Source organism: Cyprinus carpio, chromosome A18, assembly GCF_018340385.1.
Source record: "Cyprinus carpio isolate SPL01 chromosome A18, ASM1834038v1, whole genome shotgun sequence".
Classification (NCBI taxonomy): Eukaryota; Metazoa; Chordata; class Actinopteri; order Cypriniformes; family Cyprinidae; genus Cyprinus; species Cyprinus carpio.
The window spans coordinates 20,085,926-20,206,434 of record NC_056589.1 but is presented as its reverse complement, the minus strand read 5'-3'; the positions used below and the strand labels follow the sequence as shown (position 1 = coordinate 20,206,434).

Here is a 120,509-nt window from a genome sequence, read left to right as displayed (position 1 = left end):
AATGATCTTGTGATTTTAGATCATGGAAATGCAATGAATTCACTGAGGTTCAAAAATGAAAAGATAGCAAAAATTGAATAAATTTGTAAAATAATAAAAAGTATATAAAATTTAAAACAATAAACGTATCATTAAAAACAATACATCACTATATCATGAATGCAAAGACCATTTCATAAATTATGGTTATAACATTCATGCGCATGCAATTGACTTTTCGACATAAAACTGCTGATTTAGCAATGAAATTCTGGTGTCAGACATGTTTGAAATTCACCGTGTTATCTAACAAATCAAATGAAAAGCGATCTGTCAGGTGATTGCGCCGGATCGTTGGCACCTTGGTTAGATATTGAAACCGTGTTGTTAACGATTAATTCCAATGTAAGACGCAATTTACAACGCAAACAATTCAGCAGCACAACGAATATAACAAAGCCCAACAAACCGTTCGAATCGATGACTTCGGCTACCTCATTCGGGAAACCATCTGGTAGAGTACTTTCCAGTAAACGGCAGTTGTTTTGCTAACCCTGTAGATATGACCGCTGGACACTTTCCAGGCATGCAGAATACTAATAGTAGTAATTGATTCGAACCCTTTTTCAATGCAACGTCACCCAAATTACTCGGCAACTCCCTTTTCTTTATATGACACTTCTTTATGTTAAGTTTATATACAACCCACCTACAGCCTTCTCCCTCTCGAAGGAACCACGAGTGAACACGCTGAGTAAGAGCCACAGGTCGATGAGACTTGTTTACTTTCCAACTTTGGGTCTACATAAACTTAACTCAGCGGTGACTACTTGGGTTTGAAAAAAGGGTTCAGCCTTCCTGAACTAAAAAGGGAAACGAAGAAACAGTATTACGGTGCCGTTTGTATGGGGGGGGGAGCCGCTCAACAACCAATTATAAGAGTCTGACCCCCCCCCCCCCCCCTATTAAAGTTGGTAAGGTTGGGGGTCTTAAAATTATTTTTAAATACAAGTAAATACGTTTCAACAGCGTTTTCGAATATTTCATATTCCACTTAAACTCAAAAGTTTACATGTTAGACAGAGCGCGCTAATCTCGATCGTCTGTAGCCGGTCAAATATTTACACATCTACTGCCTTCAATCACGTTATAATTTAAGTTACAAAATTAAATGAAACTCCATCATATTTTTTTAAACTTCTTTTTCATAAAGAGCTAAATGGACAAGACAAACATCGCGAGTAGACACTGTTCACAGAAACTTTGATGACAAAAAAATTACCCACCTATTAAGTCAATAAACTATGCACATATACTGCACCAAACCTCTGTAGTTTTACAATATACGGACGACCACAAAAATTGACACCAGCCAAAAATTGGTTAACCCCAAAACTATTAACTGATAAACCATCAAACACCCCTACAGTAATATGACGTATGGTCTCCATTCCTTTCCCCTGTAAAACCTTATCTTTTTGAGTTTATTTCATGGTTTTTGTTTTGTCGGGTCTGTGCTGATCAGGCTTTTGGCACAGTTGGACACTTTTAGGGGAATTTCATGACAAAATTATTTTTCGGACTGGACTCATCTCATACACAGATGGACCAACGGGACCATATGGGGAAACCAACGCACATTGGCCTTGGGCCGTAGGATTGCTTTATCAATGGCTACAATGGCCCCTTTGTTTTGCACGAGTACCTATAACATTTGTTTAGGGGCATAATCACTTGATGATAGTTCTATCTATGCTGTCTTAAAGGGGACCAGCAGCCACTCAAGACCCAAGACAAATGGAGAAGCGACATTTCGTAGTGCTCCAACCACCCCACAAAACACCAACCCAAATAAATAAAGAAACTTGTCAAAACACTATTCAACCTGAAATGACCATCACACATCAATATGGAAACCCCCCAATGGAAGAAGTGAAAGAAAACTTTTAAAACATCACCATGTATAAACACCCTCCACAATTCCCCTCACCCTTCCTCACTTAAATTTCATGATCCCAGGACAGTTTTTTTTATGGTTGGCCCCCATCATCATAGACCCTAAAGAGCGAATATTCTTAGACGCCCACATCCTTGGGGTACATTGAGAAATTCAAGAGTTATCCAAACCATCACAGGCTTTGGATTTGGTGAACATGACGGCATCCAAGGATTATAGATCACAAATTACAATAATCATGCTAAACAACAATCATAGCCTTCTGTTAGCAGAGTCAGAAGACAATTTTGAGGTTGCGCAATAGTACAAATGTTACATCCGAGAGATCATAAAAACTATTGACTATAGCTGCACACCAGACTCTGGAACAAGCTCTCAGGAATATATCTCATGTCAAGTAGACTTGCAAACCATTGTGGCCTTACTCATATTGCTCAGTTTTTCTAACTCTATTCCACAGCATGACTTTGCAAGAATTTGGGTTACTCTCAAGAAAAACTTCATGAATTATGATTAGTGCAGTTAAGTTTAAAGTGATACCGGGACTGTCATAGGGACTGTAGGGGATGTGGTAGAAAATGTAGGTTTGCATTTCATTAACATTGTGGGTTTTAGTGTGACCAGGATGTGGACTCACTCCTCTAATGGAATACTTATTATAGCCTGTCTTCACTTTCGTCATGCTCCACTGACTGAAGTAATTAAATTTTTTTTTAAAAATTACAAAAAAAAAAAAAAAAAAAAAAAAAAAAGAGAAAATGATTAATGAAATGGAACCCGTGTCGCCAAAAATAGTGATTTGCATTATTGTTTACATCATACTACGGCTGTAATACAATTTCAAAAATAAAAGCATACAAAATTCATTCCTGTGACAATGGAGAACTTGCATCATTCTGGATTTTAAAAAAAGAACAATCAACTATATTTGGTTATCTATTTTGGTACTGTCCAAAAATAGTTTTCCACTTAGCGGTCTCTTTAGCCCCACGGCAGAAGTCAGCCTCTGAAGTGAAAATATCTAGATCATCACACTATATACACATTACACTAGCAGTGTTTTGGACAGTTCCTATCTCAGTTGTAAAGGACTTTCAAATCAACAAAAAATTAAGTAGGTTGTCATGGTCAAAGAGCAAACGGTAGCAATCTAATGAAAAAAAGTATCAACAGATTTAAAATCCCACTCTTAATAGTTTGTTGAAACAAATTATAAAAAGCCTATTAACTCACTAAGACTGAACATTTTTAAGGGATCAAACAATGACTCATTGTCATGAGAATGATGCATGATCATTATGGGGCTTACACCAAGAAAAAAATAAGGCTTAAGAAAACAGTGAAAACCCGCCTTTGCCTGTGGGCTCAGTTAAAGACAAACAGCAAGTCTTGTGACACACGGAAGTACATGAGAACGTAAAGTTTATTTTAACAAACATCTCTCAGAACTATTTCTTTCAGATTTTTCTGGGTTTGGATAGATTATACAGTGGCATGGTGAAGTTTGGGAACCATCGCAGAATCTGTGAAAATGTGAATAATTTTATCAAAATAACAGATCATACTAAATGACATGTTATTTTTATTTAGTACTGTCCTAAGATAGTTTGTTTTAACATAAAAGATGTTTACATAGTAGGCCACAAGACAAAAAAATAGCTGAAATTAAAATAACCCCATTCAAAAGTGTGGGAACCCTTGGTTCTTAATACTGTGTGTGGTTACCTATGATCTATGACTGTCTTTGTTTTGTGATGGTTGTTCATGAGTCCACTAACATTCAAACAAAAACCCTCCAGTTCCTGCAGATTCTTCAGTTTTCCAGCATCTTTTGCATATTTAAACCCTTTCCAGCAGTGACTGTATGATTTTGAGATCCATCTTTTTACACTCAGGACAATTTAGGGACTGAAACTCAGCTATTAAAAAAGGTTCAAACATTCACTGATGCTCCAGAAGGAAACACAACGCATTAAGAGCCGGGGGGTGAAAACTTTTGGAATTTGAAGATAAAGGTAAGTTGTACTTAATTTGTGTTCGGGAAACATTCAAGAATCATCTATTGCTTACGAAGGGCAGTACTAAATGGAAAAAAATAATTTCAACAAAAAATCTTTTTAATAATTTCAGCTAATTTTTTTTGTCTTGTGGACTAAAATGTAAACATCTTTTATGTACAATATCTTACTCAGGACAGTACTAAATAAAAAATAACATGGATTTTGTATGATTACTCTTATTTCATTAAAATTACTTACATTTGTGCTATTACAAACAAGTGTTAAAATAAGTTAAAAACCACAACAGATTTGCTGTATCCATGTAGAGACGAAAACTAAAGCTATTTTACAATTTACTGTTTTTACAAGAGTGGGAACAACTTTTTAACTTTCAAAAAGAGACATTTTAAATAGCCAAAACATGAATGATGGAATGTTTTATGCAGACTGATTCATACAACAAAATGTGGATTTAATTTGCATTGTGGTAGCTACAAAATCAGTAATAGACATTTTTCAAGTCTATACATATAAAAGACACTCCTGTATACAAGCGGATGTAGTCCTTTGCATGAAAACATTCCTCAGAAAATATCTGTCACTATGCAACCACTTAGTATGAACCAAATAAAACTGAGATGCTTTGTACTGAGCACAGTCCTAACAGTCATTTCAAGCAGGACAAGGTCACTGACCACTGGGACTGTGACAACTCCCAGCTGGCCCCAGTTAAAGGGGGGACTTCCTTCAGCTGTCGCCAAAATGTTGCTCCTATACTAGTAGTAGGAAAGTTTTGAGACCACAGCCATGGGAAGCCTGAAAAAAAAAAAATTTTTCTCATGGTGTGCCAGCCAGATTAGAAGACACTAGAAGGCATAGCGTGTCCGGATGTCTTCCAGTTTCTTAGACAACTCTGGAGGTGTGCGGTCCAAATTCCTCAGACACACTCTTCTGCTTATGGGGGTCCATTGAGTTAAACTGCTCACAAAGGTCTCCATCGATCACATTCTGGAAGCATACAAGCAAAGTCATTGAGAAAGATGGCCAACCGGTGCAGTAAGTTACCCAACTCTCATTTCTTTGCAAAGTGATGGACACTTCTTTTTTTTTTTTTAAGATACTACACAAAGTGTAAGTGGGTATTTAAGAACTAATTAAAATCTCCTATTAATATTAAAGCTGTGTAATATATTAACTGTGTGTTTGTCCTTACCTTCACTGGGAAATAGTATGAGCGGAAAAGCTGAGGTGATCACGACCACATAGAGGGGAAACTCAGAGCGCATATGCAATCTCCAAGTGCTGGAAGAAGTCATGATCCGAAAGACAGACCGAGGACAAATACTTATAAAAACCTTGTTCAAATCACAAATTAAACTGTGGGCAAACCTTTATTCCTTTAGCTATCAAAAACACATTAAATAAACTAAAGTTACGCCTAATGTCACCGTCTCTTACTCTGGATGAGCCTGAAGTTAAAGAAAGTGGCCTGAACCAGAGGCCCGTCACCTCTTCTGCTCAGTTGTTTTAGACTTTTGAAAGATCATTGCACGCTAGCACTCCTTGTGTAATTTACGGTGGTTATTCACAATTTAAGGAACTGTACACTCATGAGAAGCTGAAGAACGGCACCAGGATGCCAAATGCCTCCTGATAGCGTGGTGTACACCAGGGACTCTTGATCTCCAGGGATGAGGGTAAGTTTTCTGGAGGGACAGCACTGTATATCCAATGTGGATAATTAAAAATCACCTCCGGCCTGTAATCACAGAAAAAAAAAAAAAAAAAAAAAAAAGGACAAAAGGACATAGATTTTTTATTTTTCAATTTTAAGCTTTTTACATTTTTCAAAAAGATCATATTATCTTTTTTTTTTTTTTTTTTTTTTTTTTTTTGACCTAAGCTTTACATGTTTTCAAAGATATATACTTATCAATGCATTTGTATGCACTGATTACAATGGGGATAATTCCCTGCACAACAGCTTACAGTGCAAGCCCTGATTTCGGAGCTGTATGCGAGGCAGCCTTATGTGTGTATGATTGCGCACTGTCTCTAGGAGACGAGTGCTGAAAGGTTTTTTTTAAACACTGGCAAGACTTAAGAAATACAAGTTATAAACTCCAGTGAATATGCAACACGGCCTCCACAGTGCAAGAGACAATTCCTGTGTCAACTCTGCAGAGTGCGGTGATTCACTCAAGCTGTTTGCAAGACTCTGTGTGACACTTGTTTGTAATAGCACAACAAGATTAAGCAATTTACTTCCATATACACCACAGTGCATGTCCTCCGCAAGGCAAAGGCTCAATAATAAAAAAACTGAAAATTCTGGCTAATAACAATAGGTAGTAATACTAATAATAAAAAAAGAGATTATAATTTAGATAATATGTAATATATTTAAAATAAAAACATATTAAAATTAAACTTTACAAACAACGACAGATGGTTAAATATTAATCAAAAAAAGAACAAAATTAAGTTAATCAGTTTAGAGATTGTGAACGATTTTTTTCTATAGAATCCACAGATTAGTCATTCAAAATAAAACCATGAACATGCATTACAGTAATTACAGTTGATTTAACTTTATAAACATGTGATTGAGCTCAAATTTCCAACCAAAGAGCTTTAAACAATTCTGGCTGTTTCTACTGAGCTGTATGGTTGGTACAGTACAGTATGTAATTATTTCCGTTTCCACTGTCAGAAGTTGTCAATGGTACCAAAATAGCGAACTGGTACCGTACCACTTTTTTGGTACCCTTCATTGGGGTACCTAGCATAGCAAAGGGATACCAAAAGGGTGGAGCTAAACTCACCGCTGGACGTTCATTAGTTGACTAGAATCGTCAGTTTTTGCGTGATAACAAGGGGATAAAGCTTTTCACTCGTTCCGCTCTGCTGTCCATGACCAAATACATGCAAAAAAAAAGTATCCTTGTGGCACAGCTGATACAGAGCAGCTGTGCCAGAGAGAAGAGCATATGTCGCCTGCATACTGTTCAGATTTGTCAAAAAGGCACTATGCAGATTTGGAGAGACACAGAGAGGAGAGGAATTGTGAATAAAAGTTGTTAGTTTGGTTTTCTTCGTGTACCAAAAAGTATTCTCGTCACTTCATAACGTTTTCGGTTGAATCACTGATGGCAGATGGACTATTCTGACGACGCTTTCATACTTTCAAGCCTCCCGGTTTACATCCAAAAATATCTTAAATTGTGTTTTTTTGAAGACGAATGGAGCTTTTACAGGTTTGGATTTGACATGGGGTAAGTGCATTAATGACAAAATTTTTAATTTTTGGGGTGGAGTATCCCTTTAACTTTAAATATATGCTCATAAGTGATTCTGGGTGCCATTGAACCTAAGCACCCTAAACTACGATAAAATTTTCATCTGACATCAAACAGGTGGAAATAACAAATTGAATGTAAAAAAAATCCAACACTGGGAAAATAAATATCCAATATGACTGATACAATAACAGAAAGAAAAAAAAACACATATATCAGCTGATAACTTATATGGTCATGATATATTGTGCATCCAAGTAGGGATGGAACGGTTCAACATTTTCAAGGTTCGGTTTGTATCACTGTTTCATAGTCAAGGTTTCGGTATGGTTCAGTATGTACTATGTTTATGGAAAAACTATACTTTCAAATAAAAATAAAGAAAAAAAGAATATTCTATCGAACTACAAGCAACAGCACAAATAAATACAAAAGAGTAAATATACAAATAAAATAAACAGCAATTGTTAAGGTTTTTTTTTTTAGGTAGGTCTAGCATTAGTTTTTGGGTACAGAAAATGAATAAAGTAATCAAATGTTACACAGCATTGCATATTTGACTGTATAAATTAAAGATTAATCTTTATTAAAGAAAACAAATGCTATTCAATCAAAAGCAGTAAGTGATTTTTGTTGCGGTCTGATTAATATTAAGACTGTCACTTTAAGAGAATGCACTGATCCAATGCACTGATACAGTAGGTTCAGCTGGTATTTTGACAATTTTTGTGTTAATTTGTCCATTCAAACACAATACTCCAGAGAGAGCTTTATATTTGTGTGTGTTCTGAGACGCGGGTTTTTTGTCTTTTCCCCCTCATCACTGTTGTTGTAATGTACTGGGAAGCCAGAATGTGCATCTATCAACAGAAACATACATTAGCCAAACCCTGTTTTTCTTTAAGTGTTATTTATAAGAAACCATAGCCTATTACAGATGCGTAGTCAGATTTAAGTTGAACCATCCTAGCGCACACCGAACCGAGTGTGGAGAACCGAACGGTTCGATTTTTTTTTTTTCACGAACCGTCCCACCCCTAATAGACAAGGTCCACAATAATATATTTACACCAAGCACCCAGTCCAGCTCAGTCCTGATTACACACGCTTTAGGCATGTCCGTCAAAGCTAGATGCAAGTCATTGGTGTGCAAATTGGGACTTTCCCTTGTGTCCACCTAAACATTTCCTGCTCCTAATCTGCACATAATGATCTCTGGCAAGTGGACAAGATTTGTTGCTGAGGTTTCAGAACCAGAGCTGAGTGTGGACTACTGCCAAATGTTTTGGGGTGCAGGTTTCTGTGTGTGTGTGCAAGGAGAACAGCAACCGCAAAAACAAACCAGACAGACAAAAAACAATGAGGAACCAAGCGGTAAGGACAGCTCAGTGCCAATGTTTCTATCCGGGACATTTAGGAGAGTTGAGTATTGAGGGTAGAAGAAACTTCTACCTTTTGTGATGCTCCGTTAAGCAAACCTCTGTCCCACAATGCTTTGCTTCCTGTGGGGTCCTCATCAACATCATCACTGGTGTTGGGAGGCAGACGGACCTGAAAAATGAATATTAAATGAGTATGCAATCTGTTGCAAATCTATACAGATCATGACACCTCAGTTTACGGTGTTAATTTTTTCTTCTTTTAAGTTTGTTGAATTCTCCCTAAAAATGTACACATGCATGTTCTCCTCCATTGCAACTGCTAACAAAATACACCATTTTAATTTGTCAGATGTTAAAAGTTAATCTATACTAAAATACTCCCTGGAATCAAAGTGTTTACATTGACAAACAAACTGCCTGTGTCTGTGACACTGGTCTCAAAGATTTCAAAACAAAACAGATGATGACACTTACAACGCAGATATTTCCAAACTTATCCGCAGCAGCCATGGTGTCATAATCAAGCAGGCAGGCGGTCGTGACCCAACGAGGATATGTTTCATCGGCAAAAGATAATAAGCTGGTTCTCGTTGCGCCTGTAGCGCACCCAGAATAGACTTCCTGAAACATCGGACACTATCACACGCTGCCCGATAGTGTGGATGCCTGTTACCAAGTTAGGAACATGCTGTAAGAATAAGAAAAAGGAGACTTAGTATTCATGGTTTAGCAGGTTGCTCACGTTTTAAAGCTTGCCAAAGACAATACAAAAGCAACTCAGAAGGATCAACACTCTTGCACCACTTAACCGATTCAAATGTATTCACACTTTATGCCAGTGTAGACATAACTTATCTACAAGCTCAAGTTGAACACTTCATTGACGTACTGTACCACTTTGTGGTCTGAACTTCAGTTTCAATGTTTTTCATGTGGTTATGCATCAACAGCAATGTACAAGAGAAATGCATCATTGACGTTACTCTCCCAGTATTCAATGTTCTAACAAGAGGGGAAAAAAAAAAAAGCTTGTTCATTTCCTCTGGAAAAAAAACAACAACAAAAAAAAACTGTGACACTGTGACATCTCACCTTATTTTCACACTTGCGGAGAAGTTTCTTCTTTCCTAAGTCATAGATGCGCAAGAGTTTGCCCCACTCCAACCAATACTCGTCCCTGAAAGGGAGCAAATAGCTAGGGGGGCACGTCCTCCACGGGTGTCTGTCAATCAGACCATGTCTAAATCAAATTCAATTTTTTTTAATTTATCTTGTTAAAAAGAAGCTGACCAGAAAAGAACTGTTTAACAAAGGCTTTGTTACTTAGCTTGGTCAAAGCATTGTTAAACACATATAAACTGGACCACAAACATTCACAACATGGCATTTTTGGGCCATGGCCAGAACACCTACACCAAAGAGTTTAATTTTGTGATTTGCTATGCTTGAATGGATTTCTAGGGCACATTTAATTTTTGTGGGGAATTCCACATTCCTGAGCCCCTAGCTAACACATGGGACACATCATGCAAAGCCATTTCCTGTTTTGCTCACCTTGTGCAAAAACTCCAGCTTGTCTCCACCTCCTACTAGCCGATAGGTATAAATATAACCTCCACCAACGGAGCGCGGATTGAGTATCATAATCTCTGGCAACTCCCACCAACACATACCAATCATCGCCTCCACTGGAAAATCGACATATAGCCACACTGCAAAACGTAAAAAGAAACTAAGGTCAGAGAAAGAGGTGGGATATGGAAGACACCAACTTAACGTTGGTGGCGGTTCTAAATTACGAACAAATGGTCTGAGTAGAATGGGAAGGGAGTTTTGAATTATGAACGTAAGTGCAAGTCTAGTTGCATACAAATCTACATTGTCCTATTCATTCCATATGTTCAACATTCCTCACCTGAAAGCAGCCTCGTTCTGCTCCAGCTGCACCAGGTCCAGTGTGTTGCCCTGAATGGGGTTAATCATGCGTACTAGTGAGGCCCATTGCCCAGAGCCTGCTTTAGGTGCCCCAAAGAGGGCTTCTGGCAGGTTCTCGTTCAAGAAAGCTGCTGCCATTTCTGCAGCCAGCTCTCTTTCATCCTCTCCCGCTGCCTCCACCATTTCCTGTAGAGCAGAAAAAATTATTTTAGTTTTTAAGATACACTATGACTAAAAATAAGTGTAAATCAATGTGCTTGTTTTGCATTTAACTTTCAAGCTATTGTCATTATTAATTGGTTGCTAACAGGCGCAGGACTGCAAGTTGAAAAAATGGCAGTTGGCATTTGCTACCATTCAGACAATAGCATCAGTGAATGTCAGGATCCGGTCAAGGTCACGGAGTCTGAATTCATCCCAAAGGAGTTGTGGGTTCAGGTCTGGGCTTGTGGAGGTCAGTCAAGTTCATCTGTCCCAGAACCACTAAATCATTTTGTGCACAGGGGCATTGTCATTCTGGAATAGACTTTCGCGCTGCCACTGTTGCCACAAAGGTTTTTTTTGTCTAGAATTGTATGTTAGTAGCATTACGATTCATCTTCACTGGCATTACATTTACATTTATGCATTTAGTAGACGATTTTATCCAAAGCGACTTACAGTGCAATCAGGCTAACTTTTTTTTACCCAACATGTGTTCCCTTGGAATCGAACCCACAAACTTTTGCGCTATTAAAGGACCAAACCAAACCCCCTAATTATAAGTGGCTGGCCGCAAACCTATGGCCACAGTGTATATAAGAAACATTTCGGAACAATTTGCAGATAAACAAGAGACCTTCATGTTAAGCAATACATTCAGAAGCAGCATTTCTACACCACAGCTGCGGACTGTTTATTCTTACTAGATACACTCAACTGTTGAAAGAACAGCATCAATATGATTTATCTTTGAGGGACCACCACAGTAACCACTGCTTGCACATTTCACAGTGCTTGTCACTTTTACAGCTCGTCAACCTGGAATTACCCTTGCAAACATGCTCTGTGAAGATGCAGAGACAAAACAGACATGACAGACAACTTCTGACAAGAAAGCAATGAAATTCTGTCTCAGTCAGTGATTACATTGGGAAAACCAGTGTGTGAGTCAGATGGAAGAAAGAGAGAGAAAGAGAATGATAAACGGAGATAAAGAAATTCCAGAAGAGATGAAGACAAAATAAAAAGTATTGTTTCTTAACAGGTTCACTGACCTCAGCCATTTGTTGCTTGCGCTGGGCTTTGGTGGCTTCAGTATAGGCGTTGTGGTCTGTTTCGATTAGGATCAGGTTATTTGTCTCTGGGTGGATGACAAATTTGCGAGGTGTGTACTGCAGTGGGAAAGCCACCTGGTTGAAGATGGCACCCAGTTTCTCAAAGAGCCAAAATCCTAAGGGATATGGTAAGAGAGGTATGCAGTGAATTTAAAGGCAGATTAAAAAGTTAAAGGTTGGATGAATTATTATGAAATCTGGTAAGTCAAAACCTCCTGTTTCCTGGCTATAATTTGTCACAATCAGTCTTGTGTTGATAAAATGCCAGCTGACCTGGATAGAAGTGATTTTTGTTTTAATCACAAAATAAAAAAGGTCACTAGCTACAAAAGGGCAACTAGTACAAAACTCCAAAAAAAAAAAAAAAAAAAAAAAAAAAAAAAACATAGGGAATGTTTTACTGCGACTCCAACCTTTTCCTACATGACTAATCAAAACAAAATTCTGTCCAAAATAAGATGTCATGCAGCAGCCGGCAAAAGCATTTAGGTAAGAGAGGTCCACACTTCTGAGAGTTGCTAAACCTCAAACTAAAGCAAACATTTTTAATGTTAATCTCACTAAAACCGTTAAGCAGCATATAGGTCATATTTGATCCCAAAATGGAAAAAGGAAGGGTGGAAGGATGGAAACTTTACGGCCAAGATTTGAGCACATTTAATTTATCTTAATTATCTTCTAAATCTATGAGTATCAGATCACTGGTCATGTAGACAATTATAAATAACCACATATTCAAGTAGCACTACTGGAACTGAAATATATGAAGCCAACCACAATATGCTTGACATTATAGAACTTCACAAGTTTGTGAGAACGTTAAAGTTCACATTATTGTGTTTACCTCAGTGTGTTAGTGGAAATGGCAACAATACCCTCAGGACACTGTTCAGAAGCGAACCCTGATGCATACTCTAAGGTTTCATATGACAATGGAGTCAGGTGGAAACGGGACTGGTATGAGTAACTCAGCCAGGAACGACTAGACATGGCCAGAAACCTGCACAGTTAAAGGTCATGTAATGAGGGTCAGCAAATTGGCAAGCTGTGAGACATTGTGAAAGACATAACATTTAAAGGTGACTCACAGCTTCTTGGGCCTGCATCCGGACTCTGAAAAGCTTGACGGGACGAGAGCCGAGATACCCGAGTTCGAGTATCAGACAGGTCTCCAGTCACTGGATCCAAAACAGTACGCAGTAACACTCCATTCTACAAACAAAGAGGTGAGAACGGTAAACAAGCAAGCAATGGATTGTCCAGAAAAGTCATGTCATCAAGTAACAGGACAGTCACACTGCAGCTAAAAGTTTGACCTCGTAACTTAAAGTGCAAAAGTTAGCAGCTTTTGCTTGCTAGCTGTAATGGGTTACCTTTTTAGGTTGCAGAAGCGAGCTCACTAGTGTGCTTTCTTTATACACATTTTTGCCTATCCAGCTATTACCTAATGCTGTAGACTTGGAGGACCCAAGAGCTGAAGGTTCCATTAACTCTCTCCTCACCCATTAAAGTTGTGATGAAACAGAAGTAGCAACAGATAATTTCTTTCGCATAGTGACTTATATTTGAGAAAAACAGATTATTCAGAAAGGCCAATAATCGCTTTTGGAAGTTTGATCTGCAGTCGCTATAAGACATGCTCTCTCTATACCTCTCAAAATGTGCAAATGGCTTCAAATCACCACATTGCATCTACACTATAAGTGAGCTACATGCTGCAGAGTTGAAACAGGAATTGTCACTTGCACAATCGAGGCACATTGTGACACAGTGTCACTAAAGTTTAGCATTTGCATTTATTTTTAAGCCTTGCCGGTGTTTAAACCAGGGGTGGGGAACGTTGATCCTGGAAGGCCGGAGTCCCTGCAGAGTTTAGCTCCCACCTTAATCAAACACACCTGAACAAGCTAATCAAGGTCTTCAGGATACAGGTAGGTATTTTTTTTTTTTTCAGGGTTGGACCTAAACGCTGCAGGACAGTGGCCCTTCATGATCAATATTCCCCACCCCTGGTTTAAACCATTCAGCACTCACATGCTCTCCTAGAGGCGGTGCGCTCGAGCACACTCAAAGCACACACATAAAACCGCCTAGCATACAGCTATTGTGAAGCAACTGCCCCTTTGTAAAAACAAAAACACGTAGATGAGATAATTGTATATTTTTGAAAAATGTCTAAAAAGAAAATACACAATACAATCTCCCACATGAGTCACCTAAGAGGGGAATTTCGCCCATTTTCAAAAATTTAATTTAGGCTCTGAATGAATGTGTAAATATCCTGATTGTAGCATCACTATAAATAATTCTACATGATAAAAAGAAGCCTTCAAAAAGATCGTTATCGGTGATCATATTGGCAGATACTGTTTCCTGTGATCAACAACTGGCTCCCAAAATCCTGATCGGAGCAACAACAGGATGCACACCTTTCTATGTTATCACCCAAAGTAAGCACAAGAGTTTCTTACCTGCAGGCCTATGTTGAGGTACAGGAAGCCAATGGTGCCTTTTTCTCCAAGCTCATCCTGTTTTTCCACTCCGCCCATCTCCACAATACAAAGAGACTCTGGCTGGGCAGGAAGAGCCTGCATACTCAATGGCTGCAGACAGTCCTGTGCAACAAAGTGATTATAGATTTCACACCAAGAACTGTTACAGTAAATGTTCAGTGGGCACTAGAATCCTTGTTTTAAAGCCCAAATCAGCTGACCAATGCAAGAAGAGCATCTTACGGATGGATCCAGGGAGATGACGCGGACAGTGTTGTCCACCAACCCAACAGCCAGGAAACGGGAACGTTGTTCACCAGGGGGCACATTTGCCAAACTCATGCACACCACATCCGCAGACATCTCCTTCCTCTCAGTGTATTCATTCAGCTGCCCGGACTGTTAAGAAAGAGAGAAAACTTAATGGAAAGACAATCATTCAAACAAAAGATGAAAATTCACGTGACAAGATAAAAAGTATGTCCACCAGCATACCGGGTCCATCTCAAAGTAGACAAGTTCTCCTCCAGTCAAAGCAATGACCACCTGCCTCTGATTGACAGCACATCGGACAATTGTCTTCTTCCCTGGAGTCTTCCATTCATTCACTCTCTTATCTGCACGGATGTGACGAATCCCATCTGGGTAGACCTGTAGAGAACCAGCAAATGAAACAAAACCCAATTGAATGAGATAAATGGAACAGTAAGCATAATTGTTGGGAATAAACTAATTAATTTAAAGGGATAGTTCACCCAAAAATTAAAATTCATTTACTTTCCCTCATGTTGTTCCAAATCTGTATGACTGACTGACTTCTACTAAACATAAAAGAAATTCTAAAGAATGTGGGTAACAATTTGGTCACCCACATTCTTCAAAATATATTTTTATGTTCAGTAGAAAGAAACACAGTTTCAGTTTTGGGTATGGATGCTCCTTTTGATTGGCCGGAGATCAGCATCTGCCAATAATCACAATTTAAGACTCGATTGGTACTCACTACACTTGGCCGATCTCACGAACCGATCTCACTTTGATGACGTCAACGCATGAGGACATACATGATGCCTGGGGACATGAATAATTTGGCACCGCAGTCATGTCATTGCCGGTGTGGAAATTCTATGACGTTTCAAGACATTTAAATTAACATTTATTTATAAAACAAAATATCTTATTTGGCCATATATATTAGCCTACTCAACAGCATTAACACAGGTAGGGGTGCTCCTACTGATCGACTACCGATCACAATTGGCCGATAATCGCTTTGGGATGATTGATCGGCGGTCTCTAAAAAGGTGATCTCAAGCTGATGACACGCCTGCCGTGAGAGGTTTGGCACGACATGCAGCGGCATCTCAGTCTTTGAGACATAATTTCACAAACAACGTGAATGAATCACTGTGCACTCTCTTTCTCTCTCAAAATGCAAATGGCTTCAAATCACATCTGCATAAGTGAGCTACATGCTGCACAGCTGACACAGGAATTGTCACTTGCACTATCGAGGCAGTGGGGCATTGTCACTAAAGTTTATAAATTGCATTTTTTTTTTAATTCTTGCCAGTGTTTAAACCATTCAACGCTCACGCGCTTTCCTGAAGACCGTGCGCTCATGCACGCACACAGCGCACACACATAACACCAGGTTCACATTTCTCCGCTTACAAAAAGTGTTCCCGTCGCTTCATTTAACCCAGATTGCACATCTGATGGCAGATGGAGTATTCTGACGATGACTTTCATTATAGACCTTGACACTTATTTATTTGGCAGTCTATGGGACAGTCACAAGCCTCCCGGTTTTCATCCAAAATATCTTAAATTGTGTTCTGAAGACGAACAAAGCTTTTACGCATTTGGAACGACATGGGGATAAGTGATTAATGACAAAATTTTCATTTTGGGATGGAGTATCCCTTTAAAATAACTGGGTCATCCGCAGTTCTAAGTTGGCGCCGGCATGCATCTGGAGAGAGAGAAAGAGAAAGCTCACGGAGCTGAAAGGGCTTGAATAAAGCACATTTGGCTTTTGATAAAAATACCAGAAAGATATAGCACTGAAAGATATTTACCATAAAATGACACTGAACGCTTGTCCACTCCGATGTTTAGATGCGCAGTTCACTTAAAATGGTGCTGCTGTTACGCGGGTCACAGTCCGGATGGATACCGAGGTACGGATGCGGTCTACGGATGAGTTGCTTTTAAAATTTTCACGAGTCCTTTTCCTCGAGTCAAGTCTGGAGCATAGGCTGTATAAAAACATGGACGTAGTGTCCGTGACATCATCCGTAGACTCCTGAAGAGCGTTTTTGAAGCTCAAAGTGTACAGAGCGGGCCGTCACCATCTTGGCAGCGCGTCACCACGCGACTCTCCCGGATAATTGAAAAAAGGCAGGAGTTGGTTGCTGAAGCCATGCCCACCTAGCTCGACGGCAGTGTCAACAGCGGCAATCCACCTGTCACTCAAGTGGCCAAGCCCTTAATTATGCAGAAATTTAAGGCTTTATATAATTTAAACGGATGAGTTGTAAAAAAAAAATTCACCCCCTCACAGTTGTCATGAAGGGCAAAATTAGCTATATAGACCAAAACCTCTTTTTGTACCAGGCTGTAATCATATTTTTTTCTGCTGTAAAGTTGGGCATTTTAACATGGGGAGTCTATGGGACTGACTCCCAGTTTTGCAGCCAGCCTCAAGCGGCCAGTCGATGAATTGCAGTTTTAGTTACTTCCTTGTTGGCTTCATGAGAGAGAGCGGGAGGTTGCTGCTCGGTCTGGAGTCATTTCAGGTCATGTCTGTGTCAAGTCTGAAGTTTATAAAAAATGTGACTCGAGTCTGAGTCACTAAGTCGAGTGCCCATCTCTGGCTTGAAGCATCAGAATCAATCGAATCAAGTATCGGCCGATCACCATGACAAGAAATAACGGTAGGTTTGGAAATTGTTCGAAAATTTTCCGGTTCCCGCCTAACGGTTCAAGTTTGATTCCATTAAAAAACAATCATTAAACAACTATTAAAAAAAAAACAGTGGTAAGGAAAAATGCACAATACTCAACTTCTCAATGCTCAGTACTGTTTTTTTACTTACTGTCAACTTAATTTAGAGGTTGGCAATGACAAAATTCAACATATTACAGTATATTGATCTTCATAAGTAGGATTGGGTATTGTTAGAAATTTTTCCGGTTTCCGATTCCATTTACATGAACAACATATTATGTTTTACTATTTACCTTCATTGAATCTAGTGCTGCTGGAAGGTAGTAAGTAATGTTGAGTAATGCTAGTCCATCATCCATCAGCATGTGCTTCAAAGTGATGATTTTTTTACACTATCAATAACATTTTGCTTTTCAAGCAGGAATAAGCTGGTAGGCCAAATAGTCCCTTGAGGGCTAAGACACTTGTTCATATTCCCTAAATTAATGAAAATATGAAACGGTTATACTTATAACCATGTATACACACACCATCCATAAAGCCCCTATTTTACAAAATAATAATGCAGTCAGATGGTGTGATGCAATGAGTGGTTTTCCATATTTTTAAACATAGAAAATATTTATTTTCATACATTTTAAATCACTTTGTTTATCACTCTTGAAATGACCTGTACACTAAATAATCTAACCCTCATACTTGCATAACAATAGCAGTCTATTTATTTAGTGATCCAAGTTGAAGTTGTATGTATATTAATGAGAATATGGGACAAATATAATGTAATTTAGTGGCGGCAGATGCTGCGTGCTGACGTTAATGGAACAGTCAGACAACGTAGTGCACCGTTACGTGCACTACCATTTTTGGAACAGAAACTTAGAAATTGCTCATGCGAGGGTGTACCATTTTTGGAACCGAAACTTAGAAATTGCTCACGGTTTTTTCAAAGAACAGAACCGGTTCTGAATAAGAAAAACGTGTTCTCGGTTTTTTGGAACTCTAGAAATCGGTACTCTGTATTGGCTGCAAAAATCCGGATCGGAGCATCCCTAGTTTGGGTGAACTATCCCTTTAGCAAGGAAAGAGAAAAGGTTAAATGGGATACTGTGCATGCATGTAGGTCAGAGAGATGTCGCTCACTTGTACAAGTGCATCTTCTCCCAGCAACGAGCAGGACAGGGTGGGTGTTGTTCCCAAGAAACCAGAGTCTGTCACTTCTTCCACAGTCTCTCCGATAGAAAGCACCAGGGTGGCGTTAACGAAAGACCACATGAGGTAGGCATCAAACTCATCTGTGAAAAGTAAACCCACAATTATCTGGTTGGAAACTTTTGCCAAATGTGGGGAAAAATTTGAAACCATAAAAGGAAACCAAATCTTAAAGATGACAAAATGTTTAATCCACTTGTTCAAGGAATGTTACATGCACGCCTTTCAAAACGTCAAATTTGTTCATGTGGAGTTGAGAACATTTAAAAAGAGCTCACCTAAAAAATGAAAACACTGTCATCATTTACTCAACTGTCATGTCATTCCAAGTGGGAAACCACACATTGTTGTTCATGAGTGAGTAAATGACATTCTTCATTATGCATTTTTAAGCATTAACTATCCCTTTAAAATGTCTTATGTAATGGTATATAAAAAAAACCTGCAATGAATGAACAAGCCCCTATTAAGAATGGAAACCATAATTCCCTGTTAGCTTACCTCTCACAAAACTGCAGTCAAAATGAAAAAGAAAACTGAACAAAACTGACAAAGACTACAGTACACAGACCACAATGTAAACCTAAGCGTCAAGCTGCACGCACATGCCAAAAAATCTAATAGCAAATCACATGATTTCAGAGAAATATCTGGCCAGACATTTTCTGAAAGCCCAACCTACACCCTGCATGCCAAGCAAAAGTCCTTGTTTGCTGTTGATCTAGTAGAAATATGACTTGGTGAAAAAATGAAAGCTTACATTTATGCATCAAGGGGAGAATCTAGAATGTGCTTGTCAATGCATGTTAGCACTTCAATCTTTTAAGAAAAAACACACCACCAAAATCAGCCTAGTGTAGTCCTGCATGACTCTGAGAATCTTGATGCAGTTAGTCAAAACCATAAAAGGTTAAAACACATTCCTACGTTTTCCTTCCTGTCAAGAACATGACTTCACGACAGTGATGTGTCTAAATACTTTTCTTTTCTCCAGAGAAATGCTTGCAGAATAACTTGTCTACATAGTTCATGTGCATGCACACACACTATATGAATGGGTCTTTTATTTACTTTCTACATGTCTCCTGACAGTCCACACGGCATTTGGGTTACCGGGCAGTTCAGAAAACAGCCATTTTGAAACCTGAAATGCCAGATTCTGAAACCTGAAATGACATGCATTTTTTAAACACATCAAAATATAAATAGTTTCCGGAAAAAACCTAGAATCTAAATAACAAAACCAAAAACCGTTGCTAGGGACTTGCTATTAATGCAGTGGGTGTCAATATTTCCATTTTGCAAAACATGCTGTGAAAGCTGCCTCGGAAATGTAACTCATAGCAACACAAACCTCCAGTCCGTGTCTCAAAACTCTCAATGTAGATCTGGGTCCTCTGCCACATGCCACATACAGCTGTGGGGTGTCTTCATTAGCCAAATCAGCAATCTGCAGTACAGTAAAAAAATAAATAAATAAAAATAAAAAAAAACTGTCTGTGGGTTCAACGCTACTTAGAGACATTTTGAATTTGTTTTCTTCATTACATAAGGGAACAGATGGTACAAAGAAAAGAAAAGAAAAAGTCTGAAGTGTTCATACACTCGACTACCCATTTTAGTAACTAAAAAACAAGCTGTTCAATACTGCACAGTCATCCAAGCAGTGAATCTTTCCTAAACATCTGCTCTCATGCCAAAACTTGTAATCCCACTTCCTGTCAGTAAATCCCAACTTGAGTGTCAACATAAAATTTTCAATCTATTTAACTTCCTGCAATACACACATTTACACACCTGGCAGGACATGATGGGAGAAAGATTTTCTTGCTCGTCGACCAGCACAAGGTTCTTAAGGGGTCGGGGGTTGGAAAAAGAAATGTGTCTCCCTCCTCCAGAGGCATGGCAGAGGAAAACTCGGGTTCGTCGTCATCATCACCCAAGTGGGCAATCTGATACAGGTAGCTGACAAACAAAAATGTTTTAGATTCAAACCTCCAAAGCCGTTTAACACAATGTGTTCTACAGTGTAGATTAATGAAAAGCTTAGAGTTAAAGAGAACATGAGAAAAGTGTGGTTACATTTATACTGTGTAGGTTTCAGCTAACTGAAACCACTGCTCCCACATTCCACCCTTTTATCAGCTTCTGTAAATTTAGTGATTGCACTGAAACTTGGCGAAAGGCCACCAAACCAGAGGTATTCAGTTATTTTTAGGTGAATGAAAGAATGCATTGAACAGAACATAGAACAGGAACTTACTGGTTTCCAAACTCTGAAGAAAAACAAATAAGAAGCCAGTCTTCAAAAACACACATGGCTGTAGCCACTGGGATTGTATCAAAATACTTCATCCTGATCTCGGTTACCTAAAATATGAATAGATATTTAATCCAGACAGAAAGCATATAAATTTCCAGCATTTTAACCTCTCGTGTGTATTCCGATACCAGCTCTCTCTCCAGTTCACTAGAAGCACCCAATGTTATATTACAGCATTTACTTTTTTTCCTTGTGAGTTTCATTAATAAAACTATTATGCAATGCTGCATTCCATTCCAAGTCAGTTATTGTAGTGCATTTATGCAGGCGTGAAATTTACAGCATTTCACACACCATTCTCTGCAAACATCTGCTTAACAAGTATAAGGTAGGAAAAATTTTCAATGCCTTTTATTTGCATAAAAGTAAATATTTAGCATCAACTGTGTTCGGGTAAGGTCATACGCCTACGTTTCATCAAAGCCTGGGTTGAAAAGTCTCCAAGTTGCAAGCACAAACTTCACAGAGTCTTTAATTGCACATTTTCAAGTAGGAAAATTCAGACTTTCTAAGCTCAATGGAATACAGTTAGGTCTGTAGTTGTGTACTCACCATCTCCTCATCAGTTTCCAGAGTAACCTTAAAAATGTCTCCCTGTTCTGTCTGGGCTAGAAAGAAAAAAACATTGATTTGTTCTTGTGGGTGGCAGAGCAGACAAATATCATGCCTCGCTCAGGATCATCTAGGTCATTCTGAAAGAGAAAAGTGCTGTGGTGACATCTCACATTTGTGTTTAATTTTTTCTGTAATCACAATGACTGAGAACTAAACAACCATATGAGGTCAAAAACGATTATTATGATCAGAGGTCTTTATGTGTCTCCAGTTATATAGTCAGAGAAGAGACATGAAAGCTCATCATTTCAATACTATTAGCTGTTTAGACATTTCAAGGTGTTAAGATTATTGTGACCACACAAACTCACCCTTCTGCGTGGGATCGGGCAACGGATGTCCGGCTGGTCCCCAAAGTTTTTGTAGGTGATATAGTTCTCAGAACAAATGAGCACACCACTGGGGACCATCCGAACCACCAGGAACTAAGACACAGGGTGAATGGTCAGATCAACACAAACTTATAAAACATTTAGATATGTTCTTCTCCTTGAAAAGAAAAAACTGAATCCATGAAGATCAGATATCAAAACAATCTCTTCACCAAACAGTCAGAGAAGAGACATGATATTCATCATTTCTGACAACGCAACAGAAAACATTACTTGTAAACTACAATACTGTTCAATAGTTTGGGGTCTGTAAGATTTTAGTGTTTTTGAAAGAAGTCTCTTATGCTCACCAAGGCTGCATTTACTTGATTAATATATACAATAAAAACACTAACACTGTGAAATGTTACTTCAACTTCAAATAATGTTTTCTTATTTCAAAACATTTTTTTTTCAAAATGTAATTTGTTCCTGTGATGGCGAAGCTGAATTTATAGCAGCCGTTACTTCAGTGTCACATGGTTAATAAAAAAAATAAAAAATAAATAAAACAAAAAATTCATTCTAATATGAAAATTGTGCTCAATGTTGAAAAGAGTTGTGCTCTTTAATTTTTTTTGAGGAAACTGTGATACACTTTTTTTTTTCATGATTCTTGCGATGAATAAAAAGCTTAAAAGAATAGCATTAATTTGAAAGAAATCTTTTGTAACATTATAAATGTCTGTTCTTTCACTATTATTCAATTTAATAACACATCTTTGATAAACAAAAGTAAATTCTTAAAAAAAAAAATTCTCACTGACCCCAAACTTTAGATTCAGTTTTTTTTTTTTTTTTTACTTATCTTGACAACAATCATGTTGAAATAAGTGTTAGATAAAAACGTGGTCTGCTAAAGGTATTGCAACACGACTAGCTTGTGAATCCCTATCTAGTATTTTGAAATTTGACACCCTGACATTCTAAAAAGGTCAGAACCTGTGATGAGGGAAGTTGCCGTGTTCCTCCAGTGCCTCGCTGTACTTGCGCACCACGTGGTTGAGGCCCCAGGTCCAACTCATAGAAGGTCAGCGTCTGCTGTGTGTTTGCTGCAGCCTCTCCAGTGGGATCGTTATCTGCCTCCTGCAAAACCATTTATAACTATAGGTTACAGACATGTGCCACCTAACTGACTGGATTTGTAAAAGCATGAAAAAAATGGTGAAAAAAATATCATGGCGGAGGTTACATGCAAAAACACCCCAATTTACAAAGAATCGCTGTTCCGTATTCAGCTAGCTGCTTGTGTTTCCATTCTAGGCAACTTAGTATTAGTCAGGCCACTAATTTGAATTTTATTCCCCCATGAGTTTAGTGGTTCAACCTTTTTGACTCAAAGGACCACCAGTTCAACAAATTAGTTGAAGACCCCACTCAAATAGGCTATAGATATTTCTGGTATTTCTGCTGTAAATATGACAAAGCCACTTTTAAACTTTGAGTATGAAATTTAATTAAACCACATTTTGTGATTCCACAAGTTAATCTTGCGATTATGTAATCAAAGATATCATTCTGCGATTATGTAAGCTGTTTGCGTAGCTTGTTAGTAAAAACTACAGCTCTGTGTAGTTAAATGCTCATCCATCTCAAAGCACATGAAAACACCACATTTAATAACATGTTTTTACTCCAAACTCACTTCATAACATCAGTAGAGTGTTTGAAATAAATCCTTCTGAGAGATGTGAAGAGTATATAGCGCTTAAAGATATTTACCATAAACGACCCTGAGTGCTTTTTATGTGATGCACTCTGCTGTTTTGATGCGCTGTTCACATAAAATGGTGCTGCTGTTACAGCTCACGGTCCGGATGGATGCCAGGGCGCGGATGCAGTCCGCCTTTTGGATATCATTTATATAGGTATTTAAGGATAAAAAGACTCGTGCTGCTTTTACAATTTTCATGAGTCCTTTTCCTCGAGTCAAGTCTGGAGTCATTTCGGGGTAGAGTCTGAGTCAAGTCTGAAGTCTACAAAAATGCGACTCGAGTGTGACTCGAGTCCAAGTGACTAACTCGAGTGCCCATCTCTGGTGTACATAGCTGGACATGGTACAAGTCTCAGCTCTCAGAAAACTCCCAGCCTACAAGTAGGGCTTGCTCGATACCACTTTTTCAGAAATGAGACCAAATCAATACCAGAAATTCTCAGTATCGGCCGATACCAATCCGATAACAGCGCAAATTATTATTATTTTTTTTAATTCTGTGTCAAAATTGATATGCAAACTGCTTACGCTCTTCTGTGTCAGCTGCGCTGCACGGATGCGCTGTTTTCGTTCAAAATCAAAGCATAAATACAGATAGAAAATGTATCCTTGTGTCGCGACTGACACAGAAGAGCATACGCAGTTTGTGTGTTTCAGTGGATGTTCCCCAAAATGGTGAGAAGATAAAATTGTTGAATAAAGTCATTACAGTCACAAGCCTCCTGGTTTTCATCCAAAATATTTTAAATTGTGTTCCGAAGATGAACAAAGCTTTTACGGGTTTGGAACGACATGGGGGTAAAGTGATTAATGACAAAATTTTCATTTTGGGGTGGAGTAACCCTTTAAAAATTAACAATAGTATACGCACAATATCGGATTTGGATCGGTCTCGTCTGACCGATACCAGATCCTGCAGAAAATGTCAATATCGGAGTGAAACCGATACTGAGTATCGGATCGGTGCACCCCTACCTTCAAGCTGTAATTACAAGGTCTAGAAGCAATAAACACTGTGTAGTGACCATGTCAGTCAGAACAGTTCATGCATGGAGCTCTCTTCTAATGAGTTGGTTATCTGCATCAAGTGAGTTAAAATAAGAGAGACATGCACAACTGTGGTACGAGAGGACTGGAACTGAGAATCACTGCACTAGAAGAATGACTCTGACCTCATAGTCCATCTCCAGGCAGGCAAACATGGGGTTCTCAAAGCCCGCATCCACACCAACCACATGGTATACGAGTGTATTAGCCTTGTGGGCCTCTAGAGGGGAGGAGATGGTAAGGCGAGCAGCTGCATCTCTATTCAGGATGTATACCAACTTCTGCTTCTCTATGGCACCTGGGAAAATTGAATTTGCATTGTTAAAATGGGAGAACGCATCATTTTGATTAAAATATTTCACCCCAAAATAAAAATTTGCTGAAAATTAACTTGAGCTTGTTTCTTAATTTAAACAGATTTGGTTAAACTTAGCAATATATCTTCAGTTTTTCCACAGACCTACACTCTATTTGTGGTGGCACTGGCAGGGGGATTACTTCATTTAAATAACTGAACCTCTCCCCTACACAACAGCTCTACTATTTAAGGCACATTTTGCACCATTTGTTTGAAAATGCCATTTTATGGGGCTATCTGAAACAATATTCTTGGAAATATTTTTTAATACCCATCTGGATTGAAGAATCAAACATTCAGCATCATAAAGTAGTTTACATACATTACAATGTCAGAGTTTCTGCAGAATTTTTTTAATCAAACTTAAGGCTTTTTTAAGACCTGCAGAAATAAAATTAATACTGTGTGAGCGATCAGCAATGTCTATGGTAACATTAAACTGTAAAATGACTGTTAAAAACATGATTTACAGTTTTATAAAAATTATTTTCACATTTTTAATATAAAAATTTCAGCTATAACCCATTTTCAAAAAACGATCAATCAAAAGTGTATATATATATATATATATGTGTGTGTGTGTGTGTGTGTATGTGCATTTTAAGCAAAAGTAATATTAGATAATCGCTGGGTATTATTCAATTAGTAGTCGAAAATCGCACCCCTCCCGCGCATGTACCCACGCACTCAGGCACGCATAAACATTAACCCAAAAAAAGAGAGAGAGAGGGAGAGAGACTATTCAGGCTTTCAGTCTGTATGATAAACCATTTAATTCATTAGAGAATAGTCTATCCTAACACAAACCAATTGATGGTTGTATGATTGCTAAAACATTAATATAACATAACCGAATAACAGTCCGTCAATTATCAACTGCTCACAAGGCTGTAGGAGCCTAGGACATTTCTATTTCAAAAAGGAGCATGAACATTAATAGTATTTTTAAAAATGTTTACAGATTAATTAAGATTAGAACAGATTAATTCAGCCATGAATATTAGGCTTAACCCCTTAACTGTCACTCACATTTTTGAACATAGACTTGAAAGTGCACTTTCCAAACTAAAATTTTTATAATTCATGAACAAAAACATTTTATAACATGATATTGATGTACCATTTTCGTGGTAATGCAATGTCTGATTTAAAAATGTTTTTTAAAGGATGAATTTTGAAATTTTACGTTTTCAGCTGATATATCATTTCTGATTATTTCTAAAGTGTGACAGAGAAAAAGGCAACGAAGAAGACTTTTTTTTTGACAAGGTCAGAACTCCTGTTATGATTGTAGATTTTTGAGGGTGCACTCTTTTCATAAATTAACCTATTACTTTTCCTACATAATTTTTAACAAAAAAACATTGGTAAAACGGGGCCAAAAAAAGGGCCAAAAGCCAATCACACAGAGTACATTTTTCATTTAAAAAACAGGAGATGCAGTGCTGAAAAAAAAAAAAAAAAAAAAAAAAAAATTAAAACTTGAGATTTGTATTTTAAAGTTGAACTTGCATTAAATTTACATGGCTTTCTAAACATGCGGCTCTCTTTTGCGAGACAAGAGTGCAACGGTGATATGATGTCCCTCTAGCAAATGCGCAAAATATGCGTTCTGTGTGAACGGCTTGGTTTCAGTTTTGATGTAAACAAGATCTTCTCCGCATTGATGTTCTCTTTTCCCGCAATATTTGTAATCAAAAATGCAGCGGCGCCGCATCTTGTGGCTTCACCTGGATAGGCTAATAAAAACATTAAAATGCAATGACACATCACCACTGATAAGTGCCTCCTTAACGTACACCTAAAATTTGAATGCAGCGTTTTTTATTTTAAATTTGACAAATATTCGAAATTCGATTTTTTTTTGACAGCCCTAGCGCTCGTATTTATTCAATAAAATCACAGCCTTTTGAAGTTTAAATCACACATTAAGCAAATGATATAATGCTAAATTTATCCACATCTGTTCTGATGAAGAAACAAATTAAACTACATATTGGATGGCCTAAGGGTGAGTATATTTTCAGCAAATTTTAATTCTTGGGTGAACTGCTATCCTAACTCAGGTCTAACTACTATAACTTTGTAGTCTTTACTACATGTGGTTTTACCTATCATAAAAGCTCTGCCCTTTGGGTCCACAGCGAGGAACTGCCCTGGCACAATACGTCTGCAGCCACTCTTGCCGAACGTCTCCTGGTGTATTTTTCAAAACATGTTCTTGGAAGGATGGTACTCCAAGATCACAATACGGCCAGAGTCACTTCCAACCACAACATAGTCTATTGCAAGATGGGAGAAGGGATCCATATTAAGAATTCAAATCTCTTTATATGAACTATGCAAAGCAACAATTAGAAGCAAGTTGCTCACCTTTAGTTCCACCTGTCAACCTGAAAGCCATGAGGGATCGGATAACACCAAACACCTCCATAGTAAGCAGCGTGTGGACCTTACCACTGTTGGCATCAGGACGCAGCAGTTCCAGAATTTTCCCACGGGAAACAACAATCTCCTGCAGCTTAGTTCCTAGTAAAAATAAAAATAAAAAAGAAACACATAAAATTAAAAAATAATGCTTAAAGGGTTACTCCACCGCAAAATGAAAATTTTGTCATTAATCACTTACCCCCATGTCGTTCCAAATCCGTAAAAGCTTTGTTCGGCTTTGGAACACAATTTAATATATTTTGGATGAAATCTGAATATTTTGAATGAAATCTGAAATCCGCAGGCAGCGTATGCTCTTCTGTGTCAGCCGCGCTGCACTGATGCAATGTTTTCTTTTAAACCAAAGCATAAATTCACGTAAATGTATACAGAAGAGCGTACGCCGCCTGCATACTGCTCAGCTCAGATTTGTCAAAATAGCAGTACGCTGATTTGGGGAGACACAGAGGAGATGAATTGTTGAATAAAGTCATTATTTTCTTTGTGTACAAAAAGTATTCTTGTCGCTTCATAACATTACGGTTGAATCACTGATGGCAGATGGACTATTCTGACAATGCTTTTCATACTTTCCTGGACCTTAAGATGTTTTTTTCTTTCTACGGGTTATCTTAAGGGTTTTTTCATTGTTATAATTTCATTATAATACCATGCATTTTTTTTTTTTTTTTACTTTTTTAAATTTAAAGAAGAAACCAATCCAATGTATAGTTGAAATTTGAAGCTTAATGCTATAGAAAAGCAATACAAGTTTTTCAGGAAGAGTGTTTTCAGCTTGTTTATTCTCATATAAAAATATGGCATGCAGTTGCATCAAACAATGGTATAAAACATCATTCAATGTAACTGTAATTAATTATCGCAATTACAATTTCAAGGTAATCGACAATTATGATGTCATAATCGTGCAGACTTGTCTTAAGGGAACATAAACAGTTGCGAGAGAAAGCACATGTGTAACAGTATATTGGATCCGGACTTCAGTCTTAAAGGAGAAGCTGTCCAATTGTCGTCCTGTCTGCCATTCATGTTAATCAAACAACAGTAAGGGAAAATCTCTCACTGCTCTTGACTAAATCACTTTTGTAACTAGAATAAGAAAATAAATAATGATAATGCTAATAATTATGCCTATATATATATATATATATATATATATAAGATTAGGGCTGCACAATTAATCGAATTTCTAATCGCGATTATTGGATGCCACAATTATGCAATCGTATGGCAATAATCGTTCAAAGTCCACTTATGTTATTCTGCACACTTAAGATATTTTTTTCTTTCTACATGTTATCTTAAGGGTTTTTTTCCCATTGTTTTAGTTTTAGTATAACATTATAGATACCATTCATATATTTTTACTTTTTTTATAATTTAAAGAAGAAACCAATCCGATGTATAGTTGAAATTTGAGCCTTAATACTATAGAAAAGCACTAAACGTTTTTCAGTTAGAGTGTTTCAGCATGTTTATTGTCATATAAAAATATGGCATGCAGTTGCATCAAACAATGGTATAAACATCAATCAATGTAAATTGTGATAATTGTTATTAATAATCGCAATTACAATTTCAAGGGAATAATCGACAATTATGATTTTCATAATCGTGCAGCCCTAATATATATATATATAATATATATATAGAGAGAGAGAGAGAGAGAGAGAGAGAGAGATAGATATAACTTACACAGTGAAGACTAATTTTTTTTGTTCTATTGCTTGTTATTAGCTTCTTGTTCTTATTTCATCAGTGACTATTTATCTCCAGTGAGTTGAGTTTAAATATATTATTTTCTTGTATTAGTTTGAAAAAAAAAATATATATATATTTATAAATATATATATATATATATATATTATTTTCTTGTATTAGTTTGATATCGACATTGATGACAAGGATTATAGGGTTGCAAAGGGGTGGAAAATTTCCGGAAAATCTTTCCAAAAATCCCTGGAATTTTCCAAAAAATCCTGGCAAGTTTCCGAAATTTACTGGAACTCTTCCTCCTTTTTGTAACCCTAGGTATCAAAGATTTTAATATCATGAAAACCTTATTAAAAGAAAAAATAACCACTGTATATCGTGATATAAAATTACTCGTATCATGATTTTGATCATATCGCCCACCCCTAGTCTCAAGCCTCCCAGTTTTCATCCAAAATATCTTAAATTGTGTTCCAAAGACGAACAAAGCATTTACAGGTTTGGAACGACATGGGGGTAAGTGATTAATGACAAAATTTTCAATTTGTGGTGGAGTAACCCTTTAATTCACGCTAACACTTCAAATGAACACTTATAGCTACCCTAACAAATATAAGTGAAATACTCTGCATTTAAGAAGCTACACAGGACAAAGTGCTGTTGTTCTGTGGTATACCTGAGAAGTTGCCATGGATGGCATGGGAGATGCCAGTTGCCCGCTGCAGGGTTAGGTTGTAGAGAAACATGGCTGCTGTCTCTGGATCTTCAGGCTCAGGACAAAGAGCTTAACCAACACCTACAAGCAAGTCCCACAGAGATTGTATATGTATCAAAGTTTAAGATGAGGACAACAAAACGGCTTCTTATAAGGCAAACCAAATTTATGCAGAACAAAAAACACTGCAAAAAAACACTGCTAAGTGAGCAAGTTTTTAGAGTTTCACTTTAGATCGTTCGTCGACTTACAACATGCACGGAGAAAAAAAAAAAAAAAAAAAACCAATTCGCTAAATAAGTGTTCTTGTAATAGTACTTCACGTGACACAAAATCAGCACAAAATCTTCTGTTTAACGGCGCTTAAATATGCGAGCATTAGTCAGTTGTCCATGCACCGTTAGCAAGACGGCTAACAAACTTTATAGTCAAAATAAAGGTTATAACTATAATTTCTGAAAACAAATTTTATTATGACAATGAAATATGGGTTATTTGCGAAATTTCTGAAACCTATTTACCGAAATAGCAACCAGGATGTTGTAGATTTCAATCAGATGAGAAACTTATACATTTCATGGTCCTGGTCGCTAGTTGTTTCAAACGGCGCTGGAACGGCAGAGGGCCTCCCAGTTCTGTGGCGCACAACGGTATTGTCCAACACATGCCTGAGCGAAAAGAGTTGGTAAAAACGATATTTATGTTTTTCTTATTTTTCTTAGTTTTATGGAATATTACTTTATTAAATTCCTATTGTTAAATTTAACTGAGGAAAACATGTGCAATTACAGAGTTTTAAATGTAACATTCATTTACCACGGCAACTTTATTTTAATTTTTTTAATTTTGCCAAGCATAGTTTCTGTTACTACAGTAAAAATGGTAACGTTTATTGAAGGTCTTAAAAGGGAAATTAAACAAAGTGTAAAACGGTATCACTTTCTTCTGAAAAAAAAAGGCACTCGAACTTATAACTCTCACACAAAAGTGTTTTTTTTTTGTTTTTTTGGCGCGCGCGCGTGTGATGCGGTGATGGTGTGGTTGTGGAAATCCCAGAAAATAACCACATACCGGTAGAGGAAAAATGTTTCATTCTTTCCATTACAGTTTAAAACAATGACCACATTTATATCACTACAACTATTTATGGTTAAAATTGGCAAGCGATTTAAATATCTCATTTACCCTTTTAGAGTGTCAATATGTTTAAATAGATGTTACAGTGTCAGTTTTTAAAAACTATTTTCGGTATGATTTAGGCGTAATAAGGGCGAATAATGTTTTTTTTTTTTTTTTAATGTTTATTTTCATTTTGATTAGTAATTTTTTGTAATTAATAGTATTTTGTATTTGTTTGTTCATTTTTGTTTATATTTGTATTTTATTTTTTTATTACCATCACTGGAACGGCGTCACTTTATTTTTTATTTTATTTGTATTATTTATAATCGTGCCAGTAAAGTACCCTATTGTAAGAATGTGTGCTATATATCGGTCACTCCCTATTCGTTCCTAATTTACGAAGTTATTCCCAGAACAGCTTTATAATTATTTTCAATGTATATGAGGTTGCTCAAACAACAAACACCCGAAAAAAAACCTCCATCTTACAGAGGCAATTATTACAGATCTAATCACATGCGATCTAATTTCGTCTGTCATTTATGACAAAATAAAATGATTTAAAAAGTGTTTGATGCTCGAAAGTTTGCACTTATACTTTAGAGGCGCTATCACTGTAGTGTAAGGAGCATGTAGAACCGTTTCCACAAGGCGGCAGTATTTCATCAACTGAGACTTGTGTGGAATGCATGAGAATTCATTCGATATTTAAACCATACATGATGGAGCCTGACAGCTACACATACATTTGATACCGTATCCCAGTATTATATAAAGTCCTTTAGGTGTTCTCTGTTGGCTGTACAAAAAATGTATTTTTCAGAACAGTGAATAAATTTAACAACAGATATGAATAGACGAGAAACATATATTGAATACATTTATACAGAGAGAGAAAAAAATATAACTTTTGCGTTGTGGACAGTTTGGATTTACAGTTACTTCGAGTATCCTCAATCACAGCACTTAGCGGTCAGATGTGAATACCATCTGTCCAAGTGCATCATGGGAAATGTAGTACAAAAAGGCGCTGGACTCGCACGCAACAACTGACACCACCTGACTCCACTTTTCAGGCGTTGCGAATATAAATGCATAAGAAAAAAAATTATTGGTTTAGTCACTTGAGTAATTAAACAAGCAAAATCACGGTTCGCAATTTAATGATAAATAATTTAAAGAACTACATATCCCAGGAGACAGTAAACGCGATTGGAGAATATGGGGTGAGGGTGTCTTGTTTGGGGGGGGGCGACACACACACACACACACACACACACACAAGGACTACACGCAGCATTTTGAGAATTACATTGTTGCACATTATCCAAGGGCTTAGAGACGATAGAATAACGGACAGGAGGACAAAATCCTGGTGCACATCTGCATCAACATACTACGTGGACGCTGGAAACGACCACCGACAGAGAACTGATGTGAATAATCATATGGAAGCTGAATGCTGTTCATTTAGTGCAACATCCACAACAGTCTGCAGAAATTTACATTCCAGAGAGGAGGTGAAGTGGGTGTCTTTATATTCCAAAACTGCCCCGGCTTTAAGAATGCATCATGATGAAGTGTTATGTGTCCTAAGAGGCACTGCAAGGTAAGGAAAGCATGAGAGTCATAAAATGTGTCATTTGTGTCCATTGTGTGAGTAACCTGTTGTGGTCAATGCCTATGAGGTTTTTAGTCCATTAATTTCTCACCCCTCCTTTTTTATTTTTAAAGCAGATAGTCTCAGATTGTGTAGCTAGAGCGGACCCTGACCGGCATCGTGCACAGAGGGACCCATGGCTTGCCCCTTTGTGTCCAAACCCATCTCATTTATGTGAGGGTCTCATTCCACTCTGAACCCACCCTTACCGATCTGCCAGCGTTGTTTAGATACAGGAAAGAAAGAAGGGTAGTAAAGGATTTTCTTGGGGTTGATGAGATTGGGTGACCTAATCAAGTCTTTGTCTCATCTTTATGCAGTTTGTTCAAAGTAGATACAACTCAACTCCAAAGATGTGGATGTAAACTCAATAAAGTGAAATCAAATAAGCAGTATGTTGACCAGAAAGACTACAAAAATGTATTAAAGATCTATTAATCCATCCTATTTTCCTTTTCTCAGGGAAGCTTATGGGAAAAGTGCAGGATTTCTTTCACATTTTACCAACTAAGTAGAATCACTATATCTTGACATATTTGACTGTATTGGAATTTTAACATCACTTGTGCATTAAAAAAAAACATGTGCTTTTCATAGATTTTAGCAGACAAGCATTTTCCATGCCCTTATCATCAAAAAAATACATGGTTAGATCAGTTATCACAGATGGTTATTAGTGGTTGTTAAGCTACATATAAGCTAGAAATATGTTTTTAATTTTTCATATGTAAAAATTCTGGCCATATTGAATAAGCTGCACCTATTTAATAATATTGACTATTACATATTTATAATACCATATAATCTAAATTACTAAGTATGCTCAACTATAGGTCCAAACTGTTTAAAGTTTAATTACTAGTATTTAAATTATGTAATGTTATATGAAATTAAAGTCTTGGTAGATCATTATGGCATTTTAGACTTTAAGTGTTTTTTTTTTTCTTCTTTCTCCTGTAACGTTGAGACCATTTTGTGGTGCTTCAACTGCTATATCACATAATAAGTCACTGTAAACAGCCTCTGCTGCAACACTTTTAATTAATTTCTGATTCTGTCATGACATTCAGTTTGCCCTTTGCTAATTGGTCTTTTTTCAGAGACAGAATTTGAGAGGACAGTTGCTGTTTAGAGTAATTGCATGACTCTGGTGAAAAAATGGTGGTGTAAGATTTACTTTAAAGTTCAGAATGAGGAGTTAGACACCCTGTGTAATTTTTCCCAAACCATAATGGAGGACCATCTATTTCTTATTATATCTTCCGCAACATTATGCACAATGACTCAGAGCTGAAATCATATAATGAATAAATTATTGCACTGAATATATTAATCACCTGATGTGTTTCTTAAACATGCATGTCTGTGAGTTGAAATAACAGTTTGGACTATTCAAATATCACTAAGGTGTAAAAGAGAGGATACAGAAAAGAACGTTGCATATTGAGATAGACTTTAAACTTGTCTTGTTTGGAAAACTGTTCTATATGACAGATGTTCATTATCTTCTGTAACTAGGCTAACGTAGTACCTGGGGAATTTCAGGAGCCAGCAAAAGTCCTGCTGACTTAGCCTTAACTAGGTTAACACTGCGTACAGAGAGAGCACACTGTCAAAGAGTCACAAATGAGAGCATTTAAATATGCTACTCTATAGGAAACCTTTTTCTATCAGTGATTCAGATTGGTTAATTAACAGAGCAGCGGCAGCAGGGTTACCTGGAATCCACTTCTATCAACCCAAATAGCTCAACTCAGCATTTACAGTTACAACACTTGCAACATTTTACCATCATGTTTGTGTCTTAATTTGGAGATCACATGGATTGTACAGAAAATAACAAATAGGGCACCTGCTGCTGAACACACTAGAGTTGTCTGTAGATCTGGATTCCTGTGTGTGTGTGTGTGTGTGTGTGTGTGTGGTGCATGCATGCATGAGTTCTCTGGGTTTCTCTTTCCCTGAGAGACCTGCTCCCAAACCCAAACAGATGGAAGACTTTTCTTTTAGATGCTCATCATATCAGATCACCGAAAATGTAATGGTTTTTACAAACAGTAACAGTCCCAAAATATCTTTTGATATTTGACACTCTCCGCTGTCATTGTATAACCCTTGTGCTGTGCTGAAAATCCTTTACCTAATTTGGTGTTCCCTGTCCAAAATGACTGGCCTTTTAAAAATTGTTTGTAAATAAATTTAAAGCTATATTATCACCAAATCTTGTTTTCTTTAATTTAACACAGGGTGAAAAAAAAAATCATTTGTGGATAAATTTGGCAGTGTTGATTCAAAAACTGTGCTAATTAAAAGAAAACAAGAAAATAAAGTACAAAAAATGTGTAATTTTGGCAATGTTCCCAACGAAAACAAGTCTGAAGAAAAAGAAGACTTAATCCAATTTTTGGTAATAATATAGCATAACGAGACATTTATAAGTAATTTTTTGTAGGTTGGTCATTTTTGACCAGGAACACCAGAAGTCTAAAAAGATGGGTTCGAGTATAAAAAGTAAAAAAATTTGGGTTAAAGATTATTATTATTTCTTTCTTTCTTTCTTTCTTTCTTTTTTGTGGAAGTTGTTATATCCTCTTTGAGAAAAATCTGAGTTTTAGTCCAATGCTATAATATTAACTAGCATTTTTGGGAAAAAGAAAAACCTCTCCGGGTCAAAATGACTGAAACACAACATGAGGGTTAAGCACATTAGATTGATTAGATTACTGCAGTGTGGCTTTGAGCAAGCACACACAACTGTAGTTTACTTCATTTACTAATTGTAATTTAATCTAAATTGAATGTTAACAAAGTAGTTCTGGGGTTTATTTTATTAATAGCCTTTTTCAATCTGTCATTGCAACACTTACAAGACATCCGGATACAGTGTGAGCAACGTTTCAGTGAGGTGGTGAGGTAAGGGTTAACTGTGCCAGCAATGAGGGCTTCTGCTGTGGTGTTCCTCATGGTTTTCCTCTCGATCGATGGGCTCTGCGACAGGCCTTGGCATCTGGCGCCAGTCTAGGTGGCCTGAGAGGATCTCTACTGGATGAGTGAGGGAGAGATAGACATATCTGGGCAAAGGAGAAAAAAATACTTTGTCACACAGAAAAAGTGATGAAAAACCACTAAAAGAGGACGGCACAAAAAGAAAGAACGATTGAGAGAATGGAGAGGTATATATAAAAAAGGGTCACATAGGCTGAAAGAAAATCTTTTCTGTACTTGCCAAACAGAAAGAGATACTGTAGATAGAGAAGTAGATATGAGGTACGGCTACAGATGCATGGATAATTCATGAATATTCCACAGGGAAACAGTGAGGAGATGTGAGGTGTCAAACCTGTGCAACGGAGACAAGGTCAGTGAGGAGCGGGTAACTGAGGTCAGGTTCAGCATATGGGCTTTTAAGGAAGACTTCAAAGTTCATCTTGTAATGCAAGGTTACGTTGTTCAAATCACTGCTAAAAATAAAAAACAGAGATGCACCATATTAAAATGATGGCAAATACAGATAAGGGTTGTAATTATTTCTAAATTCTTATTAATTAAAATTATTATATTACACTGTAAAAATAGTATGATCAATAGGTCATGACGACATATGTTTGTATATTACTTTCACTCATCAAAATAAGTTAAGCAATTTCCAACTTTTTAAATAAGTTATACAAGATTTATCTCATGTTTGATTGATCATGATGATTGTATTTTATTTAAGGCAGCAACTTTTTTTCAGTGTAGATGTACAAACAGATAACATATTTGAAAACCATTTTACAATATTTTTAATACTACAAATTAATTCAGGCACCACAACAATGTACAGTATGAAAAATGGAATTAAATAATTGAATGAAATCATTTTTTCTTTATTTTTCTAATTATTGTTAGAAAAAAAATGGCTAATTAAGAAAATATCTCTTTTAAATTTGTTTTCTTAAACATAAAAACTAAAAATTTTCCTCAGAAGCAAATATTGAGGTATTTTAAGGAATGTTCCTAGGATTTTGTCATGTTCGAGCATATTTTACTTATTTTTAGCATAACCTCACTCAATATTTTGTTACTTCTTTTCAAGGAGCCAATATTTGCAATCTTGATAGGTCACTTGCTTCAACCGGTGCTGGTGCCAGACATCACAGTCTGCTTTCCTGAATTGGAACTTACACATACATACATACACATGCTGGTATTTAGAGCCTGAAGCAGAGATGGGGGTGCTGAGTCAGACACTTGGGCAGCTGCAGCTGTTAAGAGTTCCCATGGCACACAAACACTAATTTTTGGTAGGGCAGTTAATGCAAGAATAAGACATGACTGCACCATTCATCGCTGCTGTTATAAAGAGATTTCTCCTGTCTCTCCTGTATAACCGCTTTGAACTCCTAGTGCTGCATGATGTGTTTGCTGCTTCTTTGAGATGATTTCTGCTCTGATTTACATTCTATATTGAGAGCTACAGAATTTCCCAGGCCTTTGAGATCCCTGAGGGCTGTTTCTTCAGCATTGTAGAGATGTGTCTGTGGCTTATCATGGTTGTTCATAATAGACCAGCTTCTGCTGGACATGGAGGACCTGACTGGTGGCATCCCCTGTGGATCTGGTTTGTCAAGAAAGGCATGATTAATGGTGAACAGTTGCTCCAGGAGAATGCAACTTTGAAATGAACACAACTGATGCTGAAGGCTATACATAAAATAAATTTGAGACTTGAAATTGATTAGAGATGCAGGCATCTCTCATTTCTTTTTCATTGAAAGGTTGTAGTTTTTTGTGATTAGCGTGACTCAGAGAAAGTTATGAGATGTTTTTGTGATGCAAAAACTAGAGTAGCCTAAGCTTCGGTTAAAATTTTCATTTCACAAGGCATTTTCAAATTAAGTTCAGTATTGTGAACTCTTTAAACTACTGTCATGACCACAGTTTTGGATTATTTATCTGCGTACTGAGTAAATAAATTCTGTGAAAATAAATCTGAAGAATGATTGATGGCTTACACTAGCATTAAAAGAAATAAAATTAAACCACAAACACATAAATAAAATCAAAATCCCAACAGAAATAAAAATCAAAAATGTCGACTGAAATAAAAATAATTGAACGAAGGCTTATATGCATGGAAAACACTTTCAGTTGACACCAGATTTCATTGGAAGAAAATTTTGATTGAAATAGCTAAATCATAAATTTAGTCTACATTTTTAAATGAAAAAAAAAGACACGATCATCATACTTTTTTTTCCCAAGAGAGGCCTAACAAGCAATAATGTATCCAGCTTTAAAAGGGTTTCATCCATTAAACGTGAAATTAGATTAAGCCTTAGGGCCAAGCCGTTGAAAATTACTATTTTATGATTAGATTAATCCCCAAAACCCAAAAAAAACAGGTACTGTCAGTACGTCAACCCTATCCCTGCTTCCAATCTGATCACAGACAGCACAAAATTGGATCCGTCGACTGTTGAGTATGTGAGAACAACCTGTCCAGCAGCGAGTCAGAGAAAATGCAAGCCCACCCAGTATGTGAATGTCTGCTCTTCTCTTTCAATTACATTTCCATTGCAGCCAGCTGTGAGGTTTCGTTGCCAAGGCAACTCAGACACCCACTCTACAGTGCTGAGCAGGCACATTGGTCAAGACCCACTAAAAGCGACCAAACAACAAGAGAGAGGAAAAGAAAGAGTAAGAAAAGAAAAATTAATCTAAGTTCAATTGAATTATACATAAGTACATCAAAAATAAGTATGGCTAAAGAAGGAAGAAATGGAGAATTTGGTGTTAGTGCATCATCTGAATTTGTCCTAGAGAATGTACATGTGTTTGTATATGTATGGAGTCAAGAATATTATTATTGTTTTGAGCACAACTGTGAGAGCAGTCATGTTTAGATGTGTTGACAAAAAAAAAATAATAATAATAATGGTTACATATCTCATATGCCATTTGTTTACTGTGAGTCTAGCAACTGTGTGCCGATGGCTTTATAAATGAGAAGACTGTCATTTTGAGATATTGGAAGGGGTAGGAGGATGTGATGCTTGGTGAGAAAATGAAGAATGAATTGAATAGACTGGGAGCATAATTCAGCTTTAAGAGGATTTTGGCTTTCATTTGAGATTTTATAGCCTATATATGTGGTGTGCTGCCTTACATACTTTTTTTTAGACAGTGCTATAGAGGTGCATCACACTTATATGCTGGTCCTGAGACACTCAAACACACTCTCTTGCCATTTTTACTTTATAAAGGTGGCATATACACATTCACAGAGGCATCATAAAATCATTTAAACACATTACAATCAATATAATTACATTGATTTTGAAGTAGCCTATTATGAATATAGAACAATTAATGAAAATCCTCTGTTAGGTTAACTGAACAACTTTTCAATAACCACAAAAAGGTTACAAGGTAGACTTTGCTAGAATATTTGTAATTAGGTAACCACAGCAACAGCTGTCTTTAATACTGGCAAACCATAAATACTGTATGTTTTTGTCTTCTTGTGATGGGCTACATTTACACATTAGAAATATATTACATAAAGCTTTAGTAACAAGCTTTGTTCAAGCCACTCAACGAACCTCAACCTATAGCAGTAATTAGTGACATAATTTACTTTAATAAGTCGGACGTCGTTGTATAATTTGCACACCATATCATCCACTCACTAAGTCTTCCAAATCCAAATGACAACACATTGGTTCTAGCGTACTTGTGCATAAACTAAAAGATCGAAATCGAAAAGATGATGAGAGCACATAAAAGTCTAAACTTAGGCATGTTCATACAGAGCCCCTAATGCAGGGATCCTCAGATCTGTCCCAAGAGATCCACTTTCCTGCAGAGTTTAGCTCTAACCCTAAGCAAACCTAAGCAAGCTAATCAATGTCTTCAGGATCATTAGAAAATCACAGGTACTGTAGGTGAGTTTGATGATCAGGGTTGGAGCTAAACTCTGCAGCACCTTGGCCCTCCAGGGCAAGATTTGAGGAACCCTGCTCTAAAGGGACATGGTGGTGGAAAAAAAATAGGGGTGGGAGGAAAAAATATTTTTCAAATCTTTTGCATTCCCGTAGAAAAAAATATTATAAAGAAAACTCTTAACGTGGCTTAATGGATTAGTGTTACTTGCCTGTATATATTTTTTAATCAACTATACATAGGGCCTAAAATTTGGGCTTTTTATATCACTGTCTTATTAAGCCATGCTCAGCGCAGTTTTCTATTTGGGAGAAAACGCTTATTGTGCAATTCAGCGTGTTCATATTCTGGGCTCATCTGCTTGTATGTACACAGTATATATTTTTAAATAATTTTTATAGCATATTTGGTGTTTTTTTTATCACCGTTTTCATTAAGCCGTTTTCTTTATAACTTCTTCTGGGAGGAAAATGCTTAAAATGCAATTTAGTGCTTTCTACTCACATTCTGGGCTTATCTGGTTTCCTGTATTCAGGGTTGTCCTTAGCTGACGTGGGGCCTGGTGCGAGATAGGGACCGGGGCCCCCCTTGGTCCATTCGCCTTGGGGCCCAGTGCACCCTCCTAAGGACAGCCCTGCCTCTATGAAGTATATTTTATTAATAAACTGCATACCGAATTCAGCATTTTATAGGCAAAAGTTGTTTTCTCGTTATCAGGATTTAATTTTCTCCTGATCTCGACATAACAAAAGTTGTTTCATAAGTTAAACAACTGCGCCAACAGGTGCCACTAGAGACCTGGGGCCAGTTGCATAAACTTAGCCACCATGTTAAGCCTGTTTCTTAAGAAATAGTTTGACCAACTAGCAGTTGCCAAGGGGTAATCAGTCTTACTTTTAATACAAATAAGAACAATCTACCTTTTCATAACTGAATTAAAAAAGTTATGACCAGTCTTGAAGAAAGAAAAAATTAGATGACTAACTTTTTAAGACTAGTCTAAACAGTTTATGCAACTGGCCCCTGAATAACTGATGGGGTCATAAACGAACTGCTTATTAAAACCAGTGTTGACGTCACTGTATTCTGTTTGTACCTATATCTTTATTTGTGCCTCTTTGAAATAGGCCTACATGATTGTTAGTTAATAAGCAGGGATGTTGTGTTTATCTAGGACGCGCTTGTAATGTGCATCTTTTCCTTATTTTTAACCTTTTTTGTAATTAAATGTATATTGATAACAAATGTGATTTATATATGTACAGTGTAGCCTATAGGCTAATTTAATTAAGTGATGTTCTAGTGTTGTGATCTTTTGTATTTTCTATATTTCTTTGTAGAAACCACACACACACACCAACACTCTTTTCAAACAGCATCCCAAGCTTGTAACGCACGTGATATCAGTCACAGCATATCCTACATGACTACTAAAAATGACGCAAAAGTTTTGATAAAGAACGCATAAGACTAAAAAAAAAATTCTCCCACCCCTTATTTTTCCCCTTTAGGGGTTCCGTAAGTTCACGTCTTTCAGAACGTCAAACCTGACCGCGCTCTCGTCCCATTACGTCACTACTGGTAAGAGAAACAATCAGCAGCACGGTGCTGCAGAGGTACACGCTATCAAACTCTGCCTGCAGCCTCTTTCGCGGTTTCTCTCTTCAAACTGTGGGCGTTAAAAAAGAAGTAGCGTGTTTAAGTGTGAGACCGTCTCAATCAAAGAAGTAGGCATTTACTCCTGCCAGAGAAAATTAAATCTGAAATTCATTTTTCTAATTGGAATGGAAGGGGAGAGTATTATGTGTTCTCGAGCGGCTCGCCCACGCATGCAATCACAATCGCAGCACGAGCCACCTGTTTGTTTGATATGTCGATATCCTCTTCTAAACCCGCGATCAAGTTGATGTTTAAACATTAGTGCTTTGCTGTCAGAGATTATACTTGTGAGCATTTCTTTCAAACATGCATTCAAATGAATGTGTTACTTCAAATCAAGCGTGAACAAATCGGTTGGTGTTATTTTGTGAAAGCTGTGAAGTTTGTGTTTTTTGCATGAACTGGTGTATGCTTCACATATTGAGGTCTGGTAATTTAGCTCAGCAGATCCTCTACAGAGAATGCTCAACAGAAATCGGTAGAGATAGAAACACTTCAACTGTGGTGCATTCACAAAATGTGTGTGAGGGGCAGATAGGCTATCATTGAAAAACAAGTGAACTTTAATTTTTACATCTTCGCTGATATCTTTCCGATTTAGAGTAGGGAAAGGAGGACTTGAGAATTAAGTTTGAGTTGGAAGGAGAAACTAAATTTGCAAGTATACTGCAAATATTACAAGCAGAAGCTAGTGATGTTTACATGCTGATTTACATTGCAATGCTTCTTTTCTTTTGTTTCTCTCTTTTATTTTTTTATTTTTTTTTGTCATGCACTACCTATTTTGGCATCCGAAAGTCTGAGACTGCTAGTGGAAATGCCTCTTTTTTTCTATTCTTTTCTAGTTTGGTTTATTTATTTTTGCAAATTATCAGGATAAAATTGGATTGAAGTTGGATTGAAAAATTAACATGAATTCAGTGTAAAATATTTGTTTTTAATTATGCATGCCAACATTGTGCTTTTTATTATTTATTTATGTATTTTTACCAGTTCTTAAAATTTGTGCATACTAAAAAAAGTGGGGAAAATAGCTTATAATAATAGCATTATAAATTGCATCACTTTAATATTTTAATATGCAGTACATAATTCTACATTTGTCTGTTTTTAGTTTGGAAGGTTGTCTGAATCAAGAAGAGCAGCTGTAGGCACCCACAGCTGGATTTCACTACCATCCTGATGCACTGCACCCTCTCGGACTGACGGGTTTTCTCTGGCAGCAAATTGGCAGAGAGAAAGAGAACTCACACAGGTGGACCAGCAGCATCCCAGAGATTATAGATTTGGAGATTACATGACAACAGCAGATCAGGGTACATTGCCTTGTTGAAATCCGAGTTCTCCACCTCACCAATTCCATTAAGAGCTGTTTTTGTGAAATTGGCAAGCGAGTCCTGCGATGCAACACATTTGCAAGCACTCGGCCGATCACATACTCCACTAGCTGTTAGACAGATGCAGTGTTAGAAGAAAATCAGATGAATCTTCAAGCTACTTTCATTGAAGACACCGTAAAGACCAAGGGACTAGCATGGTGGGATGTCTTTGCATTTAAAGTAACTCACAAGGTACACAACTACTGCTGAATGAATGAGATGGAAAGCGTTTTGAGAGTGTTGTAGAATGTTAGGCTATTCAAGATGTTTGCAAAAGGGCTTCATTACAAGTCTGTGAGAAAACTCCACCCTTTTCCACCTCTGGCTGCAAAGTTTGACACGGTGGCTTGCTAGACGGAGCGTACTGACGTGGACAAACCGGATTACAGTGACAAATTTGGACTCGTAGAGGACCATAATGGAACAGACACAGATGACAGCCTAGCTTGTCTGGCACTGGGATGTCATAACCACAGAGTGGGATATTCCTCCAACTGTCACTGCAGGGAGAATAGAGCCGATCACACACACGCCTACAAGCAGACTGATTTTTAGAGGCAAAAGACTGGTGTATGTGTGAACTGTGGCAGTATAGACAGTTCAAAAGTGTGAAAGAGAGAGCTGGAGGAGATCACATAGTGTAAGGGGAAGAGAGCGAAAATAAAGAGCGCTAAAAAGGCTCCACAGCAGTGGTGACACATTAAAAAAGAAGACTGACAGACTGGAGATCGGCAGTGGCAGTTCACAGGTGTACAATTTTGTGAGATTCACACACTTTTGGGTTTAAAACCTGTCGCTCAGTACGCCGAGTAGTACTGAGTTCAGTTTGGGCACGGTGGCAGGGGCCGGTTCATGGCAGTGGGGCGGGCGCATGCCGCCTGTGCCTCCGCAGCGAGAGGGACGCTTCGGCTTGGGATGGGGTTGGGCCGCATGGGCTCGGGCTCAGAGGACGGGCGAGCTGAGAGCCTGGGTGCCCGGCGGAGTCAGGCCTGCGGTAGCAGGAGAACGCGGGGGTAAACAATGCTCCCTTCGCTTCTGCATGGTCTTGGGATCCCTCGCCCTCCTGTTCCTCACCTCACTCTTCTTCTCCTTCTCGCTGAGAGGAGGAGCCGGCTTGCCTTACTTGGAACCCCCACGATGGGAAGAGTCACACAGAGTTAAGCTAGTGCCCAGCTATGCCGGTTCCCACCAGGTCATCCCGGCCGAGAGCTCTCAGCAGAAGACATGTGCCTGCTCTCAGTGCGTGGGCGACCCAGGTGTTTCTGACTGGTTCGACGAGAACTATGACCCGGACATCTCACCTGTGTGGATTCGGGACAACATCCAGCTGCCTTCAGACGTGTACTACTGGTGGGTGGTAAGTGATCTCATGGTTACTCTCTTCTGCTTTTAGTTTTAGAAACCCTTTCAGTTGATGTGGTCAGACTTTGTTGTGGTTCGATTTTGTGAAATGCTTTTGGCCTCATGCATTAACTAAATGGAAAAAAAACAAAATGAAATGGCTGCAAAACTGCATGTTAACTCACACTGTCCTTAATTAAAAGAGACCTAATTTTGTTGTGCTTCTCTCCTTTAAATGTGAAAGGTTGTGCTTATGCATCATGTTTAAACAACAGGAAGCAAAGAGGGCATTTTCATTAAAAAGTATGTGAGTAATGTCTGAAAAAAAGTGTGTCAGCTGAAAAGTGTAAGTCCGTATTACTTGCTCGGAGTGAATTAAAAGCAGGGAGGGTGCCAGACTGCATTAAGCCAAAGAAGCAGAAATATTTTGGGATGAGGGTGTGGAACATGATTGGACTTATGGAAACTGCTTAATTTTACATTTTCTGAAGAAAATGTAAGTGGTGCTGTTAGAATGCTGTGGTGTTCTAGGTGATTACTAAGGTGGTTTATTACTGGTCCAAAAAAAAAAGTGATTGTTAATTGTTTTGGCAGTGTTGGACATTCATTTTAGAGTTTAATAGGCATAATTACTCAAAATTAATTATGTAATTTTTGTTATGAAACTTAGGTGGGTCTGATGAAATTCCTCAGTGTGAAATTTTTGAATGCCAATGAATTAAATTTCTCTTCCTTTTATTCAAATTCTAATTCAGCATCCAGTGGGCTGTAACAAGTTCAAATCAAATTTAAATTCAGTCTAGTCAGGAATTTAACTACTTAAAACCACATAAAAATGTTTGTGCTTCATTTGCAAAGCCTTCCTTATATGGTATCAGCCCATATATTGTATCATTTGAAAGCTTAGATTGTCTTCTTTACAAAGAACACCATTACTTTTGGCTTTAGGATAAATAAAATAGTAAAATGAAGCTTAGAAATTTATTCGTCCCACACACAAATTTCCGCCTAATGATTGCAAAGAATGTATTTTTTATATTTTTTTTCACAAAACAGTCAAGTCATATATCACAAGAAAGCTCTCACTGTGTAGTGTGTAGTTCATTTCATTGTGTGACAATCACAGATCGAACGATGTGAAATTGGACAACTCTGATGTAACATTTAGATGCGTCACATTCGTATTCGCACGATTGCTTCAGTCAGCCGCAAACAGCTTAAAACTCTATATTATCTTTTAGATTAGGATATCTTCTTTCAAACGAGACCATTTTCACGTTTCTGTGTGCTGGTATTGGTGAGAAATCCATTGTTTTGTCGCAAGAGGCGATAATGTGCGCTGGACGCCTAACGTTTCGCTGGCATGGATAAGATCGATATCTGACAGTAAATCAAAAGCTAAAGATGATGTAGAACATTCAGCGACGTCGTGGAGAGGATAGGACGCGAGCGTATAAGAGCCATTGTGCTACGTTATTGTTATTATTATTTTACTGTTACATAAAAGCACAGCTAACAATCCATGATAAACCATGTAAAGTACAGTATAGGATGTGTTTCAGCAAATATACATGGATATTATTACAGTACTATGTTTATAAACAGCTATTTCTTTGTTTCACATTCTGAAGACCAGCGAGCAGCTGTGAGCTCATGTCACAAGCAGTTAGCTTGGAGCTAGCGGAGAAAGCAGGCGGCACAAGCTCGCGTCTGCTCTATGGATGCAGGATGCTGAGGTGATGTAGGAAGGATGCTGAACAAGAGGTGAGGCAGGGAACTAAAATTATGCACATAAATGGAATTATATTTCACTTATGCGTAATAAACCACATGGACTTTATAATTTATAGAGTCTTGTGTCTCCTGAAAGATATAAACTGATTGTATAAAACACAAAATTTGATATTAGGTATAATTCGCTTATGCCATTTTGTATATTACTACTAAGACAAACATGAAAATGAAACACAATTAAGTCAATGATCAAGAAAAGTGCTATGGCACATAGTAAAATAGGATTCTGGGGGCAATATGCTTTATAAAACCTGTTTTTGCAAAGGATACTCACAAAGACACTATTAGATGCAAAAAAGGGACAATTTCACTCCCTTCGGTTATAATTCAAAAAAAATAATCCTCATAAAAATCTCCCATCTAAAACATTAATTACAGACTTTCAAAAAAAAAAATCTGAAAAACAAATAAAGCTGCAGAGAGCTGGCCCTTCTAGAACCTGAATAACAGACTTTCAAAAAAACAAATCTGAAAAAATGTGCCTATGTTTTTTTTGTGTGTTTATTGTAATATTTAAAACATTATATAATGTTATTTATGAAGAATTACAATCATATTTTGTAGTTCAAATGGTTTTCTATACAATGACACCATTTTTTTTTTTCATTTCCTCCATTGTATGTGTGTAGGGTAAACATTTGATTTAGGGAAGGTCAAATTTAGGCGAAAATACCAAAAAACGCCACTGAGGGCAAGGGGTTAAATTCTGATTGTTGCCCAAAACTGGTATACAGAGAAAGATGCACATACTGTATAACTTACATGAATATGCACACTACTGTTCAAGAGGAGTTGGACATTTTTTACAAATGTTTTTGAAAGAAGGCTGTGTTTATTTTATCAAAAATCTATTAAAAATCATAATATTTAGATTTTTGATCCTTAATTATTGATGTGGTGATTTTTAAACGATTAATTGATGAATAGAATTTTTTAATAGAACAACATTTATTTGAAATGGAAATGTGAAAATCTTGTGATCATTTTAGAGTACTCTAGCTGAATAAAATGATAGAAAAAAAAATTCTGATCCTAAACCCTTAATGGTAGCTTTCTGTTGATGACAGAGTCTTGTATTAAATACAATGGGTCCTCTTTTTTTTGAATGGGCACAGAGTAAAATCACTGGCTGGCATCTGTACCAAGAAAATATCTACCAGGAATTATTAGGTCCAGTGGAGACCTGGTAAACTGGTAAAAGGGACCATGAGGAGAGGAAAGGAGGGAGAGAAAAGAGGGAAAGATAGAGAACTGGGTTGGCTGGAAGGAAGCCATGTCATTGAGGGATGTTAGTAAAATACAAAAGGAAAGATTGTAGGTCTGGTCTTGTTTTTCAGAATGTGTGTTTGATGGATCTTTTTATTTATTCTTTCTTTCTATTTATCACAGCAGAGGGCTTCAGCGGCTAATCGGCTGCCTGGATGTTTATTTTAGTATGCATATGTGCACAGACAGGTGTGCAGATGGTTTGAAGTTAAAAGATAACTACCCAACCTTATGTTAGTTTCTTTCTTTCCCTTTCTTTCTTCCTTCCTCTCTTCTCTTCCCTCTGGGCTTTGTACAGATGTTGCAGCCTCAATTCAAACCCCACAACATCCAGCAAGTTCTACAGAGGATGTTCCAGGTCATTCCAGACCATTCCCCGTACGGTTCGTGGGACCCTGCCCGCTGTCTGCGCTGTGCCGTGGTGGGAAATTCGGGCAACCTCCAGGGGGCAGGTTACGGTCCAGTGATTGATGGCCACGAATTCATCATGAGGTGAGTCTTGAAATGCCACTGTGAAAACAAGTATGGAAAGAAAACAGTCTTTCAAACGGTTTTTAACTATATATCTAAGATTATGAGAATGATGGTATTCTTTTGAAACTACAAAAGCAGACCTACAAATTCAGTTGGTGCCCTTGAATTCAGAGTGAGTTTATCTAGGTAGGTTATGATAGTTTTGCGTTTTCAAAGTTGTTTTTAATTTGAACACTGTTATTTAGTTATGTGTTTTTCACAAGTTATGTTTTTTCTGTTCAGTTTTGATTTTGTGGACATTTTTAATAATTTGAATTATAGGTAAAAAGAGTAATTTCTGTACTTTCTTTGGCATGAAACAAAATGACAAAAATAATGATTTTTCAAACTGGTTTCCTTAAAACTCCCATCATTTAAGCCAGTGTTGCTGATTTTAGGCTGGTAGGATACTCAAACTAATAAAAAATATATTTCGAAAGCACACATCCACAGTGTTTAATTTTTTAGGGAGCACAAACCTTGAAATAGATTACTAGCTACTATAGGAGATTTATTATTAAGTTGTAATTTAACAATGAAAAAAAAAATACATAACTTTTTAAGGAATCCATTGAGTGACCAACAGAACAGCTGGCGCTCTTTAAAAAAGTAAGGTCTTTGATAAAAGCCACATTTATCCATATCAATATATTTATATTTCTTTTAGAGCTTATGAAATTTTTTTTTTATTTAAATTTTTTATTAGCAGTATTTGTCTTAGTTTTAGTGTGGAATAACAGCTTTGTTTTCTGGGGCACTGATCACAGTCAGTTATGGTGGACTGACATTTGCAGTTACAGATTTCAGCTGAATGAACATTGAAAAGGGCAGAATGTGCGTATTGCTGCTTTAAGAAAGAGTAAAATAATGGCCTGGGGGAGATGTTGAAGAACAGTGTATGTTTAGTAGAGATCAGAGAGACCGAGCTGCTGAAAGAGACGGAGGTATAAATTGAGGTGCTATTTCAGTCAAGTCTTTATTGATTCAGCTCTGAAATCTTAAATTAATCTAGTCCTCCTCTGTTTCCATCTCTTTCTTCTGCCTCACAGCAGCTGTCTCTTTATTTGTTTAACTGCTGTCTGCCTTCATTCTGACAGTTTAAGAGATAGTTTGATCTTCCTGCCTCAGTCAAATTAGTTTGCTGTTGCTGTTTATCGGCTCATAAGTTTCCATTGGCTGAAACATTTTTATTATAGTAAGTAAACAGTACTTTGTTTGAAATCTGTTAGCATCCTTGTAGCATATCAACTGCATTTCATGTATATACTTCTGTATTTTTGTATTTTATTAATATTTTTATTTTATTTTATTTAACAGGGACAATACACTAGGCATTGTTTCATAAAAACAACCGATTCTTTGAACATAGGGCATGTAGCATAAAGCTAGTTTGCAGCCCACGTCCTTGGTTAAGGTTTTACATAAAATCAAAACATCCAAATAAAAAACAAACACAATCATCACAAGGAACAAAACAAGTACAATTATACATGTGTGTGTATATATTGATAACTATGGGAGTATATGTTGTACCTAAACAATCAAACAATGTCATATTGACATGACATACCTAAACACATTTGTAAATTTATACAAAATCACAAACATAAAATGTAAATTATCCTGAAAGAAAATGTAAGCTTACTCAAGGTACTCCGTGTTCACATCGCGGTAGAGACTTCAGCCATTGTTTCAGCTTTGTAGAGAAAACTCAGTTCTGATTGCAACTTTAAATCTACAGGCATGGTGTTCCATAGATGTGAACCTTTCACTGAAAAGGATGATTGAACCACAGTAGTTCTGTATCTCCAAACTCTACAATTCCCACTTACTGCTCCCTCTGGTCTTTGCCCCATCACTAATGTATTTTTGCATCAACTGACAGATTAGATCAGTGGCAGGCCCATATACACTTAAATACTGTTTTTATAAATGAAAACTTTATCAAATGATCAAAACTTAACAAATAATACTTTTGAAGAATTTGACAATGGTGCCATTTCATTGGTTTCTGATCCATTACTTTTAAAGTTTGTTTGTATAATGACATTACAGGCTTAACAACTGATTGGGAAGCCTTATCCCAAATTATCATACAATAGGTCACGTGAAAATATCATAGTATTCATAAATATTTGAGCTGCTTTAAGAGATATACATGGTATTGGTCTTATCATATGAAAACAAATTTGTCTTAATAGTCTTAGACATGTTCTTAATATTGAGCTTGGAGTCTACAATGACACCTAAATATTTAAATGTACTCACTTCCTTGATTTCCTTTTGGTCAAATACAGTAAATACATCATGTGCTTTGTTCTTTAGTGAAAAACACATTGAAACGGTTTTGTTGTAATTTAAAGTTAAACAGTTATCCTGCAGCCGCTGGGAAACACTGACCAGTTGCCTGGTTAACAATTCTGCAGCCTGAAGTTTCTGCTGTTACATAAATATTTGTGTTATCAGCATACATTTGACAACCAGCCTCCTTGCAACTTTCAGGTAAATAATTTATATATATAAAAAAAAGCAAAGGACCCAATATTGAACCCTGTGGTACACCTAGTTTGCATTTTTTAAGTGATGACTTCACACCACAACTACTTTTTATGGTATCTATAAAATGACATATAGCCAATTCTGTTAAATACTTTGGCCGAAGTCCAAATTGCTTAGAATATAAAAGACTATTTTTTTTCCAAGTAATTCATTAATTGTTCAACTTTTCTATGAATTTGGAAATTACTGGAATAATTGAGAAGGGTCTAAAATTACACACCTTATCAGTCTCTCCAGACTTAAAAACTGGGGTCACCACACAATTTTATGGAAACTCACCAGTTTTAATACATAAATTTACCAAATGAACTACTGGCCTTACCAGAGTTGCACTGTTTTTTTAATAAGAGAAGTGTCTAAACCAAATATATCTTTAGCTTTTGAACTGTTTAATTGATTAATAATTTTACTGATTTTATCTTGATCAACCTGTGAAATATAAAAAGATGAAAATCAATTTCTTACTACATCATGTGATAAACAAAAATAATTCAAATTTGCTGCAAGTTCTTCTACTAATTTAGAAAAATCAACAAAATTAATTCTTCAAATCCTGTTACTAGTTCACTAACCACTTTATAAATAAAAACAAAAAAGATCAATAAATCTTTTAGAACATCAATATACAATCAAATCCCATTAACACCATGTTACTCTTTAAAGCTGGTAATCCTGAGTTTTTCTATGGAAGAATGTTTATTTTTTCTATGGAAGAATGTTTATTTCTTTCCTATTTGAATAAAACCGTTGAATAATGTAGACCAATCCAACCAGCATTCACAAGAAAATCTGGTACAAAAGAGCGGGTGTGGAGCCACCTCTGCTCTTGTCAGCTATCTTGACATTACAAACTGGTGTGAATTTTTGGTGAGAATTATTTATGTTCATTTATTGATTACTTTAAATTCAGTTGTGAAAACCAGTGCTAAGTACCAGCTGTATTACTAGTAAACACTACAACAGAGCTGTAGAATAACAAACCTTTCTTGCACGTCCACCAAAATCTTACATTTAAATGAGTATTGTGGTTTCCAGTTTAAGCCTTAGAGATTGATGATATAAGAAGAAAAAAGCTTTAGCTTTGATTGGTAAAACATCTTACTCACTTTAAGAAAAGCTTTGAGTCTTAAGAAGATAAAGAAAGCAAGCGAGAGAGAGAGACATATAAAAACATGATATATTTTTTTCACAAAAAAATCTATAACAATAATACACAGCTCAAAAATCTCCCCCACACCTCCCCATATCCTCTGTGCACAGCGTTTGGTTGCGGAAAAAAATAATCCTACATTTAAAAAAATCTTATTGTTTGATATCACTTTCGAGTCCATGAGTTCGCCTACCAATGGTATGAGAGGAGCAGAACATTACTAGCCAATCAGAATATTTTGCTCTTATAAACAGTCGCGCATAAAAGTATCCAATTGCTTTAACCCCTGATTATATCTAAAGTTTTTTTTAAATCCTGGTGCCTGGATACAAGCTTGAGATTCTATGTGTTTGCAAAACCTTGTTATTGTAAGGCAGTTCTCTGAATTTCAGTAAATACATTTAGAATACAGATTGAATGAAAAAGGGAGGCAGGGTTTTTTCTAATCAGAGCATTTTGTTGAGAGGACATGAGCTGTGAAATAGAAGCTCTGACATCCATCGGGGAAACAGATGTGTCTCCTGAATAGACACCGACCCTGTTCTGGGTGTTCCTGTCTGATCCACACACACCCTCTTTCCATCATCTTGCTTGTCTTTTGCAGTCTGTCTCTCTTAAAGGAATAGGTCACTCAAAAAAGGTCATTTATTCGTCCTCATGTCATTCCAAACCCTTACGATGTTTTTCTGTGAAACAAAAAGTAGAATTTTGAATAATTCCCTGGTTATTATTTTCTATACAATTACAATGAATGGTGATGTCTCTCTGTCTGCTTTTTTAGCTGCTTGCTGTTAACCTGAATGCACTTTTTGTTTGTTCACTGTACTCCATCATGGGGAAAATAATGAAATGCCAAAGTAATAGGGCTTGTTTGAGCAAAAGTGAGCATTTTCGCGGTCTAATTCAGTTGGATCTTTGTGTTCCAGGATGAACCTGGCTCCCACTGTAGGGTACGAAGAGGATGCCGGCAGCCGTACCACACACCACTTCATGTACCCAGAGAGTGCCAAAAACCTGGCGGCCAATGTTAGCTTTGTGTTGGTGCCCTTCAAGACTCTCGACTTGTTGTGGATCACCAGTGCCCTCTCCACCGGACAGATCCGCTTGTGAGAACAATAATGCAAACACAAGGATTTTAGGAAAAAAGATAGCTGCACTGTTTTATTTTATTAATTTATATTATGTTTTAATTTAAATCATATTTGTTTTTTTTATATTTTTCTTTTCTTTTATTATGTATTAAAGCCGTATATTAATATAGTTTAAAAAAAATATATTATTATTTTTTTAAACCACAGTCAATCGTTTTGTCTCTCTAAAAAAATCTGATTGTGATATCCCATCATTAAGTTAGTTATTCAGTTTAGTTTTCAGACACTATACGTTTAATGAAACTATAAGGGAGTTTAATTTGGTTGTCAAAATCTTGAATTTTGATTTGTATTTTGAATTTATTTAAATCTTTATTTTAAATATATGTATTTTATTCAATATTTTCTTTTATAAAATTGTTTCTTCTTTTAAATTATTTATTTTTAACCACAATCACTCTAACATGATAAACTAAAAAATGAGAAATCCCGCACACCATTTGAACTTGCTTAGTAAATAACTTTAATGTGCAACAGGAACGTCTGTTGACTGAAATGTTTCATATTAAATGTATTTTGTTACTAAGCAAGTTTGAGTGGTTTGCAGAATTTCTAATTATTTGGTTTATTTTGAACTTTAATTTACTGTGCATTCTTTAAATTTGGGTGTGCGAGGTACTATATGTTTAAAAGATACCTGTGTGTGTATGTGTGTGTGTATATATATATATATATATATATATATATATATATATATATATATATATATATATATATATATATATATATATATATATATATATATATATATATATTAGTACCTCCAATTAAAAAAAGATCATTGGAGTGTGACATGACATCCCATCAATAAATTAGTTGTTCATTTCAGTTTTCAGTCACTATGTGGATTTAATAAAAATGTGATTGTAAGTACCTGAATTTTGAGCCACAGCTGTAGTAGCTGCAGTGTGGCCGATGAGACATCCATATATTCTGTCTGTGAGCACACTGCAGTGTTCTGTACCCAGAAATGCATCATTCAAATCACACACACCGCCACACATCACAGAGCTTCATCAACAACATTCTCTACTTCACTGAAAAACACCAGAAAGTTAGCAGCAGTTCAACTCACTGTTTTTTATGAAATGATGAAGAGATGCCAGAAGTGGGAAGACTTATAACTTTATCTTTCCAAATCACTCTCTCTCTCTCTCTCTCAGCACTTACGCTCCAGTGAAGCAGTTTCTGCGTGTGGATAAAGACAAGGTAATATATTCCCATCCTGCCTCTCACAGATTTATATTCTCTGAATTAGGACACATTATAGACCCTGAACAATAGGACACTATCATTCTCAAATTCAGGCTCTGTTTTCTCTGTGCTACTATAAATCTGCATACGTATCAAATAATGTCCTGTAGGTTCAGATCTTCAACCCAGCTTTCTTTAAATACATCCATGACCGCTGGACACGTCATCATGGCCGCTATCCCTCCACTGGCATGCTTGTGCTGTTCTTCGCTCTACACGTATGTGATGAGGTAAGACTTTAGGGCATATAATATAACAAGGTATGTAATATTGCATACAATTCTCACATGATGTTTGTAAATTGATATTCCAAAATGTATTTTTTTTTTAAATGTCCTATCGTATCATACTGAAATTTAGAATATTATATTATGTAGCAGTTTTCTGTTTTAATATATTTTAATAATTCATCTATTCCTGTGATAGCAGTGGCACAGCTAAATTTTCAGCAGTTATTACTTTGGTCTTCAGTGTCAAATGATCTTTCAGAAATCATAAAAAAAAAAAATTGATAAATAAATAATTTTAAATGTTACATTTTATTTACATTTCAAAGCTCTGATATTGACTGTGAATTCGTTTCTGTTTCATAGGTGAATGTATTTGGCTTTGGGGCGGACAGCAGGGGAAACTGGCACCACTATTGGGAGCAGAACCGCTATTCTGGAGAGTTTCGTAAAACAGGTGTCCATGATGCAGACTATGAGGCCCAGATCATTGACAAGCTGACCAAGGCTGGCAAGATCTCAGTCTTTCCTGGAAAGTGAATCTGTGCACCAGGTGCAAAGAAATGGATCAACTGATGGACTACCATAAACAAAACCAACCATTATCCACTTCACACACACAGTGTGCCTGTTAAACATAACCAAGAAGTAATTTTTCATGGTCTTATTACCATTCTATGCTGTCCTGAATGGACAGGATTCAGGGCAGCATCCCCATGGTGTGGTGGTTTTGAGAGGAGACACTAGTACTAAATGTACTAATGTGCTTTTCCTTGCAAGACTACCTCAACTAGGACAAGGAACGTGACTTGGCAAGGAACACTAATATCTCACCACTAAATAGCATGTTAGATATATGTGCTGGGAATGGATTTGGCTTATATTAATGGCTTTTGTTGACTAGTGTTGGGAACTCTTATCTCATGCCGAGGCCCCGTAGATGAGTGAGACCAACAATTACCATACTGTATCCTAGTACTCTAGTAGTTCTCTGTGATTCATTAAAGAGATAGTTGACTCAAAAAATTTAAATTGTCATAATTTACTCACACTCATCTCGTTCCAAACCTGTGTGAATTACGTTCTTCTGCAAAGCACAAAAGATATTTTGAAGAATGTTAGAACTGTTTATGTCAGTGAGGTCAATAGGTTCCAAAGTTGTCTTGCACCGTTGTCTTCACAGAAGGAAAAGTCATACAGGTGTGGAATTAAATTAAAAGCTTGGACATAGTGGCAGGTTGTTTCACTAGCGTTATAGCGCAGCAGTTAGGCTCCTCACATCACCAGGCGCACGTGGTTTGGAAGTTACATTCCTGCTGTTAAACCAAGCTTTGTTTTGTCTTGAGATATTTTGTTTAGTTGTTCGTGTTTGAAATGATCATGCTAACAGTTTGCAATCACTGTGTGCTCACAGCAGTATGAACAATTTGGTCTTTTTGGTTTGTTAATTTTTGCTAATTATGTTTGAGTACTTATTGTTCCTCTGGTCTGAGGAGGGTGCACAGGGATACTCGACAGCAGGAGCTGAAACCACTGACAGTCCTAAATGAACACATATGAGCAATATATTAAGTACAAACCAACACTAATAATGGTGTGGTGATTGTTCTAGAGATGCACTGTGAACAGTGGTAGAGCTTCATTGTCGATCTTCAGCAGCACACTACTCTTAAATTTAACGTAATAGTGTTATATAATAGAAACGACAGAAAAAAGCATTAGATTGAGAGAAACGGAATATAAACGTTCATTTATGAAGCCTGATGTATTGCGATACAATTTATAACTAGCTGACAGACAGATCTTGAAGTTGTGGTGGAATTCATTGATGAGCGTTTTCTTGAAGGCATGTAGACACTGCTGCTGTTCAGTCATTTACCATTAAAGGGTTAGTTCACCCCAAAATGAAAATTATGTCATTAATTACTCACCCTCATGTCGTTCCAAACCCTTAAGACCTTCGTTCATCTTCAGAACACAAATTAAGATATTTTTGATTAAGTCGGAGAGCTATCTGACCCTCCATAGACAGCAACGCAACTGAAATGTTCCCAGGTCCAGAAACATAGTAAATACATCGGTAAAACAGTCCATGTGACATCAGTGGCGATGCTACGAGAATACTTTTTTTTTTTTTTTTTTTTGCGCAAAGAAAACAAAAATAACAATTTACTGAACCATTTTTCTCCCCCGAGCGTAATCAACGCTTAGTACGCAGATTACATTCATGCGCGCGCTTTCCCCCGAATGTAAACAACAATGATTACATCCAATACCTTCTTGGGTACTCTCCAAAATGGTGGAAGACGTAACTCGTCGGAGAAGAATGGTTGAGTAAATTATTTTTGTTTTATTTGTGAAAAAAATTAAGTATTCTCATAGCATCGCAGAACTGAAGTTGAGCCACTGATGTCACATGGACTGTTTTACCGATGTATTTACTATGTTTCTGGACATGGTAACATTTCAGTTGCGTTGCTGTCTATGGAGGCTCAGATAGCTCTCCGATTTCATCCAAAATATCTTAATTTGTGTTGATGAACGAAGGTCTTACGGATTTGGAACTACATGGGGGTGAGTAATTAATGACATCATTTTAATTTGGGGTGAACTAACCCTTTAACAATAGGTGATTTACATATTTATTTATTGTAAAATTTGTGTAGTTTTCCTTATACTTTATTACATTATAAATGTTGACGAACATACAAAGGATAAGCAGAAATATCCGCTTGACCGACAAGTGCTTTCTAAAGGGGCATAGTGAAGTGGGATATATATATACACGAGATAGGAGTAAAATTATTTCAATGCGTTCTCTTGTAAATTTTTGCATTCCCACTTGAGAAACTTATTTTGCAAAATATTTCCATTCCCCACAGAAACTTTGGTTTAACTTGCAAACGTTACCCAGAGAAACTTTCCAAAATATCGGTGTTCCCCAAGAAACTTTGTATTAGCTTGCAAACGTATGAGTTGCAGGCTAATAGAAGAAAGGGAAGGTTTCACAAGCAAACAAAAGTTTTGTTAGGAAATCGAAAGTTTCTCTGTGCTAAGCAAATGTTTGCCTTCCCCCAAGAATCTTCGCATTAGCTTGCAAAACTTTTTTTGTGCAAACTTTTACGAAGGTTTTACAAGCGAAGATAAGTTTTGTGAGGGAATGCAAAGCTTCTCTGGGAACAGAAATTTAAACGCTTTTGTGTTCTCTTCCAAAATGTTTGTGTTCCCTCAAGAAACTTTGCGTTGACTTGCAAAATGTTTGCGCTCTCTCAAGAAATTTTGCGTTTGCTCGCAAAACTGTTGAGTTGTTGCAAAACCAAGTTTCTTGGGAGAACAAACATTTTACAAGCTAATGCAAAGTTTCTCTGAGAACACAAATTTGCCTATATTTCAATGCTTTCGAGTTCTTTTGCGTTCTCTCATAATTAAATACTGAACTGAAATATATTCTTTTCTTCCAATCTCATATTTTTTCCATCACTGTGTCCCTTTGCAAGTCCGGAGCTTTCTGCTTCAGCCCACTATAAGTTTCAGGTGCAGTAGCTCTTTTTCAAAATGTAGACATAGCAGCTATTTCAGTGTGAACGCACACACGTTACATATGCTTGCGTGCCTTGTCCTCGCTTTTGGACACGTCCTCTCTCCAGAGCACAGCTAACCTCATTAAAAGTCACATCAACACATGCTATTGTTCCTTTAGTCTTCTTACAGAGCATTTATTGACACACATTCACGCTCACACAAATCTGGGCTCTAAAATAGGGCATGGATCGTATACCCACCAGTTGTCCTCCACCCAAACATAATTCACATCTTGTCCTGTCCTCTGCCATTTTATCCACTTGTCTGTTCTACTTTGAGCTAAGCTGAGCGCCGTGCCTTCGGGATCAGGGTGGGAAGAGCTTTCCCCTGAAAACCTTCTCCCCTCTTGATTTTAAGAGCTACCTACCTGCATTCACTGTCACTTCGGTTAAAAGTCTCTAAACCTTAGAAAATCCAGACATGTGGCACACAAAGTGCTTTTATACATTGTCTATAAATGTCTTTTGACGGTTATATACCGGGTTAATATTAAATGCACAGTGCTGCAGTCAGTGGCTTTATTATATTTAAGCCTATTCTGAGGGATTATTATTGGGCTGCCCTCTCATAGGGAGAATGTTGAGATGCGAAGTTGGTCACCAAAGAGTTTCATTCCATTACTAATCCTCTTGTTTTTGTTGTTAGATGTTTATGTATTGTTCAGAAAGTTTGGATAATGGAAAATAAGTTGGCTCGTGATGTTCTTGTATTACTCTTAACAGTATCCATTAATCCTAGATGGTACTAGTTGGCGAGGAGGGACGTTTCTCTTCTTGTTTTTGTGCCACATGAGGATTGTAGCCTGCTGAGTGATATTCAGGCAAACCTACTCAAACAATTTTTGAAAGACTACATTATGTCCACCTTCTCTGTTCTCTCCATTTGAAATGTTCTGTGGCCAAACTGCATGACGGGATCAATTCCAAATTGGCTTGTTTTCTTTATGCTCTTCTTGCCAACGTTCTCAGCACTAAATTATCGGTCTTTGTGGATCCTTATTGTCACATTGAGAGAGCCTTTTCAAGGATTTTGTATCATCTTTTGCTGAATTGTTTGTAGGAGTTTACGATGCAAAGCTGAAGACTGTAAAGTACTGAGTGAGAAGAATATCCCTGTTAAGACTGAACTGCTTTATTTTTTTTCTTTGCTGCTTTTTCCACTGTGCCTCCAGGATAGATATGTTGATTGAAAGATGCAATTTCATTGTTTTCTTGACCTTTTTAAAAGGCTTTATGGTGGGTTCCCCCATTCCATTTGAAGAAATAATTAATAAAACACAAAAAAATGGTAGCAAAAACCCTGACATGAAGTTAAAAATGAGACTACAGTATTTAGACTGTTCTCAATGAAAGAACCCTTCAGCACAGACTGTACATATCCTCACTGTACCACTGTGTTTGCTCTCATTAACTTCTCATTAGTGTTGATATAGTGACTTTTGGTCAGTGCTCTTTCCTTCACAACCTAGTCTGTGTAATTAAGGACAGTTTTTATGCTGTCTTTATGCTACAGTACGAAATAAACACGTTTAAAAATGGTTCGTCTCATTGTGTCCAAGAACGTTTGTATACAAGTAAACAATTTTGCTCCTTGTCAGAGCTGCTTTATTTGATGCAGTACATTTTCATTAGAACTTCACTATTGAACTCATGATTTTATGGAAATAAAATTTTCTTTTATCAAAATGTGAACAAAGGGATCAGTTTTCACTACTATGGTTTACATTCCCAAGTTTAATTTTATTCTGGTAAAAGTTGATGCCCCTAATATTACTTTTCATCCTGTTTTCTTTTGTGACAACGCTTAAACATAACATAAAGATCAGTAACTAACAATGGATTCGTTGAATTCCATGATGTTTAAAACTTTCCACCCTGATAATCATAATTTTAAAAGTTATCACCCCTATATAAGCTAACCCTGAATCCCTCACTAAGCAATGACTCACTTTAGCTCTCTCGTGCTTTTTGTCCTCTTTCCATTGTGTAAAGTTATATAATAATGTGTTTGAACTTGACTGAAGCATTTGTCTGAAAGTCTGGCACAGCCATTTATAGAAATTACAAGCATATTGTTTTAAATGAAAGTGATTTAGAATGCATCATATAATGTTATAATGATGTTGATTCAAAATATGTTCAAATGGTTGAGCACCTGTAACCAAGAATGTAATAGTAGTACTATGACAGTCATGGATCGCTAGTTAACCTGAATTTGATTGATGATTCATCCACTATCTGGTGATTTTTGTCAACTCTGTTAACAATTAGATGCATATACACGACTCCATAGAACAATGAAAAGTCATTTATACATTTGAAACCATTTTTTATTACCATTAACAAGTGAAACATTTCATTTGATGTGATTATTTCATCTTATTCCAAAAACAGATCCTATACCCAAAAAAAGATTAAATATCTACATAAAACTTAACTAAACAAATAAACTTTCCTGAACAATTATGCAAATTCTACAAATGTAATGGAAAATCTTATGATAAATAGACACTGTGATAATGATAATATTCTTCCTCATCATATGCTCAGAAAGATAAAGATAAGATTTTAGCTAGCAGAACAACATTAAACTGTGAATCTAAATGTAATAATCTGATCAGAAAGCATGCACAGCCCATGTGCATCAGAGAGTCAGGACGGTTTGATGGATAAGTTGACACATCTGCAATGCTCCAATTTACTGAAAGCGGCTGCTTTACATTTCCCTTCCTATCCATAATTGACAAATGGCACATTTCTGTACAGTTTTTACATATTCCAGCCTGGAATGTCCAGTTTGAAAATTCAGCAGGCAGAGCTGGAACAGGACAGGAGGAAGGTTAAGACCAAACTAAAGACCTCTTTCCAGATTAAACCTCACCTTCGCAGCTATCTCTCTCTCTCCTTAATTTTCACCCAGTTTTAGATGGGCAAACTCATTGGCCAGCTGCAGAGCCTCCTGTATGCAATGTGTGTTTCTACCCGTGGCCTGGGCAGACATGTCTTTACCACCTCCTTTTCCGTCCAGCAGAGGGCACACTTTCTGAACCCACTCGCTGGCCTTCAGGCCTCGGTTTGCAACATCCTGGAAACACAACCAGAGCAAATTGGTGATTTTAAATTGCTATTTTGCATTTGCATTATTGTGTCTAGTACCATGCAAGTCAAAGTAATATTTGACCAGCATTAAATGTGAATACGAACAAAATTTCAGAGTTATTTCAGAGAAAAGGCAGGTTATTACTCTTATTTCGCTGAACATAATGTGCACTGATGAATCATTCACAGTAAGATCAGTAATGTGTTTGAAGAAAAATACACCACTATTCAAACATTAAGAGTCAGTATAGAGTTCAGTTTTTTTGAAAGAAGCTCCCTTATGCTCACCTAGGCTGCTTTTATTTGATCAAAAATACAGTGACAGAAACATTGTAAAATAATACAATTTAAAAAGAATTGTTTTCTATTTTAATATATTTTAAGATGAATTTTCAGCAGCCATTTCTCCAGTCTTCAGTGTCTGTTTAAAGTTTAAATCTTATGCTTTAAATTAGATCTGGTTAAATATTTTAAGAGAGCCCTCAGCCAACTTACAGAATAAAGTTCTCTCTAATACGTTTACCTGAGGCACTTGGCACAAGCAGATAATTTTCCCCGCATCGCTGTCCACAGCAAAAAGCATAGCAGCAGTCTGTGGTGAATTTGTCTTCAGCAGCTTCAGAGACTCATTCAAAGCCTGTGGACACATTGACAAATCATTAAGACTGTCACTGCAGACAATTACAAAATTCAATTCAGTTCAAGTTTAGACTCGTATTTTGAAAAGACAATGAGAGAGTTACCTTTGCAGATGCTCCATTCTCCATCTCCATCACGATCAGAGGTTGGTTGGGGTTACTTTCGATGATCTCCTTTGTCTTTTCCAGGACCTAAAATTAAAACCACGTGTTTACAGTTGGTCTTTGACTTTCCAGAACAGAAAATAAAGTAGTAATTCTAACTGAAAGCGACACTTTCCTGGACCTTGACAGTGTAATTTACTTGGCAGTCTATGGGACAGTCTCAAGCCTCCCGGTTTTCATCCAAAATATCTTAAATTATGTTCCGAAGACGAACGAAGCTTTTACGGGTTTGGAACGACATGGGGGTAAGTGATTCATGACAAAATTTTCATTTTGGGGTGGAGTATTCCTTTAACTGCTGCTTTCTCACCCCTGTCAGTTTTTGTTGTGTTTTTTCGTTGTTGAGAGGAAAGCGTGCAGCATATATTTACATATTCATCCAAACACCGCTCAGCAGCTTCAGGTTTGGCTGCGTTTGCTCTGAACTGAAGCGCTGTGTCGTCTTCTCTTGAATAGCATCCAGGAAGGCTGTATTACAGTCTTGTGCTACAGCGCCACACTGGTCAAACCGCATTATTGCAGGCTCTTCCATTACATCATATGAGATCAAACAACTACTCCACAACAAAAATATTTGTCTGCAATTTTTTATTGTCGACGTTGTCGATAATGTCGACTAATCGTTTCAGCCCTATAACTATCCCACATCTGAATCAAGTTCTCTTACCCTCTTCTGTACATCAGCCTTGCTGGCACGGTCCAGGTCGTCCATGATCTTCTTAAGACCTTTCAGGGAATCCCTCATCTCATCCTTCCGCCACTGAGAGATGACTGCAGTGCCCAGGGACTGAATATATATGCATACACAGATTCAGTTACACTTTGAAGGGTAAAATCAGACACACCACTGATTCTAGACAGGTAAGAGCAGAATATGTCATTGAGCTCACCTCTGTCATATCAGCAATCTCCTTCTGAATATCTTTATTGGGGGTGGTCTGAGCTTTCACTTTCTCTGCCATGGCATCTAGTTCCAGCTTCAGTGCATCAGCTTTCCTCTGGGCCTGACAACACAAACATCAATCTGTCAAGAACTATTAGAAATGGGAAATCTAGGAACTTAATTCTGTTTCCTAAATTATTAACCCGCCGATAATTTGGTCCTAAAATCTAAAATAAATAAATAAAACTACTTTAAAAAAACAACAACACTGTTCTGAAAGTGTATTTACAAATATATAATCAGTCAATAATTACACTGAATTAACTCTCACAATTAAAAAGTACAATATTTGGTAGTCTTCATGACTGATTTGTTGAATAGAACTGGTTCAAAAGAATAATTTATCCGTCTCCTCCAACCTTCTGAGCCTCTGCTCCAGTCACTGCCACAATCCTCCGGATTCCTTTAGCGATCGCTTCCTCTGATACGATCACAAATGGTGCAGCATGACCCGAGTTCTTCAAGTGCCTATAGGTTAAAAATATAAAACATAAAACTCATTAGGGCTGAGGAAATTATATCTTTCTTAAACATTTTGATTCCATCAACAAAAAATATCAGTAATCTAAATTTTCTATTAACTATTAATAATTCAGGGATTATGGGGCTGTTGAATTCTTGAATCTGATTGGCTGATGAACGTTCTAAGGTGTGCAATTATTTTCAGGGAAATGCATGGTGAACATAGTTCCAGGCAGGTCTTGATCGCATTACATGTCCATATCACTTCGCCAAATGATTTGTTATTTCAAAGGTCCTTACAGCCTAAAACAGCAAAATAACCAAAACCCACAATGACACTGGCCAAGCAAGTAAATACAGTAAACAACATGATAAAAACGACAGATTATTACAAATTACAAAATTAAGTTTTATGATGTACAGAAAGCACATACTCTAGTTCTCCTGCTCTCTCTTCCTTACAGACGCACACACATACAATACAGACACTTGCACACACACACTCTGACGGTGTTAGTGCTACTCTGATATTTTTATCAGTAAAATAGTTTAGTAACTTAAAAGCTACATGACATTTCTCACAAGCGAGGTAACAGCAGCACTGTTCTTGAAGAAAAAGAACTTAAAGTTTAAAGGTGCTGTATTTAAATTTTTGACTCTACTAAAGCATAAAAATACCATAATATGTTTGCAGATATTTAAGAAACATGCTAAGTTAACATACTTGTTTATCTGAAAAACAATGCTTCAGTCAGTTATTCTCCTTTGAAAATGTGCATTCCGGGCCGGAATCTCGGTCTCTGTTTTGGTTTGTGAAACCCGCCCACTGCCAGTTTACCCAAATGTATTTCGGCATCCCGGGTTGCAAGTTAGTGGAAAACACGGCATATTTCATATCATTCATCGTCAAGTGCGCTCGTTCCTGTTGGTGTCGTCAATCTGGCAACCTGCGTGTGCATCAAGTCTGAGGAGGAGGGGCCGGGTGAAAAAAACTCTCCAATATTTTTGAATTTAGACTGCAATACCTAGTTTAACCACTCGGTGTCAATCCTACATACAGCACCTTTAACTATTAGTAGAAACGCTGCTGCCAAACACTGTTGAGAGATGCACAGACTCAAAGAGGTAATCAAATCTCCTAATCTCTCTCTCTCTCACTCGAATAACTTAATTATTAACAGCTTTAGTCTGCCATCAATGGCTCAAGCCTCTTGTACTAGGTCTAAAATAATAGGTGTGCATTATTTTCTAATAATTCAACGGTCCATAGTAAATTATTCCTTACTTATTCATTAAGCATAGAGACAAGTTCACAATAGAACTAGATGTGCTGCTAGAGCCCAGAGAGCCAACTTCTGCAATATTAAAAGTTTATAATATTAAAATTTGATGGTCATACGTTCCACCGCAGAACTCGATGGAGGTGAGTGAGCCTGCAGGACTGTTGGGATCAGCCAGCAGCTCCTCCACTGGGACGCCAATAGACACCACTCTAACAGGATCAGGGTACGTCTCATCGAACACAGCCCGCAGACCCTGGATGGCTTTAGCTGCTGCAAGGGGGGCATCCAGGGCATAGACCGGCTGAAGAAAAACATACAGAGCATCTCAGTTTGAAAGAATACAAAAGTGTTCTCAAGGACACGTAAGCTATTTATCTGTATTCAACTAACTTACTGAAAAAGAGCTTTATTGTTCTGTTTTCAAAATATCGTCACTGTGAATAAGAAAGCTGTCAAGAAAGTTTCAAGCAATATGAATACAAAGTGTTTGATTGAAAAGTGCAAGTCTGTGGAACGGTCCTGACCTTGGCGTCACGAATCATGGTTGAGGCGTTCTCTTCTGTGCGCCGCACTTCATCTGTGGTCATGGCTCCTTTAGCTGTGAAGTCAAAGCGCAATCTGTCTGGAGCAACCAAAGAGCCCCGCTGATCGGCCTCTCCCAGCACTGAACGCAAAGCAAAGTTAAGGATGTGTGTGGCAGTGTGGTTACTCATGATGGGCCTACGACGAGCCTGAGAGAGAGAAAAAGAGGAGAATTATGTTGCATTCTATGTAGCATGTGTGAAGTCTTTTCTCTTTGAACCAAATGCAACATTCTGAATGTCACACCGTTTCAATTTTCCTTATAGAAGAAAAATAACTCCAAAATCAAATAACAAAGCTGTAACATACCTCGTCCACATGCAGAGTTAGGCGGTCTCCAACCTTCAGTGTGCCATATACTGTCCCAATATGCAGCACGTATCCTCCACGCACCTGAGTGTTCTTCACAGTGAACTCCATCCTCTGAAGCAGCAAAATAAAACATGACAACAACATGACGCATAACTAAACCAGGCAGTTCAGCTTCTTTGTACAACCACTCTCAGTTTCTTACATCCTCAGCAGAGTCATTTTCTCGGAGCATGTAGCCTTCATCGAAGCTCTGGCCACCCTGCTCGGCATAGAAAGAGGTTTTGTCGAGCAGCACTCCACACTCTTGACCTGTGGTCACCTCATCAACAAATGCACGCTCTCTCCTGAGAGCCAGCACTGTGCCCACTGCCTGTTCAAACTCTGAGAGGGACACGCAATGTCACAAGCGTGAAAACCTACGCATAATCAAACTGTAAAAATCAAGAGAAATAGCAAAGGGGTAATTGGTACCATAGTTGCCGTTATCATCTGAAGTGTACTTGTACTTGGGGCTGTCGTCAGTAGCAGCGACACCATTGTTTCTGAGCTCTTCAATGGCGTAGATGTCCAGCATGATGTGCTCCTCGTCCCCAGAGCCTTTGCCCTGAGACTTCAACTGTGTGCACAGACTTTTCTGATTAGACTTATTCACAGTAAAACAAAACACTTTAATTATAACTATCAGTTATTATTGGATATATTGGTTGATACAGGATTTTTAATTGTGCATGATCATTTCTGCCTATTTTGAGTTATAAATAAATTAAACAGTCAGATAAGATTACATTTAACAGTGCTATTAAATCAGTGTTTTTAAACACTGATATCGGTACCAATGAGTTCTTGTAGTGTCCTATGCGTGTTTTTATAAACCTGAAATTAGTCTGTGATAAATAGAAATTGCACTGTATGAACTTGTAATGAACTTATTTAAACCTGAGCAGCTTTCTTCTCATCCTCAAAGGCCTGCATGTCCACTCCCATTCCTCTTTCTTCAGCGATCAGGGCCGTGAGGTCCAGAGGAAAACCGTAAGTGTCATACAGAAGCCAAGCTGTGTCACCTATAAAAAAAACAATGACATTTATATTGGGGAAAAAATAAAAAAATAAAAAAATATCAGCTTTAGAATGTGGATTTACAGTGGATTTTAACATAAGGGGAAAAAATCTCTCTCCAATTCAGTCTCAGGCCATATCCACATAATTATGATTATAATTTTTATTTTATTTTATTAATTTTTAAAAAAATATAGTAAAATAATATTACTATAGTAATAAAACTATTGTACTGTAGAATAAAAAATCTGTTTAACAAGAATAATTTTATCACAATACAAATATTTAAAAATACTAATATTAATGTGCTCCTACCTTAATTTCTTGATGTAATATGCTAATTTCTTAAAGTCTTAATATCTTTGCTTCCAAATGTTAAACCATAGAGCTTTTATTTTGGTGAAAAAAAAAAACACAGAGAGACCTTATACCTTCTCTTAGATTTATTAACAATTCGCATTATAAATTTAGAAAAATGGATGGCAAGTGTTTTATTTTCAAATACATTTTACAAAAACCGGGTTATGGTTCTTTGTGGTATTTTGTGCTTCACCTGGTATAGTCTTGCTGTCTCCAAGACTCTGGATCTTGCGGTCCAGGATGCGGCGTCCCCTGCTAAGGGTCTTGAGGAACTGCGCCTCCTCTTCATTGATGATTTCTTTTACCATATCAGGATCCTTCCGCAGCTCTGGGAAAGCATCACCCTGCAGAGAGCAATGAACCATTAAATGGCCATCAGAGAGATGTATCTAATTAAAGAGCATTTCTTTTTTTTTAGCAACTGACAGTCTGAATCACCCTCAAAGCCGCACACAAGGAATCCTTGTGCACATTAAATCAGGAGAAAAAAATAAATTGTCTGAGAGGTAGAGGCCTTACCAGAGACTCAACCACCACATCTACTAAAGAGGCAAAGAAGCCCTTCTGTGCACCCAGCTTCTCGAGAAACTAACACAAAGAACCACAAACAACCCCACCAAACACATAGCTGCAACACAAAAACAGGGTCACACACACATACAATGACTACATGTCAATTACTCAGAAAATAATAATACAATCTTCTCACCCCCTGCCCGTGTTGTCAGGCCTGCCACCATCAGACAAGGCAATGGTAATGGTGCGGGCGTGATCAGCCAGGACACGGTATGCCATGTCAATACCATCTGTGTCTTCTGCGCCAACCTTTCCTGTGTATGCCCTGGCACCTGTGCCCTGAAAACAAAGAAAATTCTTTGTAGTTGTGTGCAAAACAGAATTTCTATATACTTTTCTATGATATTACCTTCTGAATGGCTTCAAAATAAGGCATGAACAGGTCTGTGTCGTAGTTGGACATCTTGTTTTGCAGTACAGAGACCAAGCGCTCCAGTCCCATCCCTGTGTCAATGCTCTTCTTGGGCAGAGGCTTAAGCACAGTCTCCGACTCTCTGCATAGAGAGACCATATGCATTTAAAACAATGTGTGCATACTTATAATATCCTCGTTTAAAAAAATTAGAGGTGGTAATAGAGGACCAATGTTAAAATTCTAGCCAACAACTAATATACATAATATATATTATAATATTTTTGAAGTCTCTTATGCTCATCAAAGGTTGCATTTTTTTGATCAGATACAGTAAAAACAGTCATTTTGTGAAATATTATTACAATTTTTAAAATGTCATTTATTCCTGTGATGGCAAAGATCTCCAAGTCTTCAGTGTCACATGATCCATCAGAAATAAATCCAATATGATTTGTGCTCAAGAAACATTTAAAAAAACAGCATTTATTTGAAAGAGCATTGTAACACTTGATCAATGCAATATGTCACTGCTGAATTAAAGCATTCATTTCTTAAATTAATAATTTACTTTCCTTTATTCAATCAATCAACCATATATTCATGTTTTTCAGAATTAAATAATCTTTGACATTTTTAAGAAGCCTATAGCTGATATTATGCTGATATATTGTTGTGCATCCATTTGAACAATACATAAAAAGTGGCTCTGAAAAAAGTGGGTGCAAACTTTTAGTAAACTGTTTACCACTGTTAGCTGTACTTGGTTTACCTGTTAAACTGAATGAACACCAGGTTCCAGATTTCAAGAACATTCGGGTCATCCATGTTGACCAGGTGGGCGGCATCTCTGCCTCCAATGCGATCATAGTGGATCTCGCTGCAGGGTCCGCATGGACCAGTGTCTCCCATCTCCCAGAAATTATCTTTCATACTCCCCGGCAGAATACGGCTCTCCTCCATTCTGAGACAGAGTGAGAAATCTTTAATAATATCACATCAATAACTTAATACACCTTGTCCAGATTCTGTACTCACCCCAAGTCCAGCCAGATCTGCTTGCACTCCAGGTCAGGCTCCAGGCCTGCATCAGCATGACCACCAAAATAAGTCACATAGAGTCGGCCAATAGGAATGCCAAACTCTTGCGTCAGCAGCTCCAGTGCCATCTTGCAGGCCAGTTGCTAGAGACAGAGTGAGCAAGATGGAAAGGACTAAATTAATTTTTCCATTCATACAGAAAAACAAATCATACAACAACAAGTCAACAACATAAAAATAGCATCAGCACTATTAAGAAATACAGCATGATTCAATCCATCTCTTACTTTGAAATAATCTCCAAAGGACCAAGAGCCCAACATCTCGAAGAAAGTATGATGGTACACATCTTTGCCCACATCATCAAGGTCATTGTGTTTTCCGCCGGCACGAATGCACTTCTGTGTGTTTGCAGCACGACGAAGTCTGGCCATAGGGTGGGACGGGTCGATGGTGTTCAGGAAGATGGGCTTGAACTATAAAAACAATTTATTTTCTCCTACCAATTCGACGCTTATATGTTATATCCTTTTTTGTTACTAGGTTCAAAATCTCCTTACCTGGTTCATCCCGGCATTGGCGAAGAGCAGAGTGGGGTCATCAAGCGGAATGGTGGACGACGAGTGGACGTATTGGTGATCATAGCGGCGAAAGAAGTCGATGAACTTCTCACGGATCTGTGCAGCAGTCAGTGAAGAGTCCATGCTGGTTGTGTTTTTCTCAGGGGACTGGGGATATATATACAAACACACAGTGAGTCAGAAACCGGTTTCACAAAAACAGCGAGTGGAGTAAACATGCAGCTGCTTCTTAGTGCTGTTAACCAACAACAATTAAAGGATCTGTTATGGACACCTGCGGCCTGTAAGGGCATCATGCACACCTCACGATCACCGCATCAATATCAGGACATGCGAGAGACGAATCTGGTAAGTGAGGAAGCAAAGCTTGCAAATTACAATAGCACATCAAACCATACAAAATATCTCCTGAAAACCTTAAATTCAATCAAACACTTGGTCTAGCATTGAGAAACCATCTTCCTCGCTGAAGTGAAGCTCCTCAGCAGGTGGAGCCAGTATGCAGCAAACAAAAGACATCCCTGAAGTAATTACAGCACATCTCCCATAACAACTAATACAAAACATTAAGACATATTTTTCCAAAAGTCAACTCATAAACACTCAAGCCATGCATGCCAGAAACAGCATCTGTTGACAAACAACTAAACTGCTTCAACATCTACACACCGAGAACCTGAATTTCCTTGCTATAATGACGTGGACTTAAAATGAGTTAATTTGAAATACAGCTAAACTTGATTTATTATCAATATCAGGGCTCAAAAATAAGTATTAAATTTTTACTTGTCCTGTCAATGATTTTACTGCATCCAGTATAAATATATATATATATATAAAAAAAAAAAAAAAAAAAAAAAAAAAATATTATATATATATATATATATATATATATTTTTTTTTTTTTTTAATTCATTAAAGTTAAATTAAATTTTCTTTGCAAAACCACAATAACAACTGAAATCCATGACAGATATAGACTTATATTAACACATATTTCCTGAATAAAGATACTGATGTTTATAAGTTTCAGCCTTATCTTAATCATGCTTACAAGATGCAAATCATGACATTTTCACGAATACATAATTAAATCATCAAAATGTGACAATCATCACAAAAAAAAAAAAAAAAAAACACACACGGACAATCAAAAAGTGCATGTGATGCTCTCATATTAATCCCTGTTACTGTATTTCCTAATTTGTATGCCGGCTTGAACAAAAGCTTCTGCAAAATGAATAAATGTAATCTATAATCATAATAATAATAATAATATAAAACTCATATAAATATATATAATAATATAAAACTCATTTTTCCTGGAAAAATGCTCATATTTACTTAAGTATTATTTATTTTACTAACATATAAATTACTATCATTTTCAGCCTAATCTAAATTATGCCTCTAAGGCTAATACAAGTCATAATTAAACAAGAAAATTGAACATCCATCAAAGTCACACGCATGCATGATGAAAAAACTCCTTGGGATGAATCACAAATGTTATATTGCCTCGTTTGTTTATCTAAATGTTTGAATAAAAGCTTCTGCTAAATGTAAGTGTAGTGACAATGCAGTAATATCAGGCAGCACAGGGTTGTGAGGTTGCTCTTATTTAGAAGCCTTTCATTAACATACTAATAAAACCCTGACTGAGATTAAATTCTTAAAGGAGAGACCTGGTGCAAAGAACACAAAAATAAGCAGCACACACCTGGCAAATCAATAGACCTTTTTAAATGTTTTTTTTTTTTGTTTGTTTGTTTGTTTGTTTTTTTATAAATAAACCATGACAGGGTGCATTCTTATTTTTGAGCCCTGAATATAAATTCCAAACAAAGATCCTGCTTCATGAAGAATCATACGAATCAGGCACATGACATGATGCACCAAAATTAATGAGCAGAACAAATCAACAGACCAAGACCTGGACCCAGTGAGAATCACCTGACAACAGAAGAAAGTTTTGGCACATAAAAAAGTGAGATGAAGAGCCATAGATGATGCTCTATGATCATAAAGGAGGCAAAAACGCTTTAATACAATAACAATAAGAAAATCTGCAAGATCTCATTCCCAAGAATACATAACTATACAAAACCTAAATGGCATGACAGTTTCTACACGTGTATGAAAACTGGAATCTCATTTCTGCTGCACTGCATTGCACAGGCCAAACCCATATAGACCACATGTATGATGCAAGCTGGTGCTGACTAGCACATCAACATCTCCATCCGGATTATTCAGTATTAAGTAACCCGGTCATTATGTCAAGGTAACTTTCAAAGAGTGGTGAATAATTCATCCTTTCAGATTTATTTTACAATAGCATGCTTCCCCTAAACTCGAAACAAGTCTAAACTGACAATCTAGTCATTCACTGAAACACCATTAATTGGATTCATATGGTCTCGTGATATAGATCACAAACATATAATGTAAAATAACAACAAATAACGTGTGGAAACAAATGCACATCTAATGGAACTTACGATTAATATTCTTTTAACCGCTTCAGAAGCCAGTCACACTACTTCCCACGCCGGTTGAAACCAAAAGGAGAGTAGAAGTACCGCCCACAGGATAGAAGATGATTGGTTCAGGAATATTGACGTTTCAGTGTACGTAGTTTCTATTGGTTCAGGATACTTTCGATCAAAACAAAGACGAGCCTGGATATGTCAAAGGCGTAAAGGACAGAACTGGATGATGCAATGATAAAGAAACAGTGCAGTGATATTATTATTTTTATTTTGTCTTAAAAACGTGATTTACTATCTCTATACTATTTTTATTCTTTCTCTCCTGGTTTATAAGCATTTCTTCTTCCAGCAACACCATTGCTGTAAATAATGCCATCTTTTATATGTTTACGAAAATCATTGTGCGTGTTATCCTAAAAATGTAACTTCCTTCATCATCATCATCATCATCATCATCATCATCATTATTATTATTATTATTATTATTAGTTGTAATAACAGTCCAAATGGATTTTAGTGGCAGAATATTATGATGCAGTGTGATGGAAGGGTAGAAGATTTTGCACAATACAAAAGCAAGACAAACATTTAAACTAAAACCATGCAATAAAAATAAAACAATAAGTTAAAACAGAGTACTTTCAATTTAATGTATTTGGCTATAAAAGTAACAGTAAGCTTCTCCTTACAGCAGGTGGCGAACAAAATCTTGTTTATGCACAAACCCCACATTCTATTTCCATAAAGGATAAGCACAACTAGAAAATAGATACGAGTTTTAAGCCATATGAAAGAGTTGATCATTCACATGACAATAATGGCACTACTTTTTACTCAGAAATGTACCTGTAATAAATGTCACCTGCTCGCTGGTTAAGGTTACTCTTTAGCTATCCCTGTTATCAGATAAGTTACCTTTACCTACCACTATTGAATACCCTTAAAATGACTTTGCCTTTACTTCTAAAGTCTCCATTTCCATTTGTTAAAAGGTACAAATGCAAGGTCAAGTGTGCAAGCATACATTATACTATCTAGCTAAACCTGAAATAACGTTTCACTGACATTTTATTTCTACTGTGATATTGCTGTTTATAGGAAATGGAGTGATAAACAACAAGATTGACAAAAATAGAAAATAAATTCTGCAGTCATATTTACCTGTGTATATTCAGTTATTATTACGAAACTTTTATATCAAACACAACAACAGCATTTTACTTAAAGTATCAATAAACATCAAAATTGTCATTAGATAAAACCTTTCATATATTAAAAGCTAGGGTGAATTCACATGATTGGGCATTTTACATGTAGAAAAACAGCTTTTGAGGTTCTTATATTCAAGGTCTGCATGAAAGCATGCAAAGATATCATATCAAAGTAATCATTAAGGAAATGTTACAAACTCTTTGTATAAACGCATTTCAAACTAAATAAGTAACAAGCAAAACAGCTTTCATCAAGTCAAGTATATATCATTAACTGTATAATTTACAACATACTTAATGATGTCTGGTTCTCTGAACTGTACATGCTTGTCTAGATTTCTGGGACAGCGTCCCTATATCACATTTTTGTCCGAACAATGATAGTGGCTTCTCCTTTTACATCTCTCAGTCTGTCAGAGTCAAAATCGACAAGCAGTTTCCTCAGGCCAGCACGGGTGGGCTTGAAGGAGAATTTAACGGTCACAGCCTGACCAGGTTCAATCTTACCACTAGAGAAAAAAAGACATATACACATTAACAGTCAACCAAAACTTGGATTCCTTAGATCAGGTCCGATGCACTTCGAGAAATGTATACTAGATACTGAGTTCATGCATGAATGAAAATTTGCTGGAAATGTACTCACCCTCAGCCCATCCAAGATATAGATGAGTTTGTTTCTTCATTGGAATAGATTTTGAGAAATTTAAATCACTTGCTCACCAGTGGATCCTCGGTGAATGGGTGCCGTCAGAATGAGTTCAAGTTGATAAAAACATCACAATAATCCACAAGTAATTGACACAACTCTCAGTTAATGTCTTGAGAAGTGAAAAGCTTTTAAGACACTTTTAACTTCAAACTGTTGCAAATCAGTCCCAAACAGTTAAACATGCATGTGGTGGATTTTGAAGTGAGAAGACAATAAGGGGATGGATTTTTTCACTGGAGGAAGTGTTATTATGGATTATGGGCTGGCATTTTGGCAAGAATTGATGGTTTAAAGTTAAAATGCCTTAATTATGGATTTGTTTTTAATAAACAAGCAGTTTTTCACTTCACAGGATGTCAGCTGATGAATTGGAGTTGTGTTGATCATTTGTGGATTATTATGATGTTTTCATCAGCTGTTTGGACTCTCATTCTGACGGCACCCATTCACTGCAGAGGATCCATTGGTGAACAAGTGATGCAGTTCTAAATTTCTCAAATCGTTTTCAATGAAAAAACAAACCCATCTACATTTTGCATGTCCTGAGAGTGAGTTCATTTTAAGTTTATTTTGGGGTGAACAATTAATTTAACATCGAGTACGTACTCTGCATGATTTCTAAAATTAGTACATACTGTGTTTTTATTTCTTTCGCCTCTGTCAGTCCTGCTCCCTCCACAGTAAACACGCCTCCTTGAAGACTAACAGGTAAGGGATTGTTGAAGGAGATGTATGCTGTTAGTTTACGTGATACAATCGCTTTCCCAATAATCTGAAATGTAGAACAAATATTGGTCATTGGTAAAAGGGCTAAAGCCATTGATACAGTGCTAGTATTAATGGAACAGTTCATCACCTTGATATGAAGCACTGGCATTTTCAAGGGGATGTTGGTTTCTTGTAGGATGATGTTGTCTTGATCAGTGGGTTGGAGGAGGGCTGTGACTCTTATCATGTGATGTTCAGACACACATGCCCCATAATGGTCATACTGAAGTCGCAATACTTCTTTATGAGCTATAAAGGGATGCAAAGGTATTTTTGAATTTATTGTCCTTAAAGGAGATGTAAAATTTGTTTGCAGATGTGACTGTGTGCAAAATAATTCAGGATACTGTCCAAGTTTCCTAGTCTTACCTTTGTGAGCTGGCACTGTGAGAGAGGTTGTCTTTCTCTGGCACTCTGCACGGTGGATACTATTGTAGGTTATTGCGTTCGATGTGACTGTGAGCTGTGCATCTGTGTCCTCCCTGCCAGCATTATACACCTCTATGATCACGTCAAAGTCTGTCCCATGGACAGCTGGGGCGTGCTTGATGAAAAGCTCAAGCTGCCCTGGGACTTTGTTCTTTTGGCCCACTTGTCTTCCTGCCTTTTTATAAACCTCTCGCTCCTTCATTGATCCTGTGGTCAAAGCATTAGAATGTGATTAATATCAAAATGTCACAATTTCAGAATCAGTTGGCATGGACAAATATAAATTGAAATCAGAAACACGAAATCAAAATGTATCATACCATATGCCTTACTCTAAACAATATACCGATGGAATAACTTTCCTTCACAAAGGCCACTTATTTTCTAAACAATTATAATAATAAAAATTATAATATAAATAAAAAAAATGAAATAATAAATGTTACATTTTTCACCTACACTACCATTTTTAATCATAAATTAACGTTTTAAATATGCTCACTTAGACAAATGTAACAAGTAGAAGTAACATGTACAAGGTTTCAGGTACAACAGGAGACAATGAACTTAATATAATAACAGAATGTCAAATGTCAAAATGAGTTAACTATAAAGTGGTTCAATGGATTGAAAACAAATGGGTACATTCAACAGGTCGCTTGTTTTTACCTTCAGGATATTTGTAGTTAGCAGTAATGTCCTCTCTGAAGTCTCCAGACACACTCTTAGTGCTTATGTTCCGCCCTATAACTTTACTGTTTTGGGACACTTGAATTCGTTCCCCATCTGGATGAACAATCCAGACGATCAGATCAGCATTCACCTCAGAAAACACAAATGGGGTGTCGTACTTCAACCCCACCTCTCCCTCCTTGACGGCACGGACTGGACAAGGCCCACAGCAGAAGACTCCTGTAAGAACATGGGAGAAGATAAGGTATGTACAGATATGTAGGTATGTACAAGCTAGCTATTATTCCAGTTTTATGTAATGGGAGATAATCTCTGGATGTTCTTGCTTTTTATACTTGAAAGAGTAACGCTTTACCATCACTTCTTTCTTGAGGAGTTGGATCTAGCACCTGCCATCCATTGTAACCTTCTGGGAGGTCATCGCGTTTCATCCAGGATTCAACCCAACAGTGATAGTTCCTGAAAATAGAGGATGAAGCTCACAGGTCAGGGACAAAAGAGAAAAATTTTATTGTTCAGAGTTGCTCTTTAAAATCTCTAATAACCTAACTTGATGGAGTTCAACTTTGTCTCAGATGTTTTTCTTAAAATTGCTTAGGAGAAATTAAATTAGACAAAAATTAGACAACTGTTTGGGTTTAGAGCTAAATAAAAAAAATAATGTGGATATCATAACTCACCAGATGGAGTCCTTCCTGCCTTCAGACACACTTTCAAGTTGATCATTGAAAAGGTAATCCACAGAAACGTTTGCATCAGTGTCATGAGCAGATGAGTAATTTGTGATACATCTCGTTGGAATGCCAAGACAGCGGAGGACTGTGGAAAGGGCATGTTACAGAACACATGAAATACAAGCAGAAATAATAACAGTATTAAGCATTTCTGAATTTAGAAAGATCTAGAATATTTTCTAAATCTTTTGCTTTCTTACCTGTGCAGGCCACTCCTGTGAACACCCAGCACTGCCCATAGCGCACTTTCTGTCCTCCATCCTCACTCCAACGCCTCAGGATGGGCACACTGCCAGTCCACCGTGTGGGTGCCACCCCATCACTGTACTCTCCATCCCAGCGCCCAGATACCACCCCCCGATCATCATTAGCATTCACCTGTTAATGCAGATTATTCTGTATGTAGAACGTATATATATACACAGAATGTATATATGTATAAAATACTTCTTACAGATTACATCAGTGAAAAAGTAATTTATCCTTGAGCAAATATGATTATTACAAGGGTTGAATGACCATGTTGACAGGTGCCTTACCATGGCAGTAATAGTCCTGCTAACATAAACAGGGCTTCCTCTGTTAGCTATGTCCATCTCTGAATTTTTCAGGGCTGTGGGTGAATTGTCCAGCACTTCAAAGCAAATATCCACCACATCTTTTTCAAACTGATTAAAAAATAGAATCCAAAGAATGAATATTTTTGTTTGCTCACATTACTCCAAAATGTAGGCCTACTGAGGGGTGCATAGGTTTTTTTAAAGGAGTATTGACAATTAGATACCGTTAAAGTTAATGGGACATGCTGCTGATCCACAGAAAATAATCTGACCTTAAAACAAACAATAAAGTATGTCTAAAGCATAGACTAAACCAATTTTATTTGTGAGTTCTGTCCTTAGGGTTTTACTTGTATTTTACAAAGAAAGCTTAGTATTTTCATTTCCCCCGCTTAACCTGGAGAATCGAATTTCTCCCCTAGACTTCCAATTTCTCTCTGAGTGAAATGGGACAGTCACTTGTTTGTGAGACAGACATTGTTGCTGAAATGTCTGACATCTATAGAGAGTGATTACCCAGCAGACAAGCCCTCTGCGGTTCTCCTGCCACTGATCTGTCACAATTCACACTCTGCCTCATCTGAATTCCACCACCATGCAACATCACCGTAAATCCTCCCTGTGTGTCAGTCATCTCAGGCTGTTATACTTTCTCAGAAAGGGCACTGGCCACAAGACTGTCTAAACAGATGGGGGGCTGTATAAGTTTGGATCTTGAGAACCTGGGAATGCATTTGCAGGTTACCTGTCCAAAGTTCCAAGGCACAGTGGTGATATCATCCCAGGAGCCCTGATACAAGATCCCATTTTCATTTAAAATGTACTCCTGCAGCAGTTCCTCACTTGGAAGGTACACAGAGTCATCTACAGGAAAGAAAATCTATTATAGAATTTTTTGATGAGTGATTAAAATCAATGACAGCCAATTAGAATCCACCCAACGGGCAGACATACAGTAAATATTCTGCAACAAGTGCTTATAATAAACAATCTTATAGTGTGTTGGTGTGGATGCGCATATAGTTATTGTTATAGTTATCTGTATAGTTTTCCTTATTGGTGTGGATGGGCCTTAACTGCAGAGTGTACTTATAAATAACAGAATGTTAGTGTCCCCTGGTATGGATGTTAATATAGTTATCATTATAGTAATTGTTTTTGGTGTGAACTGACCTTAAAGACCCTTAACAATAACAATAATTAGCTTAGCATCCACATCAATGGACGATAATGTTCTGTTTATTATAGGTGTGTGCTAAAGTCATCTGCTGTTTTAAATGGGCAATCTTTAATGTTGGGTGGATTATGATGGTCTGTCAATATTTTATCATTCATAATCTGGAAGAAAAATAATTCTGAAAGTGATTCCAATTATTTCATTCCTCAGTGTTGTTTTTGTTGTGGACGTCCCTATTCTCATACAATTAGAACAATTATTAAAAATGTATGGTTACAGTTATCATTAAAGTATTTGTTTTTAGTGTGAGCAGCCCTCACGTTGTTCCTACAATGACATTTTATCTTCCATGGAACCCAAAAGCATAGGCTGTCAAGCTCCAAAAGAACAAATAATCACCATAAAACTATAGCAAAAGTCTTCAATTCAACTTTTAGTTTTCTTAGGTTATATAGTATGAAAAATAAACCAAAAACTTTTGTACAGAAGAAAAAAAGTCATGAGGAATTTATATTTTTCAGGTTAATGATCCCAAATACTCACCTTTGCACCAGGGATTGAAAAGCAGGTAGAAGGTCTGAGGCTTGGTTTGCTCCAGGATCTGCCCATCAGCTGAGAGCAGAACCACAGTCATGCTGTACAGACCCACAAGAGCATCAGCAGGGCTGTGGAGAGTCAGCATCACCTCACCCTGAGCATTACGCTGACTAAACCACCATTTCCCATGATCTTGCTCTGAGTCTGACACCTTCAAGACCACCTCATTATTCTTACCTATAACACACAAAAATGTGCACACAAATCATATGCTGTTGTATGTGCATTTTAGTATTTTTGTGATTGAGGTATTTATTTATATATATATATATTTTTTTTTTTTTGGCTTGACCACTAAACTGATCTAATCTAGTAATTTCTCTTATACTCCGATTTAAGATTACTGCAGTATCAAGCCCCACTCCAAAACCTATAGGCCAACTTTTCATCTTCCTCACTGTTAAGGTGATGATACATGAGGCAGCTTTTTTGAGCAATGTTGCTTGGGTACTTTCCCATTGAGAATGGGCAACAAATTTCTATCTGGGTACTTTAGATCGGTTGTGGGCCCTGTGTCTCACCTGCCTGTTGATGGCAACATTGCCCAGCAACATTGGTAAAAAAAAAAAGTTCCCCCGTGTATCATAAACTTTACTCTCTCCATCAAGTTTACTCACCCAGGTGTAGTATGAGGTTGAGCTGGTGGTCTTGGTGCTGTGGGATGTGCTCAGTACACTGCAGTACTACAGAGAAAGGCTGACCTCTGCGCACCACCAGACGCTCCACGTCCATCTCCTCAGTGCGGTGAGCATGGTTATTCTCATAACACTGCAAATCTATTCCACTCAGTAGGGCTGGGCACCAAAGAAATTAATAAAGAGTTTAAACAATACAAGCAAATATAAATTGAATATCCATTTAGTTTAGTGAGAATTCCATTGACCTATAACATGTCTTTAAATGCTTTGAATGTTTTGATGGTTATTTGGGTGGCTAAATTTCTGTTAATTGAGGAATGGATTAATGATGTGGTTGCCAAAAAGCTTGTTTTCCAGTCTTGCTGGCCAGTTTGAGATACTGACTTGAAATGGCACACTCAGAAATAGTGTGTTGCATGACAAAATGCATTGTTTGTTCCAGTCTTAAAACAAAGAAAAGTTATGACAAAACATAAAATTAATAAGAAATATTGAAGATTTAGGATCTTCTAGTCAATATTATATGTAAACAAAAAGCAAAAGGTGAGATGTTCTTGCTTTCACTGAAAATCACAAAGTACTCTGCTCATTGCTGCTTAATGCTACATAATCTTTAAACTCTAAAATCATGCTAACACATTTCTGTCTTCTCAGCTTGGATTCTGCTCATTGCTGCTTAATGCTACATTTGCTTTTAATGTTACTGTCATGCCAATTTCTTCTTCGCATTCCAAGCTGGGCCTATAAAGCCCAGACCTCAAAGAGCAAATAAAATAACACAGTCCACCAACAAGTTAGCGGTCCACTTCCATATTTATTTTAACAACCCAGAGCGTTTCTATCCCACCTGTCCAGCATGAAACAGAACCATCAGAAGTAATGTCACCAGAAAAAATTTCACTAGGACCTTTAGCATCTTGGCCCGAACCTAGAGAACCCCCCCTTCCCCATATAGTTGTAAAATGAACTCGAAGTGAGGAGATGGGGTGGAGGAGGGATGCTGATAAACCGTCAGTGGATAGTGGTAAGTCAGCGGTATTTATACTGTGGTGATGATTGCTTGATTGTGCTCCACCGGTGTTGATTAGGCTAAGTATCTGACGTGCTCCTCCCGAACCTTGTTAATAAAACATAATTTCCTACTTTGAGCAATATTAATGAAAAACAAATATATTAAAGAGATTTTCTTACCATTATGGCTGGCCATTGATGGATTTAGCTTGACACTTCCTAAAGTCCTGTTCTTAATGTTTGCAATAAATTTTCGTAGTCCAGTCCAAGACAGCTGTCTTCCTTGTAATATCTTTGCTTTTTTGAGGACCCATTTTATAACGAAAGACCTTCCACGCCCCTTGAAGCCCCACCATCTCTGTTGCTGACTGTCCTTCTTTCTGCATAAGACACACCCTGACTCACGCATCCTCTCCCTTTCCTTTATGACCTCTGACATCACACACACATACAAGATCCTCAAGCATTCAGAGGTGCTAAGTGTGTACAGACAGTGGTCTGTCTACAGTATTTGTGTATGCAGCTCTGCCTCATCCTCTGCCTCTGTGGAAAAAGAATCAAGGCTTGAGTATTTACTACAACCTGCAAGCACGTCATTGCTGGAAATACTGTCTCTTTTCCGTAAGGGCCAGGGTCACACAGGGGGCCTTTGTTAAAAAGAGAAGTTCTGATGGTTAGGTAACAGTTCCATAGTATTCCATAGATCTACTTCACCTCTATTTCCCTGACTCACAGTCAGTTATTTTATTTTTTAATCTTTCTGTAATTCTCCTATTTATGCAAAGGGAGAAAAGACAAACTGAAAGAAAAAAAAATGGGTTCAAATGAGGATGCACTTTCTCCTGCAATACAAAAATGGAAGTCAGATGGGTCATAATGCTTTCAGAGACTAAGTCTTTTCTTCCCTAAACTTCCTCTGAACAGCTGAATGTCAAGCATGCATTGAGTAACATGCACAATATAGCAATTTAACATATATTATCTATAATGTATAAAGTGTAATGCACTGGTATGAAATGCCTGACGTGTCAGCTGGAGGTCAAGGGGTCAAATTTCAGAAACAACTAAAACTTCTAACATAATTTTGTGAGAAATTTCCCTACTGTTTGTGAAGTTAATTAAATACCATGACAGCATTAAACTTTTAACAACTGGGAGTCACATAGATCATTAGAATTCTCTTTCCCAAAATAAAGTGTCTGCTGTATTGTCTGGAAGAACAATGATCTCTCCTGCAGTGGATTCTCACCATGCGGTGTGACATTACTACAATTCTTTCAGACCATGCAGGCACACAAAAGGGTCACTGTCTTGCTTATACAGTGGGAAGCAAAACCGTACCACACCTACATATGTTTGCACATGTGTGTGACACTAAGCTGAGGAATGCTGGAACAGGTAGTTTTCAGAAAAAAATACTCACACAGAAACAAGCACAGATTTTTGTTGAATTTCACATTACTTTCTCATTGATTTATCATCAAAGTGAATTTGTCATACAAGTGAGACTGCTGATGATGTTTGAAGTTTCATAGTTTGTGGTTGCAAGGGTATAACTTGCAAAGCAAACTGAATTTGCTGAATATGTTATCAAAGTATTAAAAATATGTTCTTTGCACAAAGCATAAAAATAATTGACAACACTAACACGTCTAAAGTGTATGATAACACATTTCTATTTTCTCAGCTTGGATCCTGCTCATTTCTGCTTGATGTTACATTTGCTTTTAATGTTACCATTATGCCACTTTCTATGTTGCTTTCCAAACTGAGGCTATAAAGTGTAGACCTCACAAAGAGATCCAGATCATATATATATATATATATATATATATATAGTATATATATATATATATATATATATATGATTTTTGCATTCACACCACTGGAGGGCAAAAAAACACAACCAGTGCAATGTGTCAGGATGGCCCCTTCGCAGTATCACCTGGAGGCGTGGGTTTGAATCCCACTTCTGACAACAATGTTTTTTTTCCCAGTAGGTCAACATGACAGTTCCCAGCTTATGCATGCGTAGCAGAATGACCAAAGGTCATTTAATACCTCATGGAGATTAGAGTAACGAAACAACAAAATTTGCAAAAATACACATGAAAGTTTTACATTTGGTTGTTGCAGACAAGTGGCCAAAGAGGAATTGAGTCAACGACTGGAGTACAAAAATGATTGTTGTGCAGGTTAGTGAAGGATGAAAGACGTTAATGAATGAATCTTTATAAAAAAAAAATATATATATATATATATCAAAGCAAGGAATGCAATGAGCATTGCATACAAGAAGAGTATTCTGCATATAATAAATAGTCTTATAATTTAATTATGAATGTTATGAATTTTAAAAGTAGCCATTACTTACAGTTTTTTTTTTTTCTTTTTTTTTTTTTGTTAAAGTTAAAGTAATGGACACACCATGTTGTGTGCATTGCTGTTAGGTAACTTTAACATTAAATGTCCACCAACATAATAATAGACACACACACACAATATATATATGTGTATATATATATATATATATAATAGTGTGTATATATATATCCTGGGGAACTATTATATTGTGTGCATCTAAACTAATTGTCATTAAAAAAAGAGATGTGATCTTTGTGTAAATTGATTTTACTTGTAATGTCTGTGTACATGTAAAACATCCTCTTCTGTCAATGATTCTGACATTTTAAACCCATAAGTGCTTTTTAACCCCAAATTTCGACTTCTATTGTTTTTGTCTTGCTGTTTCCTTTTTTCTTTACAAGAGGAAGGTAGAGGGTTCTCACTTTATTATTTTTACTGAAGTTATTTATTACTTAGATACACAGATGTATCCACCTAACATGATCTCACTTTAAATACATCATAGGTGTGCAAAGGTATAGAGAGATAAAGAGAGAGAGAGAGAGAGAGGGAGGGAGGGAGGGTGTGAAAGAGAAAAAGAAAACTTGTATCTGTTCAAGCAGAGTTGTTACGTAGTGACAACACCTGCATTACCTGTTCTGGTGTGTCTCCTCTGAGGTGTGTTATTTCCTTTTTCTTTTTTAAAGAGATATTATTATATAAACAACTCTTTATACTGAGAAGAAATGGCGGATTTTCCTGCGAAGGTCAGCACTCAGACCAGCTCCAATGAACCTCAGAGAAGTTATGGTATCTTAGCAAAGGTAGACGTGGACTTCATCAAGAGCATTCCTGGTATCCTACTTTTGGCTGAGATTGTGAGTTGCAAAAACCATATTGCACTTTCCATGCTTTGTCATATGTTTGAGTGTTTCACGCTTAAAAAAAACTGCCAGATTGCCAATGTTTATGAGACAAACTCAGACTTTGTAGGTATTGATTGATTAAATGAAACTAACCTGTCTCTGTGTGGTTTATGGTTATAATTTTTCATACAACTAGGATATTATGCAGATGGTTTTATGCTTGTAGGGTTTGCATAGACATAGATGTGTTCATATTGTGCCTCAAGTGTGCTCCTACACAGAGACAACATAGAAGTAAATGTAGGTAAACCACAAGTCTATGTTTCTGTTATTCAGGGACATTGAAACTACATTCTGCTCAAAATATCAACATATTCAGATATGGACATGCAATAATCAGAACAAAGTGTGCAGAAAAATACTTACTTGACTGTAATATAAATTACTGATTAAACTACAGTAAACATCAGTACTTTTGATGTTTATTGTATTATCATCTTACTGGTTATTGGGTCAATAACCATAGTAAAACACTCCCCTCAGTACAAATACATTATTTCATCATTGTTAAATCAGTAAATATAAATTTAATATAACTGAACTTTAGTGAATATTTGACCTGAGATGTGTCTGTTTTAGTCTTTATTCTGTGGAGCAAGTCACATTTGTAGGTGTCTTGTGTCAGACAGATAGTCTGAAATCTGAGACCTTTATCAGATGAATAATACATCATGAACTTTTGATATTCATTGCATAAATGAATTCCATTGGCATCATCTGTTTGTGTATATATATATATATATATAAAATATATTTTATTTGCTACCTTATTTTTAATTTATAACTATAAAAAGATTCCTCAGGACATAGGGTGCTAAAAATATCATTAATTGTTGACAGTGTTGCATGTGAAATATTTTTCCGATGAGAACGACCAGGATGATTCACACGTACATCACTTTCAATTTAAAGCTCATGTATGTAACTGTGCAAGCTCTAATGTCATCTAAATTAATTATAACACCCTGAAGTTAAAGGGTTACTCCACCCCAAAATGAAAATTTTGTCATTAATCACTTACCCCATATCGTTCCAAACCTGTAAAAGCTCAGTTCGTCTTCAGAACACAATTTAAGATATTTTGGATGAAAACCTGGAGGCTTGAGACTGTCCCATAGACTGCCAAGTAAATAACAGTGTCAATGTCTATAAAAGGTATGAAAGTCGTCGTCACAATACTCCATCTGCCATCAGACTGCAATCTGGGTTATATGAAGCGACGGGAACACTTTTTGTAAGCAAAGAAAACAAAAATAAGGACTTTATTCAATAAATCCTTTGTCCACAAGGATGCGCTGTTTTATTTCAAATCAAAGCTAAATACACGTAGAAACAGCGCATCCTTGTGGTGCGGCTGATACAGAAGAGCATACGCAGCATACGGTGATATGGAGAGACACAGAGGAGACCGTTGACAAAGGATTTATAAAGTTGTTATTTTTGTTTTCTTTGCTGACAAAAAGTGTTCCCGTCGCTTCATATAACCCAGATTGCAGTCTGATGGCAGATGGAGTATTCTGATGATGACTTTCATACCTCTTATGGACCTTGACACTGTTATTTACTTGGCAGTCTATGGGACAGTCCTCCCGGTTTTCATCCAAAATATCTTAAATTTTGTTCCGAAGAAGAACGGAGCTTTTTTGATATTTGGAAGTTTTTTGTTCATACAAAGAAAATCATTAGGGTCCAATGCTGTTTTGGAGCCACTGACTTGGTACTTTCAAAATATGTATCAAGATACGCGAAAGAGAAAGTAATTCATACAGATTTGTAGCGACACGAGGCTGAGCAAATGATGACAGAATTTTCATTTTTAGGTGAAGTAACCCTTTAAGTGGCTGTATTTATACGATCATCTCCATCTTCTGTTCAGCTTGTTGGATTACTGGTGTGGGCACTGATCGCCAGTACCAACTATGCCTCGAATCCTGCTTATGGTTGGGTGATGTTTGTCAGCGTGACGCTGTGGCTTCTGAGCATTGCCCTGTTTGTTGTGCTGTTGCTGAGGTTTTATCAGAGTTTACCCTCAATGCCCTGGCCTTTGGTGGTGAGACACTTACTCCTCTAATAGAGGAGACAGCTTATATTATCTGTGACTTTGTCAGTTAAATCAAATTTGTGATTCTGTCTTCCTTTCCTCCTTGTAGCTCATGGTGTTCTATGTAGTTGCAGCTGTTCTATACATAACTGCCTTTTTGGCTGATGCTGTATCTGTTCCATCAAACGAGTCTATCTGGCATGGTCATCTGGGAGCTTCTGCAGTGAGTGAAAACATCTCCTGAACACACTCTACACATATTCACAAATACTATGAGCTGAGAGAGGTGTGTTCATCCTACTTCATTTCTAAAGTAAAGTCAGGCTTATCTGTGAAACACCCACTGATAATAGCATGGTGTCACACTGCTCACCCAGATGAGGCGAGAAATGCTCTCAAATACTAACATATATTTAAACTACCATTTAAAGTTTGGGAGCAGTATGATTTTTCTCAAGAAATCAATATTCAAAGAATCAGGAAAAACATGTATCATGGTTTCCAGAAAAATATTAAGCAGCAAACTTTTCAACCATGATAATAATAAGAAATGAGAAATGTTTCTTGAGCATATTAGAATGATTTCTGAAGGATCATGTGACACTGAAGACTGGAGTAATAATGCTGAAAATTTAGCTTTGGCATCACAAAAATAAATCAGATTTTAAGAATGATTAAAATAGAAAATATTTATTTTCAAACTGATGACGTCTTATAATTTTACTGATTTTACTGTATTTTTGATCAAATAAATGAACCTAGGTGAGCGCGAGAGACATCTTTAAAAAAAATTAAGAAATCTTACTGACCCCAAAATTTTGAATGGTAGTGTAGATAGGGCTTTCTTAAAAAATTAATAATGAATAATATTAATCATTATGTTTTAAACCAAAACATCTAATCTGAAGCAGGGCCTTCATTTATCTGGTCAAAGCATTATTCATGACTGTATTGTTGATCAAATAAAAGGCTTTTAGTAGATGGTTACAATGTGAAACTGTCAGATGACTTCAAAAGCAAGGTTGTAGAGTGCTGTGTGTGTTTTATAGGGCTTTAAAACCACATGGACAGAGTCCAGATTGAATTGTGCAGCAAGCACATGACAAACCTATAATGCCTGTATGAGTGTAATCACCGTTTGTACCTCCTCCAAAGTTATTACAGCATCTCTAAATCTACATATCTGCTCAATGGCTGTTTATATACTTTCCTGTAAAACATTTATATGCCCTAAAATCATTTATCCGTTGTTTAACTTGTATTAAGGATTACGTCTTATTAAATTTTTAAAGGGACAGTTCAAACACAAAAATAAATGTATTTACTAACATTCACGCTGTTTCCAACTTATTTTTATTTTAAGTTTTTACACATAGAATGAATGTCATTGGAGTCCAAAACAACATGGAACCCCATTAACTTTTATTGTAGGCCTATGGGGGGAAAAACATTGAGACATTTTAAAAATATCTTATTTTGGGAACGGCTTATTTCTAATACTTGAGTACAATATGTAAGAAAAAGTCTTGACCAGGGGTGCAGGTACTCACAAGCAAGACTATGGGGCCTATTTTAACGATCTACGGGCTTGGTCTAAAGTGCACAGCGAAGGTGCACTCAGGGCGTGTCCGAATCCACTTTTGCTATAGTTTAATGACGGGAAAATGGTCTAAACAGGTTGCCCCTATTCTCTTAATGAGTAATGGGTATTTTTTGGGCGTAAAGTGCAATAAACCAATCAGAGTCTTATCTCACCTTTAAAAGCCAGTTGCGCTCACGCAATGGCGCGTTTGCTATTTACATGGCGGAATGTAATTTTTCATTTCATTTGTGTGCTGCTGAAATTCCCTGTGTGTGTAATAAGCAAAGTGTACGCGCGTTGTGCACCCGCCTATAGGCGCATATTACTAACGCGCTCTTTAAATAACAAAGAAAAATATTGACTGTTAATATTGACAATATTGAATACTGACTGGACTTTAGAGCAGGTTTGAGTTGGTCTATGGCGCAGCCTATTTTCAGGTCCTCAAAATAGAAAAACCAACAATGCGCCTGAACACACCTTTTTTAGACCAGCACGCCCATGGGCGCGCAAATGGGCGCAAATGCATTTGCTGTTTAAACAACGTGGCGCAGGACGGGAAAATGAGAACAGCATCGGGCTGAAACTGGCAAAAACACTTGCGCTGCATTGCGCCGGGTGTATGATAGGGCCCTACGGGTGCTCCAGAGAGGGAACAAAATGTAAAAAAAAAAAAAAAAAAAAAGTGGATCCCATCAAATCCTCAATAAAATCATATTAACACAAATATAAATAAAAAATTCCACGTCCAGGCACTCACAAAGCAGCCAAAATATAAAAAGCCTTTATTGTAAGACAGGGCTACATGTTAAAAAACACCAGTGCTTATCAGCCCAAGCAGGCATTCCATCGTCAACCTGTTTCTTGCAATGGGATCCACTTTTTGTTTTTGACAATGTGTAAGATCTGTATTATTTTTGTCATTTTTTCATACATCTTTTCTTGCAGTTCTTTGCCATAGTGGTGTCTCTGTTATATGGAGCTAGCAGCTACTTTGCCTATTTGGACTGGAGGGGTGAAGGGCAAAACGCAGCGGCGAGTACGGTGCCTGTGTAGACCATCCTTGGATTAACACTCTCATTCACTATGTGAGGACACTTCGAAGGGGATATTGCTCAGATTAGTTGGCATTGCTGAAAATCCTCTTCAGGAACGTCCAACAACCCTTCCGTATAACTGTGACCAGCATGATTGTTTGATGGTTTAAAACATGGACATTGTGTGTATGCTTATGTGCATTAGGTGTGGGGTCAGTAAGATTTTTTAAAAATAAATAATTAATACTTTTACTCAGCAAGGATGCATTGAATTGATCAAAAGTGACAGTAAAGACTTTTATAATCTTACAAAAGATTTATATTTCAAAAACATGCTGTTCTTTTGAATATTCGTCAAAGGGTCCTGAATAAAAAAAAAAAAACATGTAATGTGGCTTCCAGAAAAAAAAACTAAAAAAATAAATAAATCAACTTTACCCTTACAGGAAAATTTTTAATTTTTAAATGTTAAAGTAGAAACACTATTTTAAATTGTAATAACATTTAACAATATTAAATATACACAAAATATATTTTTATTGTACTTTTTGATCTTAGTGAGCATTAAGAGATTTACAAAAAAACAAAAACATACAATATTCTTACCAGTCCCCACTTTTAAACAGTAGTGTACTATTTTTTTAAGATACACTAGATGACTTGAGCAAATATGTATTTAAGTGTTGAGGTTCTTGCATTATTGTGAAGTTAAGCTTAAGAATGTTATTGATTAATTGTTTTGTGCATAAAAATGGAATTTCTTATGAAATATAATTAAAGAACCATTGTATTTATTTCTTTCATACACAAACTCAAATATGTCTATATATACAAATAATAAACAAATATACACAATTACGCAACATTCATCTAGTGAGAACAACACATTCTTCTAAGAAGGGAGTAAAAACAGCTGAAATTTGTAATGTATACATCAACAAAAAGTATTATTTTGAAAAGCTCCTTTGAGTCTTTCCTTTTCATTGTCACTCAACTCAACATGAACTCAACGTCACATTAAAGAACTGTATGAGATTATTTGCATCGTTTCTGGTAACTGTATAAACACCATTTTTTTTTAATTCTGTAATATTTCACCTGGGGAAACTGCAAGTCTTGTAAATGAAAAACGGGTCTTTTAGAACTGTTGTCATATCAGGCACATTGTATAATACTTTTGTAATGAAAAGCCCTTTTTGATTGTCAAGTGAAAGGAATTATTTTGGTACATTATGTTATATAAGGATTTAACCATTAAAATGAAGGGGTTCTATATAAAAAAGTGGCAGCTTTTGAGATATTCATATGCTCATTATCAGTTTGGTCAGAAACCGCAAGTGTTTTGCTGCACTGTAGGCCAACAAGATATGAAAACTGAGTCTGGATTTAGGGACAGATCATATGAATACTGCTATAGAGGAAAAGCTGACAGTTAACCTGAATGTTACGTTTAAACATTAACCTAAATTAAACACTGATTCCCTTCTGTCAAGTTAGTATAACAGTGTATGTTTGTTTTGGGAGGAGTCAGAAAGGAATTTTCAATAAATATTCATCTTTTTACATGGGGATAATCATGTGTTGACTGATCATTTACATGTAATGCCCATTGGTTCAGTTCGATTGTGAGGCCATGCTGGAGGTCAGAGATGAAGCGGAAGCAGAATTTAAAGACTTCACCACCAGTCCAGTACTAAGGTCCAATCCTCTACCCTCCTTTTCCTATAAAAAGAAGATTGGACAAATGATTTTCTCCCACAGACTATGGCAGGTTTATAGCTTCTGTTCATGAGGTAGAAAAGTAGGCCAAAGTTTTATCTTAGTAGGTGATGATGTTTCAGGTTCTTTTATTATAGCCAAGAATTACATTTGAACTGGGCAGAGCAGCTTTTCTCTGGACTGTAACACATTTCAAACATTCCACATTACTTTACATTATGAATCCTATATTTTGTAGTACAGAAATTACAGATTTTTACTTACTGCTCTGTAATCAATGAACATCTCTTTAAAGGCCATGAAGTCAGTGAAAGTGAGTAGCATGTCTAGTATGTCACCTGAGACTTCATCTTTGTGCTGTCTAATTGAGAAAAGAAGGATTACAAATAAACAAAAGTTTTAGGTCACAATTAGAAAATATTGTTCTATGCAAATACAATCTTATGTAAATGCCTCCATCTAGTGGTAAATTATGTGTATTACAATAACATTTTAGAGCAGGGTTTTAAAAAAATAATAATAATAATACATACAAAATAATACAACTAACATTACTAATGTGAGTAGAAAAAGGTAATAAGGTAACATAATAAAAACGAAATATTTCCATACATTATTTTACACATTTATAATATTTTTCACAGTATAAATGGGCTTTTTGTACATGAAAATATATAGCTGCCAGAGCTGGGTAGATAACTACAAATTGTAGTCCCTTACTGATTACAAATTTCATGACAAAAATTGTAGTTAGTAACATAATCCATTACATTACACATTTCTGGTAATATAAAATTTCTACTTTTTGTTTACTTTTAGTTTACTTTTGATCTACTCGTTTAAATAGGATAATCTTGTACCATATTGATATAAAAATACAGAGAGTAAGAAAATAACTAAATCAAGGTTTTCCAAACTGGGGTTCGTAAAAGAAATTCAGGGGGAAAAAAAGCCAAATTAAAATAAAAAAATTAAAAATAACATCAACCAAAATAAAAACTAAAATAATTTTAAAATAACATCAACCAAAATAAAACTGTTGTTTACTGCATGTCATGTGACCTTTAACCAACAATTATGAAAATATAATTTTTTTTATTTATTTTAAAGTCTCAGGGGTACTTAAAAACAAGAAAGAAAGAAAAGAAATAATGTGAATTTGTGCATTTTAATATGTTTAAAACTAACACAAACAAAGAAAACTTCCAAAGACATAGTAATATATTATTAAATAACCTACTGAGTGATAATTCAAATAAAAATCAATGTGTTCGGTAGTTGATGCAATGTTGAAACACTTCTTAAACCTGAAATGATTTTTGTCAAATGCTGTGTAGCCACCTGACTAATGACTGGTCTTTGTGTGAATGTTCACAAAACAGGAAGACCTTCAGAGTGTATATAAGCGGTAAGCAATTTTAGAAAGGAACATTTAACAGATGAAAAAGAGGAATCAAGTAATTATGAACAATTTTTGCTATTGTGTGAATATGTAATCAAGTAATTCATAAAAAAGTAACTGTATTCTGATTCCGAGTATTTTGAAATGTAATTTTATCTAATTACAAGTACTTAATTTTTGGAATCTGATTATGTAATCCAGGTTAGTAACTACCCAGCTCTGATAGCTGCCCTCTAAATTTTAAGAAGTGGCCCCTTATACGAGGATGATCATATTTGAGGATCTGTAGCATCTAAATGACTGAAAACCCCTGTTTTATACTAACTTAAGACTGAATTGCTATTGTCTGTATTGTTTACTTTTATTATTATTTTTTGTATATTTAACAGTATACATGATATTGTCAGTGTAAAAGAAATACTGTCAGTCCCTGTCAAGCCTGAGTACTATACTCAGGCCCAGAAAAAGAGATGAATTCATATAGCATACTTAAGTGAATGAGTGAAGACATCCATATTGAATCCAGGAATTCGCTCCACCAACTGCTGTTCCAGATGTTTTTCTAGGATTTCAATCTGTGATAGTAAATGACAGTTAAATGCAGTATTTCCATCTTTACAAGGGTCATAAACGTGATAAAACAAAGCTTAAAGTACTACATACATATTCATTAAAAATAGGTGTATAGCTGAGCTTGTTCTCCTCGGAGTCATCAAACTCATGGTAATATTTCTCCATGAAAGACTGCTGAAGATGTTGGAATTCATCCTCTGTGAAGAAAATCACATGTGGCAGTTATAATTCAGTTGGGTGAATTGCATGAATGCATGTCCAGGTCTCGTTTCATCCCAAACCATAAAAAAAAATAAAGAAAATAAAAGAAATTACGTTTTGCATACACAAATTAAAACAAGTAATATTAAGTACAGTTTCCACCAATATGAACTGGGACATGTTCCTGAAAGATTATGTGATATTCACACTTATTATAGGTGAATACTAAAACCTTATATTAAAGATTAACAGTTGTTGTCATAAGTGACTGTGGATGATTTCATAGAATAACAGACATATAAATACCCATTATAATATCCTCGATGTTTCCAATAACCATGTCAAATTCTGCATCAGCATCCGATGACCTGGAGAGGCAAAATATTACGGATAACAGAAGAAAAAGTGTAAATTCGATAAAGTTGCACGCATTTTCACTAAAGAAAACAAACTATATAAGTTAACTTACTTAGAAACAGCAAAGTCTTCTCCTTCCAAATTCTGCATTTCAACTATGTTCTCGTTGGCACCCAGCAGATCTTTAGGGTTTTATAGAAAGTTCAGATAGAGATGTTTAAATAAGGTCACAAAAACACAGCTAGCATTTTTAATTAGATCCGATCACAATTATGAAACTAGACTGGCAGATTTCCGTAAGCTAAGTTAGCTGGTAGAAGTGCAGGTGCACGGCTGGCCCACTGCAGCTTTAAAGACGCCAGGACGGTGGTGCACAATCAAACGACTGGATATGTGGTCAAGGATTTATTTCCAATTCAAAAGTTAATGAATATTTTTAAACAATTAATTACCTATCTCTCGTGCATCCATCATTAATCGCCCGATCGTTCTTCCTGAAGTCGCTGCTGCCACGGCAACGAGAGAACGCGTACTTGTTCGAAATGTGTTCGGTAGAAAACACTTTCCTTTTAATCGGTTCCGCCTCTTTGAGTTACTGGACAACGCAAGACCAGGCAGAAATATTTTCCAGTCCATTATATAGGACTAACTAACTATCTATCTATCTATCTATCTATCTATCTATCTATCTATCTATCTATCTATCTATCTATCTATCTATCTATCTATCTATCTATCTATCTAAGACACTATGTTCTTCTGTTCAACAGTTTGTGTAAGGACATGTACAATCCATACAAATAGGGTTCCTTTCCCTAAACTGTTTTGAAGGAACCTTTTTTTAAAATATATTTTTTAAATATGTTAAATTGCAATAATGTACAGGACAAATGAATAAAAATAATAATAAATAAATAATAAAAAGAGGAAGTAGAGAGAAAGACTATGCCAAAACAACACAGATGTAAATATTTATACAAAGCCACAATACAATGATTTAATTATTTTTTTCCCTTTAACTTTTCTTATGATACTAGTTAATTTATAAAATGTGTGAGATTTGGTTTGTAAAAATTGCTATTTTTTTTCTTATGTTATGTTTACTAAATATTATTAACAGCTGTACTGTATATTTATTTTCGATGCAAAATGTCTTCTTTAAAATAAATTATCACATCAGATACACCAATCCTTCCTACACATCCCAGTTTTATTCCAATATTTTTTTTTCAAAATTTTCAAGAATATTCAATAGAAACAATAGTGAAACAAATGTTACATTGAACATATACAAAGCAGATTAACATACTTTTTTACTTCGTCATTTAATATAAGATGTATTTATCTTTTGATGTAATTTTTAAAGAAATTCAGTACATGATAGCACATAAACACTTTAACTGAGCAGCAGCAAAACAACTTTATTTTAAAACAAGTCTTGTTTTGTGTCACGCACATGACGTCACCCAGCGTCGGCCCGTGACGCTGCGTCTCTTTGTTGGTCCAGCAGCAGCGTCGCTCCTCTGTTGTTGTTTTCTCTGCTGCTAGAAAAACTGGAATGCTAGCAAGCTAAAGAGGTATTCTCGTTTTGTTTCGCTCTGCCTGCCAAATAATACACATCAAACGTATTCCCCTTGGCGTGTCGATACATTAATCGCAGCCCAGTCATGGACTCGGACGAGGGTTACAATTACGAATTCGACGACGAGGAAGAGGAATGCAGCGAAGACAGCGGCGAAGAGGAGACCGCGGACGACACCCTGGAGCTCGGCGAGGTGGAGTTGGTTGATCCCGTTGTGGCCGGAGGAGAGCGAGACGACTGCGGGGAGACGGGAGGCAGCGGCCTCGGGCCCCGTCAGGATGAGGAAGACTACCGCTTTGAAGTTCTAACCGCCGAACAGATCCTGCAGCATATGGTGGAGTGTATCAGGGAGGTCAACGAGGTCATCCAGGTAAGTATTTTCAGGGCTTCCCCTTAGCTCAGATCACCCTGGTTTACCCGTTATAACAAAAGAGGAGAATTTACATTGCTCTGGGAAACTTTACCCCCCGCTGACAACACGAGAGACATGAAAAATGCATCAGCTGTCCTTTGAACCAAACTGATTTTAAAACCATCGTTGGTACGTCGACAAGATAAATATATGGTCATAAGCACAGATATGAAGGAGAAGGTCTGCGTCAGCCTAGCTTTTACCTTGTCCAGTAATGACATAAGATGCTTAACTAGCTTCTAGTTCACCTGCATACAAAATCAGACCGAGAAGTCCCATTATAAGCGCTTTACTTAAACAAAACTACATTTGTATTGCCAGAATGTTTGCATCTTAACATATGACAACCCACGTCACATATAAAGTAAAATAGTAATATTGTAAACCCCTTGTTTCTGGTCACACTAGCTTAGTGAGCTAACCACGAGCATACAACCCCAATTTAAGTACACCAGAGACTACATTGCGACGTGTTCATATGTTTAATAGGTTTTCAGGGCAGGTTGTTCCCAGTCTGATGAAGAGGAAGGTGTCTTCTTAAGCGTCTGTTAATCAGGGATATGGGTTAGGTCGCGTTAGCATGTGAGTTACCTAGTTGCTCAAGACAACAACATGGCGGAGCCTATGCTTCATCATGGTTGGTTATGTTTGATTAAACAGCACAAAAATAGCACATCAAAGTGAATTTGAGTAATGAGCTATGTTTGCTTTCTGCTGGAGTGTCATAGCCACAGGCTGTTTGGAGTATTAGCTGTCTCCTGAAGCTCGACATCTCACTCTGCCTCCCGCAGTTTAGTTTTGTTTATGCTGGTTAATTTCCAGATTTTGTGCTAATTTATTAGATTTAATCCTTCTGTAACGTCAGCAAATGCATTTTGTTATGTTCGCATGCTGTTACTGTGATAAGTTGAAGTGATTAATGCTGTGGCTCGCTTCATACGTATGTATTTCTATTTTAAGAGCATCTGCTGTGTGTTTGTCCCAGTACAGTTCAAGCTTGCTCTAGAAGCTCTTGCGCTTACATTTTCAACAGGAACGGAAAGAAGACCTTGGTTTAGTTGAGGAACGTCGAGTTAGGGTGGTTGCAAATCCAGAAGGTTATGGTGTTCAGGTCTCCCAGCATCCCTCTGGATTGCCTGTCAATATGCTCCTTTGACATGTCAGCCCACATAACCTTTTTGGAGTACTGTAGTTCAGGCTTTCGCTCCCTGATGGGCAAGGATGAACTCTGTTGTCTAAACACAGTGCAAATCACATCATTGCTGCTCTTTGAAGTGTTGTTGTTCATGACACCAGCTAGAAGTTATTTAGGCTTTAATTAGTAATTTGTCACATAATAATAATGGCGGTAATCAATATCAAGAGTTTCCTGACAAATTATTAATCTAGCCATAATTTAACAAAATAAAGGATGATTTTACCCATTAAATGGATATTAGTTGAATTTGTAGTTAATTAATATTTTCTGTTTTGTGTGTTATGGTAGTCAGAGGTATAATTGAATAATTTTGTGTATATAGGTCAAACACCTTTTTGATGACAGCGTCAAATAAAGTTGACAAAAGTGATTTTATATACACAGAAAGCATATTAAATGCAAGTAAAGTGCCTAATTAATTGTTTCAAATGACTTTTGTGAAAAAAGCAAAACAAAACATTAAAATATGGTTCCATCATCATTCAGTGTAACAGATATATTTATGTAAAAACGAAACAACATACTTCTTCTGACCTGTACATATTAAAATATTTAAAAGAATAAGTGATCGTACTAAATTTTATTATATTATAAATTAATAAATATGCTTGCTTTTTTTTTCTCTCTCGATGTATTAAAAGATGTATGCCTCTTTTGTATGCATCTCTTGTATCTCTCTTGTTACAGAATCCTGCTACAATCACTAGAATATTACTTAGTCATTTTAACTGGGACAAAGAAAAGCTGATGGAAAGGTAACTGTTCTGTTTTATTTCCTTCCACCAACTTATTAGTCAGCTAGCATCTGTCTTTATTCAATACTGAACCAGCAAATTTTAAGAAAAATCTACTGTTTATCTCTTTGCAGGTACTTTGATGGTAACCTGGACAAGCTATTTTCAGAGTGTCACGTTATAAACCCCAGCAAGAAGTCTCGGACACGCCTCATGAACACAAGATCGTCGGCACAGGACATGCCATGTCAGATCTGCTATCTCAACTATCCTAACTCGGTCAGTGCCCCCCAGCCGAATCGCTTTCGTTGCCTCTGGTTAATCCATTCACATGGCTGCTGTGCTGATAGCTTATTAGCAGGCACACACAGAATCTGTGCCCGTCATTCACAAAGTTTTGCACATTCACTTTCCTTGGAATGCTCTTTATTGGACATTTTGGCTATTTTGATTATACTTTCAGCCAATAAAAAGTGTAGTACTCTCAGCTCCATTTAACATATGCTACTGTTGAAACATTTGGGGTCTGTTATGCTCACCAAGGCTGCATTTATTTGATCAAAAATACATTATAGTAACAGTAATATTGTGCAATGTTATTATTAGGTTAGATTTGCTCATTCGGTGCTGTCATAACCGTTTTCTAATTTAATATACTTTAAAAATGTAATTTATTCGTTTGATGGCACAGCGGATTTTTTTTTCAGTGTAACATGATCCTTCTAATATGCTGATTTGATGCTCAAGAAACATTTCGTACTATTTTCACGTTCGAAAACAGTTCTCCTGCTTAAAAGGTTTAAAAGAACAGCATTTATTTGAAATTGATTTTTTTGCAACAATTGAAAATAAATTTTTTGCAACTGTTATTTTTGATACATTTAATGCATCCTTGCATTCGTTTCTTAAAAAATTTACAGACCCCAAATTATACTGTAGTGTATTTAATGTATTTATATCCATTCTACAGAATTCTGTATGTTTCCTCAGAAAATCGGCGCATTAGCTGCAATGTCAGCAGATTCAGTCTGTGCCTGGTTATTTCAGTGAATCTGTTGAATCGCTTGGCAGTGTGAACAGATTGTTTACCACTTGGACGGGACGCTGTTGCGTTGTGGGATATGTGAAAGTGGTATGCAGTATTATTTTGACATCTGTGTTTTCATGTTTGCCACTCTTTGCTACATGCTACAGTGTCTCAGTCGGCAGAAAGGATCTATAATGAGCTCCTTTCACCTGTAATCTCTTCACTGGATTGATCATATTGTATACCAAGCAACTAAGGAGAGGAACTGACGGGTCTTCGGATTTGCAGGGAACCTTGAGAAATGTGTGTGTGTGTGTGTGTCAGTAAAAGGATAGATTGTGGCATGCATGCATGCATGCATGTATTGTTTTGATCAGCTTTGTCGTGAGAGCCAGCAACTGTCTGAAAGAAATCTCTGGATTAAGCAGCAGGGATTTGGAAACTGTTCTATTTGTTGCTTTGAATCGTGACTATGAACTATTTAACTGTAACGTCAACCAGGAAGTCCCAGTCTCACGGCTTGTCTGCTTAAAATAAAGGATCATTTGTGGCCACATGATACAGCAAACTTATCAGTTTGATGTTGAGAGTTATGCTTAACTAAGAGCTTTAATCAGATTGCGGATGCATTTAAAGTATCAGTTTATTGGGACGTTCAGTTTGACCCAATGTCAAATTGTCATTTCGGTGTTAATGAATTGTTTCATTAAGCTGACCACCACTCAGTTCCCATGAGATGTTCTCTAAATACCATTAGCGCTGTCTGCACAGTGCTGTTAAAACTACTTGAGATATTGTTGTAAGCAATGATAATCTCTACTTGCGTCAGTCCTACCACAGATATTAAGATGATTTGTTCTTGCCACGTTGTCCCAAGAGAGAACCAGGCATTTCCTCCCAGGGGGCCTGAGACATTAAAACGCATGACAGTAGATTATCACTACGGCTGACTCTTCTATCACCTGCTCAGAACTGTTTTGTAAGATTCCTATCTGATCCTTGTTGGTTGTATTGATCTGTTGAAGAGAACAAGGCTCATTGTGTTTCACAGGCACCCAACACTGGATAGCTGTTAGCTAGGATTTGTTTCATTGCTTTTATTTGGTTTAATGTTTTTCAGTGTTTGTTATTTGTATCCTATGTTACTGAGTTATTGAGTCACTGTTGCAAGATCCACCCTAAAAGAAGAAATATATTACATTTATTATTGACTATTGGAAATTTACACTGTTTTTAGAAGTTGCTTGTGTTATTAATTGTAACTTTCCCTAAATGTGGATTTGGTGTTGGTTGTTCTTTTGCAGTACTTCACTGGTCTGGAATGTGGACACAAGTTCTGCATGCAGTGCTGGGGTGATTACTTAACCACCAAAATCATAGAGGAAGGAATGGGACAGGTACATCGAACCTTTGATGTCATGATACCAAAATTTCAGTAATTGTTTCTAATACAAGTGAAATTTTGTGATTCACAATGCCACAGAAACAACTAATACAAACACACCTTTATTTAAAAAGTTAGAGTAGTAAACAATATTAATAATATACACTACATTTCAAAAGTCTGGGGTCGTAAGATTTTTTTTTCTGAAAGAAATCTCTTATGTTCAACAAGACAGCATTTATTTGATTAAAAATACAGTAAAAGCAGCAATATTTGTGAAATAATATTAAAATTTGAAATAACGGTTTCATTTTAATATTTTAACATGTAATATATTCCTGTGATGGCAAAGCTGAATTTTCAGCAGCCATTACTCCAGTCTTTAGTGTCACATGATCCTTCAGAAATTATTCTAATATGCTGATTTGGTGCTCAAAAATATTTCTTATTATTGTCAATGTTGAAAACAGTAATATGTTTTTAACATTTAGTGGAAACTATACTTTTTTAAAACTTTTTTAGGATTCTTTAATAAGTGGAAATTTTGGTAACCTAAATATCTGTACTGTCGCTTTTATGCACAATTAAATGCATTCTTGCTAAATAGAAGTATTATCTATTGAACTGTTTCTTTAAAAAAAAAAAAAAAAAAAAAAAAAAAAAAAACTGTAACACCTAATAATATGCAAAACAAAATCAATAAAGATAATTACTAATTACAACAATAAATTCCTAATTTGGTGCTTATTAATAGTTAGTAAGGTAGTTGTTAAGTTTAGGTATTAGGTAGGATTAGGGATGTAGTATAAGGAATTAATATGTGCTTAATTTGTACTAATAAATGGCTAATATTCTAGTAATAAGCATGCTAATAAGCAACTAATTAAGAGACCCTAAAATAAAGTGTTACCAAAAAACTGATCCAATACCAATCTTTTAAACAGTAGTGTAGCCTTCAATTACTTAAGTAATTCTGTAATTGCTAAATCTGTTTGTAATTGTAAAGTTAACTGTCTTTGGAAAAAAAAAGTTAATAGCGGTTATATTATAAACCATTTGCAGCCACTGCATTTACAATGTGAGTTCTCTTCGGAGAGCACACACACAAATACGCTTGAGGTAGCAGCCTGTCAGTCTGATGGGCTGATGTAAATGTTGCAGCTATTTCATATTTAGGTTTTGAACTATTCATACTGGCTATAGCAGATTTTTTTCTGTGCCTACTGACATTTTGTCTGTTTTTCTGACCTATTGTAACACAAGCTTGTTTTTTCCGTTCTAGACCATTTCTTGTCCTGCTCATAGCTGTGATATTTTGGTGGATGACAACACAGTCATGTAAGTGTTTGAGAAAGGAATATTTATAGAAACCTAAGTCAATTATTATTATTATTATTTTAAGGAAAGCAAGTTCTCTCTGCAGCCACACTTTTTATGTAGGCAATTGGTTGAAAATAAATAAATAAATATATATATATATATAATATATATATATATAGATATATATATATTAGATATATATATAATAATATATATATATAGGATATAGATATAGATATATAGATATATATTTATTTTTTTAATAAATGGGAGATATTTTAATGATGTAATTCTTATAGGGTCTCTGTCTCACGTCACTATTGCTTGTGATATACTGTACGAAAACTTTGAGTTCATTATTCTTAGCTCAGTGTCCTGAAGTATATTTTGGCTATCCTAGATGAGCTGATAATTTATTCATAGTCAGAAGTAGGGCACTCTGTTACCCTGTCTTGCTGGAGGTATGAGTCACAACACGGCACCTCCTGTCGATTCAGTTAGATTATTTGGGATTCACACAGCTGTCTTAACCTACATATGATCTCCCTGCCGCTTTTGTGATGCAGGTACAAGGTCTGATCTTTGTGCCCTTTGGTGGAAAATAAATATAGTATTATAGCATGTATGTCTGTTTTACCGTGAACTAAATATCTCAATTATTTCAACAGGCGACTGATTACAGATTCAAAAGTGAAGTTGAAGTACCAGCATTTAATAACCAATAGTTTTGTAGAGGTATGATTTAATTCCATTCTGTTATATAGTGTGGTCGAAAAGTCTGATACCACATAGAAAATCTGTATTTTTTTTAAACCTGCAAATAAATAAAAGCTTTAAGATTTCGTCCAATTTAAAATAATGTTGTTGTTTTTTTAAACACAAGACATTAATCAAATAGTGCTTGATAAAAATGAATCATCAGCATTCAGTTGTTTCACCTTGTGATTTTTGGTTTGTAAATTTGGTTTATTCTGTTCTCTTCCTCTGCAGTGTAACCGACTGTTAAAATGGTGTCCAGCACCTGACTGTCATCACGTTGTCAAAGTACAGTACCCAGATGCCAAACCTGTACGGTGCAAGTGTGGTCGGCAGTTTTGGTAAGACACTGAACTCCTAATGAGATCAAATACTTTTGGAACGTGACCTCAGATCAGTTTTAGGGCTTCCACCAGCTCATGGAAAACCTGATCAAGCCAGTGACACTAGAACCCAGGAGACATGTTCCCTAGATGGCACTGGTAATCTTATCCAGCCTTCACAGCTACGTGTTGATTTTGGGAAGCAAAGACTCATTAGAGCCATTAGAGCAAAGAGTCATTTAATGTATGTGTGTGTATGTATATAATATACTCACCAAGGCTGCATTTATCTGATCACAAATTCAGTAAAAAAAAAAAAACAGTAATATTGTGAAATAATATTATTATATATTATATAATTTTAAAGAGATCAAATGTTTTTTGTGTTCATGATATTTGTGCTTGATGAGAGAATGCTTATGTTTTCAATTATTTTGCAGCTTCAACTGTGGAGAAAATTGGCACGATCCAGTGAAGTGTAAGGTGTGTTGAGGCAACACTGCATGTTTAAAATCTTTAAGATCAGCTAGAATTGCACAACACTGCTATCAGTGTTTATATATAAATATGTTGAGTTGTGGCTTTGTGTTACTGTGCATGATTTTTGAAGCTTTTCATTGTCAACAATGCCTTCTGTGTTTTTCACAGTTAAGCACAGTTTTGGCTGTTATTTCTGGCTGACCAACCTGGATCATACTTTTCCATAAATACTGTTATTTATTTCATTTCACTACGTTGATATGTGCATAACGCCCATTCTCTCTAAATGCTGAGGCAAAATGAGTAGAATGCCCCGTTAATAAACATCCATTCTGAATTATGTTAAGGACAGCTCTGAAAAAAAAAAACTAATGCACATTTTAAGTGTAGTAATTTCAGTACAAAGCAGGGGAACATGTAGATTTGGTATGGCAAGTGTTTTTCTGTCTGAACAAAGAAAGCTAGCAGACTGCCACCTCTCCTACTCTCAGCATTTAGAGGCTCTTCAGAGACTCGTCTTGTTATTGTGGGGGTAGTCTTGGCAAAAACAATGGAAGCTTCTAGTCCCTTGTGTTTCTCATAAGGGCATTACAATCATCTTCCACTGAGAGAGAACATTTAACCGTTCATAAGCACTGACACAACTCCATGCTCTTGTACATTTTTTTTTTTATATAATATTATATTGTGTTATGGTGAATTGTTTCCTGTATGTCCTCTGATGCTATTTTACCTCTCGTTCCCAGTGGTTAAGGAAATGGATTAAAAAATGTGATGATGACAGTGAGACATCAAACTGGATTGCAGCAAATACAAAGGTCAGTGGTTAGACTCAGTTTGATGTGGTAAATTTTTCCCAGTGTCTTCCGATGACCCAGAAAAATAACTTTCTTCCTCTTGTGTTGCAGGAATGTCCAAAATGCCACGTCACCATAGAGAAAGATGGTGGTTGCAACCATATGGTGTGCCGGAACCAGAACTGCAAAGCAGAATTCTGCTGGGTTTGCCTGGGGCCCTGGGAGCCACATGGCTCTGCTTGGTAGGTCCAGGTGTTTGGTTGTTTAAGGTTGTAAAGACAGCTGAAAATGTATGAATTTTGAAGTATGTATCTGCAAGGATTGTGTATTGCAGTGACTTCCAAGCTGATTAACTTATGCTTTGAGGTCAAATATGGATCCAGAAATCCTTTCGTTTCTATGAATCCTAATGATTAGCCACTGATCGGAACCAGCTAATAATCACTTTCATTGATTCGATATGTCATCTCTCAACTTACTGATGGCATTTTGATGATGCAGAAAACTTGAGCATATATGACGGTATAGCAAATATACAAGGTGTTTAATTCAAACCACTTCATTAAATAACTCCTGGCCAATCGACATAAACATTAGCTGATATTCAGTGTGCATACATGTGCTGCTCTCTTTCCATTCTCTTCTGAAACTTTGTCTCACACAAACATGTTTTCTTCATGAGTAAAGTGTTGCCAGATATCTGAAAAAAAGTAATAAGGTCTAGTATATACAGCGACTCTGTATATAGTATATACAGAGAGTTGATATTACAAATATCTTGTAAATCCTGTTGGACTGTAATTTTTATAATACTGCCAGAAAACGCTTTTATTCAGAAACGTGTTGAAGTGGAATATTTCGTAATGTATCACCTAAATGCATTTTTTGTATAATAATTTAAAATTGTATGGATTATGACGTTGACTTTGTTTTTGCCTTGTAAATAGTCCCGATGCTAACATGGTGTTAAAAAAACCAACAAACAAAAGGCAGGATATCATTTAATATGAATAATATAGTTTAATGTAAAATTCATTTAAATAAAAACAATAAAATTACATGGAATTATAATAAATCAACAAAAATTAAAGTTTAATTACACCTGTGGGTTGTAATTAATATACATTTTTCATTATCACATAACTACTAAAATTTGCTCCCAATTGGCAATCCACTGTAACCTTCTATGTTTTTTTTTTTAAATGTTTAACCCTCTCTCTTTTTTTTTAAAGACCCTAACACCAATAAGAGAATTAGTTAGTTACTAAGTTCACCACTTGCAAGATTGTTGTAGGTTGTTTACTTTTGAATTTGATTCTTGAGGCTTTTGAATTAATGTTTATTGACAGTTGTTCATAAGATGAACAGATGAGAGGGGGGTTAGGTTTAGAAATGCTACACAAATACTTATAACACAGAAGCACAAATACATTTTTAGGAATTTGGGTTCCTATAAATTTCTTTTTATTTCTGTGGTTGAAGTATTTGTGTAAGCTTTATGAATCAAACACCTAAATAGAACTATCCACCAGTTAAAGGGATACTCCACCCCAAAATGAAAATTTTGTCATTAATCACTTACCCCCATGTCGTTCCAAACCCGTAAAAGCACTGTTCGTCTTTGGAACACAATTTAAGATATTTTGGATGAAAACCTAGAGGCCTGTGACTGTCCCATAGACTGCCAAGTAAATAACAGTGTCAAGGTCCATAAAAAGTATGAAAGTCGTCATCAGAATACTCCATCTGCCATCAGACGTGCAATCTGGGTTATATGAAGCGACGGGAACACTTTTTGTAAGCGTAGAAAACAAAAATAGTGACTTTATTCAACAATTCCTGTCAACTGTCTCCTCTGTCTCTTCCTATCACCGTATGCTGTGTATGCTCTTTTGTGTCATCTGCGTCACAAGGATGCGCTGTTTTCTTTCAAATCAAAGCTAAATACACGTAGAAACAATGCATCCTTGTGGCGTTGCTTGAGGAGACCGTTGACAAAGGAATTGTTGAATAAAGTCGTTATTTTTGTTTTCTTTGCTTACAAAAAGAGTTCCCGTCGCTTCATATAACCCAGATTGCACGTCTGATGGCAGATGGAGTATTCTGATGATGACTTTCATACCTTTCATGGACCTTGACACTGTTATTTACTTGGCAGTCTATGGACAGTCTCAAGCCTCCCGGTTTTCATCCAAAATATCTTAAATTGTGTTCTGAAGACAAACGGAGCTTTTACGGGTTTGGAACGACATGGGGGTAAGTGATTAATGACAAAATTTTCATTTCACATTTACATTTACATTTAATCATTTAGCAGACCAGCGAGAGAACAACAACAGTATACAAGTGCCATGACAAGTCTGAGTAAGTCTAGCACAGACTAGACTTTTTTTTTGTTCAAGAATAGAATAGAAAAGAAAAGGTAAGTGCTAGTATTAGTTGGTCAAGTGCTGGCGAAAAAGATGTGTCTTTAGATGTTCGAATTGAGATTGGGAGGTGGAGTGGTGGTGGGAAGGAGTATCCCTTTAAATGTGACTGTCAATTCCCTGAATTCTCTCTCTGGTAAAACAAAATGCTCCTCTTCTACCTTTTCCCAAGGCACGGTTTTCATATGCACATCTTTGATCAACAGGTCCCACTTAAACTCGAGAGCTCAGAGGCTAGCTTTCTCCTCCTCCTTGTTCCATAGAGTCATCCGTTTATAGATCACTTGCAAACATCACTTTGGAAAACCTAGAATGATTCATTCAGCTGAAGCTGAGTTTAATGTCTCATGATGTGTTTGTAAACAGTTTTTGATTTTTTTTTTTTTACATTTGTTTATTGATGTCTAAAACATTATTGACTAATTGAACTATTTCTTGAATGTGTTTTTACTGAAGGTACAACTGTAATCGTTATAACGAGGATGATGCCAAGGCAGCCCGGGATGCTCAAGAGGTAAATAATGTCAGTCCATTCGTGTTGAACATGCGAAATGTAGTCTTATTTTTAAACCTTTCATATGTTTGTACGTGTTGTTCAGCGCTCCAGAGCAGCCCTGCAGAGGTACCTGTTCTACTGCAACCGCTACATGAACCACATGCAGAGCCTGCGCTTCGAGCACAAGCTGTACGCCCAGGTCAAACAGAAGATGGAGGAGATGCAGCAGCACAACATGTCGTGGATCGAGGTGCAGTTCCTGAAGAAGGCTGTGGACGTGCTGTGCCAGTGCCGCTCCACACTCATGTTCACCTACGTCTTTGCATTCTACCTCAAGAAGAACAACCAGTCTATCATCTTCGAGGTAAACCAGGGATGCTCAGTTTTGAATAGGTTGTTGTAAAAACACGAATAATGTCATTTTAAATGTTTTGTGGTTTGTGTTTGCACTCAGAATAACCAGGCAGATCTGGAGAATGCTACAGAGGTTCTATCGGGATACCTGGAACGAGACATCTCCCAAGATTCTCTGCAGGACATTAAGCAGAAAGTACAAGATAAATACAGGCAAGTGTACAAATTTACTTTAAAGGGATAATTCACCCAAAAATAAAAATGGTCATCATTTACTCAACCTCAACGTCATTCCAAACCTGTAGGACTTTCTTTAAAAGAGATATTTTGAAGAATGTTAGTAACCAAACAGTTTCTATTCCCTTTGACTTTCATTGTATGGGGGAAAAAAAAGTCTCAACTAAAGATTTTAAAATAAAGCTTATTATTAAATGCTTTACTTAAGTTAACTTGGACAGCCCTGAAAAATTAACTTTGAAAAAAAATAAAACAATCTCTTACATTTTCCACAGACCTTCTAGCACCCTTCCTGGCAAGTTTGAAAAACTCTTGACATAAAACAACTTTTATTTCATTCAAAGTGTGCATTTCCATGCATTCAAGCATGACCACATGTCCATACTTTACAGGAAAATTGTGCATGCGTCTCTTTGTTTATAACAGTCCTCTTGTGTGCAGATACTGTGAGAGCAGACGGAGAGTGCTGCTGCAACATGTACATGAAGGCTATGACAAAGACCTGTGGGAGTACATCGAGGATTGAGGCTACATCTCCACACCACAGACTCTTGGAGACAAACTCCACCCACTAGAGCGCTGATGCAATGACAAATGAGCAGCACAGACCTCCTCGCTGCCTCCTCCCTGGCAAACCGCCCTGCATTGCATAATTTTTCCAGATTTTTGTTTCAAGAAAAGCATAAGAATAAATTCTATTTAAATGAAAAAGTTAGAACATTAAAAATAAAATGATACATGTTCAACAGTATTGTTAGCAGCGTGGAGCGCAAGACTGAGAAATCCAACAAAAAGGCAAAATATCTTCCTTTTGCTTGCATTGTAAGATCTTGCCCTCAGAAATCTTTTCCCTCCTTATCAGTTTTGTTTGTGGACGTGTTCTGTTTGACTTTTTATTTACTCTTTTTGTGTGTGGAAAATGGACTTTGTTTTCAAAATGGCTTTAATCATTCTGACCATGTCTGGTGAGATCCGTGTTTGGGTTGCTGAATGTTGATTGTAAGGAGGTGACTTTTCAGCTTACAGACGTTAGTGGAATTGTACACAAAAAACACCAAAAAAACAGACAAAATTGGTATTTTTCAATTTGTAAATAATGCATATGCATGGAAGATAAAGAGTAAGAGTGGCATGTGTTTGCATCATTTTTAAAAGATATTTATCTTTACAGATATAAAAAAAAAAAAATGTATATTTGCTGTGTAGATTGAGTGTCTTTCCCTATCTTGGATCGCCCCTCTAAAGAGGTTTGGACTTGACGTAAATCGGGAGTCCGTGTCTCTCCCTCCCCTCCTCCCCTTTGCTCCACTGGGACTGAGCAGGGCTACATTCTGCCAAATTGAGCAGATCGTGCCAAGGTGGCGCTTTTCTGCCTACTAGGAGTCTTGTGAGAGCTTCTGGCTTTACAGTTGGAGGAAAATTTGCTGCTTTTTCCAACAGTTCAAACTTTTAAAACAGAACAGTGGTTTCCTCTGCTCTGCCTCCTTTGCTGTTATTCCCCCCCACTCCTCCTAGATAGATTTAGTATGGTAATATGATTTTAAGAGTTATATGAATAATTTCTGAGAGCCAAACTGAGTGACATTCACTCATATAACCTTTTATATTTTTTCTTTTTGTCTCTCTGAAGTTCATTCTTCGATCCCGACCCCGGCTCGAGGTTCTTTCTCTGCCTGGCCAACATGATGGGCCTGCTGAGCTGCTTTCTTGACTTCTGTAGTCAAGTGTTCTGACTGAGCCATTGACAAACAGGGTTAGGCCTTTTCCACATGATCGATTCTTTTGCACACCGCAAAACTAGTTGGAAGCCAATGTTATCTCTGCTGTGAGGTTCCACACTGCTTTAATTCTTTTCGTGTCAAATAATCACGTTTGCACCCGCAATGGTTTCCAAAGGGCCGTTTGAGTCATGATATAGTTTGCAGGGAATATGTGATGTAACCTTCGTACTGTGATGTTGCATTGGTGTACACTTTGTTCATGCAAAATTGTACAAATTGTTTGTGGACGCACCATGACCATCAGTGAAGCACTGACACCCTGTCTTCAGGGGAACAGAGGTGGGGTTCTGGGATAGACACAGGTGGGACAGTGTCATTGCAGATCAAGTTGGCATATTCAGACAACACCAAAGTGTCAATCTCAAACTGGTGATTCCCCCCCCCCCCCCACTTTCTGCTGGACGTGCGACTGATATATTAGTTTTTCTTTCTTTCTTCCTTTTCTTCTTTTGTACTTCAAATGTGCTCCGTGAAAATAAATGTCCTACAATGCATTTTTCATTCAAAGTAATAGCATTGTCTTGCGTTGTTGCCTGTTAATCCTTTTGCTTTGTGTGCTGGGAATGATTGCAATTTTTTTTTATATAAGTCTTTGTAATATGCCGTGGATGAGTGCTGAGATGGTCTTCCAGGTATAAACATACATACATTTCATGCAAGCATATTTCAGAACAAGAAATGGGAAAATCTGGGAAGTTTGGCTGTTTACTTGTAGGTCCCTGTAGTTTCTATTACAATGGGACACATGGTGTGATCTACAAAATATGGAATGGTTATACTGCCCCTGTATGCCACTTAGTGTGTGTTTAACTGTCCCCTTCCGGCCACTGCTTCTCAGTCACGCCTATTTGATCATGTCTGGTAGTTCATGAGCATCCAAATTTAACATTCACGGTAACAAAAAGCAGCTACTCTCATTTTGTTGAGACATCCAAAAACTTTTAATACTTTTCTACATTTATCCTTTCTTTATGCGATTCAATTTTTTTGATTTCTTATATACATAGTGTACAAATGTGTAAGAAATTAGTTGTTCATTTTGAAGAAAACAAATATTAAAGTGCAACATGTTGCAAACATTGCTTTAGTTTGTGTGCTTTTGTGTTTATTTCAAGCCAGTGTGTTTGACGCATCTAGGGTTTTGTTGGGTGGGACTGTTTGTTAGTAACACTAGATGATGTTTATGCTTTATATAAAACAGGATCTCATCCAAAGGATTAATGCAGTCCACAAATAAAGCACAAGGATGTCATCATGACATTTGAGAATTGGATTTTAATGTTCACAATGTAAATGTCCACCAGAGGGAGAACAATCTTAACTGATTCATCTAAACCAGAGGTCCTCAGTCCTGTTCCTGGAGCTCTTTTTTTCTGCAAAGTTCAACAGAAACCTACAGGATGAATGGGATGTAGAACAAATCACTCACATTTCTCTGCAGTGTATCACTGTTGTTGCCTGCAAAGTTGATCTATAAGTTTACAAGGAAACCACTTATTCCATTTCCACTTACTTTAGAAAAATAAAAAGGTAACCAAGAGGTTTAAAGTCAAAATTTGAGATACAGTGCTAATCAAATTCTGGGGTCAGTAAGTTTTTTAAAGGATACTTTTCATCAGCAAGGACATTAAATGGATCAAAAATGACAGTAAAGACATTTATAATTTTACAAAATATTTTTAATTCAAATGATTTAAAAAAATCTAAAATGACTTCCATCAAAAAAAAAAATAACATCAATACAAAGAGATTTCAAATAATTTTTTGAACAAATCAGCATGATTTCTGATCATGTGACACTGAAGTCAAGCTGCTAAAAAAAAAAAATCAGCATTTCCATCAATAGTTAAATATATTAAAAGTTATTTAAAATTGTAATCTTTCACAATATTACTGTTTTTACTGTATATTTGATCAAATAAATGCAGCCTTGATCTTGAGACTTATTTAAAAAATATTTTAAAAACCCTGACATATGAATGGTAGTATATGAAGTTGCAATTACCTTATTTTTTACTTAAAACATGTATGTGTTTTACATTTTAATAATAAAAAATGCACTTCATGATAAATTTGCACAACCCAAACAAATGTAATTTTTCAAAGGTGTTAAATCAGGTATATAACACATGACAGCAGCCAATATAAAAATAATTCTGTAAACAGTTAAACATCTTGCTATACAGTATTCCCTTTCATTCAAATACATGGAAAAGCTTAAACAATGCTACCAACATGCCATCTGCTGGGAATGTTTGCCAACATTATAAAAAGGCCAACAACTTCACAAGTAACACCTGAAACATTATTGACACCAGAAACACAAAGCAGAGTTGAAACTGAACATACACTGCTTACATACAACAATGTCATGTTCTGTCAAGTTTTTGGGGCGCAAAGAATAACCCAAGACTTATAAACATTTGACTGCTTCACTGCTTATCAATTCAAAGTAAATTCCTGGGTGCAAAATAAAAACATGAATACCGTCAAGACTTAGTCCTCCACTTTCAACCATCCTTTCTTATAGTCTAACAGCAGCTCAAGATAGTACTGCCACTCAGGCTCACTATCATATTTGACCTCAAATACAGTTTTCAGTGGGTTGGTATGTGGCTCATGGATGCGCAGCACCATTCCTCTGTACCACACTTCTGTTTTGTCATTGTCCTCATACAAATGCCAAATCCTCTTTCCCACCAGGTCAGGATATCGGTTCTTCATGGCCAGACGGGCAGACTGCACAGCGGAGCGCAGGACACATCTGCGTCGGTGCTTGGAACCATGTTTTTTGGAGAAGTATGGAGGACTTTGAGAGTATGAACTAAAAGAAAACTCCCTGTCCTTGTGGCTTTTGTGGCGGGATGATTTGTGTTTCTTTTTTCTGTGTCTTTTTCTATCTGTGCGTCTGAACCTTGCCGGAGCTTCCAAAGAATCAGTGACCTTCTGATAGTGGGTGACTATTTCCCCGCGACCCTTATTGTAGAAGACCTTCCTCAGCTTGAGGACCATGCTGGAGGGCCCTTTGGACAAGCCCTGAGTTTCTGCTGAGCTTTGAAAAGCCATCAATGACGTGCTTTCGGTGTCTTCACCAGTGCTATCAGAGAAGTCGTCATCAGAGGTCAAAGGTCGCCCCCAGGCAGAGTTCTCAGGCTCTTCTTGGGTTTCATCTTCAATCTTTACCTCCACATGTGGTCTGCTTTCATTGGAAGTCACAGGAGACACTTCGCATTCATCTCTCTCTAAGGAACTGACGCCGCTCCATCTCGCTGGTTCCTCAGTGAACTCATCCTCTTGTGATGATGAACTGGTCTCCTCTAAAAATGTCCTCTTGGAGGAAATCTTTACTCTGCCTTTCTTTCTCTTCAGGCAAATTTGTTTTTCCAGCTTGTCGACACATGTGGTTTGCGGTGTGAGCAGTCTGGAGGACTCGAGGTAGAATTCTTCAGTGCCATTCACACGGCCGGCTGATTCATCGGAGCTGTCCGTGTTCTCTCTCTTGAATGTTAAGCTGGTTTCTACTCCTGTAGAAAGAAAAGAACTGGAATTTAGTAACAGCATTTCTTGACTGACAATTATTAAAGCTAGATTACAATTAAAGAAAAATTAATTATTGTTAATTATTACCCATTTTTATTAACCAGACTTAGAATGGAGTAATACTGATTAGAGCAGAATAGGGATTATTCACCCTAAAAGATACAGTGGGGAAAATATTTATTTGATCCCCTGCTGATTTTGTAAGTTTGCCCACTTACAAAGAAATGAAGGGTCTGTCATTTTTATGGTAGGTTTATTTTAACGTATAGAGATAGAAAACCAACCAAAAAATCCTGAAAAAACACATTATATAAAGGTTAGAAATTGATTTGCATTTCAGTGAGTGAAATAAGTATTTGATCCCCAAGCAAAACATGAGTTAGTACATGGTGCAGAAACCCTTTTTGGCAAGCACAGAGGTAAGACGTGTCTCACATCTCTTCACCAATTTTGCACAAATCCCCTTAACAATTCTGTCACACTCCAATTCAAAGATGTCATTATTTTTGGCAACTCGAAGTTTCAGCTCCCTCCACAGATTTTCTATAGGATGGAGGTCTAGAGACTGGCTAGGCCACTCCATGACCTTAATGTGCTTCTTTTTCAGCCACTCCTTTGTTGCCTTGGCTGTATGTTTTGGTTCATTGTAATCCTTGAAGACGTATCCATGACCCATCTTCAGTGTTCTGGCTGAGGGAAGGAGGTTCTCGTCCAAGATTTTACAGTACATTGCCCCGTCCATTTGCCCCTCAATGCGGTGTTGTCGTCCATTACCCTTAGCAGAAAAAGAGCCCCAAAGCATAATGTTTCTAGGAATGGTGTTCTTGGGGTCACTGTCAGCATTTATCTCCCTCCAAACACAGCGAGTCGAGTTACAGCGTTCTTAATGGGGGTCACTGTCAGACACAGCACTTTCTCCCAAGCCTTCTCTGAATCTTTAAATGTTCTTTGGCAAAAACAGGCGACATGTGCCTTCTTGAGTGGGGGACCTTGCAACTGTAGGATTTCAGTCTCCAATGTTTTGGTGGTGACTCTCAACTGCCTGATCATTAACAAGCTCACCTTGTCGGGGGGCTAATCCCTACCCTTTCTCATGATCATCCTTACCCCATGAAGCGAGATCTTGCACAGAGCTCCAGACCAAGGCCGATTGATGGTTGATTTGTATTTCTTCCATTTCCAAATAATCTCACCAACAGTTGTCTCCTTCTCACCAAGCTTCTTGCTGATGGTCTTGTAGCACGTTCAAGCCTGGTGCAGATCTACAGTCTTGTCTCTGACATCCTTTGACAGCTCTTTGGTCTTGCCCATGTTGGTTGGAGAGGTTGGAATGGAAGATACAGATTGTGTTGACCGGTGTCTTATAAACCTAACGAGCTGACATTAGGAGTAACTTCTTAAAGTGACAGGACTAATCTGTGTTCCACATGAACACATAACCAAACTGTGGGAGCCAGAATTCTTGCTGGTTGGTAGGGGATCAAATACTTATTTCACTCACTGAAATGCAAATCAATCTCTAACCTTTATATAATATGTTTTATATGTTATATATTATATATGTTTCATAAAAGACCAAATAAATAAATAAATAAATAAATCACAGTTTTGGAATGACATGAGGCCAAATAATTGATTAAATATATGTCACTTTTTGTGTGAATTAGAACGTTGAAGTGTTCAAGCATTCACACAGTACTATTGGTGTAAATGTCAATTTTTGGCTGGTGCCTGAATTTTAAAAATGAAGACAAATGAAGCGTAAAATGTTGTTGAATTTTTTAAAAAGCATATAAAGACCCTGTTTCCAGTTCCCTCCACATGCTTTTAGAAACATTCTTGTGGTAACGTGACAGTAGCATCAATAAAATGTGATTGAACTGGTTACTAATAATAGAAGAAATATTACCAAACCATGCCAATAATAAAAATATGCCATTTGATGAAACATAGTAATGATAGGGCAATTTTAAAATGTGTCAGAAATTATTTAAAAAGGCGTAAAGTGATAGAATACAGCAGAAAGAGTTGGAAACAAAGAAAAATAAAAAATAAGGATGTCTTAAAAAGAAAGAATAACTACTACACCTTAGTAAGCTATGTGAAATGTACAAAAAGAAATGAGTGCTGTAGCTAAAGACAGACAGCTGTCAAAACCTGGAGAACCATAATGGCGCTGCAGGTGAGAAATGCAACACTAGTGCATATGGCAACACCTTCCATCTTCCATCCGCTTTAGCACACCTACAACAGCACACTAACTTCCTTCCCTGAAATGTACGTGTCTGAAACTGAAAGATATACTGAAGCATATCACGGTTCCGTTCCAGACAATATCTGATCAAAAACACACCTGCAACAAAACTGCACCAGCAAGGAACTGTGATTGCATGAGCAGCTCAAAGATTTACAACCCTCTCTACAATGGTCAACAAAAACTATCTGTGATTGGAGGAGGAGTTCTGGGGACAAAGTAATAAGAAGGTACCTGGTCATTTTTTGGACACCATCTGTACCAGTGGAATCTGCAAAAACAAATGTTTCAAATCAAAAAAGTATGACAAAAGTAGGAAAAAATAAATAAAACAAACATTTAAACGACAGGTATGCACCATGTATGGCTGATCTTAATATTAAAAAAAATTATAGATAAAATATATTTCAAATTTATTTTGTTTTTTTGCTCTAGGACTAAACCTTAATATTATATAATATAATACTATATAATATTAAGCCTTCTACCTAAAGAGTAAGATCTTAAACTAAAATCCAACAGTCAACACAATAGTTCTGCTTACTTTAGAAATGTGGAACTGAAAATTAAGATATACTAAACTTATAACACAAAGTTTTAGTATGCACATTTATCCTTCCAAGTACTATGAAAGATACTATGACATTAAACCCAAAGTAATGCATTTGTGAATTTAACATGGAAAATAAAAAGTTTGTAAAATGTCTTCTGTCCTTGTAACTACTTCTTTTAAAAGAAACCTGTTACAGAACTATTTAAATGGAATCACAAGTCTGATACTCAAGAATGTTTTCTGTAACTGAATATGCCACAGTATGTTTCAAGCAACAATGATAAAAGTACCATCATCACCATAGTACCAGTCAGATCCAAAAATAAGCAATGATTTAATAAATATAATTTTATTAGGGATGCACCAATATTAAAATACTACTACTAGATAGAAAACAATGTTTCATGAAATTTTCATGTTATGGCCGACAACCGATACATTGTTGATATTAAAACTCTGTACTATTTTGTAAAAAAAAAAAAATTATATTTAAAAAAACAAAATCAATTGTTTTAAATCCTACAGGAGAATTTAGCACAGTATAATATATATATTATAACCTGTATACTTTGCAATATACAAAACGTATATTCATTTTGTGATTTGCTAAAGATTACATTTAACAGTGTTGTTAAATTTGATCAATTAACTTAATGTTAACTTAGTGTTACTTGGCAACAAAGATAATCTAAATGTAAAAATGGGAATTAGTTTTAATTCAATATCCAACAATGAAATATCTCATATTGACTTATATGATAAATACATTAAAAAAACCATTGATTTTAAACATAAAAAAAAATTAAAACAGGGTCTTATTCTAATAACAGACAATCATTAAGAAATCACCGTATATAAACTTCAAAACATTAAAGCACTCACCAAGAAACTTGCAGACATTGGCATGGTAGAGAAGGTTGAGGAAATCAGGGTATATATCTGGCAGATGTTTAAGGGACAGAAGTCTCCGGAGTTTGGAAGAGAAGGCCTTTCTGTGGAGTTGCGTCAGTTGCCTCTCCTCTGAGAGGGTGGTGGGCCTGAGCTCCAGCCGATGCTCCTGCAGGACCTGGTCTATGAATGCGCCTTGAATCTGAGGAAACAGCACCTCTTTGACCACCAGCATGGGAATGAACATCGCACCGGCCCTCATGACATGAGGAAAGGGACAATCAAGCCTTTCAACATACTTTTGAAGTTGCCAGACCACCTTTTTAAGAGCCACCTCCATCTCATCACCTTTCAGCCATACTTTCCTCATTTTTGACCCCAAGAGACAAGACACCTTCTGATCTTTGCCTGATTCTTGAAGGTCCAGTCTGCATAACCAGTCCCTGAGCTCCTGACATGGGGTTTGATTAACGTACACATATATGAGTCTACAGAGAGACTGATGAAGCTCCATAAACTGATGACGGGCATGTTTGCTGCTACATATAATTGGCTTGGCCTCCAGTGGAGACCGAGGAACCTCAACAGGTTGGGTTACTGGAGCTTTAAGGACATCAGGGATGACAATTTTGAAATTGGCCAATTTAAGGCTATGAGGTGGGATTTTAGTGAGGGAGAATTTAGTCAAAGGAGGGGGCACTGGAGGTGTTGAGGGCAATGTAGGACCTGGAATTGAGTCCATGTCTTTCACAGCATTCTCAGTCTTGCATGTGGCTGAAGATTCAGACTTTTCTATTAAGAAAGGATCGCTTTCTTCTTCAAAGTCACTCTTTACTACAACAAGACAAGGACGAGAGTCAGATATACTTGTGTCTGGCTCCCCTTGCTCTTTTTTTACCTCAGAATTGTCCGCCTGATGATTCATCTCCTCAGCAATGCTCACTTTCATATCCGACTGACAAGCCACTTCATCTGGATCCAATTTTTCTTTTTTGATCTTTACAGTCTCTGGCATTTCAACTGGACCTTCACCGTTAGCTGGTGACATTTGGGTGTCTTGTTTCAAGCTAAGGTCACTTTCACCTGAATTTGGTTCTAGATCACAGTTTTGAATTTCCGGCTCTTGTTTAAGCCGTGTGGCCTCGGGCTGTGGCTTTAGACTTTTTGAATTCCTTAGTGAAGACAACATGCCTGTAGATTCGAAATAGACTTTATAAGGAGCCAAGCTAAAAACTTTATTAATAACTGGCATGGGTGGGGAGGACGGTGACTGAGACTCATTATCTGACAACTCATGGGTTGAGTCAATCCTTTGCTTTTTACTGGCCATGTCTGTTTCAAGTTCCTCTCTGGGCCTTTTAGCTAATACATCTTTGTCAGATGGAGCTGAAACACAATGTCTTATCTTAAGTTCATCTTCAAGGGACATTGTGGGAAGTTCTTTGGAACTGCCTACAAGAAAGCCAGTTTCAGACATCTCTGAGAGTTCCTGGGTAGTGGTGTTACTGAAATGTCTGTAGTGGGCCAGAGTAGGATGGAAAGCCTCAGAAGTTCCAGTCTGTCTATAAAGTTCTCGAGGGGAGTCTGGTGTCTGCACCCTTCTTATAGAGAAATCAAGTGGTCGCTCTGATTGATGCATTGGGAAAGATGGATGTGGCCGATCGTGCATGGGTGCTTGGTTACTACTAAAATGTACCCCATATGGATGATAAATAGGATATTTTGGTATCACTGGACGGTGTGGGGAGACAACAGAGCAGGAAGGTGACATCAAGTCAGATCGAGGTGAATGGAAATGCCCCATGTGATGATGCTGACCATGCTCATCTGTGATAACATTGGGATCTGCTCGGTAAGCCTCATGGTGACTCTGAGAGTAATAGACACTGGGACATGGAGCAACTGATGTGTATTTTGATATGTGAGGATGATCCTGATATACTTTTGAAGGAACTCCATGGTGTGTCAAAGTCCTTGGGTCATAAGTATGGGGAAGACCCTTGTATATCTGTGTGGGAATTGGGGCACGTTGGCAGTACTCTGGTGTGGAACCAATAAATGGATGTGCAGTGTTGTAAGTATAGCTTGGTTCTATTAAAGAAAGTGACCTTCTGGGCTCGTTTGATCTGATATTATGATAACTCTCGGCCTTTCCGTCCATTATGCCCTCCGCGCCATGCTCTAACTGCACAATCCTCTGTTGCGCCAATGCCTCCTGGTCCTTTTTATGCAGATAGGCCAGGCGGCTAAAATGAGCAGCCCATTCGTCACCATATATGCGAGGGGACATCCTTTGTGGTCCACATTCCGCACCGTAGTTATGCCTTGCAGTACATCCACGTTCAGTGCAGCAGGGACTATGACCGTAAACCGGTTTTGGAATAGCCAACCCAACAAAGCTTTCTGCATCTGATCCTCCAATGTGACCCTTGGGAACTGCCACTGGTGAGATGACCCCAGCTGCCCTGGGACTGTGCTGTCTGGGATTGCTGAGATAATATGCCAACCTCTGCTTCGCTGCCAACTCTTGAGGTACAGCACAGCGTCCACCCCCAGCATCCACAGGGAAAGACACTTTTTCAGGCCTGTAAACGGATGGAACTGTAATTGACCCTTCAGGGACCGATGAGTGAATCCCCGAACTTGGCTCATTTCTCACGCAGGTTTTTGAAGGGCCCCATGGAGAAGGAAAGTCAAGTGTGTCTTGTCCACCAAGAGAGTACGGGAAATAAGCTCTGCTGACTGGCAGAGGTTTGTCATGGGGATAGTGTGGTAGGCTGTCGGCTTTAGGGACCCCCGTGGCACCTTCCATATTACTTTGAACAAGAGGGTCGATGCAGCTCCGTCCCTGCGTACTGCTCATCTTAAACTCCTGGGCTCTGGCTTGACCCAGCTAAATCATAGCTATACAAGAAAATAAGAAGAACAAAAACACTTTTTGAGATTATATGTTAAGGAAATACGAGTTCTCAATGCCGTACAATCCTTTGAATGAAATATTTATACAAACAGTCACCCAGCTTCACCTCTGTGGTTTATTTATCTACTTAGCAATACCTTCCTTTCTGTGGTTTTGTCAAAACACAGTTACCTGACTTTACAGTTCATTCTATTTCCACAAATACCATGTGACAGGTTCCTCCAAACATTAGGAAGAAATGTGTGAGCGGTAACCACAACAACTAGAAACACACAACAGTGGGTGCACCATACTTCCTTTGCGTGCAAGCGCATCTTGCAGTTTGGTAAATTACATCAAAGCTAATCAGATGTGAATATGTTCTAACCGTCACATGCATTTTGAATTCAGTTAGGACAGAAGAAAAGATAATAAAAAATAATATAATTTATGCATGAATATGAACATTTCATATATACATGTACATCTCGTAATATATTTTCTCTCTGCATGACTTTATATTTTTATAATCTAAAAAGTTATATAAAATGAAACTTATTAATTGTAGATTTTTTATAAAACTCAATCTATACCATTTTAAAGGTGTTCACATAGAGGGGAGGTATACTAATTCGCTCTGGTGATGTTCCCTAATGAGCAAAGAGAGCATTATGAAGCTCACAGGAGGGCTTGACAGTGGCAGTGAAAGGGGATTTAAGTGGTTTATCAGTGGTGAAGACAGTCAGTCCCCAGATGAGGCGACCCAGAGGTCTAAAGTGATGAAACAACCCCCAACATCTTTCAGAACAACCGTTGCCGCGTCTCAAAACCTAGTGAGCAGCCTTCCTAGTCAGCACTTGTGAGCATCATAGAGTCGTGCAACATTTAGAACGCGCCCAAATATGCTGCACGTGCCTATGAAACCAATGCAACAGAAGCGTCTAAACAGTTCTAAACCGTTATCACGTGTTATCAAAAGTATGCATTAACATGACACAGCTTGACGAACACATCGTTATTGCACGATGATAGCCTAATTGAGGACAATACTCTATTGTGTTGCGAACATGCAAATTTACTAATGCAATTCCGCGTTAAGAAAAAAAGACAATTTGGGGGACGTTTTGAGTATTTTGGAAAACTTCCGTCACCATTAACCTAGCTAAATAGTTTTATTAAACACGTCTATATAATACTGTGTAACGAAAGTGACAAAGCCTCCTGAGCCCTAGATATGTAACGTTAGACTATGTATCGTAATATCGTAGCATACATTTTAATAAACTGTTTTTAACATATATTAAGTAAATATATTGTTACTTCGGATGGTAGTGTTTAACATCATAATCTCAAGCTGAAACGTGGTCTCATACGCCAACGACAAACTTTAAACCTGTGCCAAATACAGTTATCAACTTTCATCTCTGTATTGATCATGTTCGTATCTCTTCGAAAAGAAGTTTTAAGTTCTAATCGTCCCTAAAACAACTTTTGTTTATGCGGCAACGCTCACCTCATCCACTGAGATTCCTATCCGATCGCACCAATCCATGACAACTGAAACCCCTCAAAGTAGAATCCAAACTGTCTGGAAACGGATGAAGTATTATATCAGAGAGTAGAGAGACATGCTTTAACGCCGCTGCTTATTTTCCGAAAGGTTATTGTATGTCGAAGTATGTCGGAGGCAGCACGTCTAGCCAATCGGAGGGCGACAATGAAAAGAAGGCGGGGCTTCAATGCACAGGCAGTAACAGTTAAACCAAGCGTGAGGTACAAAAAAAAAAAAAAAAAAAAAAAATCCCAAGCGTGAGGTACATTTCTGACATGAACATTTTAACTTAAAAGAACGTTTTAGTATGTATGGTATGTATTTTTAATTAAAAAGCACATTTTTATTATGTAGAATATCCTGTAAACAGTATGAATGAAATCAGGAAATTGGTCTCATTTTGGCTTCGCATCTGGCCTCTATTAAGGAAAGGCAAGGCAAGGCAATGCAAGTTTATTTATAAAGCACAATGGTAATTCAGAGTGCTTTACATAAAAGAAAGTAAAATCACAAAAATAAAACAAGGAATTTAAAACCTTTGAAAATGATTTAAAAATTGATTTAAAATGAATTTAAGACAGTTAAAAATAGAAAATTATTTTACATAAAATACAGTGCATCATTTCAGACATCGCACAGTGCTCATTCAACAAATGCACTGCTAAACAGATGAGTTTTGAGTCTAGATTTAAAAGTGGCTAATGTTTTAGCACATCTTATCTTTTCTGGAAGCTGATTCCAACTGTGGGCGGCATAGTAACTAAAAGCAGATTCCCCTTGTTTTGTGTGAACCCTTGGTATTTCTAACTGACTCAGTCCTAATGATATGAGTGGTCTGTTAGGTTTATATTCAGTGAGCTTATCTGCAATGTATTTCAGTCCTAGGTCATTGAGTGATTTATAAACGAGTAAAAGTACCTTAAAATCAACCCTAAATGTAACTGGAAGCCAGTGTAAGGACCTGAGGACTGGTGTTATATGCTCAGATTTTCTGGTTCTAGTCAGAATCCTGGCAGCAGTGTTCTGGATGAGCTGCAGCTGTCTAATGGTCTTCTTGGGAAGGCCGGTGAGGAGACCATTACAATAGTCCACCCTGCTGGTGATAAAGGCATGAACAAGTGTCTCTAAGTCTTGACTGGAAACAAAACATCTAATTCTTGCAATGTTTTTTAGATGATAGTATGCTGAATTAGTTACTGCTTTGACATGACTACTGAAACTAAGGTCTGTCTCCAGAATCATACCAAGATTCCTGACTTGATTTTTAGTTGTTAGACCCCTAGAGTCAAGGTGTGCATTCACCTTAGATTCCTGACTTGATTTTTAGTTGTTAGACCCCTAGAGTCAAGGTGTGCATTCACCTTGAAAACTTCATCTTTGTTTCCAAATGCAATGACTTCAGTTTTTTTCCTTGTTTAACTGAACATAGTTCTGGCACATCCAAC

The 120,509-nt window shown here is 36.9% G+C and overlaps 7 protein-coding genes, 1 long non-coding RNA gene, 1 other non-coding gene and 1 pseudogene across 15 annotated transcripts; 3 read left to right on the top strand and 7 right to left on the bottom strand.

Moving 5' to 3' along the window:
- Positions 1 to 4,356: 4,356 nt before the first annotated feature.
- Positions 4,357 to 5,206, bottom strand: LOC122148591. Its single transcript, XR_006162487.1, has 2 exons — positions 5,150 to 5,206; positions 4,357 to 4,944 (listed from the first exon to the last, which is right to left on the bottom strand). It is a non-coding gene; the product is annotated as an uncharacterized LOC122148591 (long non-coding RNA).
- A 3,434-nt stretch (positions 5,207 to 8,640) lies between these two features.
- LOC122148590 lies at positions 8,641 to 30,507 on the bottom strand (annotated as a pseudogene).
- On the bottom strand, positions 21,976 to 22,050 carry LOC122148702. The gene has a single exon (XR_006162573.1). It is a non-coding gene; the product is annotated as a small nucleolar RNA SNORD111 (small nucleolar RNA).
- A 1,712-nt stretch (positions 30,508 to 32,219) lies between the features above and the next one.
- LOC109108738 (CMP-N-acetylneuraminate-beta-galactosamide-alpha-2,3-sialyltransferase 2) lies at positions 32,220 to 55,797 on the top strand. Of its 6 annotated transcripts, none has more exons than XM_042775336.1 (7): positions 32,220 to 32,563; positions 42,315 to 43,936; positions 47,279 to 47,472; positions 52,129 to 52,308; positions 53,517 to 53,562; positions 53,718 to 53,837; positions 54,201 to 55,797. In XM_042775336.1, the coding sequence occupies exons 2-7, from the start codon at positions 43,451 to 43,453 to the stop codon at positions 54,372 to 54,374; spliced, it is 1,200 nt and encodes a 399-aa protein (XP_042631270.1). In that variant the 5' UTR covers positions 32,220 to 32,563; positions 42,315 to 43,450; the 3' UTR covers positions 54,375 to 55,797. The 6 variants fall into 6 exon arrangements, with proteins under 6 accessions (XP_042631270.1, XP_042631273.1, XP_042631276.1 ...); XM_042775339.1 differs by lacking the exon at positions 32,220 to 32,563 and adding an exon at positions 40,910 to 41,122; XM_042775342.1 differs by lacking the exon at positions 32,220 to 32,563 and adding an exon at positions 41,120 to 41,157.
- Positions 55,798 to 59,849: 4,052 nt separating this feature from the next.
- LOC109109351 (alanine--tRNA ligase, cytoplasmic-like) lies at positions 59,850 to 71,427 on the bottom strand. Its single transcript, XM_042775335.1, is given in 22 exon segments — positions 59,850 to 60,500; positions 61,038 to 61,151; positions 61,258 to 61,344; positions 61,985 to 62,104; positions 62,208 to 62,321; positions 62,620 to 62,728; positions 64,122 to 64,306; positions 64,530 to 64,736; positions 64,897 to 65,010; positions 65,102 to 65,280; positions 65,371 to 65,515; positions 65,836 to 65,960; positions 66,509 to 66,659; positions 66,835 to 66,943; positions 67,025 to 67,170; positions 67,241 to 67,385; positions 68,016 to 68,207; positions 68,282 to 68,427; positions 68,572 to 68,760; positions 68,845 to 69,012; positions 70,819 to 70,879; positions 71,367 to 71,427. Coding segments are annotated over 21 exon segments (2,976 nt in total). The 5' UTR covers positions 70,870 to 70,879; positions 71,367 to 71,427; the 3' UTR covers positions 59,850 to 60,320.
- A 127-nt stretch (positions 71,428 to 71,554) lies between these two features.
- LOC109109352 (protein-glutamine gamma-glutamyltransferase 2-like) lies at positions 71,555 to 80,210 on the bottom strand. Of its 2 annotated transcripts, XM_042775333.1 has the most exons (13): positions 80,068 to 80,210; positions 78,856 to 79,032; positions 78,185 to 78,415; positions 77,210 to 77,328; positions 76,444 to 76,572; positions 76,105 to 76,282; positions 75,851 to 75,989; positions 75,526 to 75,629; positions 75,147 to 75,389; positions 74,418 to 74,684; positions 74,137 to 74,297; positions 73,916 to 74,052; positions 71,555 to 73,077 (listed from the first exon to the last, which is right to left on the bottom strand). In XM_042775333.1, the coding sequence occupies exons 1-13, from the start codon at positions 80,081 to 80,083 to the stop codon at positions 72,927 to 72,929; spliced, it is 2,052 nt and encodes a 683-aa protein (XP_042631267.1). In that variant the 5' UTR covers positions 80,084 to 80,210; the 3' UTR covers positions 71,555 to 72,926. The 2 variants fall into 2 exon arrangements, with proteins under 2 accessions (XP_042631267.1, XP_042631268.1); XM_042775334.1 differs by lacking the exon at positions 76,444 to 76,572.
- Positions 80,211 to 81,908: 1,698 nt separating this feature from the next.
- On the top strand, positions 81,909 to 88,150 carry LOC109078397 (plasmolipin-like). The gene is made up of 5 exons (XM_042775332.1): positions 81,909 to 82,082; positions 82,941 to 83,111; positions 85,036 to 85,209; positions 85,310 to 85,423; positions 87,731 to 88,150. Exons 2-5 carry the CDS (start codon positions 82,980 to 82,982, stop codon positions 87,836 to 87,838), a joined length of 528 nt encoding a protein of 175 aa, XP_042631266.1. The 5' UTR covers positions 81,909 to 82,082; positions 82,941 to 82,979; the 3' UTR covers positions 87,839 to 88,150.
- Positions 88,151 to 88,588: 438 nt separating this feature from the next.
- LOC109078402 (ADP-ribosylation factor-like protein 2-binding protein) lies at positions 88,589 to 92,642 on the bottom strand. Its single transcript, XM_019093682.2, has 7 exons — positions 92,524 to 92,642; positions 92,184 to 92,253; positions 92,021 to 92,082; positions 91,604 to 91,710; positions 91,430 to 91,515; positions 89,803 to 89,899; positions 88,589 to 89,541 (listed from the first exon to the last, which is right to left on the bottom strand). Exons 1-7 carry the CDS (start codon positions 92,543 to 92,545, stop codon positions 89,434 to 89,436), a joined length of 552 nt encoding a protein of 183 aa, XP_018949227.1. The 5' UTR covers positions 92,546 to 92,642; the 3' UTR covers positions 88,589 to 89,433.
- An 889-nt stretch (positions 92,643 to 93,531) lies between these two features.
- On the top strand, positions 93,532 to 108,465 carry LOC109078398 (E3 ubiquitin-protein ligase arih1-like). Its single transcript, XM_019093679.2, has 14 exons — positions 93,532 to 94,023; positions 95,951 to 96,018; positions 96,132 to 96,276; positions 98,329 to 98,421; positions 99,691 to 99,746; positions 100,397 to 100,463; positions 100,719 to 100,825; positions 101,248 to 101,290; positions 102,034 to 102,105; positions 102,196 to 102,326; positions 104,967 to 105,024; positions 105,110 to 105,370; positions 105,461 to 105,573; positions 106,039 to 108,465. The coding sequence occupies exons 1-14, from the start codon at positions 93,739 to 93,741 to the stop codon at positions 106,121 to 106,123; spliced, it is 1,584 nt and encodes a 527-aa protein (XP_018949224.2). The 5' UTR covers positions 93,532 to 93,738; the 3' UTR covers positions 106,124 to 108,465.
- A 2,300-nt stretch (positions 108,466 to 110,765) lies between these two features.
- On the bottom strand, positions 110,766 to 119,206 carry LOC109078401. The gene is made up of 4 exons (XM_019093681.2): positions 119,026 to 119,206; positions 114,608 to 117,517; positions 113,407 to 113,443; positions 110,766 to 110,902 (listed from the first exon to the last, which is right to left on the bottom strand). Exons 2-4 carry the CDS (start codon positions 117,474 to 117,476, stop codon positions 110,851 to 110,853), a joined length of 2,958 nt encoding a protein of 985 aa, XP_018949226.2. The 5' UTR covers positions 117,477 to 117,517; positions 119,026 to 119,206; the 3' UTR covers positions 110,766 to 110,850.
- Positions 119,207 to 120,509: the final 1,303 nt, after the last annotated feature.

Coding starts and splice junctions, on each gene's coding strand:
- LOC109078402 (XM_019093682.2), bottom strand. CDS start 92,545: ATGATGGATGCACGAGAGATAG. Junction 91,711..92,020: donor CATCGAGGATATTATAATGG/GTATTTATATGT, acceptor TTTTCTTCACAG/AGGATGAATTCCAACATCTT. Junction 89,542..89,802: donor TGTTCATTGATTACAGAGCA/GTAAGTAAAAAT, acceptor TTCTTTTTATAG/GAAAAGGAGGGTAGAGGATT.
- LOC109078401 (XM_019093681.2), bottom strand. CDS start 117,476: ATGAGCAGTACGCAGGGACGGAGCTGCATCGACCCTCTTGTTCAAAGT. Junction 113,444..114,607: donor CAATGTCTGCAAGTTTCTTG/GTGAGTGCTTTA, acceptor TTGTTTTTGCAG/ATTCCACTGGTACAGATGGT. Junction 110,903..113,406: donor GGTGTCCAAAAAATGACCAG/GTACCTTCTTAT, acceptor TTCTTTCTACAG/GAGTAGAAACCAGCTTAACA.
- LOC109078397 (XM_042775332.1), top strand. CDS start 82,980: ATGGCGGATTTTCCTGCGAAGGTCAGCACTCAGACCAGCTCCAATGAA. Junction 83,112..85,035: donor TCCTACTTTTGGCTGAGATT/GTGAGTTGCAAA, acceptor TCTTCTGTTCAG/CTTGTTGGATTACTGGTGTG. Junction 85,210..85,309: donor CAATGCCCTGGCCTTTGGTG/GTGAGACACTTA, acceptor TCCTCCTTGTAG/CTCATGGTGTTCTATGTAGT.
- LOC109109352 (XM_042775333.1), bottom strand. Junction 76,283..76,443: donor GCAGGACTATTACTGCCATG/GTAAGGCACCTG, acceptor CTGCATTAACAG/GTGAATGCTAATGATGATCG. Junction 74,298..74,417: donor CACAGTGCCAGCTCACAAAG/GTAAGACTAGGA, acceptor ATCCCTTTATAG/CTCATAAAGAAGTATTGCGA.
- LOC109078398 (XM_019093679.2), top strand. CDS start 93,739: ATGGACTCGGACGAGGGTTACAATTACGAATTCGACGACGAGGAAGAG. Junction 99,747..100,396: donor GTGGATGACAACACAGTCAT/GTAAGTGTTTGA, acceptor TTATTTCAACAG/GCGACTGATTACAGATTCAA. Junction 100,826..101,247: donor AAGTGTGGTCGGCAGTTTTG/GTAAGACACTGA, acceptor ATTATTTTGCAG/CTTCAACTGTGGAGAAAATT.
- LOC109108738 (XM_042775336.1), top strand. CDS start 43,451: ATGCCGCCTGTGCCTCCGCAGCGAGAGGGACGCTTCGGCTTGGGATGG. Junction 43,937..47,278: donor ACGTGTACTACTGGTGGGTG/GTAAGTGATCTC, acceptor GGCTTTGTACAG/ATGTTGCAGCCTCAATTCAA. Junction 53,838..54,200: donor CTCTACACGTATGTGATGAG/GTAAGACTTTAG, acceptor TCTGTTTCATAG/GTGAATGTATTTGGCTTTGG.